This window comes from Triticum aestivum, chromosome 7A (genome assembly GCF_018294505.1).
Source record: "Triticum aestivum cultivar Chinese Spring chromosome 7A, IWGSC CS RefSeq v2.1, whole genome shotgun sequence".
Classification (NCBI taxonomy): Eukaryota; Viridiplantae; Streptophyta; class Magnoliopsida; order Poales; family Poaceae; genus Triticum; species Triticum aestivum.
Genome location: NC_057812.1, coordinates 340,689,436 through 340,833,614, shown reverse-complemented (window position 1 = coordinate 340,833,614; position 144,179 = coordinate 340,689,436).

The window sequence follows — 144,179 nt, the reverse complement described above, 5'->3', positions numbered from 1 at the left end:
ACATCTTCAACTCATCTGCGGCTGCTTCACAGTTTGGTTCTCTCCCATCAAAGAAGTCACCTTGCAAACCAACACACACAATAGCCCAAACGGCAGGGTTATGTCCAAGAATATGCATTTTCATTTTATGCTTCCAACTAGCAAAATTAGTAACATCAAAGTAGGGACCTCTACGGTGGTAATTTCCCTCGCTAGACGCCATACTCTCCTAGGTTGTGAAACCAAGGCTATGACCACCAAAGCTATGGAGATCAAATAAAATGGAGACCAAAGCTCTGATACCACTTGTAGGATCGAAAGTATGTCTAGAGGGGGGTGATTAGACTACTTTACCAAATAAAAACTTGACCTTTTCCCAATTTTAGTTCTTGCCAGATTTTAGCTATTTTAGGACAAGTCAAGCAATCATCACACAATTCAAGCAAGCATGCAAAGAGTATATTGGCAGCGGAAAGTAAAGCATGCAACTTGCAAGAATGTAAAGGGAAGGGTTTGGAGAATTCAAACGCAATTGGAGACACGGATGTTTTTCCCGTGGTTCGGATAGGTGGTGCTATCCTACATCCATGTTGATGGAGACTTCAACCCACAAAGGGTAACGGTTGCGAGAGTCCACAGAGAGCTCCACCCACAAAGGGTAACAGTTGCGCGAGTCCACACAGGGCTCCACCCACGAAGGGTCCATGAAGAAGCAACCACCCACAAAGGGTCCACGAAGAAGCAACCTTGTCTATCCCACCATGGCCATCGCCCACACAGGACTTGCCTCACTAGCGGTAGATCTTCACGAAGTAGGCGATCTCCTTGCCCTTACAAACTTCTTGGTTCAACTCCACAATCTTGTCGGAGGCTCCCAAGTGACACCTAGCCAATCTAGGAGACACCACTCTCCAAGAAGTAACAAATGGTGTGTAGGTAATGAACTCCTTGCTCTTGTGCTTCAAATGATAGTCTCCCCAACACTCAACTCTCTCTCATAGGATTTGGATTTGGTGGAAAGAAGATTTGAGTGGAAAGCAACTTGGAGAGCCTAGAGATCAAGATTCATATGGTAGGAATGGAATTTCTTGGTCTCAACACATGAGTAGGTGGTTCTCTCTCAGAACATGTGAGTTGGAATGGTGTATGTGTTCTGATGGCTCTCTCTTCGAATGAACAGGGGGTGGAGGGGTATATATAGCCTCCACACAAAATCCAACCGTTACACAGTTTTCCAATCCCGATGGGACAGAATCACAAACTCGGTCGGACTGAAAATGTAAACCTAGTGACCGTTAGAGATTTTCGGTGGGACTGACATGCAACTCGGTAATACCGATATGGTTAGGGTTTGGGCATAATGTAATCTCGGTGAGACCGATTACACAAACTCGGTGAGACCGAATTTGGTAATTAGTTAACCAGAGAGTTGGTCAGGCAAACTCGGTGGGACCGATTTGCTCTTTCGGTGAGACCGAAAAGTTACAAAGGGGAAACACTGAATTTACATTGCAATCTCGGTGGGACCTATTCGCTCTTTCGGTGAGACCGAAAAGTTACGAAAGGGAAACAGAGAGTTTGCAATCCCATCTCGGTGAGACCGAGATCCCTATCAGTAGAACCGAATTGCTAGGGTTTGGCAGTGGCTAATGACAAGTGAAACTCAGTGGCGCCGGATAGGAAGAATCGGTAGGACCGAGTTTGGCTTAGGGTTTAGGTCAAATGTGGATATGGGAAAGTAGTTAGGGTTTTTGGAGCATATCACTAAGCACATGAAGCAAGAGGCTCATTAAGCAACACCTCATCCCTCCTTGATAGTATTGGCTTTTCCTAAAGACTCAATGTGATCTTGCATCACTAAAATATAAAATGAAGAGTCTTGAGCTTTTGAGCTTGAGCCAATCATTTTTCCTTAGCATTTTGAGGGTTCCACTTTCACATCCATGCCATGCCAATCATTGAGCTTTCCTGAAATAATCATCTTGGAATAGCATTAGCTCAATGAGCTATATGTTGTTATGAATTACCAAAACCATAGTTGCACTTTCAATCTCCCCCTTTTTGGTAATTGATGACAACATATAGATCAAAGCTTCGACAAATGATAATAATCATGAACTATATCGTCGCTTTGAGAAGTATGTGATAAGTAAGAGCTCCCCCTAAATTTGTGCATGTTTAAAATTTGCTTTGGAATGCAAATGCACAAGGAGTTAGAGTCATGGGTTACTCTTCCATGTCACATACATCTTGGTGGAGCGCTTAAAATGATAAGAATGAAATACATGAACTCATCACCAAGAATAGTGAAAGATCACATAAGATAGATAATATAATAGTATTAAGCAAGCATTAAGTGTAGCTTATGATCAAACACATGCTCATCAATGTCTCACAAATAATGACGTAGTATCTCAAGCACTCAAAATCAAACAAGTTCGAAAAACCACCAAATAAAGCAAGAGAGAAAAGCAACACACTCTCTCTCGAAGCCTATGATCTATACATTTTTCTCCCCCTTTGGCAACAAGTTACCAAAAGGTTCGTAGAAAATGCATAGTGCTAGATCGACGCTCAGGCTTGATCTTCTGGTGGTGGTGGAGTCCGGATCACTCCAAAGACGAAGGCTTCTGTAGACGCTGAAGTAGACGCTAGAGTTGGAGCTGAAGTAGATGCTGGAGCTGGTGGAACTGAGGCTGTAGCTGGTGCTGAGGTGGTGGCTCTTGTGTCAGCAACTGGCACGGCAGACAACCTCGGACCTCGTGGCACTCTGGCAAAGGCATGAGTGGTAGTCCTGCCTCTCCTCTCCTACATATCATCTTGGAGCTGCTCCACTGCAGACTGAATCTCCCTTACCTTGACATCCAAGTCACAGAACTTTTGTTCCATGATTCTCTCTAGGCTTGCCTGGTTTTGAGTTAGGGTGGCTAGTCCTTGCTCAATCCGCAGGGTGGATGCAATCAGGTAACCAAGCTGCTCTTGTTTGGTCTTCAAGAAATACTCAGATGCCTCCTCTTGAGTTGGCATCTTGGCAGCTTTCTCCTTCCTTGCCTTCTCCTTCTTTGCGTATGCTTGGGCAGATGATGGCTCGTTCTCAGTCATGACAACTTGATTGTCCTCAAAATCTGGACGGATGGGCAGGTGTTCCTTGTCCAATAAATATATGCACGTGCCCATCTTGGAGTTAATGAGCTCCTGGATCTGAGGGGCATGTCCGCAACTCCTCTTCTGATCTGCTGCAGTCCTTTTGATAGTTTCCACTATGAGGCTCATCACCTTGAACTTCTGAGGCACATCAAATACATGTAGCAAGTTGATAGCATGGCCTCTGATCATCTTGTGATCTCCAGACTTGGGCAATAAGGTGTGCCTCAAGATCCAATTGATAGTTGGCATCCCTGATAGAACGTAATGCACAGACCCAAATTTGAACGTGTCAAGTGCTTCATTTGGAATTTCCTTGTACATATTGGACATAGAGTTACGGTCCATCTTCTTCTTGGCATATATGTCCAAATCATTATCATGCTCCTCTGGGGCATTAATGATCTATGCCCACTCAGCAACTGTGGATTGGTACCTTGTACCCTCAGACATCCATGTGATCCTCCCATCTGAATAAAAATGTGCTGTGGAGTAGAACTGCATTATAAGCTCCTCATTCCACTTTGTGAGCTTCTGCCCAACAAAGTCAGCTACTCCACAAGCTATGAAGCTGTCTTGCACTCCAGGATAGTGCTCCTCATTGTCCTTGATGTACTGCCAGTCAACCCATCTCATATCACAGACTATTGGCTTCTTATCAAGCAGTACTGTCTCATAGAAGTCCTGATGTTCCTTAGTGTGGAACCTGTAGTCAACAGGAGTCCTCCTCCTTGAAGCATACGGGTCTGCTTCTCTCCACTTCCTCAGCCCTGAATCTCTCCTGAGCTTCATGTCCTCAGCCACAGGATGCACATCGTTGTGGTCTGGGATCTTGGGCTTGAGCTTTCTCAGAACTTGCTCTTCATCCTCTTCTTCAGCAACAGTCTCAGGCACTGGGGCCTTGTTCTTCTCAGCTGCAGGAAGTCTCCTTGTATTCCTCTTTGGTTTTGGCTTGGAGGCAGCTTTGGGCTTAGATGTAGTAGCCCCTGATCTTATGGCATCACCCATCAGCTTGGGTGCCTTGGGTGCTGGTGTAGCTACCTCTTCTTCCTCTTCCTCTTCCATGATGGAAGCCTTTCCTAGCACTCTGGCTATGGTCTTCTTGACCCTTTCCTTTCTTTTCTTTCCCTCAGCAGCAACTGGCTCTTTGGGTGCAGGCTTCTCAGTTGAAGCTCTTGCCTTTGACATAGGCTGCCTGCCTGCTGGCCTTTTGATCTTTAGACCTGGCTTTGTGCCTTGAGCTGGCTCAGCTCTCTTTGATGTGGCCTCTTCCTCTGCCACATAATCTTCATCTTCGGAGTCTAAAGTTCTCTTCTTCTTCTGTCTGGTGGCAGCTTTTGGCAGATTGCTTGGGGTACTTCTGCTGCCCTCATCTGAAGAGCTGGAGGGACTAGTGCCCTCACTCATGTGCACCTGCTGCTCTGACATGTTCTCGCTGTCACTTTGATCAGACATGCTGCAAGCTCTGACTTCTGACCCTGTGAATAGTTTATAGATGAGGTAGAATAGATGAGCATCACAAAATGCAGAGATTTTTGCAAAAAGAATGATCCAAAAACTTAGTTTTAGTTTCCCACTGAAATCATCTCGGATCTACCGATTTTCAAACTCGGTGATACTGAAGCAGTTTTGGAACCTAAACTAGTGAACTCGGTAGGACCGAGTCACAGTTCGGTGGCAACGAGACTGCTAGGGTTTCACAGAGTTCCAAAATCGGTCACACCGATAAGTAATTCTCGGTCAGACCGAGTCTCACTTGTGCAATGGCATAAGCCAAATCGGTGGGACCGAGTTTTTCAACTCGGTAGGTCCGAGATGGTTTCGGCGGAAACCTAACCCTAAAATTTTCGAATCAAAGCTAATCTACGGGTGTGTTGACTGGATAGGAGTGTTTCAATCATGGCAAGAATCATGAAGAACACAATGTGCTAGGAATCGGACGGGGAATAACACTGTGATCGAGTCCATACCCTAGTTCGGTGGAGACTCGCTACGGCGGCAACGGCGGGGCAGAATTCCCGTTGACGGTGACGGAGACCAGCGACTGGAGGTGGCTGGCGGCGAGAAGACGATCCGGAGACCACGTTGGCAGAGCAGGCTATCGCGCGGGCGAAGGGGTTCGGAGAAATTTCCAAATTTTGCCCGTGACTATATATAGCCCGACCCTGTCGGTGTGACCAAGTGGAACAACTCGGTGGCACCGAGATTCATAACTGCAGGCAGTTACTGAAACTCGGTGGGACCGAAATGTTCAAATCGGTTGCACCGAGATCGAAAACCTAGATCAACTTAATGATCTCGGTAGGACCGAAAGTGGGGTATCGGTCAGACCGAGAATCATAAAGAGGTTTTGGAAGTTTAAGTCTATGACGAATCGGGGACTCCGAGCGCTCCTCACACAGAGTGGTTCGAATCTGACTTGATCAAATTTTGTGATGCAACATGAATAGAGTTTGAGACGAGAAAAGCATAGATACCTAGAGGAGGTACTTAGGCATTATTGTCCATCCACTTGGCAAAAGAAAATAAAACCAAACAATCAAAACAACAAGTGGATGTCCTCGAATGAGTAAAATATGCAACTAGCATGCTCACACAATAAGATGGCAAATGAAATATGTGGCAAGGCATGCACAGCCAATTCTAGCATCTATCAAGTAATTTGCGACGACAAGGTCATCTGTATATGACTATATTGACTTAGGAGTCAAGTGAGAGCACTTGATCATAGGTCATACTCATCGTTTAAGCTTAAGTGGGGTTACCACTTTTACATAAAGCATTGTTGTGTACACATCTTTAGAGTTGCTTTAGCTCAGTCTTAGAGTAAAGCTCCCCCTAGATGTGATATCCCCCCTAAGAGGGATGAACTAACCTTGGGTTTTGGTCGATGATGACTTCATGTAGATGTTGAAGATGTGGATGCTTAATGTTGATGTAGATCACTTGGAGCTATCCATTTGAGTGAATTGCACTTTCAATACCTACATGGGTTAGTCCCACATGGAACAAACAAGGATATCCATAGACATAGAGTGATGCACACACAAGATGATGTCCATGAAAACTTTTAGGTTACCTTGTCCCTTGTCTTACCAACAAGAGGGTTTGTGACTCCTTGAACTAGTGCAAGATGTGGAAGTTGATTGCACTTGTTCTTGCCAAAATGATAAGAGTGAAGTATGTTGGCGGAGTCACCCTCAAGAACTCTTCTAGTTCTTCTTCTTTTGGATCCACACCATCTTGATGGGAATCCTTGGAGTTGTAGTCGTACTTGATGAAGTGGAACTTGAAGTAGTCTTGGGAATCCACTTGACTAAGGTCTTAGGAGCTTCTTCAAATGCATCAATTTCCTCTTGAAGCTTGTCCTTGCCTTTTTGCTCGTAGTCTTGTGGTGGAAGATCATCTTGAGCTTGTGTTCCCTTGAAAGAAGTATCATACTTCTCTTGTTGAGGAACAAACTTTGTCTTGGGGTATTGATCTTCTTCCCACTCAACTCCATTGGCATTGAACTTTCGTTCAAAACCAACACCTTGATTGTTCCGGTGCATTCCTTGCTTGCGCACAATTTCCTCGAATTGCTTACTCTCGGCAAGGCTTTTGTACACTCCTTTCTCCATAATTCCCTTCAATAAGCTATTTTCTTGCTCAAGTGTAACTTGGCTAAGAGAATCATTAGTGGAATCAAGAGAACTACTAGAAGCAACAATATTGGATTTAGCATGATCATTGTTACTGCTAGAGGAAGAATCTTTCTTGTTCTTGTTACTAGACTTGACTTGAGGCATGTAAGTGGATAAGAGTAAACGCTTGGCAATGTAAGAAGAGCTTTTCTTGCGGAGATCATCATTGATTGCTTTTAAGAACTCATGCTCTTGCTCAAGATTGAGCTTTTCAAAGCGTAATTTCTCATGAGCTCTTAAAAGTTCTCGATGATCTTCGAAGATAGTTTCATGAGCTAACTTAAGAGTGTTTAGTTCTTTAGTTAGAGCCTCAATCTTCTCCTTATCATTGTCATTCATTTTATCTTGATTGGCATGTTTAATTGACTTTTCATCATAGTATTCATCACTAGAGTTGTCAACAAGCAAATCATCACCTAACAAGTCATCTTCATCACTACTGAAATCAACATAGTCGGGGTGTGTTACCTTAGGACCTTTGGCCATGAAGCATCTTCCAATTCCTTCATTTGGTGAGTCAAATATGTCGTAGGAGTTGGTTGACACAAGTGCTAGACCGGCAACACCTTCATCTTGACTATCTTCGGAGTCAGAGTGATAACTTCTCTCGGAGTGGCTGTCGGAGTCGGAGTCGGATACCCATTCACCAACATGAGCTTGATGTCTTCGTCTTGTGTAGCTCCTTGATTATTTTTCCTTCCTTTCCGAATCCTTGCTTCTCCGTGAGTATCTTCGTTCATAACGATCATCTCTACTCCTCCTCTCTCTTGGTGGTGATTCTTTGCTTCTTCTTTTTGGAGAATCTTCTCTACTCTTGTAGGGAGCCCTACACTCATTGGAATAGTGTCCGGGTCTTCCACAACTGTAGCAGTTTTGCTCTCGACTAGAAGATCTTTTGTCATTGTAGGACCTTGACTTGAAGCTTCTATCTTTGCTTCTACTCTTGTAGAACTTGTTGAAGTTCTTCACCATTAAGCTCAATTCTTCATTGAAGTCTTGTTTCTCACTTGATGATGTAGGGGCTTCACATGAGGCTTTATAGGCACCACTTGATTTGTTGTGAAGTTCCTCTTTATCCTTAAGTGACATCTCATGAGCAATAATTCTTCCAATCACCTCTGTTGGCTTGAGATCTTTGTAATTGGGCATCATTTGGATCAATGTGCACACGGTATCATATTTTCCATCCAAGGCTCTTAGAATCTTCTTGATGATGAATCTGTCGGTCATCTCTTCACTTCCTAAGACGGCAATCTCATTTGTGATGAGAGCAAGCCTAGAATACATTTCAGCGACACCTTCACCATCCTTCATCCTGAACTTGTCAAGTTGGCTTTGAAGCACATCCAACTTGGATTCCTTGACGGAGTCAGTACCTTTGTGCATATCAATCAAAGTGTCCCAAATTTCCTTCGCATTCTCAAGACGGCTGATTTTGTTGAATTCTTCGGGGCACAATCCGTTGAAGAGAATATCACAAGCTTGAGCATTGTATTGCAACATCTTCAACTCATCTGCGGCAGCTTCACGGTTTGGTTCTCTCCCATCAAAGAAGTCACCTTGCAAACCAACACACACAATAGCCCAAACGGCGGGATTATGTCCAAGAATATGCATTTTCATTTTATGCTTCCAACTAGCAAAATTAGTACCATCAAAGTAGGGACCTCTACGGTGGTAATTTCCCTCGCTAGACGCCATACTCTCCTAGGTTGTGAAACCAAGGCTATGACCACCAGAGCTATGGAGATCAAAGCAAATGGAGACCAAAGCTCTGATACCACTTGTAGGATCGAAAGTATGTCTAGAGGGGGGTGATTAGACTACTTTACCAAATAAAAACTTGACCTTTTCCCAATTTTAGTTCTTGGCAGATTTTAGCTATTTTAGGACAAGTCAAGCAATCATCACACAATTCAAGCAAGCATGCAAAGAGTATATTGGCAGCGGAAAGTAGAGCATGCAACTTGCAAGAATGTAAAGGGAAGGGATTGGAGAATTCAAACGCAATTGGAGACACGGATGTTTTTCCCGTGGTTCGGATAGGTGGTGCTATCCTACATCCACGTTGATGGAGACTTCAACCCACAAAGGGTAATGGTTGCGAGAGTCCACGGAGGGCTCCACCCACAAAGGGTAACGGTTGCGCGAGTCCACACAGGGCTCCACCCATGAAGGGTCCACGAAGAAGCAACCACCCACAAAGGGTCCACGAAGAAGCAACCTTGTCTATCCCACCATGGCCATCACCCACACAGGACTTGCCTCACTAGCAGTAGATCTTCACGAAGTAGGCGATCTCCTTGCCCTTACAAACTTCTTGGTTCAACTCCACAATCTTGTTGGAGGCTCCCAAGTGACACCTAGCCAATCTAGGAGACACCACTCTCCAAGAAGTAACAAATGGTGTGTAGGTAATGAACTCCTTGCTCTTGTGCTTCAAATGATAGTCTCCCCAACACTCAACTCTCTCTCATAGGATTTAGATTTGGTGGAAATAAGATTTGAGTGGAAAGCAACTTGGAGAGCCTAGAGATCAAGATTCATATGGTAGGAATGGAATTTCTTGGTCTCAACACATGAGTAGGTGGTTCTCTCTCAGAACATGTGAGTTGGAATGGTGTATGTGTTCTGATGGCTCTCTCTTCGAATGAAGAGGGAGTGGAGGGGTATATATAGCCTCCACACAAAATCCAACCGTTACACAGTTTTCCAATCCCGGTGGGACCGAATCACAAACTCAGTCGGACCGAAATGTAAACCTAGTGACCGTTAGAGATTTTCGGTGGGACTGACATGCAACTCGGTAGTACCGATATGGTTAGGGTTTGGGCATAACGTAATCTCGGTGAGACCGATTACACAAACTCGGTGAGACCGAATTTGGTAATTAGCTAACCAGAGAGTTGGTCAGGCAAACTCGGTGGGACCGATTTCCTCTTTCGGTGAGACCGAAAAGTTACAAAGGGGAAACACTGAATTTACATTGCAATCTCGGTGGGACCGATTTGCTCTTTCGGTGAGACCGAAAAGTTACGAAAGGGAAACAGAGAGTTTGCAATCCATTCTCGGTGAGACCGAGATCCCTATCGGTAGAACCGAATTGCTAGGGTTTGGCAGTGGCTAATGACAAGTGAAACTCGGTGGCGCCAGATAGGAAGAATCGGTAGGACCGAGTTTGGCTTAGGGTTTAGGTCAAATGTGGATATGGGAAAGTAGTTGAGGGTTTTTGGAGCATATCACTAAGCACATGAAGCAAGAGGCTCATTAAGCAACACCTCATCCCTCCTTGATAGTATTGGCTTTTCCTAAAGACTCAATGTGATCTTGGATCACTAAAATATAAAATGAAGAGTCTTGAGCTTTTGAGCTTGAGCCAGTCCTTTTTCCTTAGCATTTTGAGGGTTCCACTTTCACATCCATGCCATGCCAATCATTGAGCTTTCCTGAAATAATCATCTTGGAATAGCATTAGCTCAATGAGCTATATGTTGTTATGAATTACCAAAACCATAGTTGCACTTTCAATCTCCCCCTTTTTGGTAATTGATGACAACATATAGATCAAAGCTTCGACAAATGATAATAATCATGAAATATATCGTCGCTTTGAGAAGTATGTGATAAGTAAGAGCTCCCCCTAAATTTGTGCATATTTAAAATTTGCTTTGGACTGCAAATGCACAAGGAGTTAGAGTCATGGGTTACTCTTCCATGTCACATACATCTTGGTGGAGCGCTTAAAATGATAAGAATGAAATACATGCACTCATCACCAAGAATAGTGAAAGATCACATAAGATAGATAATATAATAGTATTAAGCAAGCATTAAGTGTAGCTTATGATCAAACGCATGCTCATCAATGTCTCACAAATAATGATGTAGTATCTCAAGCACTCAAAATCAAACAAGTTCGAAAAACCACCAAATAAAGCAAGAGAGAAAAGCAACACTCTCTCTCTTGAAGCCTATGATCTATACATTTTTCTCCCCCTTTGGCAACAAGTTACCAAAAAGTTCCTAGAAAATGCATAGTGCTAGATCGACGCTCAGGCTTGATCTTCTGGCGGTGGTGGAGTCCGGATCACTCCAAAGACGAAGGCTTCTGTAGACGCTGAAGTAGACGCTAGAGTTGGAGCTGAAGTAGATGCTGGAGCTGGTGGAACTGAGGCTGTAGCTGGTGCTGAGGTGGTGGCTCTTGTGTCAGCAACTGGCACGGCAGACAACCTCGGACCTCGTGGCACTCTGGCAAAGGCATGAGTGGTAGTCCTGCCTCTCCTCTCCTACATATCATCTTGGAGCTGCTCCACTGCAGACTGAATCTCCCTTACCTTGACATCCAAGTCACAGAACTTTTGTTCCATGATTCTCTCTAGGCTTGCCTGGTTTTGAGTTAGGGTGGCTAGTCCTTGCTCAATCCGCAGGGTGGATGCAATCAGGTAACCAAGCTGCTCTTGTTTGGTCTTCAAGAAATACTCAGATGCCTCCTCTTGAGTTGGCATCTTGGCAGCTTTCTCCTTCCTTGCCTTCTCCTTCTTTGCGTATGCTTGGGCAGATGATGGCTCGTTCTCAGTCATGACAACTTGATTGTCCTCAAAATCTGGACGGATGGGCAGGTGTTCCTTGTCCAATAAATATATGCACGTGCCCATCTTGGAGTTAATGAGCTCCTGGATCTGAGGGGCATGTCCGCAACTCCTCTTCTGATCTGCTGCAGTCCTTTTGATAGTTTCCACTATGAGGCTCATCACCTTGAACTTCTGAGGCACATCAAATACATGTAGCAAGTTGATAGCATGGCCTCTGATCATCTTGTGATCTCCAGACTTGGGCAATAAGGTGTGCCTCAAGATCCAATTGATAGTTGGCATCCCTGACAGAAGGTAATGCACAGACCCAAATTTGAACGTGTCAAGTGCTTCATTTGGAATTTCCTTGTACATATTGGACATAGAGTTATGGTCCATCTTCTTCTTGGCATATATGTCCAAATCATTATCATGCTCCTCTGGGGCATTATGATCTGTGCCCACTCAGCAACTGTGGATTGGTACCTTGTACCCTCAGACATCCATGTGATCCTCCCATCTGAATAAAAATGTGCTGTGGAGTAGAACTGCATTATAAGCTCCTCATTCCACTTTGTGAGCTTCTGCCCAACGAAGTCAGCTACTCCACAAGCTATGAAGCTGTCTTGCACTCCAGGATAGTGCTCCTCATTGTCCTTGATGTACTGCCAGTCAACCCATCTCATATCACAGACTATTGGCTTCTTATCAAGCAGTACTGTCTCATAGAAGTCCTGCTGTTCCTTAGTGTGGAACCTGTAGTCAACAGCAGTCCTCCTCCTTGAAGCATACGGGTCTACTTCTCTCCACTTCCTCAGCCCTGAATCTCTCCTGAGCTTCATGTCCTCAGCCACAGGATGCGCATCGTTGTGGTCTGGGATCTTGGGCTTGAGCTTTCTCAGAACTTGCTCTTCATCCTCTTCTTCAGCAACAGTCTCAGGCACTGGGGCCTTGTTCTTCTCAGCTGCAGGAATGCTCCTTGTATTCCTCTTTGGTTTTGGCTTGGAGGCAGCTTTGGGCTTAGATGTAGTAGCCCCTGATCTTATGGCATCACCCATCAGCTTGGGTGCCTTGGGTGCTGGTGCAGCTACCTCTTCTTCCTCTTCCTCTTCCATGATGGAAGCCTTTCCTAGCACTCTGGCTACGGTCTTCTTGACCCTTTCCTTTCTTTTCTTTCCCTCAGCAGCAACTGGCTCTTTGGGTGCAGGATTCTCAGTTGAAGCTCTTGCCTTTGACATAGGCTGCCTGCCTGCTGGCCTTTTGATCTTTAGACCTGGCTTTGTGCCTTGAGCTGGCTCAACTCTCTTTGATGTGGCCTCTTCCTTTGCCACATAATCTTCATCTTCGGAGTCTGAAGTTCTCTTCTTCTTCTGTCTGGTGGCAGCTTTTGGTAGATTGCTTGGGGTACTTCTGCTGCCCTCATCTGAAGAGCTGGAGGGACTAGTGCCCTCACTCATGTGCACCTGCTGCTCTGACATGTTCTCCCTGTCACTTTGATCAGACATGCTGCATGCTCTGACTTCTGACCCTGTGAATAGTTTATAGATGAGGTAGAATAGATGAGCATCACAAAATGCAGAGATTTTTGCAAAAAGAATGATCCAAAAACTTAGTTTTAGTTTCCCACTGAAATCATCTCAGATCTACCGATTTTCAAACTCGGTGATACCGAAGCAGTTTTGGAACCTAAACTAGTGAACTCGGTAGGACCGAGTCACAGTTCGGTGGCACCGAGACTGCTAGGGTTTCACAGAGTTCCAAAATCGGTCACACCGATAAGTAATTCTCGGTCAGACCGAGTCTCACTTGTGCAATGGCATAAGCCAAATCGGTGGGACCGAGTTTTTCAACTCGGTAGGTCTGAGATGGTTTCGGCGGAAACCTAACCCTAAAATTTTCGAATCAAAGCTAATCTATAGGCGTGTTGACTGGATAGGAGTGTTTCAATCGTGGCAAGAATCATGAAGAACACAATGTGCTAGGAATCGGACAGGGAATAGCACTGTGATCGAGTCCATACCCTAGTTCGGTGGAGACTCGCTACGGCGGCAACGGCGGGGTAGAATTCCCGTTGACGGCGACGGAGACCAGCGACTGGAGGCGGCTAGCGGCGAGAAGACGATCCGGAGACCACGTTGGCAGAGCAGGCTATCGCGCGGGCGAAGGGGTTCGAAGAAATTTCCAAATTTTGCCCGTGACTATATATAGCCCGACCCTGTCGGTGTGACCGAGTGGAACAACTCGGTGGCACCGAGATTCATAACTGCAGACAGTTACTGAAACTCGGTGGGACCGAAATGTTCAAATCGGTTGCACTGAGATCGAAAACCTAGATCAACTTAATGATCTTGGTAGGACCGAAAGTGGGGTATCGGTCAGACCGAGAATCATAAAGAGGTTTTGGAAGTTTAAGTCTATGACGAATTGGGGACTCCGAGCGCTCCTCACACAGAGTGGTTAGAATCTGACTTGATCAAATTTTGTGATGCAGCATGAATAGAGTTTGAGACGAGAAAAGCATAGATAGCTAGAGGAGGTACTTAGGCATTCTTGTCCATCCACTTGGCAAAAGAAAATAAAACCAAACAATCAAAACAACAAGTGGATGTCCTCGAATGAGTAAAATATGCAACCAGCATGCTCACACAATAAGATGGCAGATGAAATATGTGGCAAGGCATGCACAGCCAATTCTAGCATCTATCAAGTAATGTGCGATGACAAGGTCATCTGTATATGAGTATATTGACTTAGGAGTCAAGTGAGAGCACTTGATCATAGGTCATACTCATCGTTTAAGCTTAAGTGGGGTTACCACTTTTACATAAAGCATTGTTGTGTACACATCTTTAGAGTTGCTTTAGCTCAGTCTTAGAGTAAAGCTCCCCCTAGATGTGATATCCCCCCTAAGAGGGATGAACTAACCTTGGGTTTTGGTCGATGATGACTTCATGTAGATGTTGAAGATGTGGATGCTCAATGTTGATGTAGATCACTTGGAGCTATCCATTTGAGTGAATTGCACTTTCAATACCTACATGGGTTAGTCCCACAAGGAACAAACAAGGATATCCATAGACATAGAGTGATGCACACACAAGATGATGTCCATGAAAACTTTTAGGTTACCTTGTCCCTTGTCTTATCAATAAGAGGGTTTGTGACTCCTTGAACTAGTGCAAGATGTGGAAGTTGATTGCACTTGTTCTTGCCAAAATGATAGGAGTGAAGTATGTTGGCGGAGTCACCCTCAAGAACTCTTCTACTTCTTCTTCTTTTGGATCCACACCATCTTGATGGGAATCCTTGGAGTTGTAGTCGTACTTGATGAAGTGCAACTTGAAGTAGTCTTGGGAATCCACTTGACTAAGGTCTTAGGAGCTTCTTCAAATGCATCAATTTCCTCTTGAAGCTTGTCCTTGCCTTTTTGCTCGTAGTCTTGTGGTGGAAGATCATCTTGAGCTTGTGTTCCCTTGAAAGAAGTATCATACTTCTCTTGTTGAGGAACAAACTTTGTCTTGGGGTATTGATCTTCTTCCCACTCAACTCCATTGGCATTGAAATTTTGTTCAAAACCAACACCTTGATTCTTCCGGTGCATTCCTTGCTTGCGCACAATTTCCTCGAATTGCTTACTCCCGGCAAGGCTTTTGTACACTCCTTTCTCTATAATTCCCTTCAATAAGCTATTTTCTTGCTCAAGTGTAACTTGGCTAAGAGAATCATTAGTGGAATCAAGAGAACTACTAGAACCAACAATATTGGATTTAGCATGATCATTGTTACTGCTAGAGGAAGAATCTTTCTTGTTCTTGTTACTAGACTTGACTTGAGGCATGTAAGTGGATAAGAGTAAACGCTTGGCAATGTAAGAAGAGATTTTCTTGCGGAGATCATCATTGATTGCTTTTAAGAACTCATGCTCTTGCTCAAGATTGAGCTTTTCAAAGCGTAATTTCTCATGAGCTCTTAAAAGTTCTTGATGATCTTCGGAGATAGTTTCATGAGCTATCTTAAGAGTGTTTATTTCTTTAGTTAGAGCCTCAATCTTCTCCTTATCATTGTCATTCATTTTATCTTGATTAGCATGTTTAATTGACTTTTCATCATAGTATTCATCACTAGAGTTGTCAACAAGCAAATCATCACCTAACAAGTCATCTTCATCACTATTGAAATCAACATACTCGGGGTGTGTTACCTTAGGACCTTTGGCCATGAAGCATCTTCCAATTCCTTCATTTGGTGAGTCAAATATGTCGTAGGAGTTGGTTGACACAAGTGCTAGACCGGCAACACCTTCATCTTGAGTATCTTCGGAGTCGGAGTGATAACTTCTCTCGGAGTGGCTGTCGGAGTCGGAGCCGGATACCCATTCACCAACATGAGCTTGATGTCTTCGTCTTGTGTAGCTCCTTGATTATTTTTCCTTCCTTTCCGAATCCTTGCTTCTCCATGAGTATCTTCGTTCATAACAATCATCTCTACTCCTTCTCTCTCTTGGTGGTGATTCTTTGCTTCTTCTTTTTGGAGAATCTTCTCTTCTCTTGTAGGGAGCCGTACACTCATTGCAATAGTGTCCAGGTCTTCCACAACTGTAGCAGTTTCGCTCTCGACTAGAAGATCTTTTGTCAATGTGCACACGGTATCATATTTTCCATCCAAGGCTCTTAGAATCTTCTTGATGATGAATCTGTCGGTCATCTCTTCACTTCCTAAGCCGGCAATCTCATTTGTGATGAGAGCAAGCCTAGAGTACATTTCAGCGACACCTTCACCATCCTTCATCCTGAACTTGTCAAGTTGGCTTTGAAGCACATCCAACTTGGATTCCTTGACGGAGTCAGTTCCTTCGTGCATATCAATCAAAGTGTCCCAAATTTCCTTCGCATTCTCAAGACGGCTGATTTTGTTGAATTCTTCGGGGCACAATCCGTTGAAGAGAATATCACAAGCTTGAGCATTGTATTGCAACATCTTCAACTCATCCGCGGCAGCTTCACGGTTTGGTTCTCTCCCATCAAAGAAGTCACCTTGCAAACCAACACACACAATAGCCCAAACGGCGGGGTTATGTCCAAGAATATGCATTTTCATTTTATGCTTCCAACTAGCAAAATTAGTAACATCAAAGTACGGACCTCTACGGTGGTAATTTCCCTCGCTAGACGCCATACTCTCCTAGGTTGTGAAACCAAGGCTATGACCACCAAAGCTATGGAGATCAAAGCAAATGGAGACCAAAGCTCTGATACCACTTGTAGGATCGAAAGTATGTCTAGAGGGGGATGATTAGACTACTTTACCAAATAAAAACTTGACCTTTTCCCAATTTTAGTTCTTGGCAGATTTTAGCTATTTTAGGACAAGTCAAGCAATCATCACACAATTCAAGCAAGCATGCAAAGAGTATATTGGCAGCGGAAAGTAAAGCATGCAACTTGCAAGAATGTAAAGGGAAGGGTTTGGAGAATTCAAATGCAATTGGAGACACGGATGTTTTTCCCGTGGTTCGGATAGGTGGTGCTATCCTACATCCACGTTGATGGAGACTTCAACCCACAAAGGGTAACGGTTGCGAGAGTCCACGGAGGGCTCCACCCACAAAGGGTAACTATTGCGCGAGTCCACACAGGGCTCCACCCATGAAGGGTCCACGAAGAAGCAACCACCCACAAAGGGTCCACGAAGAAGAAACCTTGTCTATCCCACCATGGCCATCGCCCACACAGGACTTGCCTCACTAGCGGTAGATCTTCACGAAGTAGGCGATCTCCTTGCCCTTACAAACTTCTTGGTTCAACTCCACAATCTTGTCGGAGGCTCCCAAGTGACACCTAGCCAATCTAGGAGACACCACTCTCCAAGAAGTAACAAATGGTGTGTAGGTAATGAACTCCTTGCTCTTGTGCTTCAAATGATAGTCTCCCCAACACTCAACTCTCTCTCATAGGATTTGGATTTGGTGGAAAGAAGATTTGAGTGGAAAGCAACTTGGAGAGCCTAGAGATCAAGATTCATATGGTAGGAATGGAATTTCTTGGTCTCAACACATGAGTAGGTGGTTCTCTCTCAGAACATGTGAGTTGGAATGGTGTATGTGTTCTGATGGCTCTCTCTTCGAATGAAGAGGGGGTGGAGGGGTATATATAGCCTCCACACAAAATCCAACCGTTACACAGTTTTCCAATCCCGGTGGGACCGAATCACAAACTCGGTCGGACGAAAATGTAAACCTAGTGACTGTTAGAGATTTTTGGTGGGACTAACATGCAACTCGGTAGTACCGATATGGTTAGGGTTTGGGCATAACGTAATCTCGGTGAGACCGATTACACAAACTCGGTGAGACCGAATTTGGTAATTAGCTAACCAGAGAGTTGGTCAGGAAAACTCGGTGGGACCGATTTGCTCTTTCGGTGAGACCGAAAAGTTACAAAGGAGAAACACTGAATTTACATTGCAATCTCGATGGGACCGATTCGCTCTTTCGGTGAGCTCGAAAAGTTACGAAAGGGAAACAGAGAGTTTGCAATCCCATCTCGGTGAGACCGAGATCCCTATCGGTAGAACCGAATTGCTAGGGTTTGGCAGTGGCTAATGACAAGTGAAACTCGGTGGCGCCGGATAGGAAGAATCGGTAGGACCGAGTTTGGCTTAGGGTTTAGGTCAAATGTGGATATGGGAAAGTAGTTGAGGGTTTTTGGAGCATATCACTAAGCACATGAAGCAAGAGGCTCATTAAGCAACACCTCATCCCTCCTTGATAGTATTGGCTTTTCCTAAAGACTCAATGTGATCTTGGATCACTAAAATATAAAATGAAGAGTCTTGAGCTTTTGAGCTTGAGCCAATCCTTTTTCCTTAGCATTTTGAGGGTTCCACTTTCACATCCATGCCATGCCAATCATTGAGCTTTCCTGAAATAATCATCTTGGAATAGCATTAGCTCAATGAGCTATATGTTGTTATGAATTACCAAAACCATAGTTGCACTTTCACCGTGGAAGTGGATTCGAAATCTTTGGGCAAGTTTGGCCCAGTTCGTCTCAATGTTTTGTGCATCGACCCCGTCTGTGTTCATGGTTCTGTTGATGTTTTCCCTTCTCCTGAGGGTGTGCGACTTCGGGTTCGGGTGGAGGGTGCCGAAACCCGTGCCCCACCTTCGCCTCCTCCTTCCAAGCCTTCGGACCATGATGAAATGCAGGGGGATGGTTCGGCTGGGGGGCATAACCCAAGTGGAGGTACTGATCCGCGTTTTACGCAATCTCAATGGAATAAGTTGGATTCGAATGAACGCGAGCTTCTCAAGGATAATGCCCCTGCTCCTAATCCTCAGAAGGAGGACTTGGCTTCCCGTGACGCTGTTGGTGGTAAGTGGACCCCCTTATCTGGTGTTTGCTCCAATGTGCCTACTCACCCGCAGTCTCTGTCCTTATCTGGGATCAAGGATCTTCCCACTTCCCCCATGTGCTCCACCGAGCCCTCAACTAAGAAGAAGAAGAAGTATTCGGTCCGGAAAGTCTCGGCTAAGAGTCAGGCCTCCTCTACTTCCAAGCTTTCGGCGACGGGTCTGCCCGTCGTCTGGACAAGGATCTGGCCTCCACCTCGGGGTCTGGCCCCGGGCCGGCGTTGCCGGTCTGGTGCTCCCCTATGCTCCATTCTCCGGCATCCATGGCGCGGAAGGGCCGGCGCGTGCACAATTCTAGCATTTTGGTGGCGGTGCAGGCAGAACAGCGTGCCGCGGCCAGGGACCTCCCTCCTACAGGTTCGTCTGCCCTCCCATCTCTTCCTGCCTCTCCTATTCGCCTTGTTTTACCAGCTCTATCAGATGATCATCTGCTGCATATCATGTCTGATATTGGGATGGCTGCTATACTGGGCATGGGCTCTCCCTCCCACCTTCTTTCTGTCATTAGGGCCAACGAGGTAGCCCAGGCTGCTATTGCTAAGGCCGTGGTGGCTGCGAAGGGTGCTGGCCCTGCTGGTGCTCAGGGCTAGGCCGGGGGGTTGGAGGCGACAAATGGTTGTGGCCAGTCATTTGCCCCCCGGCCCTTGTTAAGGTTGGGCATCCCAAGCGATCTAAGCCTTGTGTGGCTCCATGCAGATCGAGTCTCTGTATTAAAAACCTTTCCTGCAAATGAGAGCTTTATTCTGGAATATTCGTGGTTTTGGTGCTAGGGGCTCCGTGACCAGATTCATGACTTGGTTTGTGGTGAACATATTGACATTTTAGGGTTGGTCGAAACGTTTAAGGAATCCTTTTCCCCTTCTGAACTCTCTGCGGTAGCAGGGATGGATAGGTTTGAGTGGCACTCTCTCCCTGCTTCGGGCCATTCTGGGGGTATCTTGATTGGGTCCAAGCGGGACATTTTTTATTTCATTGCTTTTCATCATGGTATCTTTTGGGCTAGTTGTGTGGTTCACCATTGTCAGCTGAACACTTTGTGCGAATTTATGGTGGTATACGGCCATGTGGATCACACGATTGCTCCTCTTTTTGGATGAACTTTCGATTAAGATTGAACCTTGCAATATTCCTCTTTTAATTGGGGGTGGTTTCAATTTGTTTCGTTCTTCGGCCAACAAGAACAATCCTAATTTCTCTTGGCCTCTTGCCAATGCTTTTAATGATTTCATTAGCAATTGCGCGCTTCCTGAGCTCCCTAGGGTGGGGGTGCGATTCACCTGGTCTAACCATTAATCCTCGCCTGTCCGGTCGGTGCTGGACAGTGTTTTTGTTTCTGATCAATGGGACTCGCTATGTCCCCGCGCGTTGCTTAAGGCCAGGCCTGCGGTGGGCTCTGATCATGTTCCCTTGATCCTGGATGCTGGTATCCTTTCACTTCTCTCTCCCTCTCATTTCCAGTTTGATGTGTCTTGGCTTGTCATTGAAGGTTTTTGTGACATGATGGTTTCTAAGCTTACTAATATTCTAGCTTCCTCTCATCGCTCCTTTGGTCCCATGGATGATTGGCACAAGTTGTCTTATGAGCTGCGTAAATTCTTGAGGGGTGGTCTCGAAATAGGGCGGCCGAGCTGCGTAGAGACAAAGAGTCCCTTGAATCTCAAATCCAGGATTTGGACCAATCTGCTGACACATCTGGGCTCTCCGCCTCTCAGTGGGCCACTCGCTACTCCCTGGAAGACGCTTTGATGGTCCTTCACTAGCAGTCAGAAATTTACTGGCGCCAATGAGGTGCCCTCAACTGGACCTTGAAGGGTGATGCTATGACGACATATTTCTTTGCGATCGCGAATGGCAGATGCTGTAGATGCTTCATTGACACTCTGTTGATTGACGGCGTTAGAATTTCAGACCAGTCCCTCATCATGAATCACATTGTTAGCTTCTATTCCAATCTACTCGGCTCTAAGCTGGACCCTGGGTTTGGCCTCTTCTCTGACTTCTGTGAAGAGGGGTCTAAGATCTCTCCGGGCAAAAATTCGGGCCTGATGGTCCCCTTATCTAACGATGAGATCTGGTAGGTGATTAGCTCGGCTAACCCGAATGCTGCTTCCAGCCCAGATGGTTTTTCTACCCCCTTCTTTAAAAAATTCTGGCCGCAGTTGCGGCCTCTCATTTGTAATATTATCCATGGGTTCTGGTTGGGTACGGTGGATATCTCTCGCCTTAATTACGCTGTCATTTCCCTTATTCCTAAAGTCAAGGGCGTGGACTTGATCTTGCAATTCAGGCCGATTGCCCTTATTAATAACTTCGCCAAGTTTCCGGCTAAAGGGTTAGCCACTCTCCTCTCCCCCATTGCCCACCGTACCATTAGTGCTTTTCAGTCGGCTTTCATTAAAGGTCGTTTCATTCTAGACGGGGTTCTCTGCTTCAATGAAATCGTTCATGACCTTAAGATTCACAAGTCAAAAAGCGATGATTCTAAAATTAGACTTTGAGAAGGCATATGACTCAGTGAGTTGGCCTTTTTTACGTAGGGTTTGAGGGGCCCCTTGTCCGTAGAATTCTGTAGTTGGTCTCGGGAGGCCACACTGCCATCAATGTTAATGGTCAGGTTAGCAAATTCTTTGCCAATGGTAGGGGCATGCGGCAAGGCGATCCTGCCTCTCCAATTTTATTCAATTTTGTTACGGATGTTTTATCTCGCCTGCTTTCCAGGGCTGCCACCTATGGGAACATTACTCCGGTTTGTTCTAATCTTATTCCCCATGGTCTGACCCATGTCGAATACACGGACGACACTATTATTATGGTCGAGTTGAATGAGGCCTACCTTGCCCACCTCAAATTTATCTTATTATGCTTCAAGACGATGTCGGGGCTTAAGATTAACTTCGCCAAGAGCAAAGTGGTTGTGACTGGTGTGGAAGAGTTGGAAGTCGCGCGAGTGGCCCACCTTCTTAACTGTAAGCTGGGCTCCTATCCGTTCAAGTACTTGGGTTTGCCTATTTCCCCGGATGTGCTTCATGCCAAAGATTTTGCCCCGGTAGTCACAAAGGTGGGGAACAGGGTCCTTCCCTGGCGGGGTAGATATAATTCGAATGCGGGTAAAGTGGCGCTAATTAATGCTTTCCTCTCATCCCTCCCCATGTTCCTTATGGACTTCTATCTCTTGTCGGCTGGGATTCATGCTAGTTTTGATAAACACCGTGGGGCGTTCTACTGGAATGCAGCGGACAATCGTCGCAAATACCACTTCGTCAAATGGAAATTGATGTGTAGGCCCAAAAACCTTGGGGGTTAGGAATTCTTAATACTTCCATCATGAATCAATGCTTGATGATTAAATGGTTGTGGAAGATTATGAGTGCTGAGGATCAACCCCTTTGGTTGTCGATCCTTAAGGCTAAATATTTTCCGTCTTCGAGCCCGATGTTTGCTTTGCCGCGTGGTGGCTCTCAGTTCTGGAAGTCTCTGGTCAAAGTTAGACTTGTTTTTCAATCTTTCATTAAGTTTGTTGTTGGGGACGGATCTTCGATTAGGTTTTGGCTTGACTGGTGGTGTGGAGATTCACCCCTCTTGGTGACCTTGCCTACCCTTTTCTCTTACTGCTCTGATCCTATTATTTCTATTACGAAGCTTGCGTCCTAGGGGTGGAACCTGGCCTTTCGTCGCTCTCTATCGCTTGTAGAGTTTGAAGATTGACAACGTCTTACTGCCCTCTTCCCTACGCTCTCGACCGTCAGGGATTCGGTACTTTGGCTGGTTTCTGCCTCTGGGCATTTCTTTGTTAAGTCTCTCTATTCTAAGCTCGTTGGTTGCACGCCTACCAATCGTTTTCCCAAATTTGGAAGGCCCGTATTCCCCCTAAGATTAAAATCTTCTTGTGGCAAGCCTTCCGAGGCCGGTTGCCCTCGGCTGACCAAATCCGTAAGAGAAATGGGTCGGGCTCCCAGTTTTGCGCCCTTTGCGGTGATGTGGAAGACTCGGAACATATCTTTTTTCACTGTCACCTGGCTAAGCTTGTTTGGAGTTGCCTGTGGGACTGGCATCGTATCTCTTGGACCCCTTCCTCCTTTGCCGAGCTATGCAGCTTGGCCTCCAACCTCTCCGGTGTATCTAGGCGCATCTTTTGGGTGGGCTTGGGGGCTTTATGCTGGCCGCTATGGACAACTAGGAACAAATTTACTATCGAGCATGTGTTTCCGGCTAAACCGGCTGACTGCTTATTTAAATCGTGTGCTTTCCTGCAGTAGTGGAAATCATTGACTAAGGTCGACGACCAAGAGGCTCTCTCTATGCTGATCTACAAAATCCGGACGATGGCGTCTCAGTTATGCAGACAAGAGCAGGATGCTTGATTGCTTCTTTTGGGCCGGATGCTTTAGCTTCAGTTGGACCTTTCTCTTCCGGCCTGCGTGCCATGTACTGGCGAGGGAGCCATGTACCTGACTTTATCCTCCGTCGTCTCGCCCAGCGTTGGGGCTTGGGTGTGTTTGATACTTATCTGTGATGCTGTTGCTACCTTTCCTTTTGGCTTTATTTATAAAGTTGGGCGTATGCCTTCTCTCTAAAAAAACTAGGCGAGGGTGGGACGTTGAAGTGGCAGGTCTGCCGCCGTGGGTGGGAGGGGAGAAGAGTGGTCGGGGGAGAGATTTAGATGTAAAGTGGTAGGGTTTTTTTTAGAATTCTTGCCAGCTTTATTCATTCAAAGTGTAGGTCATAGGTACAAGGTTTGGGTCATGGGCATTTCCAAACCACACGTGTCTACTTACGCCTAGGTTACAAGCAAACTTGGCGGGATTATGAGCCTCAATGTTGAAGTTCCTACGCTCATGAATAAAAGAACATTAATAAAACTATTGCAATGGTTTTTTATCTCATGTATGATCGCTACATTTGGACCTCCGTTGCCCTTGTTTATGTCATCCACCACTCCTTGGCAATCAGATGCGACATAGATGGCTCTCACAGCTAAGTCTTCTGCTAGCGCGAGTGCTTCCCGACATGCATATGTATCCAGGATACGAGGGTCATTGGTTCCATGAAAAAACACAACCGAGGACCCTAGGTATAAGCCCGTTTGGTCTCGGCAAATAGAAGCCACTTCTCCCCCATTACGCCTTCTTGCGATAGCTCCGTCTACATTGATTTTTTACTATAGTCTACATTGATTTTCACACTTCCTGCTGGAGGCGGAAGCCAACGATGTGGCTGTGCCGATGTCGTATCAGTTGATCTTCCACGGTCTGGTTTCACCAAAGACCGCCCCAAATCTGATAGAAAATTGTCAACAGAAGATATTATCTGTTGTGGGCTTTGGAAGATGGATTCATAGACTGCTTTTCGCCTGGCATACCGTATGGACCATAGCATGACGGCCATCCTCGTGAAGCTCATGTGATCCATAGTGTCGCTCAACTTGAACAACCACGACTTGGCATTGGGCTCTAAATTATCTGTCATCTGTGAGACCAAATAATCATCTGATAAAGCCCAAATACACCTGGACATAATGCGTGAAACAAGGGCATGTCACCATGAGTTCTGACAACCACAGAGACGGCACACATCTTGGACAGACATATTGCTTCTCTTCAAAACATCAATGGTAGGGAGGGAATGGTGAGCAAGCTGCCATAGAATGATTTTGATCTTCGATGGTACTTGCAGTTTCCAAAGATGGGCATCATTTCTCATCTCGCTGGGCATTGGATGATCCACCTGTACCTTGCAAGAATTCCTCATGCTGAAACTTTGTCCGCTGCAAAAACTTATAGGTCGATGACACTTTAAACCTACCCTTCTTATCTAGGTACCATGCTCATAAATCTGTTGTGTTAATATTGCATGTAGGTATCTTCGGGATTGCATTTGCATCAATTGGCAGAAAAACAGTCCTCACCAGAGCCTCATTCCATGATCCTGTCACCGGAGATAGAAACTTGATGACGCACAAGCATAGGAGATCTATCATAGTCCTTTCGATAAGTAAGAGTGTCGAACCCAACGAGGAGCAGAAGGAAATGACAAGCGGTTTTCAGCAAGGTATTCTCTGCAAGCACTGAAATTATTGGTAACAGCTGTTGTGTGATAAGGTAATGTGTAATGAGTAACAAGTGACAAAAGTAAAAAAGGTGCAGCAAGGTGGCCCAATCCTTTTTGTAGAAAAGGACAAGCCTAGACGAACTCCTATATAATGCAAAGCGCTCCCGAGGACACATGAGAATTGTTGTCAAGTTAGTTTTCATCATGCTCATATGATTCGCATTCGTTACTTTATAATTTGATATGTGGGTGGACCGGTGCTTGGGTGCTGCCATTCCTTGGACAAGCCTCCCACTTATGGTTAACCCCTCTCGCAAGCATCCGCAACTACAAAAGAAGAATTAAGATAAATCTAACCATAGCATGAAATATATGGATCCAAATCAGCCCCTTATGAAGCAACACATAAACTAGGGGTTTAAGCTTCTGTCACTCTAGAAACCCATCATCTACTTATTACTTACCAATGCCTTCCCCTAGGCCCAAATAATGGTGAAGTGTCATGTAGTCGACATCACATAACACCACCCGTGGAAAGACAACATACATCTCAACAAAATATCAAACGAATACCAAATTCACATGACTACTTATAACAAGACTTCTCCCATGTCCTCAGGAACAAACGTAACTACTCACAAAGCATATTCATGTTCATAATTAGAGGAGTAATAATTATTGTTAAGGATCTAAACATATAATCTTCCACTGAATAAACCAACTAGCATCAACTACAAGGAGTAATCAACACTACAAGCAACCCACAGGTACAAATCTGAGGTTTTGAGACAAAGATCGGATACAAGATATGAACTAGGGTTTGAGAGGAGATGGTGCTGGTTAAGATGTTGATGGAGATTGACCCCCTCTCGATGAGAGGGTCGTTGGTGATGGCGATGGTGATGATTTCCCCCTCCCGGAGGGAAGTTTCCTCGGCAAAACAGCTCCGCCGGAGCCCTAGATTGGTTCTGCCCAGGTTCCGCCTCGAGACTGCGGCGCTTCGTCCCGAAAGCTTCCTTCTGATTTTTTTTCCAGTTCAAAACACACCATATAGCAGAAGATGGGTGTCAGGGGCCTGCCAGGGGGCCCACAAGGACAGGGGCGCGCCAGGGGGTAGGGCGCGCCCTCCACCCTTGTGGTTGGCAGTTGGCCCCCCTCTAGTGCTTTCTTCGCCCAATATTTTTTATATATTCCAAAAATATTCTCCGTGAAGTTTTAGGACTTTTGGAGTTGTGCAGAATAGGTCTCTAATATTTGCTCCTTTTCAAGTCCAGAATCCCAGCTGTCGGCATTCTCCCTCTTCATGTAAACCTTATAAAATAAGAGAGAAAAGGCATAAGTATTGTGATATAATGTGTAGTAACCGTCCATAATGCAATAAATATCAATATAAAAGCATGATGCAAAATGGACGTATCAACTCCCCCAAGCTTAGACCTCGCTTGTCCTCAAGCGAAAGCCGATATGGAAAAATATGTCCACATGTTTAGAGATAGAGGTGTCGATAAAATAAAATATGGACATGAGGGCATCATGCTCATCTTTAGGAAAACAACATATAATGCCATATAATTTCTTATGCTAAAGTAGCAATTTGTTCACAAAGTAAAATATGAATCAGAAACTTTATTGAGAACTAACAAACTATAATCTCAGTCACTAAAGCAATTGCAGTTTATCATAACATTGGAAAGAGTCAATTCAAGATCTTTTCAGCAAGTCCACATATTCAACTATCATTTTATCTTTCACAGTTGCTAACACTCACGCGATACTTATGGGTTCAAAGTTTCAATTGTACACATAGAAAGATAGGGGCTTATAGTTTCACCTCCCAACCTTTTACCTCAAGGGTAATGTCCACAATAATACTTTATGATAACCTACATCCGAGTGCATATATATATATCCGGATCTCTCCATCACATAGTGCTTGCCAAAGGAAAAAGTGTAAAAAGGAAAGGTGATGATCACCATGACTCTTGTATAAGGGTAGAAGATAAAAGTAAAAGATAGGCCCTTCGTAGAGGGAAGCAAAGGTTGTCATGCGCTTTTATGGTTGGATGCAGAAAATCTTAATGCAAAGGAATGTCACTTTATATTGCCGCTTGTGATAAAGACCTTTATTATGCAGTCCGTCGCTTTTATTTCTTCCATATCACAAGTTCGTATAAAGCTTATTTTCTTCACATTAATATATCATACATATTTATAGAGCAATTTTTATTGCTTGCACCGATGACAACTTACTTGAAGGATCTTACTCAATCCATAGGTACGTATAGTGGACTCTCATGGCAAACCTGGTTAAAGGGATGTTTGGAAGCACAAGTAGTATCTCTACTAGGTGCAAATAATTTGGCTAGCATGAGAGGGAAAGGCAAGCTCAACATGTTGGAGGATCCATGACAATATAACTTCTAGTCGGATATAAGAAAACATAACCCATCATGTTGTCTTCCTTGTTCAACATCAACCTTTTATCATGTCATATTTTAATGAGTGCTCACAATTACAAAAGATATCCAGGATAGTATATTTATATGTGAAGCCTCTCTTTCTTTATTACTTCCTATTAATTGCAACAATGACCAAAACTATGTTTACCAAATTTCAACAAATTTTATTCAACAATGACCAATACTTCAGGGATTATCGCTTGACTCTAAAAGGGAAACTGTTATGGGATCAAATACATATGTTGCATTGGTATGATTGGAATTTATGCCGGAGATATGATTATGCTTGTTGCTCTAGGATGAAGGCTCCACACCTTCCCTTTTCATGTAAATTTAATGATAATGAAACCTTGGCTTCTTATGCTAATGGTATATATGATTACTATGATGTGGAACAAATAGAAGAATTTATTGCTTTTACGGGTGCTTATTGTCACACCCTGATTTTCATGGCACAACACTTAAGTCAATAATCATGCTAAAATGTGGTTTGACAAAAACTTTTGAGTGTTTTGTCCTTGCATTGATTGAATGGTTGTCTGCTGTTTGCTAGTGCTCTAAAAATCAAACAAATCCTCCAACTCCTATACTTCATCTCCTTGATCCAAAACCTTTTCCCAATGATCATGCCATGTGTATAGAGAAATATAGAATTTTCTTACAAAAATAATTTGGCCAAAAAGTATTTTCTAAATTTAGTTTTCCAAAAACCCCTGAATTGAGGTTTGCACTGCAAGTACTTAATTAAGGGCAGTAAAAATCTTTCTAAAAATGTATTTGGCTCCTATTAGATATAGGATAACCAGAAACCACAAAAATATAATTTTGAAAGTTATTTTCCTATTTTATTTAAGAGCTTTTTCTTAAGGCCAGAAATGGTCTTTAATAGGAAAAATTACTTTACTGTTTCAAAAATATTTGACAAAATTTAGGGAAACTCATAGGACATATATTGTCCATATATAAGAGTTTCAACACATGGTCATGTTCAAAATATTGGTCAAATCCCTCTAAAACCCTTTCTGGATATTTCAAGCTTTTGAAATACTTACAAAGGAAATATTCTCCAAATATTCCAAGAAAATTCTATCATGTCTCATATGACATATTGGATGATCTTGCCAAGTCTCCTGACTTGGAGAACAAGATAACATCATCAAAACCTCTCAAAACCATTTCTGTCCATTTTGAAGTTTGAGCAACTTTACATTACCAAACATGTCCAAATGTTCTCAAACCTTGTGAACTTGCTCAAATGGTCTAATTATGCATCTAGACCAAATGGCACAAGTTGGAGAGCAAGTTAACTTGATCAAAGTGCCCCAAAACTCTTTCTGTCCAGAACCATATTTGAACAACTTTGCATTACCAACTTTCTCTCCTTGACCCCAACTTTTGTGAGCATGATCACATAACCAAATGAGGCCACCACACCAAGTGGTGCATCAAGGAGAAGTGATTTACTCAACTAAATCTACAAAAGTTCATTTCTGCTAATTCCTAGGGTTTACCAAAGTTGCATTGTCAACTTTCTTCAAATGATCTCCAAACTGGTGGAAGGCCCTAATTATATGTGTCATTTCACCCTATGGAGTCTAATGGCAGATGCAAATCATTTACTTGCCCAAACCATCATCAAACACCTTCTGGCAGATAATTAAAATGCCTATTTTGGCCACTTCCACTATTCTCCATGAGCTCAACTTGTTACCACAGCCCCACCTGGTCCCCTTGCACGCCCAGTAGCAATGGCTGATCCACAGCTCAATTATTTGGAGGTGAAACCCTCACTTTCCCCCTCTGGACAACAGCTTTCCTCCCATTCTCTCACCTCTCTCTCACTCCTGGCAAGCCCCAGGGCATCCAATGCCTTTCCCACATTGTTTACTCCCCTGAGCAGCCGCTAGACACAAGTGGGCGCGTGAGGACGCGAGTAAAAGCTGCGGGTGCCGGCCCTTTGCGCGCTCTGGAGCACGTCAGCGTGCTCCCGACCGTTGACACGGCACCCCCGACCACCTCTAGCCTCCCCCTTGCGCCAGTCGATGCTCCTCGACGTCCGCAACACGACACCGAGGTGGCCCACTCCTCCTTCTCCCTCCTGCTGCCTCCTTTCGCACGCGCGCCGGCCGCCCGAGAGCTCCAATGGGCATGCTCACACGCGCGCGCCTCTGACCTCGCCCGCTTCCCCTTTCCTTCTTCCCCGACTTGGACCACGCCCACGAACGCCGTAGACAACCTCACTCCCTCCCTCCTGGCCTCCCGAGCCGTTGCCGTGGCCACCCGTGCGCCGCGTCCACCATGAGCTACGGGGCGGCTATTTAAGGCCACCCCCGAGCCTCCTCTCCACTCCGTTTGCTCCCCCTCTCCCCTAGAGTCCCTCTGGACCAACCCAATCCTCCCCTAGTGCCCCCATCCACCTCCATGGCCGGAAATATTGCCGCCGGCCACCGCTCAAATTTGAGCTCTCCGGTGCTCCTCTCACCCTCCTACCTGCACCAGAGCATCGCCCACTTCCCCACGGACCTCTCCCGGACTCCATTTTCTCTTCTCCGCGGCCGCAGCTCCGTGCCCCCAACCTCACCGTCAGCCTCGTCCGCCGCGGCCAATGCCCTGCTCAGCCCGATGCCTCGGGGAGACCGTGCCACCCACGGGTGGGTGCGGCATGGCCTCCTGAGCGCTCCGGTACGCCGGGCGTCGCCGGAGGTGGCCCGTACCGTCGGGGAGAGCGCCCGCACCGTCCGGCCTCGCCTCCTCTGTCTCCCGACGCGCCCGCGCGGGAGGTTGGGGAAGAACCCGACAGGCGGGCCCCGCGCGTCAGCGACCCAGCGGCTGGGCCCCGCCGTTTAAGTGGAGGCGCCTTCCCCCTTCACCGCCTCCCTCGCGCGAAGGCGTATTTCTTGGAGGCCGCCTTCGACGTGGCCCCTGCGCGCGTGCGGCCGAGTCACTGGGCTGGCCCAGTGGCGCCTGCCGCTAAGCCTCGCCCGGTGCGCACCGCCGCCGCCCAGATCCAGCCCATCTGGGTAAAACCCCTTTTTCCCCTTTTTCTTTTCTGTGCAGCTTGTAAAATCCATAGATTATTTATTCTAAGTCCAAATTTGATGATACAAATTTCTAGGGACTCCATAAATCATGCTCTACCTGTTGGTGCAACATGCACATTTTTCCAGAGACTTTTTCCTCACAAACATTTATCAAATCTTGTTTTCCTATTTCTGTGATGAACTTTAGAAAATCACAGAGAGCTCAAACTTGACCCAAATCCCATGATTCAAATTCCTAGATGCATCTAAGTTCAAAACTTAGTTTTTGAACATTTTTACTAATATTTTCTGTATCACCTCAACTAGTGGTGTATTTCCTTGTATATAGCCAACTTTGCAAAATCATAGGATATTCATTTGAACTCCAAATCCAGTGAAACCAATTCCTAGATGCTTCTAAAATCATCCTTTGTTAAATGGGTGCCTTTGCTCATTTTTCAAAAATATATTTCTATACACTTCTTGCAAAACCATAAACCTCTTGATTCCATCATATGGAAATGTTCGGAGATGTCCATTGATCCACTTCCAATGAAATCACCTTGGTCATCCCTCATATGACCAGAGGTATCCAATAAAAGTCAACTTCCCATTTTTAGAGCACATTTATTCTTGCCTTGTTGTGTTGCTTATTATGGTTGCTTTCAACGATAGTGGACGAAGTAGACGAAATGCTCGGAGTTGGACCAGAGACATTGAAGACCTCGAAGACCTTGTTGAAACAGGCAAGCAGCCCTTTGACCATGACTATGAAACCCCTTTATATGCATGTCATTCATAGCTCTTCATTATTGTCGCATCGGAATCATGGTGAGATGGTGAACCACGTGGATTGGTTGCCCCGTTATTTTATCATTGACACTTGCATTGTGCATGGCCCTACCTTCTTATGAGGGTTATGCCGGTGGGAGTAGATAGGATACTAAGTAGTGCTACGCAAAAAGGGACGGGGTTATGCATGGTGATGGAGACAAAATATTTTCAAGTCTTTTCGAAAACCCCGTCGGGTGCCACTTATGCCCGAGGGAGATGATGAGATGGGTGACCACTTGAGGACGAAGTGGTGTGCCAAGCAAAGGGTGTGTTGTTTTCAAACGGATTGGTCGGAGTTGCGACCGTTATTCCAACCTTACATGCGCGACCACTCTACCCTTATATGGGAAAGGGCATTATTGAGTACCTAGACCGAAACTAGCTTGGAGCCCGCATTACTAGTGACGGGGGAGAGTTGGTGCTCTCTCTTGGGACGGGGTCGTGCCAGGTAGGGCGGCCATGACTGTTTTCACAGGGCACCGGACACACCGTTGGTACCCCGTGCTTGTGGTATGTGATGAAAATGGGAGCGAGGCTCCACAACTTTATGATGTGAAATGTTCGGCACGGGGGTTACTACCAATCGAGTGGACTCCATGTTAGTGTCGTCTAGGGAAAGGTAGTGATCGGGTGCTTACCCCGGGTACTTGAGGTACCGCGGGTCGTGGATGACACGGAAGTTCCCCGGATCTAGTGGGTAAAGTGTGCAACCTCTGCAGAGTGTAAAACTATTCGAATAGCCGTGTCCACGGTCAAGGACAGTTGGGTAACCGCTCTTGGGCTACGTCCACTTGTTTTCAAACCCGGTGTGTGTGAGATGATGGTGTTGTCTTGGATCAAGTCAGAGGACTTGACACGATTGAGATGGGTTGGTGCCCTCTCTGTTTATGACAAATGGGTTGGTGCCCCTTTCTATTTATGTTGATATCTGTGACCAGATCTTATGGTTACTTGAATTCTCTTGATGCATGCTTTATAGGATGTTGAACATGTCCTGCACTCAAAACTAGCTTTATGCAAAACTTTACCTATGTCATGCATTACTGTACCTTGAACCAAATCATGGGTTGCTTGCGAGTACATTCAAAGTACTCATTGGCTTGCCACTGGTTATTTAATTGACCAGGCATGGGAGAACCGGAGTTCGAAGAAGGGTTCTTTGGAGGCGATCATGCGAACTAGGACGTTCCCAGTCAGAATGCCTGTAGGGTTAAGGCAGATGGCATGGGTTCTACTTATTTATGACGATTTCCGCTGCTATGTTTCATTTGATGTTCAGCCCTTAAGGCTTTATCGATGTAAGACTTGACCATGTTGGTCACTATTTGTGTAAGACGGTATGTATGGATGTAAGATTCTTGTTATTCAGCTTCTGTGTGTTCAGTGAGCATTGATCTCTGGGATCACTGTACACGTGCATTCGGTGATCACGACTTGCGAGTCGGGGTCCCCACAGAGCTGGTATCAGAGCCATCCTGACTGTAGGAAGCCTTAGTTAGCATGGTCGTTAGTTAGGGTAAAACTCTTTCCAAAACTACTACTAGTTTTCCAAAACTATCTATGCTTCTCTTCCCTCCTCAGTTTTTCGAAAACTAAGGTATACTTTCCTTATTAAACTCTTCCCCTTCAAACCTTTGGTCACTAGAACCCTTATGCCCCTGACCACTGGATTTCTTGTAATCCTCGCGGATAATCTAGAAGGAAGATGCCTTGCCAGACATTCACCTACATCTCCTGAACTCAAGGTTGGCGACATCACAACAAGACGATACCAACAGAAGATACATCCTCAAGGAACGAGGACCTGAAGACCCAGGAGATGGTGACACCCTTGACACTGCCCCAAGGTGATGCAACCTTAGCCCACGATGAACAGGGCATAGGATATGCAAGATCATGATATACATCGCTAATAGAGTAACCCTGTCACTACCGTTGTTGTATCGGCAACCACCGATGGATGAGAACCTAGCCATTTGGTCCGCCTCACCATAGTGAGCAGGAAAACGGTTCTCCTCACCCCCCCCCCCGCTCTTGGTGTCGATGTTATCATCAACGTAACCGACATGATGGACCTCTATTATGCCTTGATTTGTCATTGCATAAAGGATTACCTACCTGGTACCATCGACGGCTTAGAAGACAAAAGGGACCTTCATGATTAAGAAGACGATGGCAGGCCAAGTCAATGCCTGCTATGAGAAGCCACCTTCACCCCATCACTTCAACAGGCAAGAAGTTGTTGAAGACTCTTCAAGCTCAACCGGGATCGTTTCATCAAACAACTACAAGAGACGTAGCAACACCTGAGGAAAACCCGGGAGACTGCACGAGGCACAAGGCACGACTATGGAGTCCGAGAACCCCTAGGGTAGGATGAGTCGTGTACCCCTATGCGCAGTCGAGTCCGTATGATGGTTCGAGTAGGACCATGATTGTGTGTTGCTTGTTTTTATTTGTTTATGTTTTGATATAAGTCGCACTTTTGCCCTAGGCAACAAGTATGCGACTATATCACCTGCCTTATTTTGTTGTTTGTGTTTGGCCTATTTGGCACTTGTTTGTTCGCACTTGCACTATAGAACCCCCTTTAGGTGTTCCCCTCCTCTATGCTACTTCCCCCCTCTCATCTCTCTCCTCAACCGAAGACAAGCAAGACAATATGCACCAAGGATTTCACCTCGGCGACCAGCAAGCGTTGATGACTTTTACTACAGCCTCCTCGACCAAGTGCAACCCCGTAGAATTAGGTTTAACCCTCAAGATTAGAGACCCGTTCCTAGACCCTTCGAGGCTCCACGAGATACCCCAGCTCGAAACCTTAACCATGAGCTTAACCTACGGAATTGCAGGAGAATCTGTTAAGCCTCCGTAACCTTGCTTGTCACTGGGTTCATTATGGAACTAGTGGACATAGTGAATGAGCACGTTATCTTCCTAAGATCGCACCAAAACTGACGATGCCATAGGGAGACCAATTCAAGGATATAGGGACAGAGGGCAAGGACTTGATGAGTTTATATCAATGACTTTGAGGAACTATCTGAGACTCTTTGGTGGATTATAAGGCTTCCATATTGGTGATGAACTTGGTGGGATCATGATTATAGAGTAGCGTAGCTTTCACTACCCATGAGTGAGTTGGATTTATAGGACGAATTTGATCGCAAGCTAAAATTCTTGGAAGTATTTGGATTTAACTTAGCCATGGGATATTGATAGGAGACAGTTGATATTACGTAAGTGACTTGGGGGGAAACATGTAGGATTTCTCGTTGGACAAAAGACTTGGGGTTAAATAGGTGATCCTAGTTGAATATAGATGCTGAGTATGTCTACATGGTTCGGAGTAAATTGGATTTAGACTGGTGATCTCGATCATGATACCATGTTTCTCGGTGGACGATAAACTAGGAGATTGGGCTAATTGTCGGAGTTTATTTAGGCATCTTTGTGAGCTTGACCTTGGAGTATTATTAGAACACAATAATGGCAATTGGTGGACTAACTATAGTAAGGCAGCCCTTTCAAGTAATGGGGATTATAAGGACTTTAGGAGATCATGTGGAACACCAGCATAGGCGTTGGGTTTGTAGAATTGATGGATTATGTAGCGATTAATGGAAGTTAACAGGTTGTTGGAGTTGATTCATAGGAAAGGAAACAAGATTTTGGAGTGGCATATGACGTGTTTCCTTAATTCAGAGATGCGCCAGCATGGACCTTGGAGGAATAGGATGAGCACTTGGATTGTCCTGTTTTATTCCAGCTTGGAAGCTTGTATGCTCTACCCATGGATTTTTAGGGGTGGCCGCACACACATGAGTTTGGGGATCGTAGACATATATGATTTTCTTAGATCTCCTCTTGGGAGTCATGAGGATATGATTAGCATGAGTGAAGATTGGAGTTGACCTATACGAATGATGCTTTCAATAGTATAAGGTGATCTGTTTGGAGGACTAGATAGACTATTGGCATCTCAGAAACCGTGCTTAAGGATAGGAGGATAAATGTTCACTCACACACTAGAATCCTTGGAACCCTTCTGCCCTACCAGGCCACAACACGGTTGGATCATGACCTTGGGCCTTGGCTCTAGATCAGCAAGACCTTGACCAATGCTCAACCGGGACCCTCACCAATGCCTCAGCCCACTCTACGTACCCCAAATACTTCATAGAGTACTTGGGCAAGTAGATCATCATCCCTACTTGAGGACATGAATGCCCTCATGAAGACGGAAGAAGAGTTGATCAGCTGGTTAGGGAACATCCGGAGACCGCCATGTCAAGGAGGAAGAACTATACCAACCACCGTCGTCAAGGAATGAGCTTCCGCGTTGAAGACCGTGCATATCTGCAAGCCACTCCTCTCAAAGGCAACTACGGCCTCATGAAGAAAACTATGCTACTCATGACCTTGAGCTAGCAACAGTGGTTCATGCCCTGAAGACATGGCAACATTACCCCTTAGGAAAGCGATGTGAAATATACACGGATCGCAAAGTCTGAAGTATATTTTCACTCAAAGGGAATTGAACACGAGGCAAAGAAGATGGTTAGAGCTGATCAAAAATTATGACCTCAGTGTTCAATACCACCCTGGGGAGGCAAATGTGGTAGCAGATGCATTAAGCAGAAAGGCTTGTTCCTTGAATGCTATGCTTAAGGACAAGCTGCCCGCCTTGTATGAAGAACTTGAAAGCTTCGGGTTGGAACTGGTTGCACCAGGATTCTTAACTAACCTTGAAGTCAAGCCTTCAGGTGGCACCATTTGGAGTGTTATACGGACGGAAGTGCCGCACACCCCTCAATTGGTCAGAGACCGGAGAAGGACTTGTCTTTGGGCCCGACATCCCCCGTGAAGCCGAAGAGCAAGTCCAGCTTGTCAGAGAACGTTTGAAGACTGCCAAGTCAAGACAAAAGAGCTACGCCGACCCACATCGTCTAGACATGACCTTCCGGGTTGGAGACCATGTTTATCTCCGGGTCACCCCTCTCAAAGGAACCCAGCACTTCCCTGTCAAAGGGAAGCTCGCCCAAGATTCATCGGCCTTCTTCGAGATCACTCCAAGATTTAACAACCCCCTCAGGATCACCGCAAGACGAGGAATAGACGGCTACCAGCTGGAGTTGCCACCTGAGCTACCTGAGGTGCACAACGCTTTCCATGCATCCCAACCCCGAAAGTGTTTCCAACTTCCTAGCTAGCCCGAGCACTAATAAGGACATTGACCACCGAGCCATAGACCCCTAGCCCAATCTAACCTACTGCGAGCTACACATTAGCAACCTGGATCAAGAAGAGCGTCACGCACGAAGCCACATCATCAAGTACTTCAAGTTCAATGGAGCACCAAACAGAAGCAGAAGCAGCATGAGGACGTGAAGACTACCCGAATCCAGGTTTCCATACCCCTTTCCGCGCCTAGTTGGGAATCTCGGGGACGAGATTCTTGTAAGGGGGGTAGGTCTGTCACACCCTGATTTTCATGGCACAACACTTAAGTCAATAATCATGCTAAAATGTGGTTTGACAAAAACTTTTGAGTGTTTTGTCCTTGCATTGATTGAATGGTTGTCTGCTGTTTGCTAGTGCTCTAAAAATCAAACAAATCCTCCAACTCCTATACTTCATCTCCTTGATCCAAAACCTTTTCCCAATGATCATGCCATGTGTATAGAGAAATATAGAATTTTCTTACAAAAATAATTTGGCCAAAAAGTATTTTCTAAATTTAGTTTTCCAAAAACCCCTGAATTGAGGTTTGCACTGCAAGTACTTAATTAAGGGCAGTAAAAATCTTTCTAAAAATGTATTTGGCTCCTATTAGATATAGGATAACCAGAAACCACAAAAATATAATTTTGAAAGTTATTTTCCTATTTTATTTAAGAGCTTTTTCTTAAGGCCAGAAATGGTCTTTAATAGGAAAAATTACTTTACTGTTTCAAAAATATTTGACAAAATTTAGGGAAACTCATAGGACATATATTGTCCATATATAAGAGTTTCAACACATGGTCATGTTCAAAATATTGGTCAAATCCCTCTAAAACCCTTTCTGGATATTTCAAGCTTTTGAAATATTTACAAAGGAAATATTCTCCAAATATTCCAAGAAAATTCTATCATGTCTCATATGACATATTGGATGATCTTGCCAAGTCTCCTGACTTGGAGAACAAGATAACATCATCAAAACCTCTCAAAACCATTTCTGTCCATTTTGAAGTTTGAGCAACTTTACATTACCAAACATGTCCAAATGTTCTCAAACCTTGTGAACTTGCTCAAATGGTCTAATTATGCATCTAGACCAAATGGCACAAGTTGGAGAGCAAGTTAACTTGATCAAAGTGCCCCAAAACTCTTTCTGTCCAGAACCATATTTGAACAACTTTGCATTACCAACTTTCTCTCCTTGACCCCAACTTTTGTGAGCATGATCACATAACCAAATGAGGCCACCACACCAAGTGGTGCATCAAGGAGAAGTGATTTACTCAACTAAATCTACAAAAGTTCATTTCTGCTAATTCCTAGGGTTTACCAAAGTTGCATTGTCAACTTTCTTCAAATGATCTCCAAACTGGTGGAAGGCCCTAATTATATGTGTCATTTCACCCTATGGAGTCTAATGGCAGATGCAAATCATTTACTTGCCCAAACCATCATCAAACACCTTCTGGCAGATAATTAAAATGCCTATTTTGGCCACTTCCACTATTCTCCATGAGCTCAACTTGTTACCACAGCCCCACCTGGTCCCCTTGCACGTCCCAGTAGCAATGGCTGATCCACAGCTCAATTATTTGGAGGTGAAACCCTCACTTTCCCCCTCTGGACAACAGCTTTCCTCCCATTCTCTCACCTCTCTCTCACTCCTGGCAAGCCCCAGGGCATCCAATGCCTTTCCCACATTGTTTACTCCCCTGAGCAGCCGCTAGACACAAGTGGGCGCGTGAGGACGCGAGTAAAAGCTGCGGGTGCCGGCCCTTTGCGCGCTCTGGAGCACGTCAGCGTGCTCCCGACCGTTGACACGGCACCCCCGACCACCTCTAGCCTCCCCCTTGCGCCAGTCGATGCTCCTCGACGTCCGCAACACGACACCGAGGTGGCCCACTCCTCCTTCTCCCTCCTGCTGCCTCCTTTCGCACGCGCGCCGGCCGCCCGAGAGCTCCAATGGGCATGCTCACACGCGCGCGCCTCTGACCTCGCCCGCTTCCCCTTTCCTTCTTCCCCGACTTGGACCACGCCCACGAACGCCGTAGACAACCTCACTCCCTCCCTCCTGGCCTCCCGAGCCGTTGCCGTGGCCACCCGTGCGCCGCGTCCACCATGAGCTACGGGGCGGCTATTTAAGGCCACCCCCCAGCCTCCTCTCCACTCCGTTTGCTCCCCCTCTCCCCTAGAGTCCCTCTGGACCAACCCAATCCTCCCCTAGTGCCCCCATCCACCTCCATGGCCGGAAATCTTGCCGCCGGCCACCGCTCAAATTTGAGCTCTCCGGTGCTCCTCTCACCCTCCTACCTGCACCAGAGCATCGCCCACTTCCCCACGGACCTCTCCCGGACTCCATTTTCTCTTCTCCGCGGCCGCAGCTCCGTGCCCCCAACCTCACCATCAGCCTCGTCCGCCGCGGCCAATGCCCTGCTCAGCCCGATGCCTCGGGGAGACCGTGCCACCCACGGGTGGGTGCGGCATGGCGTCCTGAGCGCTCCGGTACGCCGGGCGTCGCCGGAGGTGGCCCGTACCGTCGGGGAGAGCGCCCGCACCGTCCGGCCTCGCCTCCTCTGTCTCCCGACGCGCCCGCGCGGGAGGTTGGGGAAGAACCCGACAGGCGGGCCCCGCGCGTCAGCGACCCAGCGGCTGGGCCCCGCCGTTTAAGTGGAGGCGCCTTCCCCCTTCACCGCCTCCCTCGCGCGAAGGCGTATTTCTTGGAGGCCGCCTTCGACGTGGCCCCTGCGCGCGTGCGGCCGAGTCACTGGGCCGGCCCAGTGGCGCCTGCCGCTAAGCCTCGCCCGGTGCGCACCGCCGCCGCCCAGATCCAGCCCATCTGGGTAAAACCCCTTTTTCCCCTTTTTCTTTTCTGTGCAGCTTGTAAAATCCATAGATTATTTATTCTAAGTCCAAATTTGATGATACAAATTTCTAGGGACTCCATAAATCATGCTCTACCTGTTGGTGCAACATGCACATTTTTCCAGAGACTTTTTCCTCACAAACATTTATCAAATCTTGTTTTCCTATTTCTGTGATGAACTTTAGAAAATCACAGAGAGCTCAAACTTGACCCAAATCCCATGATTCAAATTCCTAGATGCATCTAAGTTCAAAACTTAGTTTTTGAACATTTTTACTAATATTTTCTGTATCACCTCAACTAGTGGTGTATTTCCTTGTATATAGCCAACTTTGCAAAATCATAGGATATTCATTTGAACTCCAAATCCAGTGAAACCAATTCCTAGATGCTTCTAAAATCATCCTTTGTTAAATGGGTGCCTTTGCTCATTTTTCAAAAATATATTTCTATACACTTCTTGCAAAACCATAAACCTCTTGATTCCATCATATGGAAATGTTCGGAGATGTCCATTGATCCACTTCCAATGAAATCACCTTGGTCATCCCTCATATGACCAGAGGTATCCAATAAAAGTCAACTTCCCATTTTTAGAGCACATTTATTCTTGCCTTGTTGTGTTGCTTATTATGGTTGCTTTCAACGATAGTGGACGAAGTAGACGAAATGCTCGGAGTTGGACCAGAGACATTGAAGACCTCGAAGACCTTGTTGAAACAGGCAAGCAGCCCTTTGACCATGACTATGAAACCCCTTTATATGCATGTCATTCATAGCTCTTCATTATTGTCGCATCGGAATCATGGTGAGATGGTGAACCATGTGGATTGGTTGCCCCGTTATTTTATCATTGACACTTGCATTGTGCATGGCCCTACCTTCTTATGAGGGTTATGCCGGTGGGAGTAGATAGGATACTAAGTAGTGCTACGCAAAAAGGGACGGGGTTATGCATGGTGATGGAGACAAAATATTTTCAAGTCTTTTCGAAAACCCCGTCGGGTGCCACTTATGCCCGAGGGAGATGATGAGATGGGTGACCACTTGAGGACGAAGTGGTGTGCCAAGCAAAGGGTGTGTTGTTTTCAAACGGATTGGTCGGAGATGCGACCGTTATTCCAACCTTACATGCGCGACCACTCTACCCTTATATGGGAAAGGGCATTATTGAGTACCTAGACCGATACTAGCTTGGAGCCCGCATTACTAGTGACGGGGGAGAGTTGGTGCTCTCTCTTGGGACGGGGTCGTGCCAGGTAGGGCGGCCATGACTGTTTTCACAGGGCACCGGACACACCATTGGTACCCCGTGCTTGTGGTATGTGATGAAAATGGGAGCGAGGCTCCACAACTTTATGATGTGAAATGTTCGGCACGGGGGTTACTACCAATCGAGTGGACTCCATGTTAGTGTCGTCTAGGGAAAGGTAGTGATCGGGTGCTTACCCCGGGTACTTGAGGTACCGCGGGTCGTGGATGACACGGAAGTTCCCCGGATCTAGTGGGTAAAGTGTGCAACCTCTGCAGAGTGTAAAACTATTCGAATAGCCGTGTCCACGGTCAAGGACAGTTGGGTAACCGCTCTTGGGCTACGTCCACTTGTTTTCAAACCCGGTGTGTGTGAGATGATGGTGTTGTCTTGGATCCAGTCAGAGGACTTGACACGATTGAGATGGGTTGGTGCCCTCTCTGTTTATGACAAATGGGTTGGTGCCCCTTTCTATTTATGTTGATATCTGTGACCAGATCTTATGGTTACTTGAATTCTCTTGATGCATGCTTTATAGGATGTTGAACATGTCCTGCACTCAAAACTAGCTTTATGCAAAACTTTACCTATGTCATGCATTACTGTACCTTGAACCAAATCATGGGTTGCTTGCGAGTACATTCAAAGTACTCATTGGCTTGCCACTGGTTATTTAATTGACCAGGCATGGGAGAACCGGAGTTCGAAGAAGGGTTCTTTGGAGGCGATCATGCGAACTAGGACGTTCCCAGTCAGAATGCCTGTAGGGTTAAGGCAGATGGCATGGGTTCTACTTATCGATGACGATTTCCGCTGCTATGTTTCATTTGATGTTCAGCCCTTAAGGCTTTATCGATGTAAGACTTGACCATGTTGGTCACTATTTGTGTAAGACGGTATGTATGGATGTAAGATTCTTGTTATTCAGCTTCTGTGTGTTCAGTGAGCATTGATCTCTGGGATCACTGTACACGTGCATTCGGTGATCACGACTTGCGAGTCGGGGTCCCCACACTTATGAAATTGAATCTTTGTTTGAAAAGTGTGAAAATTTTGATGATGTTGTTTACAGACCTGAAAATAATGCTATACTTAAATATTGCTATGAGAATTATGAATATAATGCCGACATTAATGAGTTTATTGAGAACGTCTCCGCTATCCAAGAAGAGACTAATATTTTGCAAGAATCTATGGAAAAAGAAATTTATGGCACTGTGAGCTCATTAGATGAAAAAGATGAGCATGACACCGAAGAACAAAAGGAGGAAGAGCGGAATGATCACCCGTTCCCACCTTCTAATGAGAGTAACTCTTTATCCCATACATTGTTTAATTTCCCTTTGTGCTTACCGAAAGATGAATGCTATGATCCCTTGGATTCGTTTGAAATTTTCCTTTTTGATGAATTTGATGCTTGCAATGCTTGTGGCCATGATGCCAATATGAATTATACTTATGGAGATGAACTTGCTGTGGTTCCTTATGTTAAACATGAAATTGTTGCTTTTGCACCCATGCATGATGGTCCTATTATCTTTTTGAATTCTCCCAACTACACTATATCAGAGAAGTTTGCGCTTATTAAGGACTATATTAATGGGTTGCGTTCTACTATTGCACATGATGATTTTGATAAATATAATATGCATGTGCTTGCTGCTCCTACTTGCAATTATTATGAGAGAGTAACTACATCTCTGCCTCTATGTTTCCAATACGATAAAATTGTAAGAAACTATCTATACTATGCATTGGCCTTTACTTGATGTGCATGAATTGTTCCTTTATGACATGCCGATGCATAGGAAGAGAGTTAGACTTCATCATTGCATGATATATGTTACTTTGTGCTCACTAGTAAATTACAAATCATTTCTAATTAAAATTGGCTTTGATATACCTTAGGATCCGGGTGGATCCATTACTTAGGCACTATATGCCTAGCTTAATGGCTTTAAAGAAAGTACTGCCAGGGAGACAGCCCAAAAGTTTTAGAGACTCATTTATTTCTGTTGAGTGCTTTTAAAATGTTTAAAAACAAAAAAAATAAAGTGGGGAACCTAAAACTTTTCAAAAAGAAAAGTGAAAGTAAGAAGGACGAGCACCGTTGAAGTGGGGGAGCTCCTTGAACCTTGTTCATGCCCATGGAAACTTTGCAAACCTTGATTACAGAAACTTTTCAACAAAAATAATTACCCCCTTGTACAAATCAATTGTATTATAAAAATAATGTGCCAAGGTTTGCCTTTAGGATGATTAGATTGCTTGTTTGGTATGTGTAGTGGAAAAACAGAAACTTTGGCTGTAGCACGTGAATTTACATTTTTTTTACTGGGATGTCAAAAGCTTAGGAAACTTTTTGCATCGTACCTCTATACAAATTTTTTATTTGTCCTAAGTTTTCAGAATTTTTGGAGTTACAGAAGTATGGTATATGTTCAGATTACTACAGATTGTCCTGTTTAAGACTAATTCTGTTTTTGATGCATTCTTTTGCTAGTTTTGATGAAACTATCGATTTTATCAGTGGTATAAGCCATAGAGAAGTTATAATAAAGTAGCTACAATTCAAAAACAAAATATGAACGGGTTTGCAACATTACTTAAAGTGGTGATTTGTTTTATTATACTAACGGATCTCACGAGGGTTTTGTTAAGTTCTGTGTGATTGAAGTTTTCAAGTTTTGGGTGAGATCATGCACTACTAGGAAAAAAGCTATAGCTAATATGGACACTAATGTGTAGCGACCAAACCTCAAACAGTCTGATCTCTGTGCTCAGCGTCATCCCTGGATCAGTAATGCTGACACCACACAGTACTCAGAGGATTTATAGCAGAGTAGAAATCACACACTTATTACATCGAGTGTCTCAAAAGAGAACTTGTTACAATAAATATGGCTGAAGGCCATCTAATTACGATAACAACGGAAGGCTTGGAAGATAAGCGAGTCCATCAACTCCAATGGCCTCACTGAGTATAGAACCATGACCTAAAAACTCCTTAATAGTCGTCTGAAAAGTCTGCAACATTAACGTTGCAGCCCGAAAATGGGTCAACACATGGAATATGCTGGCAAGGTAACACATAGAGAGTAGTGGAATGCAACAGCTATACTATATGCATATTTGGCTGGTGGAAAGCTCTATGGTTACAGTTTTGCATAAAGCCAATTTTTCCCTACTTCAAAAGGAATAAATTTAATTACTATCATGGTGGTTGTTAAACATTGAGAATGGTTGATAGCATTCTCAATCCCAATTAAGCATCATCATTAACCCAACAACATTAATTTTAGAGTAACATGTTGAGATTCACATGATAATCCAGATACTAGATACTCAAGATGTCCATAACCGGGGACACGGCTAATCATGATTAGTTTGTTACACTCTGCAGAGGTTTGCGCACTTTTCCCCACAAGACTCGATCGCCTCCGTTGGATTTCTCGCACTACATGGTGTTTGAGAAACGGATGACCGAGACACAGTCTTTCAGAAGCGCTAGCACCTTACGATGGATAGACCGGTACACCTACTTTCCCCTACATCTGCTAGTCTACCCTGTAAGAGTTCGCACGACTTAATCAACTATGCCAGAGCCCATAATGGCTTGTGGCTGCACATGGAAGTTTCTAGTTTGAAAAATCTCATGATCCCTTTGAGCCTGGGTGGCGGTCCAAAAGAAAATAGGCAGGTCCTGGAATACCCAGGTGCCTCAATCCACCCAGATGTGTGTTTAAGTTGCCACCTTAGATAAACCATTCATTATCAATCTCACATCTGTCATGGATTTCACTCACCCAATCCACGTCTACTAGCATAGCATGGCATAATAAGCAAACGTAGAAGTAACTCCCAAAGGTTTGATAATAAACAGGTAATAGGTACTACCTCATCTACTTCCCATCCCACAGTTTAATTAGTTCCTAATCATGCAATGTGTGAAGATTGATCTAATGCAAAAAAACTGGGTTGTAGAAAAGGTATGATCAAAATGTTACTTGCCTTGCTCATGATCCGTGAAACCTAACGATTCGAAGTAACAGGCGGCGCACTCCGTGTACTCTATTGCAGGCAAACAAATAAGCATACAATAAGTACTCATCTAATGCACAGGTAAAACTCAAATAAGATATCTAACCAGAAGGTTCAACTTAAGAACGCCGGTTCGCAAAAAGAATCAAATCGAACGAAGCAAAGAAAGTCAAACGGCGAAAGAAAACAACTTTGTTCTAGTAATCTGAACCTAAGTCAAATTTTACAGTAGCAAAAAACTTGTTTAAGTTGATTATTCGGATAGAGGGTTTCGAGACGAAACTCCAGGCGCTTGAATCGCCTGATTCCGATAAGCAAGTGAAAAGTTAAACTAAAATGAAAATCGGATCAGAAATCGCGATCAGAAAATAATCTGTGGAAAAATCCGACGAAAAAGAAAAACGACGAACGGAATTTTTTTTAAACGGCACGGATTTCGAGGTGCGGCGAACCTCGGGTGACGCGCGGCTCCGGCGGATCGGCGGTGGGGCGGCGGTGGCGGCGGCTGTCGGCGGCGGCGGCTGGGGCTGGGCGCGGCTAGGATTTCGGGGCGGCTGGGCCTTCGGGTTGGCTTACCCCGGCTTATAAAGGCCCCGGCCAGGCGGAGTCATGGCCGAGTACGGCCCATAGTCGGTTCCGCTTTTTTTTCGCTCGGAAAAAAAAATAAAAAGAAATACTAAACGGACTCCAAAAATCCCGAAATAAATTTTCACGGGCTTCTAAAATCAGGCCCGACAAAGTGAACATTTCTTTGGGCCCTAAATGCAATTTTGAAAAACACGCATTTTTCCTAATTCAAATAAAAACAACAAAAAAAACTCCGAAATAAAACTATTTGATTTTTTTATTAAATCCTCAATATTTCTATATTTTGGGAAAGTCATTTTATTCCCTCTCTCATACTTTTGTAATAGAAATAATTGATGATAAAATAAATAAAATCAAATGATCCTATTCTCAAAATTTGAGAAAAAACTCAAATATGAAAATAACGAAATCCCCAACTCTCTCCGTGGGTCCTTGAGTTGCTTAGAATTTTCTAGGATCAAAACCCAAAGCAAATAAAATATGATATGCATGATGATCTAATGTAACATTCCAAATTGAAAATTTGGGATGTTACAAACCTACCCTCCTTAAGATGAATCTGGCCCTCGAGATTCGGGTTGGCTAGAAAATAGGTGAGGGTGGTCTTTGAGCAAATCTTCCTCTCGTTCCCAGGTGGCTTCATCCTCCGTGTGGTGGCTCCACTGAACCTTGCAAAACTTGATAACTTTGCTGCGAGTAACTCGGCTGGCAAACTCGAGGATCTTAACTGGTTTCTCCTCGTAGGTCAAATCGTTATCCAACTAAATAGTTTCCAAAGGCACTGTATCTCTCAATGGTATGCCAGCCATCTCCGCGTGACACTTCTTTAACTGCAAAACGTGGAACACATCATGAATTCCTGACAATCCTTCGGGCAATTTCAACTTGTAGGCCACTTCTCCCATACGCTCCAAAATTCGATATGGTCCTACAAATCGTGGCGCTAACTTCCCTTTAACTCCAAAACTCTTTGTTCCCCGAAGTGGAGATACTCGAAGATAAGCTCTGTCTCCAACTTCGTAAACTGTCTCCTTGCATTTAGAATCTGCATAACTCTTCTGTCTGGACTGGGCTACCTTGAGCCTATCGCGAATCAACTTCACTTTCTGTTCAGACTCCTTAATCAAGTCAGGTCCAAACAACTGACGGTCTCCAACTTCGTCCCACGACAATGGTGTCCTGCACCTCCTTCCGTACAAAGCTTCGAAAGGGGCCATCTTCAAACTGGTTTGGTAACTATTGTTGTAAGAGAACTCTGCGTATGGCAAATTATCGTCCCAACTAGATCCATAATCTAGCGCACAAGCTCTCAGCATATCCTCCAAGATCTGATTGACTCTCTCGGTCTGTCCATCTGTCTGCGGATGAAAAGCTGTACTGAATTCTAGCCTGGTTCCCAAAGTTTCGTGCAACTGCTTCCAGAACTTTGAGGTAAACTGGGTTCCTCTATCTGATACGATACTCCTCGGAACTCCATGCAGACATACTATTCTGGTCATGTATATTTTTGCCAACTTAGCACTGGTGTAAGTGGTCTTTACTGGGATGAAATGAGCTACTTTCGTCAATCGATCGACTACAACCCAAATCGAGTCATAGCCTAAACGAGTCCTGGGAAATCCCGTGATAAAATCCATGCCTAACTTATCCCACTTCCATTCGGGTATCAGCAATGGTTGTAACAATCCTGCTGGCTTCTGATGCTCTGCCTTTACTCTCTGGCATACATCACAAACTGCTACATACTCTGCTATTTCTTTCTTCATTCCGGTCCACCAGAAAATATCCTTCAAATCCAGATACATCTTGGTATTCCCTGGTGAATCGAATAGGGTGAATCATGGGCCTCTTGCAGAATTAACTTCCTGATCTCCGGGTCATTGGGCACATAGACACGGTTTTCAAACCATAGGGTATCGTGCTCATCCTCACGAAATCCTTTAGCTTTTCCTTCTTTCATTTTCTCCTTTATGGAAGCAATCTCCTTGTCAGTCTTCTAAGCTTCCCTGATTCTGTCCATCAAAGTTGACTGAATTTCCAACGCTGCTACATAGCCTCTCGGAACTATTTCCAAACATAGTTCACGAAGATTTTCTGCTAACTCCTTGGGTATTTCTCCCGTCATTAACGTATTGACATGGCTCTTGCGGCTTAATGCATCAGCTACTACATTAGCCTTCCCGGGATGATAATGCAATCTCATATCATAATCCTTGATGAGCTCCAACCATCTCCTTTGTCTGAGGTTCAACTCCTTCTGTGTGAAAATGTACTTCAAACTCTTATGATCCGTGTACACCTCACAATGATTTCCGATGAGGAAATGTCTCCATGTCTTCAAGGCATGCACTATGGCTGCTAACTCCAAATCATGCGTAGCATAATTCAACTCGTGGGGCTTCAGTTGTCTTGAGGCATATGAAACAACTCTCCCTTCCTGCATAAGCACTGCTCCAAGTCCTCGACGTGAAGCGTCGCAATACACCTCATAATCCTTGGTCTGATCTGGCAAAATCAACACTGGTGAGGTAACCAAGCGTTTCTTCAACTCCTGGAAACTAGCCTCACACTTCTCGGTCCATTTGAACTTGGTATCTTTCTTCAACAACTCCGTCATAGGCTTCGAAATCTTTGCAAAAATTTCAATAAACCTCCGGTAGTATCCTGCGAGTCCAAGAAAACTCCGGATCTCTCCAACGGTAGTTGGGGCTTCCCACTTGGTCACGGTATCAACTTTAGTGGGATCAACAGCTATACCTTATCCAGATATAACGTGTCCGAGGAATCCTACTTCCTTCAACCAAAACTCACATTTGCTGAACTTGGCATATAATTGATGTTCTCTGAGCTTTCCAAGTACCAAACGCAAATGCTCCTTATGTTCCTCTTCATTCTTTGAATAAACCAGGATATCATCAATGAACACTATGACGAACTTATCCAAAAACTCCATAAACACTTTGTTCATCATGTTCATAAAATAGGCAGGTGCGTTAGTCAGACCAAATGACATAATGGTATACTCATACAGCCCATACCTGGTGGTAAAAGCTGTCTTCAGAATATACTGTTCTCGAATCTTCAACTGGTGGTACCCTGATCGCAAATCGATCTTGGAAAACACTTTAGCTCCTTGCAATCGATCAAATAGATCATTGATCATTGGTAGCGGGTACTTGTTCTTGATTGTTACTTCATTCAATCCTCGATAATCAACAACCATCCTTAACGATCCATCCTTCTTCTCTACTAATAGTACTGGTGATCCCCAAGGTGAAGAACTTGGGCAAATGTAACCTTTATCCAGTAACTCCTTAATCTGTTTCTTAATTTCCACCAAATCCTTTGTTGGCATCCTATATGGTCTCTTTGATATTGGCCTTGTGCCTGGCAATAGCTCAATCAAGAACTCAATATCTCTATCCGGTGGCATGCCTGGCAACTCCTCTAGAAATACATCAGGGAATTCCCTTACCACTGGTACTTCCTCCTGCACAACTCCTGTTAATGAATTTACTTGTGTCTTGTTTGGTGCATGCCGGGATACATACTTGATCCTTCTCCCTTCTAGGGTGGTAAGCAAAATTGACTTACTAGCACAATCGATGTTTCATACATTGACAGCCAATCCATACCAAGAATCACATCCAGACCTTGAGATTCCAGAATAATTAAATCTGTTGGGAAAACATGCCATCCTATACTTAATGGCACTTGAAAACATCCTTGACTGGCCATGTACTCTGCTCCTGGTGAGCTTACTAGCATAGGTGTTTTGAGAACCCTAGTGGGTAGGCTATACTTTTCCACAAATCCCCTTGATATGTATGAATGCGATGCACCAGTATCAAAAAGAACGAGTGCAGTAAATGACTTAACCAAAAACTTACCTATTACTGCATCGGGCTGAGCTTCAACCTCCTCCACATTAACGTGGTTCACCTGTCCCCTGTTGAAAGGGTTCGGCTTCTTCCCAGAATTTCCATTGCTGTTTTGGCCTTCAGGACATTCATTGGCATAATGTCCGGTCTTGGAACACTTGAAATAGGTGACTTGACTCAGATCTCTCTTGGCTGGGGTTGATGGGGTGCTGTGGTTCTGGCCATTGCTTCCTCCATTCCCGTTACCATTCTTGGTGCCATTGTGATTGTGCGAGCTACCTACTCCATGGGTATGCTGAAATGTCCTCCCGGTCTAGGGGTAAAACGTGGCTTCTGCTGAGCTCCTGAATTATACTTTCCTTGTCCATACTTCCTATTGCGGTTCTCAATTTGCTGCTGCTTCCCTTCAATCATAAGAGCACGGTCTACCAACTCCTAGTAGTTGTTGAAGGTGGCTACCATCAACTGCATACTCAACTCATCATTCAGTCCTTCCAGGAACTTCTCCTGCTTAGCTGCATCCGTAGCAACGTCATCTGGGGCATAATGTGCTAGCTTACTAAACTCCTCCACATACTGGCCAACTGTCCGTCCTCCTTGGCGCAAGTTATGAAACTCACACTTCTTCATGGCCATAGCTCCTGCTGAAACATGGGCAGTACGGAAAGCCTGCTAAAACTGGTCCCATGTGACAGTGTCGACTAGAAAGGTGGCTGTGAAATTCTCCCACCATGATGCTGCGGGTCCTTCTAACTGATGTGTGGCAAACTTAACCTTCTCCGCATCTGTGCATCCTGCTGTGGTCAACTCCCTAGCTGTCTTGCGGAGCCAATCATCTGATATTATCAGCTCGGTGCTACTGGAAAACACCAGCGGATTCAGCCTAAGAAAACGGGCTAAGTGGTCAACAGGTGGTGGTGGTGGTGGTGGGTTGTTGTTGTTGTTCCCCTGATTCTGATTCTGGACTAGCAACTGCATCAAGGTGTTCTGCTGCTGGATCAACTGGGTGAGCTCCGGCGGAAAGGCAAATCCGGTGTCACATCTCGGAGGCATCTGAGGGTTTAGAAAAAGATGAGATATAAGAATAGAGGGAGTCTAAAGAGAAAACACTACCCATATGCACATGAGGCAAAAGCAAACAATTCACTTCATTCAATCAAACAAAGGCATACAATCGATCTAACTATCGCAAAGTGCTCGGACTACTATATTTACATGGTGGACTACTACTACTGATGAGGTGGTCTACTAGAAATATTCTACGGTTGTAGACTCCATGATATCTGCTCCTGCTTCATCAACATAATCATCATCGCTACTATCTGCTTTCGAGTCGGTGCCGTCGATGATGATGTAGTCTTCCGGGCTAATCTCCTTGGGTTCTTCGTCTTCATCTACTGGTGTCGGGCCTCCCATAAATATTCCAATCTTCTTGATCAGGTCGTCATTCTTCTCCACCAATACTTCAATTTCTTCTTCATAATCTTCGCGTGTAGCCTTGAGTTCTTCCTCCAGTTCCTTGATTCTAGTCTTAGCCTTCTTCAGATCTATCATGTCGGCGCACATCTGATTCTCTTGTCGTCGAATGTGCTGGTTTAACTCCTGGATAAAAGCTGCGATTGATCTATCCTTCATGGTGCTAATCATCTCCCAGTGTTCATCTCGGCGCCCACAAATCTGGTATATAATATCCTTAAGATCCTTGCGGAAGACTTCTCCAATGCGTCCCATGGCGATGTGAGCTGCCATACTCTTTCCTAGACTCCAAGTTGGTGCATCAAAAGAAAACTCTATGGGCTCAATGACTGGCATGAACGTCCTTCCTGGAACTTGAACTTGAATCATCCAGCGCTCTTCTTCAGGTAAAGTGGCGTTGTAGGTTCCTGTGAAGCTTGGTACTCCTATGTTCAGGTATCTAGTGACTTCCTTCAAGTGGCATCCAAAGGGTGTATCTTCATCCGGTTGGGTGAACTTGTTCCTTGCATCCGCCATCCTAAAGAGTAGAAAAGATGAGAGGTCAGAAGAGAAGAGAGTGAGTAGTGATCTAGGTCTTTAGCTTAGTGGTCGTGTCCTACAGTCATCGTGTGCTCTGATACCATCTCTATAGCGACCAGACCTCAAACAGTCTGATCTCTGTGCTCCGGTGTCATCCCTGGATCAGTAATGCTGACACCACACAGTACTCGGAGGATTTATAGCAGAGTAGCAATCACACACTTATTACATCGAGTGTCTCAAAAGAGAACTTGTTACAATAAATATGGCTTAAGGCCATCTAATTATGATAACAACGGAAGGCTTGGAAGATAAGCGAGTCCATCAACTCCAACGGCATCACTGAGTATAGAACCATGACCTAAAAACTCCTTAATAGTCGTCTGAAAAGTCTGCAACATTAACGTTGCAACCCGAAAATGGGTCAACACATGGAATATGCTGGCAAGGTAACACATAGAGAGTAGTGGAATGCAACAGCTATACTATATGCATATTTGGCTGGTGGAAAGCTCTATGGTTACAGTTTTGCATAAAGCCAATTTTTCCCTACTTCAAAAGGAATAAATTTAATTACTATCATGGTGGTTGTTAAACATTGAGAATGGTTGACAGCATTCTCAATCCCAATTAAGCATCATTATTAACCCAACAACATTAATTTTAGAGTAACATGTTGAGATTCACATGATAATCCAGATACTAGATACTCAAGATGTCCATAACCGGGGACACGACTAATCATGATTAGTTTGTTACACTCTGCAGAGGTTTGCGCACTTTTCCCCACAAGACTCGATCGCCTCCATTGGATTTCTCGCACTACATGGTGTTTGAGAAACGGATGACCGAGACACAGTCTTTCAGAAGCGCTAGCACCTTACGATGGATAGACCGGTACACCTACTTTCCCCTACATCTGCTAGTCTACCATGTAAGAGTTCGCACGACTTAATCAACTATGCCAGAGCCCATAATGGCTTGTGGCTGCACACGGAAGTTTCTAGTTTGAAAAATCTCATGATCCCTTTGAGCCTGGGTGGCGGTCCAAAAGAAAACAGACAGGTCCTGGAATACCCAGGTGCCTCAATCCACCCATATGTGTGTTTAAGTTGCCACCTTATATAAACCATTAATTATCAATCTCACATCTATCATGGATTTCACTCACCCAATCCACGTCTACTAGCATAGCATGGCATAATAAGCAAACATAGAAGTAACTCCCAAAGGTTTGATAATAAATAGGTAATAGGTACTACCTCATCTACTTCCCATCCCACAGTTTAATTAGTTCCTAATCATGCAATGTGTGAAGATTGATCTAATGCAAAAAAAACCGGGTTGTAGAAAAGGTATGATCAAAATGTTACTTGCCTTGCTGATGATCCGTGAAACCTAACGATTCGAAGTAACAAGCGGCGCACTCCGGGTACTCTATCGCAGGCAAACAAACAAGCATACAATAAGTACTCATCTAATGCACAGGTAAAATTCAAATAAGAGATCTAACCAGAAGGTTCAACTTAAGAACTCCGGTTGGCAAAAAGAATCAAATCGAACGAAGCAAAGAAAGTCAAACGGCGAAAGAAAACAACTTCATTCTAGTAATCTGAACCTAAGTCAAATTTTACAGTAGCAAAAAACTTGTTGAAGTTGATTATCCGGATAGACGGTTTCGAGACGAAACTCCAGGCACTTGAACCGCCTGATTCCGATAAACGAGCGAAAAGTTAAACTAAAACGAAAATTGGATCAGAAATCGCGATCAGAAAATAACCGCGGAAAAATCCGACGAAAAAGAAAATCGACGAACGGATTTTTTTTAAACAGCACGGATTTCGAGGTGCGGTGAAACTCGGGCGACGCGCGGCTCCGGCGGATCGGCGGCGGGGCGGCGGCGGCGGCTGGCGGCGGCGGCGGCTGGGGCTGGGCGCGGCTAGGGTTTCGGGGCGGCTGGGCCTTCGGGCTGGCTTGCCCCGGCTTATAAAGGCCCCGGCCAGGCGGAGTCCTGGCCGAGTACGGCCCATTGTCGGTTCCACTTTTTTTTTCTCGGAAGAAAAAAATAAAAAGAAATACTAAACGGACTCCAAAAATCCCGAAATAAATTTTCCCGGGCTTCTAAAATCAAGTCCGACAAAGTGAACATTTATTTGGGCCCTAAATGCAATTTTGAAAAACGTGCATTTTTCCTAATTCAAATGAAAACAACAAAAAAACTCCGAAATAAAACTATTTGATTTTTTCATTAAATCCTCAATATTTCTATATTTTGGGAAATTCATCTTATTCCCTCTCTCATATTTTTGTAATAGAAATAATTGATGATAAAATAAATAAAATCAAATGATCCTATTCTCAAAATTTGAGAAAAAAACTCAAATATGAAAATAACGAAATCCCCAACTCTCTCTGTGGGTCCTTGAGTTGCTTAGAATTTTCTAGGATCAAAACCCAATGCAAATAAAATATAATATGCATGATGATCTAATGTATAACATTCCAAATTGAAAATTTGGGATGTTACATAATGACGCACCTGTATCTGGTGCGCCACTGCTATAGCAGTGGCACACCAGATACAGGTGTGCCATTAGTATCCTCATTACTAATGGTGCACCACACCTACAGTGCGCCACTACTAACAATTTTTTTTTATTTTTTTATTTTTCCTAAACTAGTAATGGTGCACCAGGGCATAGTGCGCCATTACTAGTTTTACCTAGTAATCTCTGTGCGGCACTACTAACGATTTTTTTTACTTTTTTTTAAAAAACTAGTAATGGCGCACCAGGGTATACTGCGCCATTACTAGTTCAAACTAGTAATGGCGCACCACAACCACAGTGCGCCACTACTAACAATTATTTTTCTATTTTATTTTTTGCAAAACTAGTAATGGTGCACCATGTAACAGGTGTGCCATTAGTAACCAGGGTTACTAATGGCGCATTCATAGGTGGTGCGCCATTGGTAGCTTTGATCAAATGCACCCCCCTCCCCTCGTGGACCGCCTTTTCAGTTTAAAAAAATAAAAGAAAATGATGGAAATGTCAAAGAAATAAAAGAAAATAAGTTTCTCATGTGATATGTGGTCTAGTTGCTGGGGAAATTTACAAATATGAAATTCGACTTTATTTTCAAAATCTCTCTGGAATTTAGTAAAATGGGCATAACTTTTGCATACGAACTCGGATTAAAAAGTTTTTTATATGAAAAATCATCTACTCAAAAAGTTACATCCAAATTGAACGGGGGAAACAAAGTTCAAGATTTTCAGAATCCCCAAAAACCTAACAGAACGAAAGATACGAGGCTTTTAAGATCTATAGGGGAGGAAAATGGAAAATAATTCAAACCTACTAGTGGCGCACCATTTGCTAGGTGCGCCACTAGTAACAGAAAAAACATTGGTTTCGATTTTTTTTGGAAATGTTTTTCAAAATATGATACGTAATATGACCGGGAAGTTTGAAATATTTTTTCAACATTTCATCACACTCATGAACATGAACAAAGTCCTAGACATCAACAGGTTTAATAGGATTGATATGATAGATATATCAACAAGTGCCTGTTAAGTGAGGTGGTGCTGGGGTTCGATAGAACTATGAAGTTAAGCGTTCTCGGGCTGGAGTAGTCTAAGGATGGGTGACCTTCCGGGAAGTTTGACCACTTAGTGCGATTTGACTTGAGATTAAGCATATTGATCCGAGATTAAGCCATAGTGACCCGAGATTAAGAAAAAATTTAAAAAAAAATCTAAAAAAAATTGTTAGTAATGGCGCACTTCTATGTGGTGCGCCATTACTAAGTCAAATAGTAATGGCGCACTTCTACGCATACTAATGGTGCACTATATGTGCGCCATTAGTATTTGTTACTAGAGGCGTGATAATAGTGACGGATTAAGAAAAAAATGAAAAAAAATTAAAAAATTGAAAAAAAATTGTAAAAAAATTTCTGAAAAAATTGTTAGTAATGGCGCACTTCTATGTGGTGCGCCATTACTAAGTCAGATAGTAATGGCGCACTTCTACGCATACTAATGGCGCACTATATGTACGCCATTAGTATTTGTTACTAGTGGCGTGATAATAATGGCGCACATGTAGTGCGACATTAATGGCAAAAACAGGTGCGCCACTAATTAGCCTTTTCCTAGTAGTGATGATGGATGAAGGAATAAGGAGTGGCAAGAGCCTAAGCTTGGGGATGGCCGAGGCACCCCAAGGTAATATTCAAGGACTCCCAAGCAACTAAGCTTGGGGATGCCCCAAAAGGCATCCCCTATTTATTCTAACAATTATCGGTAATTTTACTTGGAGCTATATTTTTATTTGTCACATGATATGCGTAAATTCTTGGAGCGTATTTTGTGTTTATTTTTTTCCTTTTTCTTTAATGAACCATGCTGGTATGAGATAGTCCTTGGTTGATTTATAGAATTCTCTTTGCACTTCACCTATATATTTTGAGTATGGCTTTATAGAATGCTTCATGTGCTTCGCTTATATCATTTCAAGTCTGGATTGCCTCTTTCTCTATATATAGAAAACCGCCATTTGTAGAATGCTCTTTTGCTTCACTTATATTTGTTAGAGCATGGGCATATATTTTGTAGACAGAATTAAATTCTCATGCTTCGCTTATATCTATTTAGAGAGTAGACAAGAATTGGTCATTCACATGGTTAGTCATAAAATCCAACATAAAACATGTAGATCACTGAATATGATATGTTTGATTGTGGTGATATAAAGATGGTGATATTAGAGTCATGCTAGTGAGTAATTGTGGATTGGTAGAAATACTTGTGTTAAGGTTTGTGATTCCTGAAGCATGCATGTATGGTGAACCGTTATGTGATGAAGTCGGAGCATGATTTATTTTTGATTGTCTTCCTTATGAGTGGCGGTCGGGGATGAGCGATGGTCTTTTCCTGCCAATCTATCCCCCTAGGAGCATGTGTACTAGTACTTTGTTTCAATGGCTAATAAACTTTTGCAATAAGTATGTGAGTTCTTTATGACTAATGTTGAGTCCATGGATTATACACAGTCTCACCCTTCCATCATTGCTAGCCTCTTCGGTACCATGCATTGCCCTTTCTCACCTTGAGAGTCGGTGCAAACTTTGTCGGTGCATCCAAACACTGTGATATGATACGCTCTATCACACATAAGACTCCTTATATCTTCCTCAAAACAGCCACCATACCTACTATCATGGCATTTTCATAGCCATTCCGAGATATATTACCATGCAACTTCCATCATCTGTTGGGGAACGTTGCATGGGAAACTAAAATTTCCTACGCTCACCAAGATCCAATCTAGGAGATGACCATCTATGAGAGGAGAGATTAGATATACATAGCCTTGTAGATCACTAAGTGGAAGCGTTAAGAAATGCGGTTGATGTAGTCGAACGTCTTCGCAATCCAATCACGATCTGTCCCGCGAACGTCTTTGCGATCCAATCATGATCCGTCCCGCGAACTCCCGATCCAAGTGCCAAACTGACGGCACCTCCGCGTTCAACACACGTACGGCTTGATGACACCTTCACCTCCTCGATCCAGCAAGCGATGGTTAAGTAGTAGCTCGCGTCCTCTGGTAGCACGACGGCGTGGTGGCGGTGGTGGTGGCGAAATCTCAATAGAGCTTCGCTAAGCACTACGGAGAGGAAGAGCGATGCGAGGGAGAGGAGCGGCAACGTCATGGCATAGAGATGTGCTCAAGGGGTGTGGCTTCCCTCTCTCTACCTCTCCATATATAGGGGGAGGGAGGAGGGGGTGGCGCCCCTAGGGTTTTCCCTAGGGGGCGGCGGCCAGGAAAGATGGGATCTCCCCTAGGGTGACTTGACCCCCAAGCCGGGAGGTGGGAAGCCCTAGGGGAACTCCCCCAACCCTCCTGGTTACGTGAGATGGGGTGAAGTGGGCGCTCAACCCCTTAATGGGCTGGTTTGCCCCTCCCCTTGGCCCATGGGGCCCCCAAACACTTGCCGGGGCCCCCCGAAACCCCTTTCGGTGACACTGGTCAACCCCAAAACAATTCTGGACTCCAATACCCTTCGTCCAATATATCGATATTCACCTCCGGAGCATTCTGGAGTTCCTTGTCACGTCCGAGATCTCATCGGGACTCCGAATAACCTTCGGTAGCCACCATAATGACTCAACTATACTTATATCGTCACCAAACGTTAAGTGTGTACAACCTGCGGGTTCGAGAACTATGAAGACATGACCAAGACACCTCTATGGTCAATAACCAATAGCGGGACCTAGATGCCCATATTGGTTCCTACATATTCTACGAAGATCTTATCGGTCGAACCTCCGTGTCAAGGATTCAGACAATCCCGTATGCAGTTCCCTTTGTCTATCGGTATGTTACTTGCCCGAGATTTGATCGCCGGTATCTCCATACCTAGTTCAATCTCGTTATCGGCAAGTGTAACGCCCTCGATGCGGCTATATCTCCCACGTGTCGAAGCACGACTTGGAGGCATAACCGCATTGAAAGCAATGTCGCAAGTGAGGTAATCTTCGCAAACAACCCATGTAATACATAAGGGAAAAGAGATACATAGTTGGCTTACAATCGCCACTTCACACAATTACATGAATAAAGCATTACAACATCCAAATACAAACAAGGTCCGACTATGGAACCAAAATAAAAGAAGAACCCCAAATGCGACACGGTCCCCAATCGACCCCAACTGGGCTCCACTACTGATCAACTAGAACGAAACAACATAAAGAACAAGATCTTCATCGAGCTCCTCCTGAGCTTGGTTGCGTCATCTGCACGGACTCAACGGCACCTGCAAACTGGTTTTGGAAGTATCTGTGAGCCACGGGGACTCAGCAATCTCGCACCCTTGCGATCAAGACTATTTAAGCTTATGGGTAAGGTAAAGGTATGAGGTGGAGCTGCAGCAAGCGACTAGCATATATGGTGGCTAAACATACGCAAATGAGAGCGAGAAGAGAAGGCAAAGCACGGTCGATAAAAGTATGATCAAGAAGTGATCCTATAGCAACCTACGTCAAGCATAACTCCAACAACCGTGTTCATTTCCCGAACTCTGCTGGAAATAGACCATCACAGTTACCCACGCAGTTGATTCATTTTAATTAAGTTAAGGTTCAAGTTATCTACAACCGGACATTAACAAATTCCCATCTTCCCATAACCGCGGGCACGGCTTTCGAAAGTTCAAATCCCTGCAGGGGAGTCCCAACTTAGCCCATGACAAGCTCTCATGGTCAACGAAGGAATAGACCTCCTCCCGAGACGTTTCGATCAGACTCGGTATCCCGGTACAACAAGACATTTCGACAGGGTAAAACTAAACCAGCAACACCGCCCGAATGTGCCGACAAATCCCGATAGGAGCTGCACATATCTCTTTCTCAGGGCACACTCAGATTGTCTTAGGTACGGGTAGGCCAGCCCAGAGTTGCCCCTGGTGGCCACCGGTAGCTGACAGGTTGGACCAACACTCAGAGGAGCACTGGCCCGGGGGGGTAAAATAATGATGACCCTCAGGAGCGCGACTCCCAAGGGAAAGAAAAGGCTAGGTGGCAAATGGTAAAACCAATGTTGGGCATTACTGGAAAAGCTTTACTTAAGGCGAACTGTCAAGGGGTTCCCATAATAGCCCAACCGCATAAGGGACGCAAAATCCTGGAACATAACATCGATATGACGGAAACTAGGGCGGCAAGAGTGAAACAAAATACCAGGCATAAGGCCGAGCCTTCCACCCTTAACCAAGTATATAGATGCATTAATTGAATAAGATATATTGTGATACCCCAACAAGTAAACATGTTCCAACAAGGAACAACATCTCGATGTTCCAACAAGGAACAAACTTCAATCTTCACCTGCAACTAACAACGCTAGAAGAGGGGCTGAGCAAAGCGGTTACATAGCCAATCAACGGTTTGCTAGGACAAGGTAGGTTAGAGGCTTGGTTCAACAATATGGGAGGCATGATAAGCAAGTGGTAGGTATCGCAGCATAGGCATAGCAAAAGAGCGAGCATCTAGCAAGCAAAGATAGTAATGATTTCGAGGGTATGATCATCTTGCCTGAAATCCCGCAAGGAAGAAGAACGAGTCCATGAAGAAGACAAACGGATGTAGACGAACGGGTCCTCACAAACACGACTTTACCGGAACCGACCCGAAGAAGCAAACACTGGAAAGAAGCACACAACATAGTAAACAACCAACACATGAACATGGTATGATGTGCGGGATGCGGTATGCGATGCATATGCATGATTTGACAAAGAATTCATGAACCTGACCTCAACTTGGAAATCCAAGTGTGTCACTGGAAAGGTGAGATGAAATCGCTTGAAAACGATATAAAGAACGCCGGAATCGGAGTTACGGTTTGGAAATGGCAAGCGATTCAAATATGACACCGGTCTGCGATTTACAGCAAGTAACCATCTAAATGCAACAAGATGAACATGCTACAGCACCCAAACAAGACAATAAAATACATGGCAGGGATGCATTCATGATGCTTAGCAAAAGTCTAGCACTGAGCTATGGCCAATTCCTCCATTAACAGGTTCAAACAAGCATGGCAAAAATGCATATGGCAAACAGATTTCAGACTTAGTGAAATTAACACTTGTCTGGAATTTCAGATCAGATAGCACTCTTTGGAGCATGAAAACTATATGCTACAGGACCTGAACATGGAAAGAAAAGCATGGCATGGAGCTACTCAAAGAGCTTAAAAAAAGTCCCTTAGTGACCTTGAGCCAAAAGGGATCAGAAAATACATTTGCAAGCATGTGAACATGGCAAAAACATAATCAGTTCTCAGACTTAGTGAAAACTGGAGCATGCTGAAATAGATATCAAGTAGGCATGTTTACGAGCTCGATGCACTCAATACAGAGCAAGTCATGACAAGCTAAGCATACACCCATAAAGAATACACAAAAATCAAGCTAGACATGGCAAGAACAATAGCATAGCATGCACGGATCAACTACAACATCATCAGCAAAATCGCTAACAAGTAGACAATCTGCCCAGATTCACGAAATAGCAAAAGTAGAGCTCGATTGACTCAAGCTAGGGTGATCCATAATTACAAACAAAAGCATGGATGGATAGAGCACTACAAGATTAACAAAACATCCTTACTGACCATCCTCAAAAGAGGCACGGATCACTAGGAAACAACATGAACATATGGCATAATGAGATAAACAGACCAAGGACTTAGTGGAAATGCTAAGTCCCTGAAATCAGCATTACCAAGTGCACCACTTTGCAAGCTTGTGCTAGTCACCACACATATCACAAAAATACATGGGTTGCACCTCTGGAAAGATGGAAAAACCCTTAACAAAACATATGTAGAGCTCATGGGCATATCATGCACACAATAATCATGGCAAAAATGACAAATATCTAAATAGAGTAGCAGATCAGACAAATAACTCAAGTAGCACTCTTCTAACAGCATTTCGGGCATCAAGATGAACTCAAATGAAAATGATGCAATGGAATGAAATGATGTACTCTCTGAGACCAACATTTTGATATGCTATATGCATGAATCGGAGATATGGATGCAAAGTTACGATGTGATGAAGATGGGCACATGGATCTGAAATCTCAGGACTTAGGGAAAAATCAACCTCTCACAGATCTCAAATCTAGGGTTGGCACGGAATCCGAGGCACGGACGGGGTTCGCCGGAGCACGACCGAAGACAGCGACGACGGTGGCCGAAAGACGCGGGATCTCGCCGGAGATGGCGGATCCGGGCCGGATCTCGCCGGATCCGGCCGGGTCCCGGCGCGGGGCGGCGGCCAGTGAACGCGGGAGGCGGCCGGCGGGGTCGGTGAGTGGCGCGGCGCCCGTCGCCGGTGATGGCCGGAGTTGGATGGCGGCGGTGGCGCGCTCCAGCCGGGCGGCGCGGCGCCCGTCGCCGGTGATGGCCGGAGTTGGATGGTGGCGGTGGCGCGCTCCGGCAGGGCGGCGCGGCGACCGGAGTGATGCAGGCGCGCGGTGGCGGAGAAGGGAGTCGGGCGGCGCGGCGTGGGTGGCAGCGCGGGGCGCGGTCGGGCCCGGGGCGGGCCGGCCGTGGGTCGGGCGGGCCGCGGTGGTGGAGGCGACGTGGCGGACGCGGAGTGGTTGGGCGCGGCGGTGGGTCTGTGCGGCTAGGGCGGACATTGTCCGGTGGTGCGATGGAGAAGAAGGTTAGGGTTTCATCCGCGAGAATTTCGGGGATGGCCACATATTTATAGGTAGAGGGAGCTAGGAGAGTCCAAATGAGGTGCGGTTTGCGGCCACGCGATCGTGATTGAACGCTCTAGGTGATGGAGAGGGTCTAGGTGGGTTTTGGGCCAAATTGGAAGGGTGTTGGGCTGCACACACATGAGGCCTTTACGGTCCCTCGGATAACCGTTGGAGCATCAAACGAAGTCCAAATGGTACGAAACTTGAGAGGCGGTCTACCGGTAGTAAACCAAGGCCGCTTGGCAAGTCTCGGTCCAATCCGGAAATGTTTAATCCCCACACACAAGAACAAGATAGAAATGACCACCGGAGGAGAACGGACCGCCGGAATGCAAAACGGACAACGGGGAAAATGCTCAGATGCATGAGACGAACACGTATGCAAATGAAATGCACATGATGACATGATATGCAATGCATGACACGCAAGCAATGACAAGGCAACAACAGCGAATAACTGGACGACACCTGGCACATCGGTCTCGGGGCGTTACAGCAAGTCCCTTTACTCGTTCCGTAATTCAAGATCTCGTGACTAGCTCATTGGTCACATTGCTTGCAAGCTTATCGTGATGTTGTATTACCGAGTGGGCCCCGAGATACCTCTCCGTCATACGGAGTAACAAATCGCAGTCTTGATCCATGACAACTCAACAGACACTCTCGGAGATACCTGTAGAGCACCTTTATAGTCACCCACTTATGTTTTGACGTTTGGTACACACAAGGTACTCCTTCAGTGTTAGTGAGTTGCATGATCTCATGGTCATAGGAACATATACTTGACATGCAGAAAATGATAGCAATAAACTTGACATGATCATATGCTACGTTCATAGTTTGGGTCTTGTCCATCACATCATTCTCCTAATGATGTGATCCCGTTACCAAATGACAACTCATGTCAATGACTAGGAAACCATAGCCATGTTTGGTCAACGAGCTAGTCCGACAGAGGCTCACTAGGGACACGTTGTTGTCTATGTATCCACACATGTATTTGAGTTTCCGATCAATACAATTCTAGCATGGATAATAAATGATTATCATGAACAAGGAAATATGATCATAACCAATTTATTATTGCCTCTAGGGCATATTTCCAACAGTCTCCCACTTGCACTATAATCAATAATCTAGTTCACATTGCCATGTGATTAACACTCATAGTTCACATCGCCATGTGAGTAACACCCAAAGAGTTTACTAGAGTCAATAATCTAGTTCACATTACCATGTGATTAGCACTCAATGAGTTCTAGGGTTTGGTCAAGTTATGCTTGTGAGAGAGGTTTTAGTCAACAGGTCTACAACATTCAGATCCGTGTGTACTTTGCAAATCCCTATGTCATATTGTAGATGCTGCTACCACGCTCCACTTGGAGGTATTCCAAATGGTTGCTCCACTATACGTATCTAGTGTGCTACTCAGAGTCATCGGATAGGTGTTAAAGCTTGCATCAACGTAACCCGTTACGCCGAACTCATTATCACCTCCATAACCAAGAAACATTTACTTATTCCTCTAAGGATAATTTGGACCACTGTCTAGTGATCCACTCCCGGATCACTCTTGTACCCCCTTTCCAGACACGTGGCAAGGCACACATCAGGTGCGGTACATAGGAGGGCATACCGTATAGAGCCTATGGCTAAGGAATAGGGGACGACGTTCGTCCTTTCTCTTCTTCTGTCGTGGTCGAGCTTTGAGTCTCAGTCAACTTCACACCTTACCACTCAGGCAACTCCTTCAAAATCATGTCAAGGTATGTGCTCTATGAAAGTCTTATCAGGCGTCTTGATCTATCTCTATAGATCTTGTTGCCCAATATGTAAGCAGCTTCACCCAGGTCTTCCTTTGAAAAACTCCTTCCAAACAACCCTTTATGCGTTCCAAAAATTCTACATCATTTCCAATTAACTATATGACATCCACATATACTTATTAGAAATGTTGTAGTGGTCCCACCCACTTTCTTGTAAATACAAGTTTCTTGCAAACTTTGTATAAACCCAAAAGCTTTGATCACTTCATCAAAGCGTATATTCCAACTCCGAGACGCTTGCTCTAGTCCATAGACGGATCGCTGGATCTCGCATACCTTTTAGCATCCTTAGGATCGACAAAACCTTCCAGTTGTATCACATACAACCTTTCCTACGAAACCATTAAGGAAACTCAGTTTTGACATCCATCTGCCAGATTTCGTAATCAAAAAATGCAGCAACTGCTAACATAATCCCAACAGACTTTAGCATCGCTATGAGTGAGAAAGTCTCATCGTAGTCAACTACTTGAACTTGTCTAAACTTCTTTGCGACAAGTCAAACTGCATAAATGGTGACATTACCATCAACGTCTGTCTTCTAAAAGATCCATTTATTCTGAATGACCTATTGCCATTTAGGTAATACTTCCACAGTCCATACTTTGGTTTCATACATGGATCCCATCTTGGATTTCATGGCCTCTAACCATTTGTTGGAATTTGGGCCCACCATCGCTTCTCCATATCTCGTAGGTTCACCGTTGTCCAAGAACATGGCCTTTAAGACAGGGTTGTCGTACCATTCAGAAGTTGTCTGTACCCTTGTCGACCTACGAGGTTCGACAACAACTTGATCTGAAGCTTCATGATCATCATCATTAGCTTCCTCTTCAACTAAAGTAGGTGCCACAGAAACATTTATCTGTGTTGCATTACTCTCTGGTTGAAGTAAAGGTTCGACAACCTCACCAAGTTCTATCTTCCTCCCACTCAATTCTTTCGAGAGAAACTGTTTCTCAAGAAAGGACCCGTTCTTAGCAACAAACACTTTTCCCTCAGATCTGAGATAGAAGGTATACCCAACCGTCTCTTTTGGGTATCCTATGAAGACGCATTTGTCCTCTTTCGGTTCGAGCTTTTATGACGGAAGCCTTTTGACATAAGCATCGCAGCCCCAAACCTTAAGAAACGATAACTTAGGTTTCTTGCCAAACCACAGTTCATACGGTATCGTCTCCATGGACTTAGATGGTGCCATATTTAAAGTGAATTTAGTTGTCTCTAATGCATAACACCAAAATGATAATGGTAGATCGGCAAGAGACATCATAGAACGCACCATATCCAATAAGGTACAATTACAATGTTCGAACACACCATTATGTTGTGGTGTTCCAGGTGGCGTCAACTATGAAACAATTCCGCATTATCTTAAGTGATAGCCAAAGTCATAACTCAGATATTCTCCCCTTCGATCAGATCGTAGGAATTTAATCTTCCTATTATGATGTTTCTCAACTTCACCCTGAAATTGCTTGAACTATTCAAACATTTCAGACTTATGCTTCATTGAGTAAACATACCCATATCTACTCAAATTATCGGCGAAGGTGAGGAAATAACGATATCCACCGCGCGCATCAACACTCATCAAACTGCACACATCAGCATGTATGATTTCCAACAAGTCACTTGCCCGTTCCAATGTTCTAGAAAACGGGGTTTTAGTCATCTTGCCAATGAGGCATGGTTCGCATGTGTCAAGTGATTAAAAATCAAGTGACTCCAAAAGTCCATCAACATGGAGTTTCTTCATGCGCTTTACACCAACATGACCTAAGCGGTAGTGCCACAAGAAAGAGGTACTATCATTATCAACTCTACATATTTTCGCATCAATGTTATGAACATGTGTATCACCACAACCGAGATTCAATAAACCATTCACATTGGGTGCATGACCATAGAAGGTATTATTCATGTAAACAGAATAACCATTATTCTTCGACTTAAATGAACAACTGTATTGCAATAAAACACGATCTTAATCATGTTCATGCTCAACGCAGACACCAAATAACATTTATCTAGGTTCAACACTAATCCCGAAGGTAGAGGGAGCATGTGACGGTGATCACATCAACCTTGGAAACACTTCCAACACACATCGTCACCTCACCCTTAGCTAGTCTCCCTTTATTTCGCAACTTTTGTTTCGAGTTACCAATATTAGTAACTGAACTGGTATCTAATACACAGGTGCTACTAGGAGTACTAGTAAGGTACACATCAATAACACGTATATCAAATATACTTTTGTTGAAGTTGCCAGCCTTCTTATCTACCAAGTATTTGAGGCAGTTCCACTACCAGTGACCGTTCCCCTTACAATAGAAGCACTAAGTCTCGGGTTTGGGTTCGTGGGTTTCTTCACTGGAGTGGCAACTGGCTTGTCATTCATGAAGTTTCCCTTCTTGCCCTTCTTGAAACCAGTTGTCATGTTAACCATCAACACTTGATGCTTCTTATTGATTTCTACCTTCATGGCCTTAAGCATCGCGAACATATCTAGGATCATGTCCCTCCCTTGCATGTTATAGTTCATCATGAGGCTCTAGTAGCTTGGTGATAGTGACTGGAGAACTCTATCAATTACTATCTTATTTGGAAGATTAACTACCACTTGATTCAAGCTATTGTAGCACCCAAACATTCTGAGCACATGCTGTCGGATCACGGGTTCCGGCAAAGCCCTCGAGGTTCGAACACTAGGGTGCGCACAAAGGTTTTCTTCCTATCGATCTGCGCCCTCTCTAAGATCTCGTAGACGAACTCGATGAACTCACAAGACAAAGACACAAGATTTATACTGGTTCGGGTGTGTGGTGGTAGTGGATTGCCTCTTGGGCTAATGACTAACGGTACAATGGGAAGAACAGCCTCCTGAGGTTGAGGTGTTCTTGTGCTTAGCGAACTTGTGTGGGTGAGATGCCTCTGAATGAGTTATCTCTCGTTGTCGATGTATTTTCTACTGTGGTGGCTAGTTCTACTTATATAGGCCCTGGTCCTCTCCCCAAATATTGAGCGGGAAGGGAGCCAACAACGGCCAATTTGAAAGGGGATAGCTAGTACAGCTTATCCTGACAAAAGTAGTCTTCGCCTACAAAAGGATCTAGTGGTGACGCCGTATTGGACTCCATGGTGACCCCGTCTTGCCGTCCTACTGGTCTTGGTCTCATTGCACCGATAAGGAAACCTTTCCTTGATGCCTTGGTACTCCGCGCCTGCGCTTGGCCCCTTGGAACCAAAGAGGAAGCAAGGAAACTGCGCGCACTAGCGCCCGCCTAGCCTCGATCGTCATGGCTCATTGCACGAGGACCTCGCGAGGTTTGCCTTGCCTTGATCTCTCCGCCCCTCTGAGCCTTCCTGGTGAGGCTACTCCTGAGGAGGTGTTGCGTCATCCGCCTCGCAAGGCTTGGCCCCTCGCAAGGGTCTTGAATACCTTGTCGATGAGGATGGGCCGTATAGACCTGCCAACTCAGCCACGTTGTGGGCCGCAGGTAGGAAAGTCTGGGGATCCCCGTTCCCAGAATGCCGATAGTAGCCCTCAGACCCAAGGCGCGGTCGGGCTTGGCTTCGAGGCGAAGCCAAAGGTCAAGCGCGGAGCGCCACGGGCCCCAAAAGCCTGCGGCCTTGGTTGACGCATGGCGGTTGATTGGACGTGGGCGCCTCCTCTTCCCCATGTTGCCTCGGCAACTGCCCGACTTGACAAAAAGGTTGGCGCAGACAGTGCTTGCCTTCATTGCTTCTTCCTCGCCTTGCTCTAGATCCCCTTTCTCTCTCTTTGCTGCCGAAACCTCCAGATCCGCTCCAACCTTGCTCCGCATCTACGATCAATGGCACCGCGCAAGGTCAAGTCCTCCTTGGCGCCGGCTTGGTTCGAGCCAGCCCTCAATGCGCCCAACATCATGGAGAAGAACCTAGCTGCCACGCGCTTGCTGACGGCGAGGGAGAGCAACGAGAGGGGGAAGACGGAGCTCCGGCTTGCCTCCGACGAGCCGGAACCTGAGGGAAGCACCTTCTTCCCTTTCTTCATGAGCAACATCGCCGCCGGGTTGGTTCCCCCCTTTTCTGATTTCTTTTTCGAGGTCCTCGACCACTTCGGGCTGCAGGCGCTCCATCTCCATCCCAACTCCATTCTTCTCTTGTCTATCTTCGCCTACTATTGCGAGGCGTACCTGGGAGTGATGCCGCCCGTGGCACTGCTGCGCCACTTCTTCTTCCTCCGCCTCACCGGCGGCCATATCTCCGGGTGCGCCAACTTCATCGCGGCCGGCCAGGACAACTCGATCTCGAACACCGGGAAGAGGGTTGACAACATCAGGGCCAAATGGGTCATGATAGTGCCAAGTGCGTCCATCCAAGCTTGGAACTGCCGACGGAGGCGCCCCGGTCTGACAAGGGGTGGTCTCGTGTAGAGCTCACCAATGAGCGGGCGTCGTCGGTGTTGGAGCAGATGAAGATCGATTTGAAGCCGGGCAATGCGAAGGCGGCCAAGGTGACGGGGGACATGCTCCTGAAGGAATTCTTGACGCTGCGTGTTGCTCCACTTCAGGCGTGCGTGCACCCTTTGTGGAAGCTTGGAGATGAAGAAGACAAGATTCGTCTGAGCCCAATGGCCTTGCCTGATGATGAGTTGACTGCAGTACCCGCCGAGCACCTTTGTTCCTTTGTTCCATCACAAGGACTCGGAGCAATTCGTTGCCTCCAGGCCGACCTTTGATGCGCGTGGGCTGGTGCCGCCGGCGCTTGCTGGGGCCTCTGCAACGCCGAAGCCGGTGGAGGTGTCTTATGACGAGTCCCGCGGAGAGGAAGAGGGGGAGGAGGACTCGGAGGAGACCCCCGAGGAGATGGGGGAGAACTCCCCCATGAGCAAGGCCGACATCCTCCACGCTCTGCCAGACGACGCCGAGGCCGATGCCCGCCTGGAGGAGAGGGAGCTGCCCCTCATCCCAACAAGGGGTAGATCGTCGCTAGTCTCTCGAGATGATGCCTCCAACTTGGCACTGCCTAGGGCCGGCTCCGGACCTTCTGTTGCGCCGTCTTCTGCCTCCGGAGCCCGTGTTCCCACTCCTCAGGCCCCGACTCTTTCGGGTTTCAGGCTCCCCAAGTGGAAGGTGGACTATGTCGCAATGGATCAGTAAGTGCTTCGAGTCTCGTCTTGTTCCTGCCTGTACTTGCTATTTTCTGGCATTCGCCCTTGGTTGATCAGGCCGGTGTCTTCAGCGAAGAAGAGGAAGGAGGATGCCGCGGTTGTGCCCCCCTCTGCGGAGCAGAGAGGCGACATCACCCGCACCTCCCCAGCCCGATCGCCCTCGCGAGGCCAGGAGGAGCATCGGTACGATGAATCAGCCCCCGTGGCCCCGCTGGCTCCGGAAGTGCCGGCGCCCGGCTCGACTGATGAGGTCCCAAGGGCTCCGGAGCCCTTGATCTTCTAGGTTCTGGTAACGATGTCGCCTCCTCCTCCTGCTGCGCCTCTGGCCACGAATTCTTTTGCTCCCTCCGTAGTCTTGTAGCGTGTCTTCTCAGGGATGGCCAAGCTTTGGGAAGACCTCCTAGGCGCGGACCCACACCTAGTGGTCGAGCGCCTGGAGCTGGCCTCAGGCTGGCTTCACACCAACTCGGCGGTTTGAGCGTCGCTGAGCCAGGACACGGCGGCCTCCGAGAAGGAGAAGCAGGCCACCGCCAGAGCTGCGGCCGATTGCGAGGCGACGCTGAAGGGCACCGAGGCTTCCCGTGATCGCTGCCGGAAGCTGGAGGGTGAGCTGAAGAGCCTGCTATGAGCGCGTAAAAGAAGCACGTGACCGCAAGGTGAAGGAGGAGGAGATGAAGGCTTGGGAGGACGCCATCAAGGGCTGCGATGCCGAGCTGGGGGAGCTGACGAAGGTGCAGGCCATAAAGCGCAGCCGACTGGAGGAGCTGGAGCAGAAGGCGAAAGCGAGGGAGGCCTAGCTCGACACCAAGGCGAAGGTCTTGGCCAAAGACCGCGTGGCCTTCTCGCATCTTGAGAATAGGTCCAGCGTGGCACTGAAGTCACTGTACAAGAAGGGCCTGGAGAAGCCGCTGACCACCGACAAGGATGGCCCTGCTCAACTGCTTCCCCACTTGGTGAAGGCGCTTAAGGAAATCATGGAGGGCATCGGTCCCATGGCCGAGGCAGAGGCTCGTGTCCTTTCTTTAGCTGCGCTGACACGTGTCTTCAGCCATTTGTACCTTCGCAACCCCAATGCTCATCTCGAGAAGCTGCTGGATCCTGTAGCTGATGAACATTGTGCGGCCGCCGCCGCAGCCGTGAAAGGTCAGGTGGATGCCCTGCTGAAGAAGTTCTGCGACTTCGTCCACGCTCCCTCGACTGGCGATGCCATTGATCCTGCAGCTGACGGTGCAGGTGAAGACGACGCTACCAAGGGAGGAGCACCTTCTGCAGGCGATGACGGTGTCCTGGGGTGACCTGTGGCTGCTTTCCTGTTTCATTCTTGCAATACGCATCAGGCCTCGTGGAGGCGTTAGAACTTTCATTTGATATTGTTAGGAAAATATGTCTTGTAATATTTTCTTCGAGATTTTGCGATTTTCTTCTTATTTGCTTTGTGTTCTGCGTCGGAAAAGCCCAGCCCCGCGCATACCTCAACCGCCATTGGGCCGACCGGAGACCAGGACACACCAAGGAGTGAGGGGCTACGTGACCAGTTAGGCTCCTGAGTCGCGATGCTCAGGAGTCCCCCTTGACGCGCTAATAGCTTAGAGAGAGTACGCGAGGATAGGTTAATGTTCTACATCGGCAGAGCCCGGCCCTGCGCATACCTCAACCGCCGTTGGGCCGACCAGAGACCAGGACGGACCAAGGAGTGAGGGGCTATGTGACCAGTTAGGATCCTGAGTCGTGATGCTCAGGAGTCCCCCTTGACGTGCAAACAATCTCTATAGCTTTGCCATCGCCGAGGCTTGGCTCAGGAGGGGCGAGCGACGACCAGGTCCGGGAGACCTGGTTGGGTGGCATGTGCTTTGGCGTGACCCGAGCGCAGCCCCCTGGTCCGGGAGACCTGGCTGGGTGGCGTACGCTTGGGCATGACCTGAGCGCATCCCCCGTGCCCAGCCCCCTCGCGCGGCTCTCCCAATGGGAGGCGTTGCGGTGAGGCCGGACACTGAGCTCTGGGGCTCCCTGAGGTTGGTACGACTGTGAAGCCGCCCTCAATTATTTATCACCAGGGAGGAGCATGGTGCTTCCGCTTGTGCATGAGCATAGCCACTCCTCGGCAGTGTCAACGGCCAGCATGGAGCATGGTGCTTCCACTTGTGCGTGGGAGGGGGGCTCCCTCTGTGGAGAGCCCCCGGGGCGTGTACAGCCCCGCCCTAACACGTGGCTTGCACGATAGGGCTAGACGAGGTGTATCTGGTCACTCGTGAGCCAGCGCTGGACTCACGAGGCCCTACCTCAAGGCGGGTTGCGCCTGGTCTTGGTTCTTGTTCGCTGTGCTGGTCCTGCGAGGTGGTCAGACAACCTGCACCGAACGAATCTCCTGAGGTTATCGCGTGAGAAAGCCAAGCACCAACGGCCCCAGGAGGTGATGTAATCGAGGCCGGCCTGCCAAAGAGAGCTCAGCCATTGGATTTATCAACGCTGCAGGGACGGGCCCGAGCACAGACGCCGTGCTCAACTTACTCACGCGAAGGGTCCTGAAGAAAGACGGCCGGCGTGTGGTCCCCATGATGGGTGGCGATCGAGCAAGTAGTAATCATAGGTAGATTAAACATGAGAGTAGTAGGCTTAAATAAGTGCATGGGAGATACGTGCCACTAGGTCAGGCCCGAGCGGCTTGGGGATGATGCAGCCCGGGGGGCGCTCCCAACAAGGTAAACTGAAGACATAAAAAGGGATACATGCCACAGGGACGGACCCACGCGGCCTGGGAATGATGCAGCCCAAGGGGTGCTCCCAGCTAAATGAACTTGGAAAATGTCACCTGGTTATGTTGACGAAGGAGAGTTGGGGCGGCTAAAGGTGCGCAGCGAAGGGGTTGCTCCTCACGAGCCACCGGGGCCCTGAGCCTGAGGAGGCTCTAGGGGCTCAGGTGGTTCCTTGAGGACCGTCTCCATCTCCATCCGGACGGCATGGTGCCTGGCCTCCTGAGCCGCTAGGATGCGCCGCAAATTGCGCTGGTAGGCGGATGATACGCTCGGCAGGTCGAAGGGCATGCGAATGTAGTTGTGCGATGGGCCCTCGCAGCGTCCCACGCGCGAAGGCCAGAAAAGCTCCTGAGAAGCGGCCCTGTTGAGCCCTGGAACGTTGATGCAGACGCGCAGCCCGGCATCCTCGCCTGGATGGGAAGCTGCGCCTCGTGAGCGACGGTCGCCGTGCATGGCCCTTGCATCTTGAAATTCCTGGGTGGTCTTGGTGATGAACTCCTGAACGGTGGGCGATCCTTGCCCTATGCCCTCCTGAGGGAAACGTGCCATGAAGCACGCCTCCAAGTGGTGCCCAAGCGCCTCCCTTGTGACGTGGTCAAGGTCTGAGACCTTCGAAAAGGAAGCCCCCGAGCCCTGCCCGAGAAGGAAGCCGGGTGCGCCTTCCTATGCGATGGAGGGAGGCACCCCGGGAGCGGGCGCTGATCCCGACGAGGCTCTGGCTGTGAGGCCACCCTCCTGAGGTCCTGCACAGTGCAGCTGCTTCTTCTTCTTGGGGATGACCTCAGGAGGGCCCTCGCCCTTGTTGTCGGGGTCGTTGATTGCTGCATCTTGGAAGGCATGCCCGAGGGAGCACACCGCATCTCTTTCTTCACATGGGACTGTGATGACCCCGCCGCTTCTCGGCATCTTGAGGACATTGTAGCCGTGATGGGTCACCGCCATGAAGTTAGCCAGGGCTGGATACCCGAGGATGGCATTGTACGGCAGACGGATGTGTGCGACATTGAAGTCGATGAGCTCAGTGCGGTAGTTCTTGCGTTCCTCGAAGGTGACAGGGAGGCGGACCTGCCCTATCGGTGTGGTGGAACCGTTGGTCACTCCTGAGAAAGGCTTGGTAGGCTGAAGCTACTCATATGGCACTTGGAGGATGTCGAACGTGTCGACGGACAGGACGTTGAGCCCTACGCCACCGTCGATGAGGGTCTTGGTAACTTGCATGTTGCTGATGACTGGGAAGCAAAGCATCGGGAGGGCGCCAGCGGTAGCGGCGCACTTGAGCTGATCTGCCGGGTTGCACGTGATGGGGAACTGGGACCATCTGAGCGAGCGTGTGGCTTCGAGCTTGGGGACGACTGCATTCACTTCACGAGAAAACTGCTTGAAGATACGCTGCGAGGCTGGGGCGTGGGCTCCGCCCAACATGCAGGCGGTAACACGTGGTTCCTGGAAGCCCCCAGCCCCCTCGTCTTGACGCTGTTCGTCATTCCTTCTTGGCGGTGGCGGCAGTGGAGGGAGTCCGGCGTTGCCTTGAGGATGATCCTCACAAGGCTGATCCCTCCAGGAGCCCTCGCGAGGCTGATCCTGCCAGCGGTCCTCACGAGGCCGGTCGCGCCACTCCTGGCGCGGGCCACGGTCGTCCCAGCGTCCGCCACCACGTCCTCCTCCTCGGCCGTAGCCCCGGTCGCCACGCTCGGGGCGTCGACCGGGGCATCCTTCGTGAATGGCTCTGAGCTCTTGACAGTCACTGGTGTTGTGGGTATTCAGGTTGTGGAAGGCGCAGAACAGACGACTGCTCTTGGATGACTATGGTCGGTCTCCGCCATGCTTGGTGTCTAGTTCCACTGCGAGCACGGGTGATCCCTTGCGCTTCACGTCCTTGGCCTTGGCTTTCTTCTACTCCGGGTCTGTGGCTGGGAGCTTGAGGAGGGAGAGGCACCCCTCCTCAGCTCTTGTGCACTTGGTCGCCAGGTTGAACAACTCCAGGGAGATGCACAGCTCCTCATGGATAGCGAGCTCTTCCTTCATCTTGACGTCGCGAACGCCATCAGAGAACACATAGATGATGGCCTCGTCCATCACCTTGGGGATCTTGAGGCGGACGTTGTTGAAGCGCTGGATGTACTTCTGGAGGGTCTCTCCCGGTTGCTGCCTGACATGACGCAGGTCATCCGCAGCCGGCGGGCGGTCGCGAGAGCCCTGGAAGTTGGCGACGAAGCGGTTGCGCATCTTGTCCAAGGAGGAGATCGAGCCCGGTGGTAGGTTCAGGAGCCAGGAGCGGGCGCCATCCTTGAGAGCCATGGGAAACTTGTTCGTCGTGACTTTCTCGTCGCCGTTGGCCGCTTCGATGCTCATCTAGTAGAGTTGCAAGAACTCTGCAGGGTCGGGGGTGCCGTCGTAGCGAGGAGGCAGATCCGGTTTGAACTTGCCGACCAGGCGACGCTACGTAGCTCGGGGGTGAAAGCGCAGCAACCAACTGTGGTCATTGGGGCCTGCCTTGGGGGTGGAGCTTGGTCTTGATGGGGTCCGCGCCCTGCCGCTACAGGTGGCGCACGGTCTTGCCGCCGCAGCCGGTCCTGGTGCAGTGGCGCGAGGGGCGACGGAGTGTTTTCTTGCGGTCGAGGGACTTCTTGACAACTTCTTTCTTCACGCGTGGGTGCGGGACGCGGCGGGTCGCATCGTGGAGGCACGCGCCTTGGCTCTAGGGCGCCATCATGGGGTAGAGGTGGTGGAGGCGCTTCGTGAGCTACGTCGCCCGTAGCTGGCAGAGGGCCAGGTAGAGAGAGGGACGGCGCAGGGGAGCCCCCTACATCGAGGACAAGCTCGGTGATGCGGTCGAGCCAGTCCTCGTAGAGGCCGTCGACCTGTCGGTAGCGCAGGAGCTCGTGCACCATCAGGAGCGCGGCCTGTGCATCCATGGGAGGGCGACATGCATGGGAAGAAGAACCGGTCGGGGTCAGCGATGGACTGGCGGTGCGGCCGTCCCGCCGCACCGAGGGGTGTAGCGAGGATGCTTGCCGCTCTTTCCCCGTCGGCCCGGTGGCAGCTTTGGCGGCAGGCGAAGGGGAACGACGAGGTGGCCTGCTGATGGGAGCCGTCTGAGTGACACGGGCGGCGAGGGCAGTCCGGCGCTCAGCACGAGCGCGGCGCGCGTCTGCCATGGAGACGACGGAGCAATGGGACGCGGAGCGATGGAAGGAAGCTTCGGCGCACCCCTACCTGGCGCGCCAAATGTCGGATCATGGGTTCCGGCAAAACCCTCGAGGTTCGAACACTGGGGTGCGTGCGAGGGTTTTCTCCCTATCGGTCCGCGCCCTAGCTCTCTAAGATCTCGCAGACGAACTCGACGAACTCACAAGACAAAGACACAAGATTTATACTGGTTGGGGTCACTGTTGTGGTGTAATACCCTACTCCAGTGTGGTGGTAGTTTATTGTCTTTTGGGCTAATGAAGAACAGTACAAGGGGAAGAACAGCCTCCTGAGGTTGAGGTGTTCTTGTGCTTGGCGAACTTGTGTTGGTGACATGCCTCTGAATGAGTTCTCTCTCGCTGTCGTTGTCTTTTCTACTGTGGTAGCTAGTTCTACTTATATAGGCCCTGGTCCTCTCCCCAAATATTGAGCGGGAAGGGAGCCAACAACGGCCAATTTGAAAGGGGACAGCCAGTACAGCTTATGCTGACAAAAGTAGTCTTCGCCTACAAAAGGCTCTGGTGGTGACGTTGTCTTGGACTCCATGGTGACCTCCGTCTTGTCGTCCTGCTGGTATTGATCTCGTTGCACCGATATGGAAACCTTTCCTTGATGCCTCGGTACTCCGCTCCTGCGCTTGCCCCCTTGGCACCAAAGAGGAAGCAAGGACACTGCGCACACTGGCGCCCGCCTGGCCTCGATCGTCATGGCTCATGTCACGAGGACCTCGCGAGGTTTGCCTTGCCTTGATCTCTCTGCCCCTCGCGAGCCTTCCTGGCGAGGCTGCTCCTGAGGAGGTCTTGCATCGTCCGCCTCGCGAGGCTTGGCCCCTCGTGAGGGTCTTGAATACCTTGTCGATGAAGATGGGTCGTACAGACCTGCCAGCTCAGCCACGCCGTGGGACGCAAGCAGGCAAGTCTGGGGACCCCCGTTCCCAGAACGCCGACACATGCTCACTAGCTGAGCTATTCTCCTCCGTCTTGTGGGCAAAGAACTTGTTAGAGGTATCATACCTCTCAACACGGGCATGAGCCTGAAATACTAATTTTAGCTCTTGGAACATCTCATATGTTCCATGGCGTTCAAAACGTCTTTGGAACCCTATTCTAAGCCATAAAGCGTGGCACACTAAACTATGAAGTAGTCATCAGAACATGTCTGCTAGATGTTCACAACATCCACAGACGATGCTGAGGGGTTGGCACACCGAGCGGTGCATCAAGGACAAAAGCCTTCTGTGTAGCAGTGAGGACAATCCTCAAACTGCGGACCTAGTTTGCATAATTTCTTACAATATCTTTCAACTTAGTCTTTCTCTATGAACGTATTAAAATAGGGAGCTACAACGCGAGCTATTGATCTACAACATAAATTGCAAAGACAATTTAGACTATGTTCATGATAATGAGTTCAATTAATCATATTACCTAAGAACTCCCACTCAAATTGACATCCCTCTAGTCATTCGAGTGTAACACGATCCAAATTCACCAACCCAAGTCCGATCATCACGTGAGATGAGGTGGTTTCAATGTTGAACATCTCCATGTTGATCATATCTACTATGTGACTCATGTTCGACCTTTCGATCTCTTATGTTCCGAGGCCATGTCTGTACATGCTAGGCTCGTCAAGTTTAACCCAAGTGTTCCGCATGTGGAAAACTGGCTTGCACCCGTTGTATGTGAACATAGAGTGTATCACACCCGATCATCACGTGGTGCTTCGAAATGATGAACTTTCACAATAGTGCACACTTGGGGAGAACACAATTTTATGTTGAAATTTTAGTGAGGGATCACCTTATAATGCTACCGTCGTCCTAAGCAAAATAAGATGCATAAAAGGATTAACATCACATGCAAATCATAAGTGACATGATATGGCCATCAACTTTTGCTTTTGATCTCCATCTCCAAAGCACCGGCATGATCTCCATCGTCTTCGGCATGACACCATGATCTCCATCATCATGCCGCCATCGGGGTTGTCACGCCAACCATGCTTCTACCACTATTGCTACCTCTTAGCGATAAAGTAAAGCATTATATAGCGCATAATGATTGACACACAGGTGATACAATAATTAAACACAACCCTATAGCTCATGCAGGTTGTCATATGCATCGACATGCAAGTCGATATAAACTATTACAAACATGATCATCTCATACATCAAATATATTACATCATGTCTTTGGCCATATCATATCACAACATACCCTGCAAAAACAAGTTAGACATCCTCTAATTGTTGTTGCATGTTTTACGTGGCTGCTATGGGTATCTAGCAAGAACGATTCTTACCTATGCAAAGCCACAATGGTGATATGCAAGTTGTTATTTAACCTTCTACAAGGACCGCCTTTGTCGAATCCGATTCAACTAAGGTGGGAGAGACAGACACCCGTCAGTCAGCTTTATGCAACAAAGTCACATGTCTGTCGATGGAACCGGTCTCATGTACGTGGACATGTAAGGTTGGTCCAGGCCGCTTCATCCCACAATACCGCTGAATCAAGAAAATACCAAGGAAGGAAGCAATCTAAATATCAACGCCCACAAACTCCTTTGTGTTCTACTCGTAATGTCATTTACGCATAGACCTAGCTCTGATACCACTGTTGGGGAATGTTCCATGGGAAACAAAAAAACCTACGCTCACCAAGATCCAATCTAGGAGATGACCATCTACGAGAGGAGATATTGGATCTACATACCCTTATAGATTGCTAGGCGGAGGCGTTAAGAAATGCGGTCGATGTAGTTGAACGTCTTCGTGATCCAATCATGATCCATCCCGCGAACGTCTTCACGATGCAATCACGATTCGTCCCGCGAACTCCCGATCCAAGTGTCGAACGGACGGCACCTCAATGTTCAACACACGTATGGCTTGATGACGCCTTCACCTCCTTGATCCAGCGAGCGATGGTGAAGTAGTAGCTCGCGTCCTCCGGCAGCACGACAGCGTGGTCGCGGTGGTGGTGGTGGAATCTCAGCAGAGCTTTGCTAAGCACTACGGAGAGGAAGAGGGATGCAAGGGAGAGGAGAGGCAGCGCCGTGGTGTAGAGATGTGCTCAAGGGGTGCGGCTTCCCTCTCTCTACCTCTCTATATATAGGGGGAGGATGGGGTGGCGCCTCTAGGGTTTTCCCTAGGGGGTGATGGCCAGGGCAGATGGGATCTCCCCTAGCGTGACTTGCCCCACAAGCCGAGAGGTGGGAAGCCCTAGGGGAACGCCCCCAACCCTCCTGGTTACATGAGATGGGGTGAGGGGGGCACTCATCCCCTTAATGGGCTGGTTTGACCCCTCCCCTTTGCCCATGGGGCCCCAACACATGCCAAGGCCCCCCGAAACCCCTTTCGGTGACACTGGTCATCACCCGGTACACACAGAACAATTCCAGACTCCAATACCCTTCGTCCAATGTATCGATCATCACCTCCGGACCATTCTGGAGTTCCTCGTCACGTCAGGGATCTCATCCGGGATTTCGAACAACCTTCGGTAGCCACCATAATGGCTCTACTATACTTATATCGTCACCAAACGTTAAGTGTGTAGACCCTGGGGGTTCGAGAACTATGCAGACATGACCGAGACACCTCTACGGTCAATAACCAATAGCGGGACCTAGATGCCCGTATTGGTTCCTACATATCCTATGAATATCTTATCGATCGAACCTCAGTGTCAAACACTCAGACAATCCCGTATGCAGTTCCCTTTGTCTATCGGTATGTTACTTGCCCGAGATTCGATCATCGGTATCTCCTTACCTAATTCAATTTCGTTACCGGCAAGTCTCTTTACTCATTCTGTAATACAAGATCCCGTGACTAACTCATTGGTCACATTGCTTGCAAGCTTATTGTGATGATGTATTACCGAGTGGGCCCCGAGATACCTCTCCGTCATACAGAGTGACAAATCCCAGTCTTGATCCATGCCAACTCAACAGACACCCTCAGAGATACCTATAGAGCACTTTTATAGTCACCCAGTTATGTTGCGACATTTGGTACACACAACGTACTCCTCCGGTGTCAGTGAGTTGCATGATCTCATGGTCATAGGAACATATACTTGACATGCGAAGACGATAGCAATAAACTGTAACACCCCGGGTGTCAGGCTACAGTAACCTCACACTAATGGTGCCATGTCATCATGTTTGACTAAGTCAAATTGCCATTGATAAAGATCCAAGTCAAATCCAAAATTCAAATTTAAAGTTTCACAAGCATGTCAGAAAAATAGTTCATGTTTTAGTAGATATTCCATAACAATTTACTGTGAAAGAAACCACCGCACTTGTTTTCTCGTTTGGGAGCTATCATCCAAAACAGCCCCATCTAAGTATTTAGCTTTTTAAACAAATAAAAACAAATTCAAATAACCCCCTACCCCCAAACTTTTGTGGCAGTGCCTAAAATCGCAGCACTAATTTTGGACCAAGTTCCATTTTTTTACAAAACTGAATTGCTATAAAAATAAATAAATGAATGCACAACCAAAAATAAATGAGTAGAAAAGAATGGGGGAGGACCTAAACTACTGGGCATATTGGCCCATCTGACAAATGGGTGGCCCAGCCCACCCCTCTCCCAACTCATCTCCCTCCTACCTACAGGAGGCTCGGCGTGGCGGCCATCCGCGGTGCCATGGCCGCGCTGGCAGCCATCCGCCACCCTCCGACGTCCTATAAGATCCCGAGCACCCTCTCCCTCTCTAGAACCCTAGAGCCCACGTTCTCCTCCTTCCTCCTCGCGCCGCTCCGCCCTCTCACACACAAACCGACGTCGTTGCCGCTTTAGCCTCCTCCGTCCATGCAGCCACCTCCCTCCTAGCCGGCTGAAACTTTGCCTGGAGCTCGGCCGCACTTGGATGCTTCGACTATGACCACCCGTTCGAGATGGAGTGCTCTACATCATCCCCTTCATCTTTGTCCTCTTCTTCGGCAGCCGCACGACGTCGCCATCGATTTTCCGCGCCTTGTCCACCTTCGGCCTCCCCGACTGCGTCTCCGAGCTCGCGGTGAACTCCTCCTTCGATTCCCGGACTTCCGCCCTTTGATTCGTCGCTGTAGACACCGTATACCGTCACGGCCGATCTCACTGGACAACGCGCTCACCGCGTCCCGCGTCCCCCACAGCATGCGCGCCGGCCGCCCCCTATGCGTGTGCACGCGCCCGCACTCGCGCCCGCATGCGATGGCTGCTACCCGCCTCCGCTGGCGCCATAGCCGCCCTGTGCGCGTGCGCCCGTGCCCGGGAGCCAACTGTTGTTGCCCCGCTGGAAGCTGCTGCTACTTGCGATGCGCTGCTCTGCCGCTGATTCTTGCAGCCGCTGCTGTTTGCTATTGTTGTCTTTTGCTACGGCGCCGTTGCTGATGCCTTTGCTTGCTGCTCGCGCCTGCTACTTTACTGCTGCTCATGCCTTGCTGCTCTTTGCTCCGGCTCATTGCTGATGCTGCTCCTAATCCCTGCCGTCGCTGCTCTTTTCTACTGCATGCTGCTGCCAATGCAGGCCATGGCCGCTATGCACTCCCGTTCATACGTGCCTGCATGTTCTACTACCAAGCAAGGTCGCCCTAGTTAGATTAGTCTAGGAATAGATTAGGTTAGTTTAATTGTGTAGTTAGTGAGATGTATAGATGACATGTGGTCCCTTCTAGATTAATTTAGTCTAGCTACTTTTACTAGCACATGTGACACTCACATGTGGGTACCCTAGAGTTTAAACAAAAATCAAATTACCTACTATCTATGACAATTGGGTCCCGTCGACACTGTTGACTTTGACTAGTCAACTCTGACTGGGCTGTTGACTTTGACTCTGGCCCCACCTGGCAGTCAATCAGCCACACCGGTAGTGTACACACCCTGTCTACACCTAGCTTTTCGTCATTTATTTTCGAAATAAAAGTTTTCCATAAAATCATTTAATCTTTGAAAAATCATATAAAATAAACCGTAACTCGGATGAAAATATTTCATATATGAAAATCAATGAGAAAAATGTGACGAATCCGAATATGCTATCCAATCATCTGTCACATGCCTCTAACATGATGAACATGAAACCTTCCCCGTTGGTTCATCTGTCCGAAAACCACTGAAAGCTGGGAAAATATTCTCGGATGTTTTCTCGCTCCGTCTGTAATGTGTAGTACTGCATTAGGTCACCTCTAGCACAACGTATTTCCATGGTATGCTTTGTTTGTTTTATATTTATTGTTTCTTGCCCCCTATTCTCTCTGATAGACCTTGAGACCGCTGCTGGTGCCACTGTGATCTACTACATTGACGACGACCCTTTCTTCTCAATAGAGCTTCAAGGCAAGCCCCCCCCCCTTGATCACTCCAATATTTCCCATTCCATTCTCTCTCATACTTGCATTAGATTTTGCTAGTGTACTTGATTGCTCCTATTTTGATGCATAGCCTATTTTTGCTACCTTCTTATTCTAAACTGCTTAGTATAGGCTGGTTAGAGATCCATCAGTGACCCCCACCTTGTCCCAGTTGCCCCACTTTATGTTCGATGACTCGATCAACGTGATCGACGTCTAGGCCCCGACACCGCACATCACCCCCCTAGTTGTACGACTCTGCAGAGTTACTTTCGAGTGCCGAGGGTGATACCTCATCGTCACTTATGACTTTAACCCTATAGTGTAGCTATTCGGTCGTGGTCATCGAGGGTGATTCCTCCTTGACCACTCCCGATAATGACTCTGTCATGCAAACCCTCAAGTGTGGACCAACGAGGGTGATTCCTCCAAGTCCACCTTGATGGTTACATCGAGTGGGAATCTATCAACGGTGATTCCTCAGGTTTCCCCCTTGTTGTTTCAGACACACGGCTACTTTGAATTACCACAGAATCATGATGACATCGGGTTGGCCCCGAGGGGTATCCGCGAGTGATGTGAAGTCGGGTTGACCTGGAGGGTAACCGCGAGATAATTAGGTGGCACGGCCGAGCATGCTTAGCCCTTGCTGTAAGTCCACGAGACGGGGCGATGGGGTCACATGATCGTGAGTCTCTGCTCGTTACCGCGCGCTCCCAAGGCACTAACGGTTTGGATATTTGATCCGAGTAGGCCTTTAGCCTTTTTTGCACTAACCACCACGCGGGAATAAGTATGGGCTCTGCTTCATATGCATCAGCCGAAGCTTTCCAAGATGTCAGCGACTGAGCAGCGCGCGCTGGGTTGGACTGCTTAAGCACCTGCCTTGTTAAAGGCGTGTAGTGCCCAAGATGCGGTTCTATCCCAATCACGTGATGAACTCATGATCGGGGCACAATCGCATTTCGAGCGCATAGCAAGATGGATATCATTACAACATACCATGTACTGAATAGATAAGAATACAAGATAAAGGCTTACACTCGCCACAAGCTACAACATGAATACAACAATTCATCACTACATAGCAATCATCATCCAGAAGAGAAGGATCTAGCTACGGATGAACACAAACAAAAAAAGAAGAATGACATCCACCCTGCTAGCCCCGGCTCCCGACCTGGAACCTATATCCCTTGATCGAAGAAGAAGAACTCCAAAACAAGTAAACATTGCTCTCACATCATGAACATAGCATTACCTGTACCTGCAACTGTTGTTGTAGTAATCTGTGAGCCACGAGGACTCAGCAATCCCATTACCATGGGTATCAAGACTAGCAAAAAGCTTAATGGGTATGGAATGGATAAGTGTCGAGGTTGCAGCAAGCGACTAAGCATAGTATGGTGGCTGACTTACGAGTACAAGAATAAGATGAGCAGCTACGCAAATGGTCGCAAACTAGTAATGATCAAGAAGTGATCCTAAACTACTTACGTTCAAACATAACCCAACCGTTTTCTCTTCTCTAACGCACCCGAAAAGAGACAGTCATGGCTACGCACGCGGTTGGTGTATTTTAATTGAGTTTAATTCAAGTCCACTACAACCGAATATTAACAAATTCTCATCTGCCACATAACTACGGGCACGGCTCTCGAAAGTTCAAACCCTACAGGGGTGTCCCAACTTAGACAATCCTCCATCTCGGGACCCTCCGATCAGACTCGGAATCCCGATGCACAAGACATTTTCACAATGGTAAAACAAAACCAGCAAGACCGCTTGATGTGCCGACAAATCCCGATAGGAGCCTCGCATATCTTGTTCTCAGGGCACACCGGATGAGCGAAGCGTACAAGAACACAATAGCCCAAGTTGCCTAGGGGCGGTCCCGCACGGTGCTCTAGTTTGGACCAACACTCAGAGGAGCACTGGCCCTGGTGGCTGATTAAGTTCTCGAGGTCAAGAAAGTCCCTATGCAAGTTTTAGTTGTTATTAGGCAAATGGTAAAACCAATGTTGGGCCTTGCTGGAAGAGTTTTATTCAAAGCAAACTGTCAAGAGGGGCCCATAAACCATCACCGTATTTGTGACGCAAAATCAAGGAACATAACACCGGTATGATGGAAATTAAGGCGGCAAGAGTGGAACAAAACACCAGGAAAAAGGCGGAGCCTTCCACCCTTTACCAAGTATATATGCGCATTAATTAAATAAGAGACATTGTGATATCCCATAATATCCAAGATATCCATGTCCCAAACATGGAACAACCTACAACTGCACCTGCAACTAGCAATGCTATAAGAGGGGCTAAGCAAAGCGGTAACATAGCCAAACAACGGTTTGCTAGGAAGGGTGAAAAGGTTAGAGGCTATCATGGCAATTTGGGAGGCTTGATAAACAAGTGGTAGGTAGCGCGACATAGCGATAGCATCGAGACAACTAGCATAGCAAAGATAGTGAGATCCAAGGTGACGGTCATCTTGCCTGAAATACCGCTAGGAAGAAGATTGAGTCCATGAAGTAGACGAACCAACGTAGTCGAACGAATCCTCACGATCGCAACGCAACCGAAACTATCGAGAAGGAGCACAACCGGAAAGAAGAAAACAACATGGTAAACCATCAAAAATAATCATGGCATGATGCACACTCAAGTATGATGCATGTCCGGTTTAATGAGTCATGGCATGGAAAAGTGCAACAAACAACACTACAATTTAAGTGGATCTCAATATGCAACGAGTTGAATATTTTATTTAGTTCGCTCTCGTTTTTGTACCCAACAATATTAAATGTTGTTACACATGGCAAGATGTGAAGCATAAGTAAACTAACTATTTAGGCAAATTTAAATGAGGCCGGAAACACAAATAGCAATTCCGTAAAATCCCCATATGCATATTTCGAATTGTTACTGTTATGCATAAAACCATATTTTAGAGTTGTTAAACAGCAAAAGTAAGTGCACCATGTTAATCTATGCATTTTTCTACCCCATTTACATATAAAGATTATTTAATTCAGAGCTACGGTTAATTAGTTACGAAATGAATCAATTTAACATGTCATTTAGCAAATCAAATGCAAACAACATTTTAAACATAGATGAAAGTTGGAAATTATGAAACTAGATGAAATTCTAAGCATTTTACATATATAAAACATTTTAATATGATGCATGGTTAATGAGATTTTAAATGCATGAGTGCAAGGGGTTTTCTGCAAAACTGGTTATTCTCTGGATAAATAACAAATTGCAGAACCCTAAAACACCCATACGGGTTGGATCTGAACTGGGCACTGGGCGGCTGGGCTGCTCACCGGCTCGGCCCAGGTCGGTGGAGGTCTTGGGCTGGGGAGCAGTCGGCCGACGTGGACTGATGCGCGTGTGCTGCTGACTTGGATCGAACGATGCAGGGGATCGAGCAAGCCGCTGACGAAGGGGGCCCAAGAGCGGGCGAGGCAGGGACGACGCGGTCCTCTGCTTGCTCGACAGGAAGCAGTGGCGGCACGGGACTGCAGGGACGTGGAGTTTGGCGGCGGGGATGACCGGATCTCGGCGTGGGTGCAGGTGACGAAGCTCCAGGCGAAGAAGGGGCCGGCAGGCAGCGGATCCAGCAAACTAGGTGGCGGAACAATGAACTGAAGTAGGCGGCTGTGCACGTCCTCTGCTCAAAAGACAGAGAGCTTTAGAGTAGGGACGAAGACAGAAAGAAAAAGAGGATACCGCGAGGGGGCCTGGCTGACCGGCGGCGATGAGAGGTGGGGGCCGGGAACGGTGAAGGAGGCAAGCTCGCGAGGCGGCCGACGAACTAAGGAGGCGATGGCCTTGGCTCCTGCAGCAAAACAACGGCGAGGCGGAGAAGTCCGCAGCAGCGCGACACGAGGAAAAGGAAGGGGCCAGAGGCAGCGCAAAGGAGCTCACCAGCGGGTGGCTCCTGTGAGCTAGTGACGAGGTGGTCGGGGCGCTCTTCTCTTGGCGACATGGATGGGAACTCCTACGGGACAGAGACAAAAGAGAGAGAAAAGTGAGGGGAAGAGATAGCTAGAGGAAGGAGGGGATGGAAGGAGAGGCGACGGGCACGACACTGGTGACCTGCTGGTGGCTGCTGCTACTACGGCGAGGAGTCTCGGGGAGGGTCAGAGACGCGCGGGAGCAGAGGTCTCTGGCATGGGAGGCTATCAAGGCAGGCGAGCTCGGTGACAACGGCTTCAGGAACAAGGCTGTGGAGGCGGCTCGGGGATCGGGCGCGCGAGGTTGTGGCCTCGATCCAAACTGGATCGAACGCCGACCGGTGGTTGGATGGTGGCTGAGAGTGGAGGCGGAGGGAACCTGGGAGGATCCCAAAGTGAGAGGAGGAGGCTGGTTGGCTGCGGGTGGATCGGGGAAGATCCCGTGGAAGAGAGGTGAGTGTGGCGGCGGCGACAGGGACAAATCCCCTGGATTCTGTTGTTGGGTCAAATTAGGCATGAGGTTGTTGTTTAAATAGGCAGGGTAGAAAAAAGAGGGGGGTTTAGGGAGTGCTATGTTCATCGGGTGGCTCCAGATCAATGGGATAGTGAAATCCAAATAACAAACCGAAGACGCTTTACAGATGTTCGGGGATGATCCGGACCCATCGGTAATTGCTGGTGTTCTGTGAACGGGGGTCCCCAGACTTGCTAGCCTGCGGCCCGCAACGTGGCTCCACCAGCGGCCCCGTACGGCCCATCTTCACCAGCAAACATTCAAGACCCTCGCGAGGCAGACGACGCAAGACCTCCTCAGGGGCGGCCTCACCAGGCTGGCTCGCGAGGGGCGGAGAGATCAAGGGGTGGGGCACCTCGCGAGGTTCCTATGACGCAAGCCATGACGACTGGAACTAGGCGGGTGCCAGCATGCGCAGTGTCCTTGTTTCTTCTTTGGTGCTAAAGGGGCAAGCGCAGGCAAGGAGTCCCGAGGCATCAGGCAAAGGTTTCCATATCGGTGCAACAAGACCAAGACCAGCAGGACGGCAGGACGGAGGTCATCGTGGAGCCCAAAACAGCGTCACCACCAGAGCCTTTGGCAGGCGAAGACCACTTTTGTTATGATAGCTTGTACTAGTCGTCTCCCTTCGAATTTGGCCGTTGTGGGATCCCTTCCCGCTCAATATTTGGGAAGAGGACCGGGTGTCGGTGTCCAAACCGGCGGATCTCGGGTAGGGGGTCCCGAACTGTGCGTCTAAGGTGGATGGTAACAGGAGGCGGGGGGACACAATGTTTACCCATGTTCGGGCCCTCTCGATGGAGGTAATACCCTACTTCCTACTTGATTGATCTTGATGATATGAGTATTACAAGAGTTGATCTACCACGAGATCGTAGAGGCTAAACCCTAGAAGCTAGCCTATTATTATGATTGTTGTTCTTGTCCTATGGACTAAACCCTCCGGTTTATATAGACACCCGAGGGGGCTAGGGTTACACAGAGTCGGTTACAAAGGAGCAGATCAACATATCCGAATTGCCAAGCTTGCCTTCCACACAAAGGAGAGTCCCACCCAGACATGGGATGAAGTCTTCAATCTTGTATCTTCATAGTCCAACAGTCTTGCCAAAGTATATAGTCCGGCTGTCCGAGGACCCCCTAATCCAGGACTCCCTCAATAGCCCCTGAACCAGGCTTCAATGACGATGAGTGCGGCGCACAGATTGTCTTCGGCATTGCAAGGCGGGTTCCTTCTCCTAATAGTCCATAGAATATTTTGAACACATGGATCGTGTCCGGCTCTGCAAAATAAATCCAATCTGCTGACAACTTTTCATGACGTGACGTCCTGCCGTGGCCCGGTCATTACGAACCGTTTTTCCCTGTCTGCCATTGCACGTGTTGCGAGGCTGTTTTATCGGCATGTCTTGTCGAAGCAGAGATCGTGTTCCCCTTATCACGAGAGTCTCATCAATACGGGCGTGGGTAACCCAACCGTGCTTGTTAATATGACTCCTCAAGTTTAGGCAAGTTCCAAACGGCCACGCGGAGGACGCTTGATATTCGCCCTCTTTATAAAGGGGCCAAGGCCTATCCTTTTCTTCTCGCGCTCAATCCTTCCCCTCCCCCACCTCGAGTTCCAACACCCAAGGCTTAGGCTAAGCGCTTCAACCATGTCCGGATCCAACCTCCAAGGCCGGTGGATGGCCTCCTCTGTCACAGAGGGGGACATCAAGAAGCTAAGGGGAGCAAGGTATCTGACCACGGAAATCTCGCACAGGCTGCCTGCTCTAGGGCAGGTCATCCCCACTCCCGAACCCAACGAGAGTGTCGTATTTGTTTCCCACTTCCTCCGAGGGCTAGGTTTTAGTCTTGAACCCTTTGTCAGAGGGCTTATGTTCTATTACGGGCTTGACTTCTATGATCTAGCCCCGGATTCCATCCTTCACATCTCGTCATTTATCGTTGTGTGTGAGGCCTTCCTTCGCATCACCCCACACTTCGGCTTATGGCTCAAGACCTTCAATGTGAAGCCGAAGACAATCGATGGATGACACGTAGAATGCGGAGGTGCCATAATAAGCAAAGACGCCGATGTTCCATGGCCAAAGGGTTCCTTTCCGGAGGTGTCCAACTTATGGCAGCGGGAGTGGTTTTACATCACAGCTCCCCGAAGTACTAAGTGAGTAGCTACCCCCGCCTTCCGTTCGGGCCCCTGCCACAACTGGCGTCATGGGTCAACAAGGGGCTCGACTGGGGGCTAGTTAATGACGTGCTGACATTGCAAAGTCGTATCCGAGATCTCCTCAAGAGGGATGTCAGTCTCGTCAAGGTAATGCAAGTAATGCTAGTTTGTTGGGTCCTGCCATGCCAATGTCGATCTCTCCGCATGTGGGAGTTCAACCCGGAAGGACCACGAACTATTCAACAATTCTTCGGCATGACGCTTGAAGGGATGTGTGGATTGTTCTTCGGATCACGAATAAACTGTCCGGACACCACCGAGGATGCGGGTCTAAACTGCAATCGTCCAGATACCCATGTAAGTAACTGCGGCCGAACACGGCGTCTTTTCCTTTATCATAACATCATTCTGAAAAAATTGCTCTTGGCCAGGACTGGATAAGAAAGGCGAAGATGATCAGGTGTTCGGCCCCCCTTCCCGAAGGCTCACCGGATCCTGTACTAGCCAGGATGCTTGAGCACGCACTTTATCAAGTGCCATCAGGGGAAGATAAAGGGAGGAATAAAGAAGCCGAAAGCGGGCCTCACACATTACTCATCCAAACCGGGGGAATTAGTGTCTTCGCGAAGAAGGATGATCAGGGAGAAGAATCTAGAATCCCCTCTCCCCAAGGAAGGAAAAGGACTGCCTCTGACGACTTGGAAACGGAAGTTTCCAAACGAGCGAAGAAACCTTCGCTAGGGGGCCCTGCCCCGAAGGGCGTCCTTACCTCACAGTGCCCGCAAGGGGGCCAGCCCTCCACCAAGTTGTAAGTGAATCAAGAGTACTTTTGGTAAATATATCCTGCTTTATCTCCAAGGACAATAGCCGAGACATATATCTTGCAGTCCAGCTCATAGCCCTTCTCAATAGAGTTCGTCTTCAGGGGATCTTCTTCCGGAGATGATGGAGAGCAAAACGCCTCCCCCTGTCTCCCCGCCTCCTGGGGTGGACGACCCTGAGGTTTCATCATAGAGGATTTCTCCTTATCCGCCGAGGCCAGAAGGTAACCCTTCAGCCACCCGAAGTCCGGAGCATTCGGCTCCTAAGGAGAGCAACAGAAAGAGTCCGGGACTGTCCGGTGCACAACCGGACGCACTAATGGGTCTTTTGGAGCAAGCAGCTATTTCAGAGGCACATCGTACTTTAATGGGTACGGTGGTTGATAGGATTTCATCTGACCAGAGTGGGTTGCATGAAGCTTTTATGAGTCTGCTAAGAGGCTTTGAGGTATGCAAAGTAATATATAATTTTTTTGATGGTACTGCACACGCTAGGTGTGCTCTATACAAATAGTATCCCCTGAGACTCCGGTTGCTGTCTAGAGGCAGCAAACAGAGGATCATAGTCCCAGGTAATGATAGCGTTGCTTTCATGTGCAGGCGGCTGACGGTCCGGTGGCTGGCCGGACTGCTGAGTTTTCCGGACTTAGCCGGCAACTTGATGCGGCAGATGCTGACATTGCGCTTGTGAACAAGCGGCTTGACGAGGCACATGGTATGTATTTTCGGGTAGTCAACAAATATTTAAGAGGAGCAGGATGCTAGTATCTATAATATGCTGTGACTGCAGATGGAGCTGCCGCCGTGGAGACCCTTCGGGCGGAACTTTCCCGAGCCAAGGAACAAGCCAGGAGGAGTGATGCGCACGCCCTAAAGGCGGCCTAAGAGTTAAGAGCCAAACGGGCTGCTCATCGCCAGAGCGAAGATAAAATAGCCAAGATGGCCGTTGAGCTGAAGGATGCCACCGACTGGTATGAGCTTCTTGAAAAAGGAAAGCCAAGAGAAAGCGACAGACGTGGAGAAAGCCCTGGTAGCAGCCAAGGAGACCCGCTCTAAAATCAGAGCAGCGAAGGAGGAGCTTCGTCAAGCCAGAGATATCACGGCTGGGAAGCCCTTTTTGTTGCGGACGAAGTTCGGAGATCCGAAATATGCCCCTCTGGATCAATTATGGAGTGCTGCAGATGTGTATTCAGACCTGACAATGAGTGCTGCTGATGCGACTGAGTTTTTCAAAGTTCAAAAAGATCACAAAGTGGAAAAGTTGTTCTAGTCGCAGTTCAGCGCTCCAACACGTTCGCTGCTGTTAAATGAGAAAATGGCCGAGTGGGCTGAGCTCCATAGGTTGTCCGGGCTTGCCATGAGGTCTGTCATGCATCATCTTTGGCCGGAAGGACTAAGGCCGAATAGTTATTTTGGTTTTAGTGCAACGATTCCTTGGTGTTGTGCCGCATATCGACGCTGTAAAGAGGTCTGCATGCATAGAGGGTGCATGGATGGCTCTTGCCTGTGTTAAGACATACTAGGCAGAGATGGATGCCACCGCTATTGCAACTCGGGGTCCGGCCGTAGGCCAGGTCTCGTCCAAGCACTATTTTGAAGAAGTCCTAGAAGGCGCTTGTTTAATAGAGGCTCAATGCTCGAAGAGTATCATGTTCGAGTGACATGTATCCCAATTTGTAAAAACAATGCTATTTGGCTTATAAAAGGTTGTGTTTATACTTTTGCCTGAAAGTATTATGATACCTCATGTGCGGCCGTTTTATGTATGTATATAACCTGAAAGGTTGCGGTCGTGAGCTTCATCCCCCACGCATATAATGCGGGGGTGTTCGGAAAAGCGCGTATTCACACTTGATCCAACGTCTTGGTCCATTAAGGAGGTGATAGTGCGGTGAACAAGGCAATCAGACTATATTGCTTTAACACTTTCACTTAGCCATAGGAGTTTGACAGTGGGGCTACTATGTAGCCCCTGGTACTTCCGCGCTTATCCGAATACGGTGCGCGTACATACATGACCGAGAAACCGGTCCTTCGTTAATGCAGAGGAATCGCGAAGATTCCGCTGAGTCCTCGAGTGGTTGACCAGTCTCGCGCTTTATCATGACAGTCAGTTTTTGGCTTTCTCTACTGAGGTGCTCATCCAGATGAACCAGGGCACAATCGCAGTAGTTCTCCCGGTGCCACCTTAGCCGATAGAGCGGAACATAGGGTAGCAAAACACGGGAGCTGGGCAAACCCAACTAATGACCAAAGACATGATTCGAAGCTGATGCATATAAGGCCAAACTTGTGACACCGAACACTCCCTAAGGTATTCGGTCTTTACAACATATGCTAGGCTGAGTAATGCCCTCGATAAAAAGCCCTGAATTTCCATGTACGTGCATTAGCCTGACGTGACGAAATGTCAATAACGCCAGCATCCCTCTTGGTTATGTTGAGTATCCTGAGGGTGTGAAGCAACAAGAGACAGTAAAAAAGGTTTACACATGGTCTTAATCTAAAAAGAAACCTTTGAATGGGGCCCTGCTGCACGTCTGCGCCTGTGTCTCCGTTGTTCCGTATCCTGGAAGGGTGTAGCATGATGATCGTCTGTAAGAGAGAAAAGCCCAGGTGAAAGTTTTCGTGCGAAGAATTGGTTATTCTCAATAAACCATGAAAATTCAATCTAAATAAGATCGAGCCGAACTATAGTCCTTTTTCCATATGGGAAGCCCCTAGCACCACCTATGGGGGTATATCCATTGACCGAGCCTTAGGTTTATTTGAGCTGTTACGGCTAGTGGTGCGCCGGACTCGTCTAGCCGTGTCCGCGGTCTTGACGACCGATCGTTTATTCCGGTTGGAGAGGGTGTTCAATGTTCGGCTGCTATATCCACCACACATTCTTCCGCACGTAAGGAACGTTCTGTGTTTTCGCTAACTATGATGATGCCATGTGGACCGGGCATCTTAAGCTTAAGATAAGCGTAATGCGGTATTGCATTAAAACGAGCGAAAGCCATTCTTCCGAGTAGTGCTTGATAGCTGCCTTGGAATGGAGCGATGTCGAAGGTTGACTTTTCACTTCGGAAGTTGTCGGGAGAACTGAATACAACCTCTAGTACTAGAGAGCCCGTGCAGCGGGCCTCTGGACCTGTTATTACTCCTTTAAAGGTAGTATTGCTTTGGCTTATTCTTGTCGGGTCTATCCCCATTTTGCGGACTGTGTCCTGATATATTAGATTAAGACTATTGCCGCCGTCCATAAGGACTCGGGTGAGGTGGTATCCGTCAATTATTGGGTCTAGTACCAAGGCAGCCGATCCTCCGTGCCGGATACTAGTCGGGTGATACCTGCGATCAAAAGTGATCGGGCAGGCCGACCAAAGGTTGAACTTGGGGGTGACGGGCTCCACGGCGCATACGTCTCGGAGTGCGTGTTTGCTCCCCCTCTTCGTTACGTGAATCATGTTCCCTGTTTTGACCTCTGGTGCGAATTTTTTCTGTCCCCCAGTGTTCGGCTGGCGAGGCTCATCCTCGTCTTCGCTTGGTGTTTCCCTCCCCTTGTGTTCGGCGTTTAGCTTGCCGGCCTACTTGAAGACCCAGCATTCTCTGTTGGTGTGATTTGCGGGTTTGTTGGAGGTGCCATGAACCTGACATAATCTCTCTAGAATCTTGTTTAGGATGGACGGTCCATCTCTGCTGCCTTTGAATGCCTTTTTCCGTTGACCGGGTCGAGAGCCCCTGAATCCGGCATTTACCGCTGTGTTGTCTAGGCTGTCTTCATTGTTTCGACGCTTGCTTTTATTGCGTCATGGTTTTCCATTGCCATCCCTGACTTCGGATGTGCATGGGTTATTGGCGCCACTACGGGCCAGCCAGCTGTCTTCACCCGCGCAAAAGCGGGTCATAAGGCTTGTTAGGGCTGCCATTGTCCTCGGTTTTTCCTCACCGAGGTGTCTGGCGAGCCATTCGTCCCGAACACTGTGTTTGAAAGCCGCTAAGGCTTCGGCGTCCGGGCAGTCGACAATTTGATTCTTCTTAGTGAGGAATCTATTCCAAAGCTTTCGGGCTGACTCTCCGGGCTGTTGAATTATATGACTTAAATCATCTGCATCCGGAGGTCGGACATAGGTCCCTTGAAAATTAGCCCTAAAAGCATCCTCAAGCTCTTCTCAACTTCCAATTGAGTTCTCGGGGAGGATCTTTAGCCAGTGCCGAGCTGGTCCTTTCAACTTGAGGGGCAAGTATTTGATAGCGTGGAGATCATCTCCGCAAGCCATGTGGATATGAAGGATAAAGTCTTCAATCCAGACCCCAGGGTTTGTCGTTCCGTCGTATGCCTCTATGTTCACGGGTTTGAATCCTTCTAGAAATTCGTGATCCAGAACCTCATCGGTGAAGCAGAGGGGGTGCGCGGCACCCCTGTCATGTCATTCTGATGGTTGTAGTGTTCGGTTTTGATTCTGTGTCGGAGCGCGCTTCCTAGATCCGTAGATGGACCTGGTCATACCGGCTTTTTGGTGCAAGTCCTCACATAAATCGTGTGCTAACTTATGTGCGACATCGTTAGCCGCCCTATCGCGGCCACGGGGTGGTCGATCCGGCCGATCGGCCGTTTTATTCTTCGACTGTGTAGGCTCTAAAGCCTCGTCATCGAATTTAGGTAGCATCTTGCGCTTTGGATAGCTCTTTGTGTGGCGGCTGCCACCGTACTTTTCTTCAGTGTCGAGCACTTTGTTCCATCTACTGTTGAGTGTATTTTGCGTGGCCTTAAGCCTTTGCTTCTGCTTCTTCAGACTCCTCGCGATGGCAATAAGCCTTCTATGGAGGTCCTCTTGCTCCAAGTTCCTTTCTGGGATGATGTGTGCATCGTCGTCCGGACTGTTCTCCTCTCCGCAGACAGGTTGATGAGCTTTACCCTCGGCGTCGCTGTGATCGGACAGTGGCTCCGTACTATGTTCGCCGTCCTCTGGTTCATCCCGCTCTATCGCTGGGTCCATGTGGTCGTCGTTTGCTTTGGAGTCGACCGTGGTATTATTCTTTCTTGCGCTGTTATCGTTGTTTTTGCCGAGGGGGGATTTGGAGCGGCGCCTACGTCGTCCCTTTGGTTGCTTCTCGAGGGAATTATCCTCCGTTGCATCCTTCCGTTCCTCATCATTGTTTTCTTTGGGTGTATCCACCATGTATATATCATGTGATGAAGTGGTTGTCCAGTGCCCTGTGGGCGGTGGTTCCTGTTCCTCTCCTGCATCGTCGTCCATACCATCGATGTCTTTGGAGTCGAAATCAAGCATGTCCGTTAAGTCGTCGAAAGTGGCTATTAAGTGGGTGGTGGGTGGGAAGCGAATTTCTTTGTCGTCCGCTTCCCACTCAAGCCGGACATAGTTCAGCCAAGGGTCTCCTGACAAGGAGAGAGACCTCAATGAATTTAACACGTCGCCCAAGGGAGAGTGCTGAAAGATATCCGCGGAGGTAAACTCCATGATCGGTGCCCAATCAGATTCGATAGGCACGGACGCAGGCAGTTCGGAGCTTGTGATCGGGGACGAATCCAAGGGTCCGGCAACACAGGTCTCAGAGGAGGTGAAGTCAGTATTCGGCTCTATCGCCACTGGGTGTGCGGCCTCCGTGGCGGGGTCCATCCACCCGTCCTCAGATGGCACGATCTGCTTCTGATTGAGGGTCGGAGCTGCCACAGGTGTGGTCTCCCGAACACCTTCTGGTGGCAGAGCTAAGTCATGCTCGTTGTGACTGTGCGGCGCACCTGACATGGGCTCAAATCCGTCGAAGATCAAGTCTCCGCGGATGTCGGTAGTATAGTTCAAGCTTCCAAACCTGACCTGATGGCCAGGGGTGCAGCTCTCGATCTGTTCCAGATGGCCAAGCGAGTGGGCCCGCAGTACGAAGCCGCCAAATACGAAGATCTGTCCGGGGAGAAAAACCTCACCCTGGATCGCATCGTTGCCGATGATCGAAGGAGCCATCAAACCTTATGGTGACGACACGGTAGAACTCTCAATGAAAGCACCAATGTCGGTGTCAAAACCGGCGGATCTCAGGTAGGGGGTCCCGAACTGTGCGTCTAAGGCGGATGGTAACAGGAGGCAGGGGACACAATATTTACCCAGGTTTGGGCCCTCTCGATGGTGGTAATACCCTACTTCCTTCTTGATTGATCTTGATGATATGAGTATTACAAGAGTTGATCTACCACGAGATCGTAGAGGCTAAACCCTAGAAGCTAGCCTATGATTATGATTGTTGTTCTTGTCCTACGGACTAAACCCTCCAAATTATATAGACATCGGAGGGGGCTAGGGTTACACAGAGTCGGTTACAAGGGAGGAGATCTACATATCCGAATTGCCAAGCTTGCCTTCCACGGAAAGGAGAGTCCCACCCGGACACGGGACGAAGTCTTCAATCATGTATCTTCATAGTCCAACAGTCCGGGCAAAGTATATAGTCCGGCTGTCCGAGGACCCCCTAATCCAGGACTCCCTCACCGGGCCTCTATAAATAGGACTAGCCACCACCAAGGGAGGCAAGCTAATGGAGACCCAGCTCACCTCGAACCACACAAGTTCACCAAGCACAAGAACACCTCTCCTCAGGAGGCTGTTCTTCCCTTGTACTGTTCATCCTCAGCCAAAGAGGCAATCCACCACACCACACTGGAGTAGGGTATTACACCACAACGGTGGCCCGAACCAGTATAAATCTTGTGTCTCGTGTTCTTTGGGTTCGTCGAGCTAGGCCGTGAGATCATAGAGTGCGCGAGCTAGAGAGGGGGAGAGATCTTCGTGCGCACCCCAGTGTTCGAACCTGAAGGGTTTTGCCGGAACCCGAAATCCGACATTTGGCACGCCAGGTAGGGGTGCGCCAGAGCTTCTCTTCGCCTGGTTGATCCACCAACACCCCGTGGGTCTGATGTCCGGTGACCCGAGGACCAACACCGACCGTTGGGCAGCTTGGCCAGCCCGGGCAACGCCGTCCGCCCAAGAAGACCTCAACCCCGCACCTCAGGCGGCGCGCCCACCACCAAGCACCTCAGGCGGGCGGCGCAGTCAAACGCCATCCACCCTCACTCCGCGACAAGTGCGGGCGGCCACGAGGGCCTCAATCCACGCCGTGGCCACGGTGCTGCACACCCGACGGGAACAAGCAAACATGAGGGCCACACTCACGGTGGCTCGGGAGCTGCAGCGATGCCGGCTGATGGAGAGAGGTCGGGACGCATTGCTGGAGCGCGTCGTCGAGCTACTGGACGCTACGGCCTCGGGAGCGCCGCCCTTCTGCTCCTTGCACACGCCTCAAGCCACGACTGGATCGCATGGCGGGCCTCGCCGCACCCGCGCACTCCCAGGTACACCAGGGGGCTTCATCGACACCAGCGCAACCAGAAGCGCTAGGCGCCCACTCATGCCCGCGCCGCCTCCAATGGGTGCAGGCACGAGTGTTGCCACCCGCGGCCTCAGCGGGATGCTGCCCTACCATTCTGAGGGCGGTGCGACGTGGAGCGTGGGGCACTTTGGCGAAGTCTTCGGGGCGGCTGCCTCAGAGGCCTACGTCCCCCGCATGATAGACCAGGAGTATGCACTAGAAGATGACCCTAGCTCGTTCCTCGAGCCAGGCTGGGAGGATGAGGCGCTGGAAGCCGAGGCCTTCCAGGAGCCCCCCGAGCGTGCCGTGAGCCTCACCAACCATGCCGGTGATGACGGCTACAGGGTACCACTAATCTCTTAGGAGCAAGCTTATGCTAACCATGGGTCGCAGGAGGATTAGGTCACAACAGCAGACGGCGGCCCCAGCTCAACGGCCTCCCTCCCACCAGGAGGAGTGCACTGGGGGTGCAGGGGAGAGGCCGTGAGCCAGGCCCCTCCCTGCATCGCACGGAGCAAGGCGGCCCCCGGAGGTAGGCCCTCTGTCAGGGAGGTGCTGATAAGCCTACCCCCGGCAGAGGACCTGTGGTCGCCGAGGGTGCCGCTAGCGTCCCCTTTGCCCCTTTGCTTTGTCCTGGTTTCCGGTCGAGCCAATGGTGGTCGAGGGCGGTGAAGGCGGGGCCCTCGCCAGGCAATATGAAGTAAGGCTCACACCTATGAAGATCTCCTCTCGTGACACTCTCACGTAATAATGAGTGGGTTGTACACGCCCCGGAGTCTCAGGAGCGCCGCCCTTGGGCCTCAGGGGCTCCCACCCATGCCTAGTGGCAGAACTTAGCTCCGCGCTGGTGAGAAGACAAGAAGACTAGACTAGGGGCCGGGCATGGCCATTTGCTTTTAACCTCTTTTCTGTAGCCCTGTTTCTGGCTTTGGATTTAAGTTGAAGTTGAGTTTTCATTGATATGCGTGGGGGGGTGACTTTTCTCGTTCATTTGATTTCTTCCCATTTGGTTCCTTGCCCAACCCGGAGTTCGTACCTGCTACCTGCCCCCTCGCGAGCCCCTTGAGAGCGAGGGCTGGGAGCGCCACGCCCGCGCTACGTGCACGCCCACGGCTGGTGCTTGCTCCTCACGACGCCCTCTCGGACAGGCCAGCTGGCCCTTCAGGAGCTCACAACCTCGCGAGCTGGCCAGAAGCCGGTCCTGACCAAGGTAAATTTCAGTAGTAAACTCGCGGCATGACTCGCAGGCCCATAAAAACACATCTTAAGCTCGGCTTAAGGAATAGAGACAGTAATCTATTTACATGAGGGGCTCCCCCTCCCAAAATGATCTCACAACTTTCAGGGCCGTGCCCAAGTTTTCATTTACAGGCTCAGCAGCACGGGCTCAATCGGACATATTGCTCGCTGCGTCCTCCGGGATGCCCTCAGACGCATCGCTGGCATCATCGTCACCATAGCTGGCGCCACCGTCCTCGTCATCAGCATCACTGTCACCATTGCCGGCGTCGCCCGCACCATCGTCGATCACGTTGCCTTCATCCGCAGCGACCACCACCGCGTCATCCTCGGAGGTGAAGGCCCTGACTAGGACATCCACATTGTCCTCAACCCAACGCGCCAGGTCGTCCCAGATGGCCTGGGGCACCGGGGCAATGGCGGCGTTGAAGTCAAAGTTGGGGTAGGTGTTCTGGAGATGGCTGAAGACACGGGAGAACGCACGCTTGAGCAGGCCGCGGCTCCTCTCCTCAACAAGCACGGGAGCCCTCTCGGATCGATTCTCCAAGCGCGTCACCACATCCGTGAACAAAAGGAGGTGACTGGCGTAGTCGTCCGAGTGGGATGAGGTGCATTTTCATCGCAGACGGCGCCCAGCACCGCATTGGCTCTGGTCTTGAGGTTTTGGAGCATGGGGGCATGCTCGTGCTCCAGCGTCCGCCGCCGGAGCACTTCCACTCTGCCCTGCTGTGCGGAGGATTCGGCACCGGCGACCCACTGCTGAGGAGAAGACAGCTCGGCACGTGCGGAAGCCAGCTCGGCTTGCACTGAAGACAAGGCGGCTACAGCGGCTTTCTCGCGATGTTGAGCCTCGTCCAACCCTGACTTGATGGCCTTGGTCCTGCCCACAGCCTTGGCCTCCGCAAGCTTCAACTTCAGGTCGTACGTGCCCACAAGGTCCACGCGAGCCTTGCCCGCCGGCGATCGACTTCCTCCTGGGCCTTGGCCTCGCACGCGTCGACAGCGTCCCCAGCTTGAGCAACCTAGCGCTCCCTCATCTCCAACCGCTCGAGCTCAAGGCTATGCTCCGCGGCTTCCAGCGCCGACGCTTCCTCGCGCCTCAGGATCTCTTCCTCCTCAGTAGGTGTCCCCTTCATTGATGCTAGGGCAGCCTGGCACGCCTCCAGTTGCTGCTCCAGGGAGGCACTCCAGGATTGGAGCTCCCACGCGCGCTTCTCTGCGATTTCGCGACGTCGATCAGCTTCCCGAGCTTCTTCCAAGGCATAGGCGCAAGCGTCGCGCGAGGTCGCAAGAGACGCCTTGGCCTTCGCGTTATCAAGCTCGCGTTGGGGGCACCCAAGGTTGATGGCCACCTTCAGCTTATGCCATTCTTCCGCCAGCCAAAGACCCTCGGCCTCGAGGCGTGCGTCTACATCCACGAGCTCCCCACCAAGCCGGTTCATCGTGCCCATCGCCTCCTAGAAGAGCTTGTGGCAGACGACACTCCTTTCGTGCGCAGCTTTGAGCACGCAGCCGACTCCGTCCTCCACAGCAGGGGCCGTCGACGGGACCCGAAGCGGCTTGCCCCTTTCCAGCAGGGGGTTGGGGGCTGGCGCCCCTCCGGACGCCGGCTGGGCTTCAGCGGGAGCCCAGTTGGGATGAGGCTCACCGCTCGAAGAAGGAACCAAGACCGAAACCCTCCAGTTGCCGTCCATAACCAAAGGAGGAGACCTTGGCATGCTCGTCACACCCCCGACGAGGCCACAAAGAAGAGACGGCAGGAGCGCGGGCTCAAGGCGCCAAGCCAGCGCACCTGCCTCTCCAGACGACCCTGCGACGGGGGCAATATGTTGGCCTGGGACGCTCAGGGCCAGCGGAAGATCTGGGGCAGGAGCAGTTTGCTTCCCGAGGGGCTTCGTGGCCTTAGCGGATGGGATCCTGAAGAACCACCATCAGAAAGGGAAGCAACACTCAAGGAATTACCGAGATAAGGTACTTACTCGTCTATGGCGATGCACTTCCTCTGTTTCAACGGCCGGGAAGCGCCGCTGCCACAACTTGGGGACCCCTTCCTCTTGCGGAGCGAATCGAAGTCTACACAAAGCCGGCCAAAGCGTTGGGCGTGGCGACCGGAGCAGGGCGCAACAGATGAAGCGCCCGAGGGAATGACCTCAGGAGCACCGAGCTGGGGAGAGCCATCAATTACCGCCTCGTGACGGCCTCTAGAGGCCTCAGGAGCTTTAGCCTTAGGAGCAGTGAGTTGTGTCACCCCCTCAACTACTTCCTCGGCATGGGAGTCATGGGCTCCCGAGGTTGAAGCTTCAGGAATTGCGGGCGGCTCCAACGCCGCGCCACCAGCGCCTCCAGCTTCCGGTGATGCTTGCCCCCCTGCGTCCACTCTTCGGGCAAGTTCGGCGTCGGCAGCAAAGATGGGTACCACGGTGACGGGGTTCTCATGGGACCCCTCAAGGCCAACTGGATGTAGCCCCCATTCGTCAATGGGAGGCATCTGCCTCATGAACTCCACCCTTTTCGGGCAGTAGTACAAGAGACAGCCTTCTGGTGGCATATCAGCTGGTGAGGGGTTGCACTGTTCTTCGTGCCGCAAGTGGAAGCTCAAACTCAAGGCCCACATCGGCTGGGAATGGCGCTGGAGAGGGGCGATGCAGCGTCAAAGGAACTCCTTCATCACCATGGGCACAGTTAAGCCGAGGTCTTTCAACCTCCTCATCCGGAGCCAGACGAAGGCAAGACGGGGCTCATAAGCTTCTCGTGAGCCCAGCTGGAGCTAGGAACGATGGGCTCGGACGGAGACGAGAGCAAAGGGCAGAGCACTCCAACGTCCACGTGCACCCATTGCATCCGGAACTCGCTCGTAGACGGCAGGAGCTCAAAGTCAATCCACGAGCCGGCCGTCGCCGCCACAGCCTGGAAGCTCATGCACCCCGAGCATTGCCGGGGATCGGTTAGGTGCAGCGAGAAAAGTGGCACAGAAGGGCCACGGAGGGGGCGACGCCCACCATGGCCTCTTAGGCGAAGGCGAAGATGGCAAGAAGAGCGACATATTGGGGATCTAAGTGCAATAGATGAATCTGGTAATGGGAGAGCACGACATTGAAGAAGGCGGAGAAGGGAGGAACCAGGCCGGCACACAAGGCGTCGACGAAGAGCTGGACCTCGGTGGCTGCTCTATCAATAGAAGCTTGGGACACCAGCCATGCCACCGTCCTACCCCATTCGTTGAAGCTGGTGGTGAGCACAAGGCGGACCTTCTCCATGGCCTCCTCATTAAGCACCCGCGAGCGGCCAACAGCAGGCTCGACGGTAGGAGGTGGGTTGACTGAGGACAGGGGCTTCTTCCCTTTCTCCGTCCAGTTCGGCACCATGGCGATGGGGAGGACTGAGCTCGGGTTGGATTGGGAGAGGAAGATGAGGTTTGAGGAAGCAAAGGAGTCGGGGGTGTGTTGCTAGCAAGGGGGAAATAACTGCGTGGGAGGTCATGGCCGCCTAGCCAGGCGGATATCAGGGTTGCGTCGGGAAGCGGGGCCGCCCACGTCCAATCGATCGCCACGTGTTAGCCAAGACCGCAGGCTGATGGGGCCCACGGCGCTCCGCGCTTGCCCTTTGTCTTCGCCTCGGAGCCAAGCCCGAGCACGCCTTGGGCCCGGGGGCTACTATCGGTGTTCTGGGAACGGGGGTCCCCAGACTTGCCTGCCTACGGCCTGCAGCGTGGCTCCACCAGCGGCCCCGTACGACCCATCTTCACCACCAAACATTCAAGACCCTCGCGAGGGGCCAAGCCTCATGAGGCGGATGATGCAAGACCTCCTCTGGGGCGGCCTCACCAGATTGGCTCGCGAGGGGCGGAGAGATCAAGGCGAGGGGCACCTCACGAGGTTCCTGTGACGCAATCCATGACGACTGGAACCAGGCGGGCGCCGGCACACACAGTGTCCTCATTTCCTCTTTGGTGCTAAAGGGGCAAGCGCAGGCGAGGAGTCCCGAGGCATCAGGCAAAGGTTTCCATGTCGGTGCAACAAGACCAAGACTAGCAGGATGGCAGGACGGAGGTCATCGTGGATCCCAAGACGGGGTAACCACTAGAGCATTTTGGCAGTCGAAGACCACTTTTGTCAGGATAGCTTGTACTAGGTGTCTCCCTTCAAATTTGGCCATTGTGGGATCCCTTCCCGCTCAATATTTGGCAATAGGAACAGGGCCTCTATAAATAGGACTAGCCACCACCAAGGGAGGCAAGCTGATGGAGACCCAGATCACCCCGAACCACACAAGTTCACCAAGCACAAGAACACCTCTCATCGGGAGGCTGTTCTTCCCTTGTACTGTTCATCCTCGTCCCAAGAGGCAATCCACCACACCACACTGGAGTAGGGTATTACACCACAACGGTGGGCCGAACCAATATAAATCTTGTGTCTCGTGTTCTTTGGGTTCGTCGAGCTAGGACGTGAGATCATAGAGTGCGCGAGCTAGAGAGGGAAGAGATCTTCGTGCGCACCCCAGTGTTCGAACCTCAAGGGTTTTGTCGGAACCCGAAATCCGACAGTAATGACAACCCGGTTCGTGTTTGGGTAAGTTTCGGACACGCGCGAGGGGTCTGAGAGAGGTCGACAAAGACAAAGAGGCCTGATGAGAGGTCAACAAAGACAAAGGGAGAATCAGCAACCACGAATGACTACGAGTTTTATGAAAACATACGTATGCAATTCTCATGATGACACAATGAATACAACAAGCAAATAAAACACACAGTAACAACGAAATAACGGGAAGGCGTCTGGAGCGTCGGTCTCGGGTTGTTACAACTCTCCTCCACTTACAAGCGATCTCGCCCCGAGATCTAGGGATGGCACCGGAGAAAAAGCATAAGAGGAAAGGTAAAAAAAAGTTTCTTCTTTGACAACCGAGTGAAAACGCGAACCTTGAGAGGTTGAACAACTTGGAAGAAAGAATACAACGGAGACGGAAAAGATTGCAAACAGTCCGTTGGACATGAGGAACAAAGAATATGATGAGAACCGAGAGCTTAGGGGACTAGATATATTTTGAAGCCACTCCAGTTAAAATTAACTGGACAAGGAATAAGAATAAAGAATTCGGGCATCACTCCGGTCGAAAAGAGACGCAAGACTTGATAAGCTGAAAGAACTTGAATGAGAACACAATACTCCAGTTAAATGGAAGGAATCAACATGCATTTGACAAGATTGGGCAATCCTTGACAAAAGGATCAACACAACGCCTCCAGAAGAAATGAAAGAATGGAATGAAATGAACGGAGAAGAACAAGAGAACTGTCCCAATTAAAATTGAAAGAGCATCCTTACAAAGAAGGGTTGAACGCAGTTGTTGGAAAATCAACAACGAAAATAACAAGCTTGTTGTGGTCTTATGGAAAACATCTCAAAATTATGAGGTGCCAACCGGCCACTAACGGAAATAGTTGATTGGATTGAGATCAACAAGGAGATGAAAACTTCTTCACCGAGATGATAAGGAGAAAATTGGATCATTGATAAACACCACAAATAGCTACATTCCTTAGGGAAGGCTATAGGTGAAATATAACCCAATATAACTCCAACAAAAGATTGATTGGTTGAAAAGATCTCTTGAACGAAGATAAAATGATGGATTTAAATATATCACTCTTGAAAACTTTTGAATCATGAAACACGAAGGGAAATTATCAAGAATGACATATCACCACCTCAAAAAAAATTGTAGGAAGAATTGCACTTCGGATGGAAGATGAAGAATGCTTGAACTCCTCAAAACAAAACATGTGTTGAGCACCCTGTTTATTTTAGAGTATAGCTTGGCAGATCTTATCTTTGAGAGAAACCTTGAAGAACAACTAAAGAGTGAATGGAACCCATGACGAACCACCATGTTGAGCCTTCATGAAGCACTCTGGTAATGGAAGGGTTATATAAAAGAATTGAAGGTTGAAAAGAACAATAGTTGAAGACTTGGAATGATTTAGATGGAGCTTCGTGACGAGACAACCAAGATAACTTGGAACTCTGAAAAACTATGATGAGGAACTTGAACCGAGAATTGATATCATGAACGAACTCTAGAAGAAAACAATTGAATCACCTCGAGGAAAACAAGAATAAGATTTACTACATGTTTATCCTTCATCAACTCAAATTGATGACAAGCAATGGATTTGCCATACTACGTATTTGCGTTGAAAGGATTAAGAGAGTGTGACGCCCCCGATTTGACCGTACATTCATCATACACACAAATGTGTACAATCAAGATCAAGAACTCACAGGAAGATATCACAACACAACTCTAGACACAAATTAAAAAAATACAAGCTTTATATTACAAGCCAGGGGCCTCGAGGACTCCAATACATAAGCTGGAATACACAAGAGTCAGCGGAAGCAATAATATCTTAGTACAGACATCATTAAACAAGTTTGCCTTAAAAAGGCTGGCACAAAAGTAGCAACGATCGAAAAGGCAAGGCCTCCTGCCTGGGACCTCCTAACTACTCCTCGAAGCCTGATACGTCCATTTTGCATCATGCTTTTATATCAATATTTATTGCATTATGGGTTGTTATTACACATTATGTCACAATACTTATGCCTATTCTCTCTTATTTTACAAGGTTTACATGAAGAAAGAGAATGCCGGCAGCTGGGATTCTGGGCTGGAAAAGGAGCAAATATTAAAGACCTATTCTACATAGCTCCAAAAGTCCTGAAACTTCACGGAAGTTATTTCCGGAATATATATAAAATACTGAGCAAAGAAAGTTCCAGAGGGGGCCCACACCCTGGCCACGAGGGTGGGGGCGTGCCCTACCCCCCTGGGCGTGCCCGTGCTTTATGGCCCCCCTGGTGGCCATCCGATGCCCATCTTCCGCTATATGAGGTCTTTCGTCCGAGAAAAAAATCAAGCTTCGGGGAAGAAACTCCGCCGCCACGAGGCGGAACCTTGGCAGAACCAATCTAGGGCTCCGACAGAGCTGCTCTGCCAGGGAAAATTCGCTCTGGGAGGGGTTCAATCTCCATCAACATCTTCACCAGCACCATCTCATCTCAAACCCTAGTTCATCTCTTGTATCCAATCTTTGTATCCAAACCTCAGATTGGTACATGTGGGTTGCTAGTAGTGTTGATTACTCCTTGTAGTTGATGCTAGTTGGTTTACTTGGTGGAAGATCATATGTTCAGATCCATTATGCATATTAATACGCCTCTGATTATGAACATTAATAGGCTTTGTGAGTAGTTACATTTGTTCCTGAGGACATGGGAGAAGTCTTGCTATAAGTAGTCATGTGAATTTGGTATTCGTTTGATATTTTGATGAGAAGTATGTTGTCATCCCTCTAGTGGTGTCATGTGAACGTTGACTACATGACACTTCACCATTGTTTGGGCCTAGAGGGAGGCATTGGGAAGTAATAAGTAGATGATGGGTTGCTAGAGTGACAGAAGCTTAAACCCTAGTTTATGCGTTGCTTCGTAAGGGGCTGATTTGGATCCATATGTTTCATGCTATGGTTTGGTTTACCTTAATACTTATGTTGTAGTTGCAGATGCTTGCAATGGGGGTTAATCATAAGTGGGATTCTTGTCCAAGTAAGGACAGTACCAAAGCACCAGTCCACCCACATATCAAATTATGAAAGTACCGAACGCGAATCATATGAACATGATGAAAACTAGCTTGACAATAATTCCCATGTGTCCTCGGGAATGCTTTCCTTCATATAAGAGTTTGTCCAGGTTTGTCCTTTGCTACAAAAAGGATTGGGCCATCTTGGTGCACCTTATTTTCTTTTATTACTCGCTACTCTTTACAAATTACCTTATCACAAAACAATCTCTTACCGATAATTTCAGTGCTTGCAGAGAATACCTTACTGAAAACTGCTTATCATTTCCTTCAGCTCCTCGTTGGGTTCGACATTCTTACTTATCAAAAAGGCTATGATATATCCCCTACACTTGTGGGTCATCAAGACTCTTTTTTGGCGCCGTTGCCGGGGAGTGAAGCGCCTTTGGTAGGTGGAATTTGGTAAGGAAAATTTTATATAGCGTGCTGAAATTTACTGTCACTTATTACTATGGAACATAATCCTTTGAGGGGCTTGTTCGGGGTATCTTCACCCCGACCAGTAGAGCAAAGAGTTGCTCCTCAACCTACTGAACCTACTGAAAATGTTTACTTTGAAATTCCTTCGGGTATGATAGAGAAACTGTTAGCTAATACTTTTGCAGGAGATGGAACATTGCATCCCGATTTACACTTAATCTGTGTGGATGAAGTTTGTGGATTATTTAAGCTTGCAGGTATGCCCAATGATGTTATCAAGAAGAAGGTCTTCCCTTTATCTTTGAAGGGAGAGGCATTGACATGGTATAGGCTATGTGATGATATGGGATCATGGGATTACAAGCGATAGAAATTAGAATGTCATCAGAAGTTTTATCCTATGCATCTTGTTCATCGTGATCGTAATTATATATATAATTTATGGCCTCGCGAAGGAGAAAGCATCGCTCAAGCTTGGGGGAGGCTTAAGTCAATGTTATATTCATGCCCCGATCATGAGCTCTCAAAAGAAATGATTATTCAAAAAAATTATGCTCGGCTTTCTCTCAGTAATCGCTCCATGCTCGATACTTCTTGTACTGGATGTTTTATGATGAAGACTATTGAATTCAAATGGGATTTATGGGAAAGAATTAAACACAACTCTGAAGATTGGGACCTTGACTAAGATAAGGAGTCAGGTATAACACATAAGTTTGATTGTGTTAAATCTTTTATGGATACCGATGCTTTCTGTGAATTTAGCACTAAATATGGACTTGACTCTAAGATAGTAGCTTCTTTCTGTGAATCCTTTGCTACTCATGTTGATCTCCCTAAGGAGAAGTGGTTTAAATATAATACTCCCATTGAAGTAAAAGCAGTTGCACCTATTAAAGTTGAAGAAAAGACTATCACTTATGATGATCCTGGTGTTCCTGCTGCTTATTTTGAGAAGTCACCTTTCCCTGTTATAATAAAGGATCATGCTAAAGTTTCAACTATGGTTAACAAAAGTAATATTAAGACACCTAAACCCCCTGAGCAAATTAAAGTTGAACCTAAAATTGCTATGGTTAAAGATCTCTTGGCCGATAATATTGATGGGCATATTATTTACTTCTGCAATGAAGCTGCTAGAATTGCTAGGCCTGATGCTAAAAATAAACATAGACCTGTTGTAGGCATGCCTGCTATTTTTTTTTAAAATAGGAGATCATTGTTATGCGTCTTGTGATATGGGTGCTAGTGCATGTGCAATACCTCATTCCTTATACGAAGAAATTATGCATGATATTGCACCTGCTGAGATAGAAGATATCAATGTTACCATTAAACTTGCCAATAGAGATACTATTTCACCGATTGGGATTGTTAGAGATGTTGAAGTCTTGTGTGGGAAGGTTAAATATCCTGCTGATTTTCTTGTTCTTGGTTCCCCACAAGATAGCTTTTGTCCCATTATATTTGGTAGACCCTTCTTGAATACTGTTAGTGCTAAGATAGACTGCAATAAGGATATTGTTTCTGTTGGTGTAGGGGATATGTCTCATGAGTTTAATTTTGCTAAATTTCGTAGACAACCCCATGATAAAGAATTGCCTAGTAAAGATGAAATTATTGGTCTTGATTCTATTGCCGTGCCTCCTACTGATCCTTTAGAACAATATTTGCTAGACCATGAAAATGATATGTTCATGAATGAAAGAAGGGAAATATATGAAGTAATCTTTAAACAGGGACCTATTCTGAAACACAACTTGCCCATTGAAATCCTAGGGGATCCTCCTCCACCCAAGGGTGATCCCGTGTTTGAGCTTAAACCATTGCCTGATACTCTTAAATATGCTTATCTTGATGAAAAGAAGGTATATTATGTTATTATTAGTGCTAACCTTTCAGAGCATGAAGAAGAGAGATTATTGAAAACTCTGAAGAAGCACCATGCTGCTATTGGATATACTCATGATGATCTTAAGGGCATTAGTCCCACTCTATGTCAACACAAAATAAATTTGGAGAAAGACGCCAAACCAGTTATTGATCACCAACGATGGCTAAATCCTAAGATGAAAGAAGTGGTAAGAAAGGAAATATTAAAGCTCCTTCAGGCAAGTATAAGTTATCCCGTTGCTGATAGTTAGTGGGTAAGTCCTGTCCATTGTGTCCCTAAGAAGGGAGGTATTACTATCGTTCCTAATGATAAATATGAATTGATTCTACAAAGAATTATTACAGGTTATAGGATAGTAATTGATTTCCACAAATTAAATAAAGCTACTAAAAAAGATCATTACCCTTTGCCTTTCATTGATCAAATGCTAGAAAGATTATCCAAACATACACATTTTTGCTTTCTAGATGGTTACTCTGGTTTCTCTCAAATACCTGTGTCAGTTGACGATCAAGAAAATACTACTTTTACTCGCCCTTTCAGTACCTTTGCTTATAGATGTATGCCTTTTGGTTTATGTAATGCACCTGCTACCTTTCAAAGATGCATGATGGCTATATTCTCTGACTTTTGTGAAAAGATCTGTGAAGTTTTCATGGATGATTTCTCTGTTTATGGATCCTCTTTTGATGATTTATTGAGCAACCTTGATCGAGTTTTGTAGAGATGTGAAGAAACTAACCTTGTTTTGAATTGGAAGAAGTGCCACTTTATGGTTAATGAAGGTATTGTCTTGGGCATAAAATTTCTGAAAGAAGTATTGAAGTTGACAAAGCTAAAGTTGATGCTATTAAAAAGATGCCGTGTCCCAAATCAAAGGTATAAGAAGTTTCCTTGGTCATGCCAGTTTTTATAGGAGGTTCATTAAGAACTTCTCGAAAATTTCTCGGCCTCTCACTAACCTATTACAAAAAGATATTCCTTTTGTCTTTGATGATGATTGTGTAGAAGCATTTGAAATACTTAAGAAAGCCTTGATCTCTGCATCTATTGTTCAGCCACCTAATTGGAATTTACCCTTTGAAATTATGTGTGATGCTATTGACTATGCTGTAGGTGATGTTCTAGGACAAAGAGTTGATAAGAAATTAAATGTTATCCAATATGCTAGTAAAACTTCTAGGCTTGTATTATGCTACTACTAAAAAGGAATTCTTAGCAGTTGTATTTGCTTGTGATAAGTTCAGACCTTATATTGTTGATTCTAAAGTAACTATTCACACTGATCATGCTACTATTAAATATATTATGGAAAAGAAAGATGCTAAGCCTAGACTTGTTAGATGGGTTCTCCTGCTACAAGAATTTGATTTGCATATTATTGATAGAAAGGGAGCTGAGATGTAACACCCACGATGCGGCTATATCTATGACGTGTCGGAGCACGACTTAGAGGCATAACCGCATTGTAGGCATGTGGCAAGAGGGGTAATATTTACACATCCCATGTACTGAATAAGAAAGAGATAAAGAGTTGGCTTACAATCGCCACTTCACACAATACATGAATATAACATTACATCATCCAGAATACAATCAAGGTCCGACTACGGAACCAAAATAAAAGAAGACCACCCCTAATGCTAGATCCCCAATCACCCCGACTGGGCTCCACTACTAATCAACTAGAAACGAAACAACACAACAAACAAGATCTTCCTTGAGCTCCTCCTTGAGCTGGGTTGCATCACCTGCAATTGGTATCATCGGCACCTGCAACTGGTTTCGGAAGTAATCTGTGAGTCACGGGGACTCAGCAATCTCACAACCTCGCGATCAAGACTATTTAAGATTATGGGTAGGAAAGGGTAGTGAGGTGGAGCTGCAGCAAGCACTAGCATATATGGTGGCTAACTTACGCAAAAGAGAGTGAGAAGAGAAGCAAAGCACGGTCGTGAACTAGAAGTGATCCTGAAACTACTTATGTTCAAACATAACTCCAAAACCGTGTTCACTGCCTGGACCCCGCCAAGAAGAGACCATCACGGCTACACACGCGGTTGATGCATTTTAATTAACTTAAGTGTCAAGTTCTCTACAACCGGACATTAACAAATTCCAATCTGCCCATAACCGCGGGCACGACTTTCGAAAGTTCAAAACCCTGCAGGGGTGTCCCAACTTAGCCCATCACAAGCTCTCATGGTCAACGAAGGATATTCCTTCTTCCAGGAAGACCCGGTCAGACTCGGAATTCCGGTTACAAGAAATTTCCACAATGGTAAAACAAGACCAGCAAAGCCGCCCGGATGTGCCGACAAATCCCGATAGGAGCTGCACATATCTCGTTCTCAAGGCACACCAAATGAGCGCTCCGTACAGCTAAAACCAAACCTCGAGTTTCCCCGAGGGGGCCCTGCAAAGGACTCTAGTTTGGACCTACACTCAGAGGAGCACTGGCCCGGGGGGTTAAAATAAAGATGACCCTCAGACTCTGGAAACCCAAGGGAAAAAGGCTAGGTTGTTAGTGCAAATGTAAAGCCAAGGTTGGGCCTTGCTGGAGGAGTTTTATTCAAGGCGAACTGTCAAGGGGTTCCCATTATAACCCCAATCGCGTAAGGAACTCATAACCAAGGAACATAACACCGGTATGACGGAAACTAGGGCGGCAAGTGTGGAACAAAACACCAGGCATAAGGCCGAGCCTTCCACCCTTCACCAAGTATATAGATGCATTAATTAAAATAAGAGATATTGTGATATCCCAACAATAAACATGTTCAAACATGGAACAAACTCCAGCTTCACCTGCAACTAGCAACACTATAAGAGGGGCTGAGCAAAGCGGTAACATAGCCAAACAACGGTTTGCTAGGACAAGGTGGGTTAGAGGCTTGACATGGCAAAATGGGAGGCATGATAAAGTAAGTGGTAGGTATCGCGGCATAGCAATAGATCGAGCAACTAGCAAGCAAAGATAGAAGTGATTTCGAGGGTATGGTCATCTTGCCTGAGATCCCGCAAGGAAGAATAACGAGTCCATGAAGAAGACAAACAGACGTAGATGAACGGATCCTCACAACTCCGGAATGAAACCGAAGCTAACGCGAGAAGTAACCCGGAAAGAAGCAAACAACATAGTAAACAACTATCACACAATCATGGCATGATGCACAATAAGTACGATGCATGTCCGGTTTAATGATACATGACATGGCATGTGAAAGTGCATAAGCAAACCTACAAATTAAGTGGAGCTCCATATGCAACGAGTTGCATAATGACGAAACACCACATGACTTATTTAGTTCTCTCCTGTTTATGTACTCAACAATATTAAATGTTGATTAACATGGCAAGAGGTGGAGCAAATGGAAAACTACCTATCTAGGCAAGTTTAAATGAGGCCGGAACAACAAACAACAAGTCCAGAAAAACCTCATGTGCATATTTTAGGTTTGATACTTTTCTGCCCTAAACCATATCTTAGAATTGTTAAACATTCAAAGTAAAGCCACCATGTTAAACTAGTCATTTTTCTACCCCATTTACATATAAAGTTTATTAAGTTTGGAGCTACGGTTATTAAGTTATGAATTAAATCATTTTAGCATGGCATTTAAGAAAATTAAACAAAACAGCGTTTTAAACATGTTAACATGGAAGAAAGTGACATATTATGAAACTAGACAAAATTCTAAGTATTTTACATATTAATTTGTTTTAATCCGATGCACGGTTGGTGAGTTATGATATGCAAGAATTTGGAGGGTTTTTCTCTAAAACAACAGTCTCTGGAAAAATAGAAAAAAATGCAGAAAGGGAAAAAAACCAGAAGAGGGCCGAAACTGGTTGGCGGCCCAGCAGAGAGGAGGGGCTGGCGCTCACCTAGCTGGGCCAAGCCCAGTTCGGTGGGAGGAGGCCGGGTAGGCCGATTGCGGGGCCTTGGAGCATCTGGGCCGGACCAACGGTGCTAGCGATGTAGGGGGGTTGAGGCGCTCGTCCTCCTCGTGCCTGGCGCAGGTGCATGAGCAGGAGACGGGGACGGCGGCGCCCGAAGTCAACGGCAGGGCAGCAGCGACTCCGACAGGTGAGGGCGGCGGGGAGGACCGAAGAGGAACGGATCTGGGTGGATCTGGCCTCGAGAGTTCTGTTCCAGGCGACGGCGACGTTCACCGGTGAAGGACAGGGCAACACCGACGGCAGGGAGCGAGGCGCAGGCGCCGGGAGGCTCGGGTGATGGCATTCGACGAGCCCGACAAAGCGGTGAACTTGCACGGCGACGGACGGGTCCAGCTCGACAGAAAATGGCGCTCCAACGAGGTCCACGAGGCGCGCTGCTCATGGCGGAGTCCTGATCCCGAACGAGAACGAGGCGGGAGGCACACGGGGTGCGGGGCGAGCCTCCTACGCTGCGGGCGGCGACGCGGTTCATGGCCGGTGGAGGACGACATCGAGGAGCTGCTGGAGGTCGCCAGCTCGAGCGAGGGTTGCAGGTGCAGGGCGCCTGGCCTCGGGTCGTCGACAGCTGGCCGATGCGATGCGGTGAGGCGCTCGGGAGATCGGGAGCCTGATCCAGAGCGAGGGAAGCTACGGGAAGGCCCTGGCTGGTGAAGGAGATCCCTTGGATCTTCATCCGAGGGTGGAGAAGGGAAGCTGTGGGCTGGAATGGATCTAGCTGGTGGTTGGCTCGGCGCTGAAAACAAGGAAAGTGGCGGTGGGGATGGATTGGATGGATGGAAGGATGGGACAGGATCCCTAATTCCTAAGGTTGTCCATTATATATGCTGGTGGATTATGTTAGGGGCTAACGGAACCCTCCGATCGTAAATGGACGACCGAGAATAAAAGGTTAGAGGAGTCCAAATAAGAAAACGGTGATGTTTTGTAGACGTTTGGGAATGATCCGGACCCAATGGTGACGACTGTCCGGGTCGGGTCCGAGACAACTTTCGGATGCGCGCGCGAGGGGTTCGATGCACTAATGTAAGGGGGGCTCAGGAGGGGTTGTTTGTGACTCTGTAGAAGGGCTTGGACTGAGAGGAGAGAAGAGAAAACGGCCCGGCAACAGTTTTCGGAGAACGAAAACATCCGACATTTTGACCGGCTATATTGCCACTATAGTTATCCGTTGGGGTGTCAAACGAACTCCGAATGCGATGAAACTTGGCAGGCGGCCTACCTACAACAAAACAACACCGCACGCCAACTTTCAACTCATTCCGAGAACATTTTTCGGCCACTTATAAAATAATATTTCGGAAGTGCTGTGGGCGCGTGCAAGTGTGTCTGGGCTCAGAACGGACAACGAAGAGAACTGGGAGACCCGGACGAATGCAAGTTTGCAAACATGATGATGCAATGCACATGATGACATGTCAAGATGCAACACGCAAGCAAATGACATGGCAATGACGGCGAATAACTGGAAGAAACCTGGCGCAACGGTCTCGGGGCGTCACAACACTCCACCACTACGAGAGGATCTCGTCCCGAGATCTAGGATGGCACCGGAGGGTAAACGGAAGAGGAAGAGAAGAGGTAAAACTAATTGCTTCTTTGACAAATGAGTGAAACCATGAACCTTGCGAGGTTGAACAAATTGAAAGAAAGAATACAATGAAGATGAACGAAGTTGAAGACGCTCCGTTAGGAAAGAGGAACAAGGAACATTACTTGAACCTTGTTGGTTGAAAGACATAATAAAAGGGTGCAATGGATAAGAAGTACATGCAAGCACTCCTGTTGAAACGAGATGTAGAAGGAATGATAAGGATCAATTACGACAACACTCTGGTTGGAAATGGAAGGTAAAGAATATGAGCTTGGCAAAATGGGAGCACTTGGATGAGAGTCCGGTTAGAACAGGAATGATAGACACAACACTCCGGTTAAAACAAAATAGAGAAGGAATAAGAATGATATAAATTGGACAGCACTCCGACTGTAAATGGAAGGAATATAACATGGATTTGACAAGATGAGAGGATACTTGATGAAATCAACAACACGCTACCTCCGGAACTATTGAAAGAATGGCATAAGGGGTAAGAAAGTTTTCAGGCGGCACTCCGGTTGAGAAGGGAGGCAAAACTTGATAAGATGAGAGAACTTGGAAAGATGGCACGACACTCTGGTTAAATGGATAAGCACGAAAAGAACATGGTCCTGGCACTCCTAGATGATGAGTGAAGAGAGCAACATCACAATGCCTCCGGAATGAATGAATGGAGAACTAGATGGTTGGAAAGAAAAGAACGGAGAAGAAGAATGGCAACTCTCGCAAATAAAATTGAAAGAGCATGCTTACGAAGAAAAGGTTGAACGGAGTTGTTGGATTATCAACAACGAAAGCATATGCTTGATGTGGGCTTATGGAAGACATCTCAAAATTATGAGATGACAACTTGCCACTCACGGAAAAGATTTGATTGGGAGCTAGAAAAAGATAGAATTCTTCTTCCACCGAGGTGATAAGGATAAAAACTTGGATCATAGATAATCACCACAAAGAGCAACATTCCCAAGGGGAAGGCTTTAGGTGAAATATAACCCAAGATAACTCCAATGAAGATATTGATGGGTTGCAAAGGAACTCATGAACGAATTGAAAATGATGGGTTTAAAATATGTCATTCCGGATAACTTGTGAATCATGAAACACAAAGGGAAATTGTCAAGAATGACATAACACCACTGCAAGAGGCAAGATAGAAAAAATTGCATTTCGAAATGCAAGATGAAGAGAGCTTAACCTCCTCGAGACAAAACATGTATTGAGCACCATGTTTATTTTAGAGTATAGCTTGGCGGATCTTAACTTCAAGAGAAATATTGAAGAGCAATAGAAGAATGCAAAGAATCCTTGACGAACTACCATGTAGAACCTCCATGAAGAACTCCGGTAACAAAATGATGACCCAATGAAAGGAGAGAGAAGTTGAAAACACAAGGTGAAGTCTTGTAATGATTAGAATGAGCTTCATGATGATATAACCGAGAAAAAACTTAGAACTCAGGAAAATAAAGGTGAACAATTGAAAACGAGAATTTGATTAGCCTCTGGAATAAGGAATTAAATTTACTCGATGAAACAAGAATAAGAATTACATTATGCTTATCCTTCACCAATTTAAATTGATGACAAACAACAGACTTGGCGTACAACTTATTCTCGTAGAGAGGATTAAGATAGATATGGCGCCAACTTGGGAAGGTATTCAATGAACCACCGGTAGGATTGAAACAACGAATAATACTGTATGATAATGAAGGAAGAGAACTCTTGAACGAACCACCGTAAGAATTGAACAAGAAAGTAGCAAAAACACAATTCACCGGGAAGAATTGGAAAATGAATGAAGATACTTGTTAGGATTAGATACAAGAGAAACAAGGAGATCATGAGCTGATTAGAGAATAGTCGAATGATGCACCGGTAAGATTTGGAGAACGAGAGATGAAAGATTGAATGAATAAGCCGGAAATGATGGCCTTCAGAGAATCAAACTGAAAAGAATCTTGAATTGCTCTAGATAGGTGGAAAGTGTCGGTGTCAAAACCGGCGGATCTCGGGTAGGGGGTCCCGAACTATGCGTCTAGGCCGGATGGTAACAGGAGGCAAGGAACACGATGTTTTACCCAGGTTCGGGCCCTCTTGATGCAGGTAAAACCCTACGTCCTGCTTGATTAATATTGATGATATGGGTAGTACAAGAGTAGATCTACCACGAGATCAAGGAGGATAAATCCTAAAAGCTAGCCTATGGTATGATTGTTGTATGATGAAGTTGTCCTACGGACCAAAACCCTCTAGTTTATATAGACACCGGAGAGGGTTAGGGTTACACAAAGTCGGTTACAACGGTAGGAGATCTTGAATATCCGCATCGCCAAGCTTGCCTTCCACGCCAAGGAAAGTCCCATCCGGACACGGGACGAAGTCTTCAATCTTGTATCTTCATAGTCCTGGAGTCCGGCTGAAGGTATAGTCCGGCTACCCAAACACCCCCTAATCCAGGACTCCCTCAGTAGCCCCTGAACCAGGCTTCAATGACGACGAGTCCGACGCGTAGATTGTCTTCGGCATTGCAAGGCGGGTTCCTGCTCCAAATTCTTCATAAAAGTTTGTAAACACCAAGAGTAGTGTCCGGCTCTGCAAAATAAGTTTCCACGTATTGCCATAGAGAGAATAATATTAACACAAATCTAATCTGCTGATGTATTCCGCAGTGCGACATCACACTACGGCCAAGCCTTTATTCGAATCGTTTTCACTTTTCCACCTCAGCGTGTTTTGCGAGGCGGTTTCCTTGGCACGTCTTGTCAAAGCAGAGATCGTGTCCCCTTTATTTACGGGATTCTCATCAATACGGACGTGGGTAACCCAATTGTGCCCGTTAGCATGTCTTCTCGATTAAAGGCGAGTCCCAAACGGTTACGGGGAGGGCTCCTGGTATTCAACCTCTTATAAAGAGACTAAGGCCTTACTCCTTTTCTCGAATCTCAAAACAAGTTCGCCCGTCGCCTCGAGTTCCAACACCCTAGGCTCCAGATTCCAGGCGCTTCGGACCTTCGACAATGTCCGGTCCCAACCTTCAAGGCCGATGGATGCCCTCCTCCGTCACGGAGGAGGACGTGCTAAAGTTGAGGGAGGCTAAGTTCTTGACCGCCGAAATTTTGCATAGGTTGCCTGCTCAAAGGCAGGCTATTCCCAGTCCCCAGCCCGGTGAGAGCGTAGTGTTCATGTCTCACTTCCTTCGGGGGTTAGGCTTCCCGATGGATCCCTTCGTGAGGGGGCTGATGTTCTATTATGGGCTGGAATTTCATGATTTAGCTCCGGAGTCCATCCTCCACATTTCCTCATTCATCGTTGTGTGCGAAGCATTCCGCCGTGTTACTCCCCACTTCGGATTATGGCTCAAGACTTTTGGAGTGGAGCCGAAGATGATCGAGGGATGGCACGCAGAGTGCGGAGGCGCTGTCATAAGTAAGGATGCTGATGCTCCATGGCCCGAGGGCTCCTTTCAAGAGGAGCTCAGCTTGTGGCAACGAGAGTGGTTCTATATCACCGCTCCCAGGAGCTCCAAGTGGGTGGCGCCTCCTGCCTTTTGCTCAGGTCCCCCACCACGGCTAGCATCATGGGTTAACAAAGGATTAGATTGGGGGTTATCCAAAGACGTGCCCTTGTTGCAGGGCCGCATTAGGGATCTCTTAGAAAGAGACCTCAACCTGGTCAAGGTGACGCAGGTCATGCTGATTCGCCGAACACTGCCCAACAAACGTCGCTCCCTTCGTTTGTGGGAGTTTAATCCGGAGGGACCACGAGCTCTCCAGCATTTTATGGGTGCAACGCCCGTGGAGATGTATAAAATGTTCTTCGGATCACAAGCAATGTGTTCGGATTTGACCGAGGACACAGGTTTAAGCTGCAATCGCCCGGATACTCAAGTAAGTAACCTTGTGCCTGGACTCGCTATCCGTAAAATTGTCATAAATTCGCCCTTAAAAGAGTTGTTCTTTTTAAAAAGCAGTGGATAGAGAAGGCAAAGCTGATCAGGTGTCCGGCTCCCCTTCCTGAGACCAGGACGGATCCCGTGCTAGTCAGGATGTTGAAGATCGTGCCTTTAGAGGGAAGTGAGGGGGAGGACAAGGAAACTATGGCCTCCTCAAAGGAGGCTGCTCCGAAGGGAAGAACCGACAATTCCTCTCCTAAGGGGAAGAAGAGGGCCGCCTCTAACAACCCGGAGACCATGGCCTCAAAGCGGGGGAAAAGTCCTTGTTAGAGGGTCCGACGCCGGGGAGATCCTCGGCCGAACTACGCCCTCACAGGGATCAGCCCTCCAGCGAGCCGTAAGTAGAGAAAGATTTTCCTTTAGAGGGATGAGAGAAATCCTTGCTTTTTATCTGAGAAGATTAACCGAAATTTTACTTTGTATCTCGGACCTCATCCCTTCTCAGCAGAGTTCGTCTTCGGGGGATCTTCTTCCGGAGATGATGGAGAGTGGAACGCCTCCCCCTGCCGTACCGCCTGGCGAGGCGGGCGACCCTGAGGTGTCGTCGCGGAGGGTTTCTCCGAATCCGGCAGGGGTGGAAGGTAGGCATATGTCCCCCCAAGGTTCTCCGTGTCCGGCCTTCGATGGAGGTCATAGGACGAGTCCGACACCGTCTGATGCGCGGTCGGAGGAGCTGATGATTCTGCTGGGGCGAGCTTCTATCTCAGAGGAGCACCGTGCATTGATGGGTACGGTGATTGGAAGGATTTCGTCCGTGGAAAGCGGATTGCATGAGGCCGTCAGAAGTTTGCTGACGGGTTTTGAGGTATGTTTGATAATGTACTTCTTTGTCAGTTGCGCATAAACAAGATGCGCCCTGTGTAGATAGTAGCCCCTGAGACTCTGTGTGTTGTCAAAATTGACGGCGCGCAGAGGATCATAATCCCAGGTCTAAAATGTTGCCTTTGTATACAGGTGGCGAAGTGTCCGGAATCGAGCCGAACTGATGATTTTGCCGAACTAAAGCGGCAACTTGACGTGGCAGATGCCGACATCGCGCTCGTCAATGAGCGGCTTGATGAGGCTCAAGGTATGCAATTCCTCGGGCGGCATCTGGTAAGAGGAGCTTTATGCCAGTATCTTAGAATGTGTGTGCTTGACGCAGATGGTGCGGCCGCCGTGGAGAGTCTTCGGGCAGAACTTGCCCGAGCTAAGGAACAAGCCAGGAAAAGTGATGCGCCTGCCGAGAAGGCCCTTGAAGAGCTGAGAGCCGAACAGGCTGCTCACTGCCGAAGCAAGAAGGAGATGGCCGTGATGGCCGTGAAGTTAAAAAGTGCTGCTGACCGTTGCAAGCTTCTTGAGAAAGAAGACCGGGCGAGACAGACGGACTTAGAGAAGGTTGTTGCTGATGCCAAGGACGCTCGCTCTGCGATGAAAGCTGCGAAGGAGGAGCTGCATCAGGCCCGACAGATTGCGGCTGGAAAGCCCTTTATGCTGCGGAGGAAGTTTTGCGATCCGAAGTTTGCTACGTTGGACCAGATGTGGAGTATGGAGGACACCTATCTGGATTTGGCAGCGAGTGCTGCTGATGCGACCGAATACTTTCGAGATCAAGAAGATCGCGGAGTGGAAAGGCTTTTCTAGTCGCAGTTCCAGAATCCAGAGCGTCCACTGGCAGTGGACGATCGTCTGGCTCAATGGGCCGAACTGAATAGATTGTCCGGACTCGCCATGAAGTACGTCCTGGGTCATCTATAGCCGGGGAGATCGGAGCCAAAGAGTTATTTTAGCTTGGTGCAACAATTCCTTGACGCAGTGCCACATATCAATGCATAGAGGGCGCACGGATGGCTCTTGCCCGTGTCAAGACATACTGGGCAGAGATGGAGACCACCGTTGTTGCATCCCGAGATTCGAACAAAAGCCGAGTACCCTCCGAGCACTATTTTCATGAAGTCCTTGAAGGCACTCGTGTAATAGAGACGCAGTGCTCGAAGGATGCTATGTTCTGATAGCATATGTAATTATAAAGCAATATTTTGATGAATTGTAGTAGCCTTTTATACTTGTGCCTTCAAGTATTTGGAACCTCCTGTGCGGCCGTTTTTAAGATATATATACAAAATCTGAAAGATTACAGTCGTTGGCTGTCACATCCCTAGCTTCTGGTAATGCTCTAGGCTAGCTTCGTGTGTGCATCATGTTTAAATTCTGAAATTTGAACTGAGGGAAATTGGAAGCCTCAAAACCCTAAATAAAAGAAGGGCAAAAACCCTAAAATCTCATTCATTGCTCCAAAATTCTCTCCTTAGATGTTTAATATTTTTGGCAAGGGTTTTGATCCAAACCAAAAATGATGAACATTTTAAAAGGATTTATTTTTGGGACTTTGAATTTAAATCATTACTTATTTGCATTTGGGCATTTAAATACTATAAAATATTTTAAATGCTCAAATAATCCCAAACTGAAATGTTTACTGTAGGATATATTTCTAACAGTGGTCATGAGCAGTTGCATGATTTTTGGGATTGATTTAGTATTTTTAATAAAGCCACAAAGCTGCAGAAAAAAAATAGAAAACAATAAGTAAAAGACAGAGCAGAGAAAACTTACCCGACGCTTACCTGAGGCCCACCCACCTGGTGGCCCAGCAGAAGCCGGCCCAGCCCACCACTGCAGCCCTCCGTCGTCTTCCTCCCCTCGCCCCGAAGCAGCTGCGTGCTCGCACGCGCACGGCCGCGCGGCCACCTCCTGCTTGCCGACGAGCCCCTGGCCGCGTGGACGACTCCCGTAGGCCGTCCCGATCCCGCTGACCGTTTCGCTCACTCTCCCCCCTCGACCCTCCCTCCTCTACTCCCTCTCTCCCGCCTGGAACGAACGGAGCCGCCGTCACCGACGAGCTCCCTCACGGCCACAGCCACCCCCTCGCTCCCTCTCCACACCCCTGAGCTCCGTCCCGACCCCATGAAGCTCCACCATGACGCATGTGACGCCGGGTGCCCTATAGCCACGCCATCACCGCCATCTTCATCGCCATGGCCGGCAATCGCCGCCGTTCGATTCGCCGCCGACAGGACGTCCCCGAGCCCACTTAGCGTCTCGTCCGACTCCCCGTGAGCTCCTCTTCTCTTCCCCTCACTCCCCGCACCTGATTTCGTCCCCTAGCTCCTTCTTCCACCACGGCCGAAGCTCGCCGCCGCCGTGCCTCGTCGCCGTCGTGGCCAGAGCCACTGGAGCTCCCACGTGAGTGCACCATCGTGCTCAGAACGTCTCCACGAGCCCGTTGCCTGCCGCAGCTCGCCCTCTCGTGCCCCCTAGTGGTCGCCTGTGTCTCACCCGAGCTCCGGCGGCCGCAACCGAGCTCGCCGCCGTCGACTCCGGCCACCCCAGGCCCGGAGACCACGACCATCCGACGCGCCATCGCGCCAGCTCCCCGTAGAGCCAAAGGGCGCACCGAACGGTGCAGTATAGACGAAACCCGAGCCACCCCGGTGCGTCTCCGCCGCGTTTTGGGTCGTCGCCGGCGAAACTCCGGCGACTGCCGACGTGGCACGCTTAATTAGCGCTAATGACGCCCTAACCAACCCCCTAGGCCACTGACTGTGGGCCCCACCCCTGGTCAAACCTCAGTTAGCGCTGGGTTTGACCGGGATTAGCTCCTGTGTCACTGACGTGTGGCCCCCACACGTCAGGTTTGACCTGGGGCGCCCAGTTGACCCTGCTGACGTCACTGTGACGTGGGGCTGACGCAATAAGGATTTTCTGGATTTAAAAATAATCAGGAAATTCCAGAAAATAGCTAAAACTTCTAAAATTCATAGAAATTCAACCGTAACTCCAAATTAAATAATTTATATATGAAAAATTATCAGAAAAATTCAAGGAATCCATCTGTACCATTTTCATGCATGTTAGAACAACTTATCACTACTGTTTAGGACAAATGAAGTGAATGACATTTAAATAACCACATATGGAGTTTGAATTTGAATCTTGGATTCAAACCAACTTCATTTAATCTGGTTTTAGGTGCATTAGCCCAAAACACATTCATATTGCCATGTCATAGCATGCATCATATTGTGCATTGCATTGATCGTGTTTTTCTGTATTTGCCGGTAATTGTCCCCTCTCGATAGACGTGTACCGACGATGTGATCGATGACACCGATGAAGAGCTATATTATCTTCAGAAGTGCCAGGCAAGCAAAACCCCCTTGTTCATTCCGATAAAATCCCACTCTCTCGCTCCTGCTCTCTTTTACTGCATTAGGACAACAACGATTTATTTGATACTTGCTGCAGTAGCTGAACCCTTTATCCTTTGCATGACCTGTCATTGCCACAGTAAATAGATGAAACCCACTAGCATGAGTAGGAGTTGTTTGAGCCCTGATGTGCCTACTCATTCATGCTTGTTTGTCATGCCTGCTACTGCTTAGAGTTGAGTCAGGTCTGATTCATCGGGGATGAATCAGAGGCGTGTGAACATGTCCCAATGTGTGTGAGCTAAGTGTGTGAACACGATTTGGTAAAGGTAGCGGTGAGAGGCCATGTAGGAGTACATGGTGGGTTGTCTCATTGCAGCCGTCCTCAGGAACTGAGTTCTGTGTTTGTGATCCATGATCAGTTACTACCACACATTGGGCTCCGGGCGCTCCAAGCCCTCTCGACTTATTAATCAACTTGATCTCTGTCCAGGAGTTGCAACTAGTTTCTGGTGTTTGTAGGCAGTGTTAGTAGTCTACCAAGTGGCACCCGGTACAGGTGGGCTTGGGACAGACTAGGCACAGTGGCCCGGTGTACCAAGTGGCACCCGGTTGGTGGGCTTGGGAACCCTGCACACATCGTTTGGGGCCGTAAGCGACACCCCGGCCGGATCTCCTTGCGGATGGAACCCGAATAGGCGATAAACCTGGACTAGAGACTTGTTCGGTTAGTCAGGTCGTGGCCGACTCCCTCGCCCGGCTTCCGCTTGAAGGTTGCCGAGGTACATGACGTGTACAGGGCGGTAAGTGGCGAGAGCGTGTGTGAAGAAGTACACCCCTGCAGGGTTATCATTATCTATTCGAATAGCCGGATTCCTCGGATATGGAAACTTGGACCCCTTGTACAGTTCATAGACAAGTGAAAGTGGATACTCTAAAACACGCAAGATAAGCGTGAGTGCTATGGATGGCGTTCTCGTAGGGAGACGGGAGCGGATCCATAGTGGTGTATTGGTTGGTGAATATGTGGACTCGTGTGCGCCACTTCAAAAGAGTTACTTGCAGTCGTAGTTCAGGATAGCCACCGAGTCAAAGCTGGCTTGCTGCAGTCAAACCCCTCCAACCCCTTGTTGATAATGATGCATATGTAGATAGATCTGATGTAAGTCTTGCTGGGTACATTTGTACTCACGTTTGCCTATTTTATGTTTTTGCAGAGAGACTTCAGTCTCACTAGTAGTTCCGCTTGGACTTCGACGTTTAGCTTGTTACCTCAGCTACGATCTTGTGCCCTCGGCAGGATCTGGTAGATAGTCAGGCTTCTCAGCCTTTTTCATTTATAGTTGTCTGTACTCAGACATGTTTAGCTTCCGCTTGTGCTTTGATTTGTATGCTCTGAGTGTTGGGTCATGAGACTCATGTTTGTAATATCTCGCTCCTCGGAGCCTAATAAATAATTACTTGAGTCGTAGAGTCATGTTGTGATGCCATGTTGTATCTGCACATATCGAGCATATTGTGTGTATGTTGTTGAAATGCTTGGTATGTGTGGGATCTGACTATCTAGTTGTTTATCCTTAGTAGCCTCTCTTACCGGGAAATGTCTCCTAGTGTTTCCACTGAGCCATGGTAGCTTGCTACTGCTCCGGAACACTTAGGCTGGCCGGCATGTGTCCTTCTTCGTTCCTGTGTCTGTCCCTTCGGGGAAATGTCACGCGATGAATACCGGAGTCCTGTTAGCCCGCTACAGCCCGGTTCACCGGAGTCCTGCTAGCCCAGTGCTACAGCCTGGATTCACTCGCTGATGACCGACACGTTCGATGTTGGGTCATGGATGCCTGTCCCTGTAAGTTTGTGCCACTTTGGGTTTACGACTAGCCATGTCAGCCCGGGCTCCTTACCATATGGATGCTAGCGACACTACCATATACGTGTGCCAAAAGACGCAAACGGTCCCGGGCAAAGGTAAGACGACACCCGTGGGAATACCGTGCGTGAGGCCGCAAAGTGATATGAGGTGTTACATGCTAGATCGATGTGGCATTGAGTCGGGGTCCTGACAGCGTTGGTATCAGAGCTTGACTGCCTGTAGGATTACCAAGCCAAACTGGTCGAAGTTGAGTCTAGAAATGCTTTAGTTATATGTAAGGGAATTGATTGTGGGATGGAACGTAAGGCTCTTTTTACTCCTTATACCTTATGCCCTTCTGATCTGAGTCATCTTATCTTTCCTACGGGGATTAAGAACTAGGCTATCTCTTCTTTCTATCAGGATCACGTGTTACTAATCCGTAGACTTATAAGATTGTTGGATTTAAGCTTGAGTTCAGTTTCTACTACTTCCGTACGTTAACTGTTGATCTCGAAACCTTGATATTGTGTTTCTGAGTGGTTATGCCACCATTTTTGTGAATGTCTCAAATCTTTTCTGAGCATTTACAGCCGTTATGCTGTCCGAGTCATCCCAGGTTTCTAAATAGTCGGATGCATTTGCAAATCCCTTCCTCCTGTTTCCGATGTGCCTTTGGTCAGATTAATCACACAAATCAGTGAGTTGAGGTACTTTATTGCCTTGACATATATGTTGGAGCTAGTATTATGACCCTAGGTGTCTTAGGGGATCATCTAGTAATTTAGCCATGATTTGTGTTCCCAGTGTGATGATTCTGGCCATCATTCTCGAAAGCATCCCGTGATGCTACTTAGTAGTAGGTATTCTATTCCTGGGTTCTTGAACCCGAGATTCACTCTACTTACTTCATGTTGATAGTAATTGCTAGCGCCTTTAGGATATTAGTAACCTTTGCGATAGTCCTTGAAGTCCGTGGTATCTTCTTCTTCCAGATACCATGAACTACTTATGGCAGAAGTTCCTCGTTGAACTGAAATATCACAACAGGATTATTCTTGAGGAGTTCTCCATTCATAAATCGTGACTCTGCCAGTTCTACCTTTCTGCATGGGTTATCCGGAAGAAATATGTTGAACTTGGTTCGACATACTAATCTATGCATCCACAACTCAGAAAATTATATGTTCCTTTGAGTTGTTCTCTTTAGTTGCATTCTGACCCTCGTCTATCAATTGATAGTCAAGAGTATGCGTGCGTTCGTTTATCGATGCCTATTACTCTTGTGGTCCGTCAAGCCATTCTATCGCAGAATGACTAGGAGAAACAAACTCCAGTACCTCTTCCATATCCAGGATTGGGTCAAAGAAGTTGTGCTCCGCAGATCAAATTGCTAATCCAGCTTTTGTTCTGTTCTACCTTGGAGTATTACCATCTTTATATCGGGATTGTTATAGGAATTGCACACCATCCTATGAACTCTTGGTACAGTGATACTTCTTGCCATCATTAGTCATTCCTCGGTCTTCGTGTTGATGCAACCGGAATACCGACAAATGAATTGTGATGTGTGAAATCAATACGCCTAGCAACCTCGTTGCTGGGTAGTTAAAGGACAATAATTTCATTCTTAGTGTGTTGGTTATTGAATCATCATTCTAAGATTGATCGTGCTACCTAGTCCATTCTCCTGGTTCACTCCTCGATCGATGAGTTAGGATTATTTCAAATCCTTGCTCTATTGATCATATCGTCTTGCCCTGAAAAGCAAGATTGTTCTCGAGCTTAGTAACATACCGGTGGTTCGTGATTTTCTGAATATCTTCTCAGAAGTATTACCAGGTTGTCACCTGACCGCTATGTTGAGCTCGTGATCAAGTTGGTTTCTTGTGAACCACCTTCTCTCCAAGAGTCGGTGTTAGATATCCCTGAGCTAGTTGGTTAAGCTAAACGACAACTTGGAGGGTTGGAAGATAAAAGCTTGCCTGACTTAGTTCGTTCCAAAGGGATATTCTTGTGTAGTGTGTATTGAAGAAAGATGATATCTTCATCGATTGGTCCCTGTGATCAGTTGCTGGACCTATTGTCTTATCAATCCTTTGATTTGAGTGTGGGCTATCGTCAAATCAAGTCAGAACCAACGATGTTCGTAATGTTGTCTTACTCGTGGTTGATCCCTCGAGCATACACCATTATATCTTTTGGGTCTGATCAATGCTATCACCGTGTTCACATGATGGTGGAAGTCCAGTGATATGGAAATTCCGATGAGTTGTTGTTGAGCCCATTGACAACATCCTTATCTCCTCCATGATGTTGTTGAACATTAAGTTAGTGTTGGAAACTTTTGAAAGCATTTTCTTCATGCTAGCTCATGAAGTACTTGTTTGATGAAAGGAGTGACTTCCTTTGATTCACGTGCATTTTGATGTAAGTTGCCGTCGTGAATTCGAGAAAGTTTGTTTTTGCTCCTTTGGAATCATCCCAAGTCGGTCATGCACGTGCGAAGAATTCTGTGGTCTGTTAGACTGATCATCTTCATTCCATATGTATATCCTAGCACACCAAGCCACTGATTGACTTGTTCAAGGAAAAGAAGTCTATGCTTGGGATCTAATCCATGGACTTGCGTAAAGACTTCGATATCCTCGATGATGGCTCCCAACCAGAACTCGGTAGTGTTTTATTGTAAGACTACCATGTGGGCATGCTTGTCTGGAACAACGTGTTCACATGTTTGTAGCAGAACCAGCTCATGTTTTGGAGCTTGCTATCGTAGTTCATTTCCTGAGAATCTCGCAACGTCATCTCGTCGATTTGTGTTGCAAACTTTCATTTTTCTTCCTAGACTCGATGAGTCTGGAATATCCTGACACCAACCAGATCTGAGTCTCAGGCAGATATGATGGTTGGAATATTTCCCAAGAACTATAATATTGGTCCCTCGATAACCGGTAAGGTGGATGTCGTGGCCAACACACCCAGCCGGAAGACCTATTATTGTAGTATCTTGTTTGAGGAAGTTGGCCACCTCCCCATAAGGATTTCGTAGGATTTACCTCCGTAACTGTTCCTTATGGATTCTATTGCTCCCGAAGTCCGACCTTTACTTGATGTTCTAGTTAGCAAACCATATCTAAGAATGGGTTACACTAGCACGTCAAGGAGAACATTAGAAGCGGAGTGCTAAATGTCTCTCGGTCGATCATCCAGATTTTGTTTCCTTGGCCTCGCTAGGGTGAAATCTGAGTTGATGTTATCTTCCTATGCATCTGCATCGTCCATCGTTGTTCATCATGGTGGTATGTTGTGTTGCCAGGATTCTTGACACGGATGTTGGTAAAACCTTGATGAATATGGAAATGCTCAAGTTCTTGAGAGCACGCACAAGCGCTAGGTGTTATCATCGGCACTAACTGGGTTTGCTCTCAGTTTCCTCGGCAATGCTATGATCTTTTCAAACAGTGAATTCACTCTCTGTTGTTGGGTTTTTCCCCAGTTACCAGAATCATTCCCAGCATTTGCTTTTGTTCCTAGCTTGCACCGCCAATGTGCCATTCTACCATGGGTCTCTTCCATCTCCGGTGATAAGCAAATTCATCCATTACGTTGTCTTCAACAAGGTAATCCACATCATCCAAGTCCGAGTATGCCATTCTACCGACCCCCGCCAATCGATTGCTGTGATTTGCCTTCGGCTGATATAGAGAGTCTCAATGATCTCTATATCAAAGGTAATTCTTTTTGCCACTTAAGATAATAATCTACGAATCACCCTTCTCCAGGATGTTTCGTCGTGGTGTCATGGCAATTCAACTCCTCGCTACGTTGACAACCGATCGCCACATTCTTAAGTCTGGAATTGTTGTCTACCTAGTGAACCTCGTCACCTGCTCCACTCCATCCCTCTAGAGGTATGCTTCGTCTCTCAGCTCGAGAGATGTTGCTATGTCACATTCCGGGAGTTAATCCTGAGTTGTTCGACCTTCGAGAAGACCGATCCTTCCAGAGTTTTCCTTTCCTCTTCTTGCCATGATTAGCTGGAATTCTCAGAGCAAGACGACAAGACAAAGATGGTGTTCAAATCAACGTTCATTTGAAGTGCAACCTGGATCGTGAAGATTGTACTAGTTTGCATTTCCCCTTCATCCTACCCTACGCTTGAATCTCGAGACGAGATTCTTGTTTAGTGGGGGTGAGTTGTCACATCCCTAGCTTCTGGTAATGCTCTAGGCTAGCTTCGTGTGTGCATCATGTTTAAATTCTGAAATTTGAACTGAGGGAAATTGGAAGCCTCAAAACCCTAAATAAAAGAAGGGCAAAAACCCTAAAATCTCATTCATTGCTCCAAAATGCTCTCCTTAGATGTTTAATATTTTTGGCAAGGGTTTTGATCCAAACCAAAAATGATGAACATTTTAAAAGGATTTATTTTTGGGACTTTGAATTTAAATCATTACTTATTTGCATTTGGGCATTTAAATACTATAAAATATTTTAAATGCTCAAATAATCCCAAACTGAAATGTTTACTGTAGGATATATTTCTAACAGTGGTCATGAGCAGTTGCATGATTTTTGGGATTGATTTAGTATTTTTAATAAAGCCACAAAGCTGCAGAAAAAAAATAGAAAACAATAAGTAAAAGACAGAGCAGAGAAAACTTACCCGACGCTTACCTGAGGCCCACCCACCTGGTGGCCCAGCAGAAGCCGGCCCAGCCCACCACTGCAGCCCTCCGTCGTCTTCCTCCCCTCGCCCCGAAGCAGCTGCGTGCTCGCACGCGCACGGCCGCGCGGCCACCTCCTGCTTGCCGACGAGCCCCTGGCCGCGTGGACGACTCCCGCAGGCCGTCCCGATCCCGCTGACCGTTTCGCTCACTCTCCCCCCTCGACCCTCCCTCCTCTGCTCCCTCTCTCCCGCCTGGACCGAACGGAGCCGCCGTCACCGACGAGCTCCCTCGCGGCCACAGCCACCCCCTCGCTCCCTCTCCACACCCCTGAGCTCCGTCCCGACCCCATGAAGCTCCACCACGACGCATGCGACGCCGGGTGCCCTGTAGCCACGCCATCACCGCCATCTTCATCGCCACGGCCGGCAATCGCCGCCGTTCGATTCGCCGCCGACAGGACGTCCCCGAGCCCACTTAGCGTCTCGTCCGACTCCCCGTGAGCTCCTCTTCTCTTCCCCTCACTCCCCGCACCTGATTTCGTCCCCTAGCTCCTTCTTCCACCACGGCCGAAGCTCGCCGCCGCCGTGCCTCGTCGCCGTCGTGGCCAGAGCCACTGGAGCTCCCACCTGAGTGCACCATCGTGCTCAGAACGTCTCCACGAGCCCGTTGCCTGCCGCAGCTCGCCCTCTCGTGCCCCCTAGTGGTCGCCTGTGTCTCACCCGAGCTCCGGCGGCCGCAACCGAGCTCGCCGCCGTCGACTCCGGCCACCCCAGGCCCGGAGACCACGACCATCCGACGCGCCATCGCGCCAGCTCCCCGTAGAGCCAAAGGGCGCACCGAACGGTGCAGTATAGACGAAACCCGAACCACCCCGGTGCGTCTCCGCCGCGTTTTGGGTCGTCGCCGGCGAAACTCCGGCGACTGCCGATGTGGCACGCTTAATTAGCGCTAATGCGCCCTAACCAACCCCCTAGGCCACTGACTGTGGGCCCCACCCCTGGTCAAACCTCAGTTAGCGCTAGGTTTGATCGGGATTAGCTCCTGTGTCACTGACGTGTGGCCCCCACACGTCAGGTTTGACCTGGGGCGCCCAGTTGACCCTGCTGACGTCACTGTGACGTGGGGCTGACGCAATAAGGATTTTCTGGATTTAAAAATAATCAGGAAATTCCAGAAAATAGCTAAAACTTCTAAAATTCATAGAAATTCAACCGTAACTCCAAATTAAATAATTTATATATGAAAAATTATCAGAAAAATTCAAGGAATCCATCTGTACCATTTTCATGCATGTTAGAACAACTTATCACTACTGTTTAGGACAAATGAAGTGAATGACATTTAAATAACCACATATGGAGTTTGAATTTGAATCTTGGATTCAAACCAACTTCATTTAATCTGGTTTTAGGTGCATTAGCCCAAAACACATTCATATTGCCATGTCATAGCATGCATCATATTGTGCATTGCATTGATCGTGTTTTTCTGTATTTGCCGGTAATTGTCCCCTCTCGATAGACGTGTACCGACGATGTGATCGATGACACCGATGAAGAGCTATATTATCTTCAGAAGTGCCAGGCAAGCAAAACCCCCTTGTTCATTCCGATAAAATCCCACTCTCTCGCTCCTGCTCTCTTTTACTGCATTAGGACAACAACGATTTATTTGATACTTGCTGCAGTAGCTGAACCCTTTATCCTTTGCATGACCTGTCATTGCCACAGTAAATAGATGAAACCCACTAGCATGAGTAGGAGTTGTTTGAGCCCTGATGTGCCTACTCATTCATGCTTGTTTGTCATGCCTGCTACTGCTTAGAGTTGAGTCAGGTCTGATTCATCGGGGATGAATCAGAGGCGTGTGAACATGTCCCAATGTGTGTGAGCTAAGTGTGTGAACACGATTTGGTAAAGGTAGCGGTGAGAGGCCATGTAGGAGTACATGGTGGGTTGTCTCATTGCAGCCGTCCTCAGGAACTGAGTTCTGTGTTTGTGATCCATGATCAGTTACTACCACACATTGGGCTCCGGGCGCTCCAAGCCCTCTCGACTTATTAATCAACTTGATCTCTGTCCAGGAGTTGCAACTAGTTTCTGGTGTTTGTAGGCAGTGTTAGTAGTCTACCAAGTGGCACCCGGTACAGGTGGGCTTGGGACAGACTAGGCACAGTGGCCCGGTGTACCAAGTGGCACCCGGTTGGTGGGCTTGGGAACCCTGCACACATCGTTTGGGGCCGTAAGCGACACCCCGGCCGGATCTCCTTGCGGATGGAACCCGAATAGGCGATAAACCTGGACTAGAGACTTGTTCGGTTAGTCAGGTCGTGGCCGACTCCCTCGCCCGGCTTCCGCTTGAAGGTTGCCGAGGTACATGACGTGTACAGGGCGGTAAGTGGCGAGAGCGTGTGTGAAGAAGTACACCCCTGCAGGGTTATCATTATCTATTCGAATAGCCGGATTCCTCGGATATGGAAACTTGGACCCCTTGTACAGTTCATAGACAAGTGAAAGTGGATACTCTAAAACACGCAAGATAAGCGTGAGTGCTATGGATGGCGTTCTCGTAGGGAGACGGGAGCGGATCCATAGTGGTGTATTGGTTGGTGAATATGTGGACTCGTGTGCGCCACTTCAAAAGAGTTACTTGCAGTCGTAGTTCAGGATAGCCACCGAGTCAAAGCTGGCTTGCTGCAGTCAAACCCCTCCAACCCCTTGTTGATAATGATGCATATGTAGATAGATCTGATGTAAGTCTTGCTGGGTACATTTGTACTCACGTTTGCCTATTTTATGTTTTTGCAGAGAGACTTCAGTCTCACTAGTAGTTCCGCTTGGACTTCGACGTTTAGCTTGTTACCTCAGCTACGATCTTGTGCCCTCGGCAGGATCTGGTAGATAGTCAGGCTTCTCAGCCTTTTTCATTTATAGTTGTCTGTACTCAGACATGTTTAGCTTCCGCTTGTGCTTTGATTTGTATGCTCTGAGTGTTGGGTCATGAGACTCATGTTTGTAATATCTCGCTCCTCGGAGCCTAATAAATAATTACTTGAGTCGTAGAGTCATGTTGTGATGCCATGTTGTATCTGCACATATCGAGCATATTGTGTGTATGTTGTTGAAATGCTTGGTATGTGTGGGATCTGACTATCTAGTTGTTTATCCTTAGTAGCCTCTCTTACCGGGAAATGTCTCCTAGTGTTTCCACTGAGCCATGGTAGCTTGCTACTGCTCCGGAACACTTAGGCTGGCCGGCATGTGTCCTTCTTCGTTCCTGTGTCTGTCCCTTCGGGGAAATGTCACGCGATGAATACCGGAGTCCTGTTAGCCCGCTACAGCCCGGTTCACCGGAGTCCTGCTAGCCCAGTGCTACAGCCTGGATTCACTCGCTGATGACCGACACGTTCGATGTTGGGTCATGGATGCCTGTCCCTGTAAGTTTGTGCCACTTTGGGTTTACGACTAGCCATGTCAGCCCGGGCTCCTTACCATATGGATGCTAGCGACACTACCATATACGTGTGCCAAAAGACGCAAACGGTCCCGGGCAAAGGTAAGACGACACCCGTGGGAATACCGTGCGTGAGGCCGCAAAGTGATATGAGGTGTTACATGCTAGATCGATGTGGCATTGAGTCGGGGTCCTGACATTGGCTTCAGCCCCCATGTACATAGTGCGGGGGTGCTCGCAGAAGGCGCATTTTCACACTTAATCCAATGTCTTGGTCCTACAAAGGAGGTGATAGCGCAGCGAGCTAGGCAACCGGACTATAATGCTTTAACACTTTTACTTAGCCATAGGAGCTTGACAAGGGGACTATTTAGGTAGCCCCTGGTGGCGACTACGCTCGCCTGAATTCCGGGCACGTATGTACCTGGCCGGGAAACGGCCCTTCGTTAATGCGGAGGAATGCTACAAATTCCGGAGAATCATCGAGTGGTTGACCAGTCTCACACCATATCATGACAGTCGGTTTTCGGCTTTCTCTACTGAGGTGCTCGCCTGGCCGAATCAGGGCACAATCGCAGTAGTTCTCCTGGTGCCGCCTTAGCCGATAGGCGGAACGTAAGGCGGCCGAACACAGGAGCCGGGCAACCCAAGATTTGACCAAAATCATGACTCGGAGCTGATGCATATAAGGCCAAACTCGCGACGCCGAACACTCCCTAAGGTATTCGGTCTTTATGAGAGCGGGTGAGGTAACGCTCTAAGGTATAAGCCCCTAGTGTCCAGGTACGCGCAAGAATTCTGACGTGGCCACATGCCAAGACGCCAGCCACCTCCTTGGTCATAGAACCATGGGATGTGTATCAACAAGAGACAGTAAAAAAAGGTTGACGCATGGTCTTAATCTGAAAAGAATCCTTGGAACGGGTCCCTACTGCACGTCTGCGCTTGTGTCTCCGTTGTGCCGTATCCTGGACTGGCGCAGCACGACGTTCATCTGTAAAAAGAGAGCAACTAAGTTGAAAAAGGGGCGTGCTGAACAAAAGTTATATGAAATAAACAAAGTGTAAAGTAAAATATGAAAAATTGAGCTTTATTGTCTCTTATTTTATACGTGTGAAGCCCCTAGTGCATGGGGATATGGCCACTAATTAAGCCTTTATCAACGATACTTTTGTGCCGGACTCGTCTATCCGTGTCCGTGGTCTTAATGACCTGTTCCGATGTTCTGGCTGGTGAAGCTAGTGTATTGTGGGGCTGTTAAAGCGGCCGCACAATCCTCCGCTTGGGGGAGGTGTTCTCACTGCTTCCCCTTTAAGGAGATGATGCCGCGTGGACCGGGCATCTTAAGCGTAAGAGATGCATAATGCGGTATTGCGTTAAAGCGGGCGAAAGCTTCGCGTCCCAGTAGTGCTTGATAGCGACTTGAGAATGGGACGATGTGGAAAGTCAGCTTTTCACGACGGAAGTTATCGGCAGAGCCGAAAATAACCTTGAGCCGAAGAAAACCCATGCAATGGGTGTCCGGACCTGGCGTTACTCCTTGAAAGGAGGTTTTGCTGTGGCGAATTCTTTTTGGGTCGATCCCCATGTGGTGGATTGAGTCCTGATATATCAGGTTGAGTCCGCTGCCACCGTCCATAAGGACATTTGAAAACTGGAGTCCGCCAATTATTGGATCGAGTACCAGGGCAGTCCAGCCTGGGTTCCTGACACTTCTAGAATAATCCAGATGATCGAAGATGATTGGTTTTGACAACCAATGGCGGGATTCCTTTGGGATAGGCCGTGGGGCGCGTACCTTTATGGGCGCCGCACATTTTGTTATGTGGAGTAAGTTTATTGTTTTTACTTCTTGTGGGAAATTCTTTTGTTTCCTGGTACTCTGCTTTTGGGGTTCGTCCTCGTCTTTGCTTGGTGTGTCGAGCCCGTTGTGTTCGGCGTTGAGTCTGCCGGATTGTTTGAAAACCCAACAATCTCTATGGGTATGGTTAGCAGGCTTTCCGGGAGTGCTGTGTATTTGACATATCCTATCCAAGATTTTGTTTAGGTTGGATAGGTCGTCCCTGTTATCTTGGAGGGGCGGCTTTTTCTGATTCTGTCATGAGCTTTTGAATCCGGCGTTGACTGTCGTGCTCTTTGGACTTTTTTCCTTAGTCCGGCGACGGTCCTTATTGCATCACGGTTTTCCGTTTCCATCCCTAGTTTTGGATGTACTTGGGTCACTGGTGCTGCATCTTGCCAACCAGCTGTCCTCTCCTGCGCAAAAGTGGGTCATGAGGCTTGTTAGTGCGGCCATTGTTCTTGGCTTTTCTTGGCCGAGGTGTCTGGCGAGCCATTCGTCTCGGACATTATGCCTAAAAGCCGCTAAGGCTTCAGCGTCCGGACAATCGACTATCTGATTCTTTTTAGTAAGAAATCTATTCCAGAATTGCTGAGCTGACTCTCCGGGCTGTTGAGTTATGTGACTAAGATCATCTGCATCCGGAGGGCGGACATAGGTCCCTTGAAAATTTTCTCGAAAAGCGTCCTCGAGCTCTTCCCATCTTCCGATTGTGTTTTCAGGAAGGCTTTTGAGCCAATGCCGGGCTGGCCCTTTAAGCTTGAAGGGTAAGTATTTTATGGCGTGGAGGTCATCTCCTCTAGCCATATGTATGTGGAGGACATAATCCTAGATCTAGACTCTAGGGTCTGTTGTTCCATCATATGCCTCTATGTTTACGGGTTTGAATCCTGCTGGAAATTCATAATCCAGGACCTCATCGGTGAAACATAGGGGGTGTGCGGCACCCCTGTATTTGGGTGTGCTGGATTCTGATAATGGCTTTACTGCATTGCTTACGGGAGCTTGCTTTCTTGGCCCGTAAATGGACCTGGCCGGGCCATGATGCGAATCCTTAAGTGGGTCGCATGCCGGCTTAAGTGCGGTGCTGCTTGCCGCTTTATGCTGGCCATGGGGTCGTCTATCCGACCGTGTGGCTCTCTCACCTTTGGAATGCGAGGGCTCTAAGGCCTCCTCGTCAAATTCAGGCAGTAGCTTTCTCTTCGAATAGCTTTTAGTGCGGCGGCTATCACCGTATTTGTCTGCGGTATTGATTACTTTACTCCATCAGATCCTGAGTTTATCTTCCGCAGTTTTTAGCTTCCGCTTCTGCTTTTTCAGGCTGCATGCGGTTGCAACGAGCCGTTTGTGGAGGTTCTTCTGCTTCGTGGGCTTGTTCGGCGTAGGGTCGTACCGAATGCCATTTTCGCCGGGGGAGGGATGTTCAGTTTCTCTATCCGGGTTGTCCTGTTGGGACGGTTGCTCTAAGGCATGCTCGTCGTCTACCGGCTCATCCTGCTCTATGGCTAGGTCTTTATCAAGGCAGGGCTTGGGTCGGCGTTTACGCCGACGCTTTGATTGTTTTTCGAGAGATCGATCCCTCTTTCCATCCCTGTTTTCCTCGTTGTTGCTTCCTTTAGGGGTATCCACCATGTACACATCGTGAGATGAGGTGACTGTCCAATGCCCTATAGGCGTTGGTTGCTAGTTATCTCCTGCATCGTCATCCATACCGTAGATGTCTTCGGAGTCGAAGTCGAGCATGTCGGTTAAGTCGTCGACAGTGGCTACGAAGTGGGTGGTGGGTGGGTTTTGAATTTCTTCATCATCCGAATCCCATCCTTGCTGACCGTAGTCCGGCCAGGGCTCTCCTGATAAAGAGAGAGACTTTAGCGAATTCAGGATGTCGCTGAAGGGCGAGTGCTGAAAGATGTCTGCGGCGGTGAACTCCATTATCGGCGCCCAATCGGATTCGATCGGCAGGGGCACGGGGGGCTCGGAGTTCGGAAAGGAATCCGGCTCCTCGGAGTCACGGGCCATGCGGAGTGCGGGACTGGAGTTCGGCTCGATCGCCTCTGAGATCGCAGCCCCTGAGGCAGCGTCCAACCGCTGATCCTCGATCGGTGCAGTAGGCTCCGAATCAATGGTCGGAACCGATGCGTGTGCGGCCTCCGAGGCGCTGTTCGGCGACAGAGCTATATCATGCCCATCGAGACAGTGCGGCGCGCTTGGCTATGGCTCGAATCCGTCGAAGATCAAGTCCCCGCGGATGTCAGCCGTGTAGTTTAGGCTTCCAAACCTGACCTGATGGCCAGGGTCATAGCTTTCGATCTGCTCAAGGTGGCCAACTGACTTGGCCCGCAGTGCGAAGCCGCCGAAGACGAAGATCTGTCTGGGGAGAAAAGTCTCACCCTGGACTGCATCGTGGTTGATGATCGAAGGAGCCATCGGGCCTAAAAGCGACGACACAGAGGAACTCTCAATGAAAGCACCAATGTCGGTGTCAAAACCGGCGGATCTCGGGTAGGGGGCCCCGAACTATGCGTCTAGGCCGGATGGTAACAGGAGGCAAGGAACACGATGTTTTACCCAGGTTCAGGCCCTCTTGATGGAGGTAAAACCCTACGTCCTGCTTGATTAATATTGATGATATGGGTAGTACAAGAGTAGATCTACCACGAATCCAGGAATCCCTCAGAAAGAATTCTCACAATCGAAAATAATTATGAGAGGATGTCATAAAGCTAGAACCATGAATCTTGAAGAGAATGGAGCAAGATTTAGAGGAAACACTTCTTCAGTCTTCAAATCCCAGAATGACGACGAGAAACACCACCATGATAATTGATGAGATACCCCGGTAGAATGAAAAGCGAAGAGGTTGAGCCAACAACGAAAAGGGTTTGAAAGATCTTGGGGAAAGTCATATGACTGATGATAATTCATTCTTATGTCAAACTTGGAAAAGAATTTGAGAGTAACTTCGAGAAAATAAGACGAGTCAGGTAAGATCCTGGGAAAAGACCTATGGGTTAGGGCCACTCAAAAGAAACACCGTTGAAATGATTTAAAAGAGAGAATGCACCGGTTGAATTAAAAGGCTTGAATGAGATAACATCCTCAATAGAGCTTGAACGGTTTAAGAATGAAAAAAAAACACGAATCTTCCGAGATATCTTCAGCACTCCGGAACAATTGAAATAGCGAGAGGTGAAAGATTAAGAGGTGCGTCGGCATGGAGAAACATTGGACAAATGAAAGGAATAAGCTCAACACTAAAGCTTGAATTGAATCCACCGGAGAAGATAAAAGAAACGAGGAATGATGAACTAGTAGAACCTCTTCATGAGAACCACCGGGTAAGAAACATTGACAGAAAAGAATGGAGAGACTTCCCATCAATACGATGGATACTTGATTAAGAAATCTGAGTCCTTGAAGAAAACAAGGGTGGGAGGGCGGGAAAACAAAGGCACCTTGGGGACAGATGAAACGAACAACATTGGAAAAAAGCAAGAGGTGATCTTGTGGGTGTTGAAATGATCAGATTCACTTGAAGAGAAACACGCCGGTTGGAAAAGAATTAACATGACAACCCCGATGATCAAGAAGGATTAGTATTCACATAGGAACAAAAGAACACCGTTTAGGAGAGGTATGGAAACACAATTGACATTGAAGCAATTCGAATACCACAACTCAAAACAAAACAAAGGATTGGCTTGGAAAATAAGCCGGAACAAACATATGATAGAGATTTCGTCCGAAGTTTTCATGGTGGGGCCCACACGGGCTCGATCGTACAACACCATCATGTACAAGGCAGTGCACATGACAAACGAAGTGTCCCCGAGTCAGCATAGCCAAGGACTCTTTAAGACACAATGAGACCACTGTAAAACCAATCATGGATAGGCGGACCACTAGACGTCGAACCCCAATCTCATATCATGCATCTGTCGGAAATATATCCTAGGAGCTACTTGAATTCCCACTTATAAACTCCCGAAACTTTCTGGTTATGCAATCAGGTGTTGGGGATACAGGGGAAGCATAATATCTCACCCAAACTAACAATTCCTACATCCAGCTGTATCCATCCTTCAACACATAACCAAGAAACCTTCGGAAATCATTTACCTCAAACTTCGAAAAGCATCCGTTATATGAGTTATGGCAATACTCCCGAACTCCCGCCCCAGTACTGGGTGGCATCGAGGTTATCTCACCAACAACTGCATAAAAGAGATTTTCGATGTCGGTGAACTCAGGTATTCCAGAACTGCAACGATAAAATTGTGACGACAACACCTCGGAGCTCAACTCCCCGGGACACTGCCACAACCCCTAAATGCCAGGAGGCACCAAGAACAATGTTCTCGTCACAAGACTATCGGAACGATTCCAAGATACCCGCGTGATCCTAAAAAAATTCCGTGAAATTTGAGGAGAGAAGAGTCAAAACTCTACGTCAGGAGGCCTCACCAGAGCGACGAAGGGACTGAGCAGTAAAAAGAATCCTACTCTCCGATATATATAATCCTAAGACTCAAAATATTTCTGTTCTAGACTCAACAACGCCAATGATTCGATCAAGCGGGGGGCTCCTAAGTCGGGGAAGGCACTGATACCAACTTGTAACACACACGATGCGGCTATATCTCCCACGTGTCGGAGCATGACTTAGAGGCATAACCACATTGTAGGCATGTCGCAAGAGGGGTAATCTTTACACATCCCATGTATAAGAAAGAGATAAAGAGTTGGCTTACAATCGCCACTTCAAACAATACATGAATATAACATTACATCTTCTAGAATACAATCAAGGTCCGACTACAGAACCAAAATAAAAGAAGACCACCCCTAATGTTAGATCCCCAATCACCCCGACTGGGCTCCACTACTAATCAACTAGAAACGAAACAACACAACGAACAAGATCTTCTTTGAGCTCCTCCTTGAGCTGGGTTGCGTCACCTGCAATTGGTATCATCGGCACCTGCAACTGGTTTTGAAAGTAATCTGTGAGTCACGGGGACTCAGCAATCTCACAACCTCGCGATCAAGACTATTTAAGCTTATGGGTAGGAAAGGGTAGTGAGGTGGAGCTGCAGCAGGCACTAGCATATATGGTGGCTAACTTACACAAAAGAGAGCGAGAAGAGAAGCAAAGCACGATCGGGAACTAGAAGTGATCAAGAACTGATCCTGAAACTACTTATGTTCAAACATAACTCCAAAACCGTGTTCACTCCCTGGACCCCGCCGAGAAGAGACCATCACGGCTACACACGCGGTTGATGCATTTTAATTAACTTAAGTTTCAAGTTCTCTACAACCGGACATTAACAAATTCCAATCTGCCCATAACCGCGGGCACGGCTTTCGAAAGTTCAAAACCCTGCAGGGGTGTCCCAACTTAGCCCATCACAAGCTCTCATGGTCAATGAAGGATATTCCTTCTCCCAGGAAGACCCGGTCAGACTCGGAATCCCGGTTACAAGACATTTCCACAATGGTAAAACAAGACCAGCAAAGCCGCCCGGATGTGCCGACAAATCCCGATAGGAGCTGCACATATCTCGTTCTTAGGGCACACCAAATGAGCGCTCCGTACAGCTAAAACCAAACCTCGAGTTTCCCCGAGGGGGAGCTACAAAGGACTCTAGTTTGGACCAACACTCAGAGGAGCACTGGCCCGGGGGGTTAAAATAAAGATGACCCTTGGACTCCGGAAACCCAAGGGAAAAAGGCTAGGTTGTTAGTGCAAATGTAAAGTCAAGGTTGGGCCTTGCTGGAGGAGTTTTATTCAAGGCGAACTGTCAAGGGGTTCCCATTATAACCCAACCGCGTAAGGAACTCATAATCAAGGAACATAACACCGGTATGACGGAAACTAGGGCGGCAAGAGTGGAACAAAACACCAGGCATAAGGCCGAGCCTTCCACCCTTTACCAAGTATATAGATGCATTAATTAAAATAAGAGATATTGTGATATCCCAACAATAAACATGTTCCAACATGGAACAAACTCCAGCTTCACCTGCAACTAGCAACGCTATAAGAGGGGCTGAGCAAAGCGGTAACATAGCCAAACAACGGTTTGCTAGGACAAGGTGGGTTGGAGGCTTGACATGGCAAAATGGGAGGCATGATAAAGTAAGTGGTAGGTATAGCGGCATAGCAATAGATCGAGCAACTAGCAAGCAAAGATAGAAGTGATTTCGAGGGTATGGTCATCTTGCCTGAGATCTCGCAAGGAAGAAGAACGAGTCCATGAAGAAGACAAACGGACGTAGATGAACGGATCCTCACAACTCCAGAATGAAACCGAAGCTAATGTGAGAAGTAACCCGGAAAGAAGTAAACAACCATCACATAATCATGGCATGATGCACAACCAGTATGATGCATGTCCGGTTCAATGATACATAGCATGGCATGGCATAGTGCACAAGCAAACCTACAAAATTAAGTGGAGCTCCATATGCAACAAGTTGAATAATGACGAAACACCACATGACTTATCTAGTTCTCTCCCGTTTATGTACTCAACAATATTAAATGTTGGTTAACATGGCAAGAGGTGGAGCAAATGGAAAACTACCTATCTAGGCAAGTTTAAATTAGGCCGGAACAACAAACAACAAGTCCAGAAAAAACTCATGTGCATATTTTAGGTTTGATACCGTTCTGCCCTAAATCATATTTTAGAGTTGTTAAACATGCAAAGTAAAGCCACCATGTTAAACTAGGCATTTTTCTACCCCATTTACATATAAAGTTTATTAAGTTTGGAGCTACGATTATTAAGTTATGAATTAAATCATTTTAGCATGGCATTTAAGAAAATTAAACAAACAGAATTTTAAACATGTTAAACATGGAAAAAAGTGACATATTATGAAACTAGACAACATTCTAAGCATTTTACATATATAGTTTGTTTTAATCCGATGCACGGTTGGTGAATTATGATATGCAAGAACTTGGAGGGTTTTTCTGCAAAACAGTAGTCTCTGGAAAAATAGAAAAAAACGCAGAAAGGAAAAAAACCAGAAGAGGGCCGAAACTGGTTGGTGGCCCGGCAGAGAGGAGGGGTTGGCGCTCAGCTAGCTAGGCCAAGCCCAGTTCGGTGGGAGGAGGTCGGGCAGGCCGATTACTGGGCCTTGGAGTATCTGGGCCGGACCAACGGTGCTAGCGATGCAGGAGGGTTGAGGCGCTCATCCTCCTCGTGCCTGGTGCAGGCACAGGAGCAGGAGATGGGTACGGCGGTGCACGAAGTCAACGGCATGGTAGCGGGAACTCCGGCAGGTGAGGGCGGCGGGAAGGACCAGAGAGGAACGGATCTGGGTGGATCTGGCCTCGAGGGATCCGTTCTAGGCGACGACGAGGTTCACCGGCAACGGACAGGGCAACACCAGCGGCAGGGAGCGAGGCGCAGGCGCTGGGAGTCTCGGGCAATCGAATTCGATGAGGCCGACGAAGCGGTGAACTTGCACGGCGATGGACGGGTCCAGCTTGACAAAAAATGGCGCTCCGGCGAGTTCCACGAGGCGCGCTGCTGACGACAGAGTCCTGATCCCGAACGAGAACGATGTGGGAGGAACACGGGATGCGGGGCGAGCCTCCTACGCTGAGGGCGATGACGCGGTTCATGGCCGGTGGAGGACGACGTGGAGGAGCTGCTGGAGGTTGCCGGCTCGGGCGAGGGTTGCAGGTGCAGGGCGCCTGGCCTCGGGTCGTCGGCAGCCGGCCGGCGCGATGCGGTGAGGCGCTCGGGAGATTGGGAGCCCGATGCAGAGCGAGGGAAGCTGCGGGAAGGCCCTGGATGGCGAAGGAGATCCCTTGGATCTTCATCCGAGGGTGGAGAAGGGAAGCTACGGGATGGAATGGATCTGGCTCGTGGTTGGCTCGGCGCTGAAAACAAGGAAAGTGGCGGCGGGGATGGATTGGATGGATGGAAGGATGGGACAGGATCCCTAATTCCTAGGGTTGTCCATTATATACGCTGGTGGATTAGGTTAGGGGCTAACGGAACCCTCTGATCGTAAATGGACGACCGAGAATAAAAGGTTAGAGGAGTCCAAATAAGAAAACGGTGATGTTTTGTAGACGTTTGGGGATGATCCGGACCCAACGGTGATGACTGTCCGGGTCGGGTCCGGGACAACTTTCGGACGCGCGCGCGAGGTGTTCGATGCACTGATGCAAGGGGGGCTCAGGAGGGGTTGGTTGTGACTGTGTAGAAGGGCTTGGACTGAGAGGAGAGAAGAGAAAATGGTCCAGCAACTGTTTTCGGAGAACGAAAACGTCCGACGTTTTGACCGGCTATACTGCCACTATAGTTATCCGTTGGGGCGTCAAATGAACTCCGAATGCGATGAAACTTGGCAGGCGGCCTACCTACAACAAAACAACACTGCACGCCAACTTTCAACTCATTTCAAGAACATTTTTCGGCCACTTATAAAATAATATTTCGGACGTGCTGTGGGCGCGTGCAAGTGTGTCTCGGCTCAAAATGGACAACAAAGAGAACTGGGAGACCCGGACGAATGCAAGTTTGCAAACATGATGATGCAATGCACATGATGACATGGCAAGATGCAATGCGCGAGCGAATGACATGGCAACGACGGCAAATAACTGGAAGACACCTGGCGCAACGGTCTCGGGGCGTCACATGAGAATCCTGTTGCAGACAATTTGTCTAGGTTAGAGAATGTTCTTGATGACCCACTACCAATTGATGATAGCTTTCCTGATGAACAATTAGCTGTCATAAATGCTTCTCGCACTGCTCCATGGTATGCTGATTATGCTAATTACATTGTTGCTAAATTTATACCACCTAGTTCACATACCAGCAAAATAAAAAGGTTTTCTATGGTTTAACACATTACTTCTGCGATGACCCACACCTTTATAAAGGAGTAGATGGTGTTATTAGACGTTGTATACCTGAGCTTGAACAGGAATAGATCCTACGCAAGTGTCACTTTGAAGCTTATGGAGGACACCATGCTGGAGATAGAACTGCACATAAGGTATTGCAATCCGGCTTTTATTGGCCTACTATCTTCAAGGATTCCCGTAAGTTTGTCTTATCTTGTGATGAATGTCAAAGAATTGGTAATATTAGTAGACGTCAATAAATGTCTATGAATTATTCACTCGTTATTGAACCATTTGACGTTTGGGGCTTTGATTATATGGGACCTTTTCCTTCCTCTAATGGGTATACACATATTTTAGTTGTTCTTGATTACGTTACTAAGTGGGTAGAAGCTATTCCAACTAGTAGTGCTGATCACAACACCTCTATTAAGATGCTTAAAGAAGTTATTTTTCCGAGGTTTGGAGTCCCTAGATACTTAATAACTGATGGTGGTTCACATTTTATTCATGGTGCCTTTCGTAAAATGCTTGCTATGTATGATGTTAATCATAGAATTGCATCTCCATATCATCCACAGTCTAGTGGTCAAGTAGAACTTAGCAATAGAGAGCTTAAATTAATTTTGCAAAAGACTGTTAGTAGATCTAGAAAGAATTGGTCCAAGAAACTTGATGATGCATTATGGGCTTATAGAACTGCATATAAAAATCCCATGGGTATGTCTCCGTATAAAATGGTTTATGGTAAAGCATGTCACTTACCTCTTGAATTAGAACATAAGGCATATTGGGCTATTAAAGAGCTCAACTATGACTTTAAAATTGCCGGTGAGAAGAGGCTTTTTTACATTAGCTCACTTGATGAATGGAGAACCCAGGCCTATGAAAATGCTAAGTTGTTTAAAGAAAAAGTTAAAAGATGGCATGATAAAAGGATACAAAAACGTGAGTTCAATGTAGGTGATATGTATTGTTATACAACTCTCATTTAAGATTTTTGCAGGAAAACTTGTCTCTAAATGGGAAGGTCCTTACATTATCGAGGAGGTCTATCGTTCCGGTGCCATAAAAATCAACAACTTCGAAGGCACAAATGTGAAGGTGGTGAACGGTCAAAGAATAAAACATTATATCTTAGGTAATCCTATAAATGTTGAAACTAATGTTATTGAAACCGTAACCCCGGAGGAATACATAAGGGACACTTTCCAGAACGTTTTAGACTCCAAAAAAGAATAGGTATGTGGTATGGTAAGTAAACCGACTCCAAAACAGTTGTAATGGTAATTTTTCTCTGTTTTGGAATATTTATGAAAATAGGAAAATAAGAAGTAGACCGGAAAGGACACGAGGCTTCCACGAGGGTGGAGGGTGCGCCCCCTGCCTCGTGGGCACCTCGTGTGCTCTCCGGACTCCGTTTTCTTGCACGATACTTCTTACGGTCGGTAAAAATTCATTATATAATCTCTCGAAGGTTTTGACCACCGTATGACGCAAAAATCTCTTGTTCTTGTTTCAAGCTGTTTTCTGCCAGGGTTGCCAAGGCCAAGTATCATGTCGTCTCCCTCCTCCTCCAACAATGAGGGCAACGATGCTTGGCTAATGAGGATAGAGCTGAAGAGAGAAGAACCCGGAGAGATCAACAACGATGCTGGGATCAAGAAGGCCATGGGAGATCAAGTTCCGGCAGTAGCAGAAGAAGACATCCTTCAACCTCACCACAATCTTTTTACCCCAACGAAGATTGAAGCTTTCAAGATGATTGAGTTAGCTCCCATTCAAAATAAGTATCTCACAACTGAAAATATTTTGTTGAAGGAGCATATCATCGCACTCAAGGGCATTATCCGCAAATTGGAGGATCTCTTACGCTCGATGTGCGACTACCAATCATCACCAACACCTTCTTCGCCAACAAAGAAGAACTGAGCATCGGGTATGTGCACTCCCCTTGGCAACTGCCAAGCTTGGGGGAGTGCCCCGGTATCGTATCACCATCACTTTTATCTTTAACGTTTTTCTTAGTTCAATCCTTTTTGATAATGTCTTGATCTAGTAGAATAAAGTTTTAGTATTATTTAGTTGTGAGTTTTGCTTTATGATCTTCTTATGTAATTGTGTCCGTGAGCTATATATAATAAAGATTAGTGCTGAGAGGCTTGATTATTTTTCTATGATCCCGAGAGAATGAAACAAAAGAGAAGAAATAAAAAGAAATAAAGAGATCATATGGATCTTATGGAGATTAATGAGCTGACATATAAAGAGTATGATGAATAAAAGTTGTTGAGAGTTGACAAACATAGTTTTGGTCATCATTGCAATCAATAGGAAGTAATAAAGAAAGAGAGGTTTTCACATATAAATATACTACCTTGGACATCTTTTATAATTGTGAGCACTCATTAAAGTATGATATGCTAAAGAGTTGGCGTTGGACAAGGAAGACACCGTAATGGGTTATGTTTTCTTACATCTAAGATAAATTATATTGTCATGGATCATCCAACATGTTGAGCTTGCCTTTTCCTCTCATGCTAGCCAATTTATTTGCACCAAGTAGAGATACTACTTGTGCTTCCAAATATCCCTAAACCCGTTTTTTCCATGAGAGTCCACCATACCTACCTATGGATTGAGTAAGATCCTTCAAGTAAGTGGTCGTCGGTGCAAACAATAAAAATTGCTCTCTAAATATGTATGCTTTATTAATGTGGAGAAAATAAGCTTTATACTATCTTGTGATGTGGAAGAAATAAAAGCGACGGGCTTCATAATAAAGGTCCATATCACAAGTGGCAATATAAAGTGACGTTCTTTTACATTAAGATTTTGTGCATCCAACCATAAAAGCGCATGACAACCTCTGCTTCCCTCTGCAAAGGTCCTATCTTTTATTCTTGTCTTATACTTTATGCAAAGGGTCATGGTGATATTCACCTTTCCTTTTTACATTTTATCCTTTGGCAAGCACAGTGTGTTGGAAAGATCCTGATACATATAGCTAATTGGATGTGAGTTATCATGAACTATTATTGTTGACATTACCTTCGAGGTAAAATGTTGGGAGGCAAAACTATAAGCCCCTATCTTTCTATGTGTCCGATTAAAACTTCATACCCATAAATATTGCGTGAGTGTTAGCAATTATGAAAGACTAAAAGATGG